At 52.1% G+C, this 136,289-nt stretch overlaps 6 protein-coding genes across 17 annotated transcripts; 4 read left to right on the forward strand and 2 right to left on the reverse strand.

Moving 5' to 3' along the window:
* Positions 1 to 8,117: 8,117 nt before the first annotated feature.
* DCAKD (dephospho-CoA kinase domain containing) lies at positions 8,118 to 26,722 on the reverse strand. 4 transcript variants are annotated; one of them, XR_009499600.1, is made up of 6 exons: positions 26,614 to 26,721; positions 17,175 to 17,290; positions 16,603 to 16,806; positions 13,306 to 13,393; positions 9,951 to 10,298; positions 8,118 to 8,332 (listed from the first exon to the last, which is right to left on the reverse strand). XR_009499600.1 is itself a non-coding variant. In XM_059907719.1 (5 exons), exons 2-5 carry the CDS (start codon positions 17,284 to 17,286, stop codon positions 10,007 to 10,009), a joined length of 696 nt encoding a protein of 231 aa, XP_059763702.1. In that variant the 5' UTR covers positions 26,614 to 26,722; the 3' UTR covers positions 8,118 to 10,006. The 4 variants fall into 4 exon arrangements, 2 of the variants coding, with proteins under 2 accessions (XP_059763702.1, XP_059763701.1); XR_009499599.1 differs by having other exon boundaries at positions 8,911 to 10,298; XM_059907719.1 differs by having other exon boundaries at positions 8,118 to 10,298; positions 17,175 to 17,286; positions 26,614 to 26,722.
* Positions 26,723 to 34,501: 7,779 nt separating this feature from the next.
* Positions 34,502 to 67,805, forward strand: NMT1 (N-myristoyltransferase 1). The gene is made up of 12 exons (XM_059906973.1): positions 34,502 to 34,647; positions 46,017 to 46,125; positions 48,585 to 48,729; positions 54,697 to 54,815; positions 55,379 to 55,470; positions 56,704 to 56,820; positions 57,621 to 57,791; positions 58,848 to 58,956; positions 61,605 to 61,775; positions 62,373 to 62,540; positions 63,551 to 63,688; positions 64,432 to 67,805. Exons 1-12 carry the CDS (start codon positions 34,517 to 34,519, stop codon positions 64,450 to 64,452), a joined length of 1,491 nt encoding a protein of 496 aa, XP_059762956.1. The 5' UTR covers positions 34,502 to 34,516; the 3' UTR covers positions 64,453 to 67,805.
* A 2,048-nt stretch (positions 67,806 to 69,853) lies between these two features.
* On the reverse strand, positions 69,854 to 88,680 carry PLCD3 (phospholipase C delta 3). 3 transcript variants are annotated; one of them, XM_059908073.1, is made up of 15 exons: positions 88,142 to 88,678; positions 78,492 to 78,653; positions 78,165 to 78,393; positions 77,684 to 77,813; positions 76,593 to 76,821; positions 75,934 to 76,135; positions 75,618 to 75,762; positions 74,634 to 74,786; positions 73,350 to 73,493; positions 73,063 to 73,207; positions 72,110 to 72,226; positions 71,298 to 71,464; positions 70,992 to 71,127; positions 70,752 to 70,901; positions 69,854 to 70,536 (listed from the first exon to the last, which is right to left on the reverse strand). In XM_059908073.1, the coding sequence occupies exons 1-15, from the start codon at positions 88,290 to 88,292 to the stop codon at positions 70,448 to 70,450; spliced, it is 2,349 nt and encodes a 782-aa protein (XP_059764056.1). In that variant the 5' UTR covers positions 88,293 to 88,678; the 3' UTR covers positions 69,854 to 70,447. The 3 variants fall into 3 exon arrangements, 2 of the variants coding, with proteins under 2 accessions (XP_059764056.1, XP_059764057.1); XR_009499669.1 differs by having other exon boundaries at positions 70,449 to 70,536; positions 70,752 to 70,878; positions 88,142 to 88,680; XM_059908074.1 differs by lacking the exon at positions 70,752 to 70,901 and having other exon boundaries at positions 88,142 to 88,680.
* A 272-nt stretch (positions 88,681 to 88,952) lies between these two features.
* On the forward strand, positions 88,953 to 96,367 carry ACBD4 (acyl-CoA binding domain containing 4). Of its 6 annotated transcripts, XM_059908080.1 has the most exons (12): positions 88,962 to 89,194; positions 90,001 to 90,078; positions 90,183 to 90,291; positions 90,474 to 90,603; positions 90,861 to 90,981; positions 91,053 to 91,137; positions 91,417 to 91,537; positions 91,760 to 91,846; positions 92,168 to 92,238; positions 92,332 to 92,404; positions 93,122 to 93,261; positions 95,671 to 96,367. In XM_059908080.1, exons 4-12 carry the CDS (start codon positions 90,516 to 90,518, stop codon positions 95,791 to 95,793), a joined length of 909 nt encoding a protein of 302 aa, XP_059764063.1. In that variant the 5' UTR covers positions 88,962 to 89,194; positions 90,001 to 90,078; positions 90,183 to 90,291; positions 90,474 to 90,515; the 3' UTR covers positions 95,794 to 96,367. The 6 variants fall into 6 exon arrangements, with proteins under 6 accessions (XP_059764059.1, XP_059764058.1, XP_059764060.1 ...); XM_059908075.1 differs by having other exon boundaries at positions 88,954 to 89,194; positions 91,038 to 91,537; positions 92,329 to 92,404; XM_059908077.1 differs by having other exon boundaries at positions 88,954 to 89,194; positions 91,038 to 91,537.
* A 4,118-nt stretch (positions 96,368 to 100,485) lies between these two features.
* Positions 100,486 to 104,040, forward strand: HEXIM1 (HEXIM P-TEFb complex subunit 1). Its single transcript, XM_059908083.1, has one exon. It carries the CDS (start codon positions 101,118 to 101,120, stop codon positions 102,159 to 102,161), a length of 1,044 nt encoding a protein of 347 aa, XP_059764066.1. The 5' UTR covers positions 100,486 to 101,117; the 3' UTR covers positions 102,162 to 104,040.
* Positions 104,041 to 108,540: 4,500 nt separating this feature from the next.
* Positions 108,541 to 113,901, forward strand: HEXIM2 (HEXIM P-TEFb complex subunit 2). 2 transcript variants are annotated; one of them, XM_059908081.1, is made up of 3 exons: positions 108,541 to 108,872; positions 110,375 to 110,488; positions 112,903 to 113,901. In XM_059908081.1, exons 1-3 carry the CDS (start codon positions 108,576 to 108,578, stop codon positions 113,689 to 113,691), a joined length of 1,200 nt encoding a protein of 399 aa, XP_059764064.1. In that variant the 5' UTR covers positions 108,541 to 108,575; the 3' UTR covers positions 113,692 to 113,901. The 2 variants fall into 2 exon arrangements, with proteins under 2 accessions (XP_059764064.1, XP_059764065.1); XM_059908082.1 differs by having other exon boundaries at positions 110,378 to 110,488.
* The last annotated feature ends 22,388 nt before the right edge of the window (positions 113,902 to 136,289 follow it).

The following is a 136,289-nucleotide window of genomic DNA, read 5'->3' on the forward strand; positions in this document are numbered from 1 at the left end:
AGTAGCCCTGTTCACTCCTTTTCATAAATCCTAGTGCTGAGAGCAGCTGAGAAGCGGGACCCAGGTGTCCTGGCCCCAAAGAAGGGAGCTCCAGCAAAGCTGTTTCTGGGTTTGCTGTGTGACTCCTGGGGAATCACACCCTTCCTGGGCCTCTGCTCCTGCCCTCTTCCTGCAGCGGAAGACAGCCTCCCCCAGGAGTAGGGTGGCCCCTGCAGACCCCGAGAACACACCCAACAAAAGCCACCCAGGATGGGACGGCCTTGGAAGGGGCTCCCCTGCCCTCCCTCCTCACTTTCTCTTTCCCTTGCCCATGCTCATGGCTTCGGAAGCATCCATTCTTTGTGTAAGAAGCCTTTCTACCCCTGTTGAAATGGTGTTGATCATGACCATCCCCTTTTGATCGACAGTGGAGCTCAGAGAGGGGCTGTGCCTCAGATCCCACAGCCAGGAAGCAGAAGCACCAGGAATGAAAAGAGTGTCCAAGTCCAGCTGGCAGGCTCTTCCCTCCACACCAGGCTGCTCCAAGGCCTGGGGGATGCCAGACGGGGAGCTCAGTGTTCACCCCAGCCCCAGGTCCTGCCCACATCTGGGGACCTCCGGTGAGCCTCCTGAGGGAGGACCACTGTCGTCACTCTGCCTCCCCCAGGGAGCCTCCTGCGGGGGCGCTGTGGCCCTTTTGTAGCCATAAAATCGCCCCCCCCGAAAAGGGGTGCTCTGCTTTTCATTTCAAAGGGGCCCCTCCCCACTGTCACGGAGGCAGAAGCCCCTCCCCTGTGGGCTTTTTATTCTAGATCTGTGCTGGTCCAATACAGTAGCCACTCATCACATGTGGCCACTGAGCACTTGGAATGTGACTAGTGCCACATGTTGAAATGATAATATTTTAGATATACTGGGTTACATTTTAAAAATATGATTTAAATTAATTCCACCCGTTTCTTTGTACTATTTTTTTTTCCAGATGATTCTTTTATTTATTTATTTATTTATTTTTAGCTGTGTTGGGTCTTCGTTTCTGTGCGAGGGCTTTCTCCAGCTGTGGCGCGCGGGGGCCACTCTTCATCGCAGTGCGCGGGCCTCTCACTGTCGCGGCCTCTCTTGTTGCGGAGCACAGGCTCCAGACGCGCAGGCTCAGTAGTTGTGGCTCATGGGCTTAGTTGCTCCGCGGCATGTGGGATCTTCCCAGACAGGGCTCGAACCCATGTCCCCTGCATTAGCAGGCAGGTTCTTAACAACTGTGCCACCAGGGAAGCCCTCTTTGTACTTTTTAAACGTGCCTACTAGAACCTTTCTAAGCATGTTTATGCCTTGCATTATATCTCTATTGGATAGAGCTGCTCTAGATAGCAATAGCCCCTTACCACTTCAGTGGTTTGTATAATCTCATTAAAAACTCTGCGAGATGAGAGGAGTGGGGTCTACTTGCCTTCATTTTACTGATAGGAAACGTGCGACTCTGTGAGGTCCAATGACTTGGTCAAGGTCATATAGCCGGGAAGAGGGGGAGGCCAGGTACAAAGGAGTGGAAGCCAGGTTTTCCTGACTGTAGAACGGAGACCGGCTTTTTCCAAGACAATCCAGAGAGATGGCTCTCTCTCTCCACATTGGTGCTGACCAACCCCCCCCCCCCGCCCCGCCTCCCTGGGCCACTCACTCCTCCCAGCCCCCACCGAAGCCACTCTCCCCTCCCCATGCTCTGGAAAGCTCCTGCTAGAAACATCCCCCTGACAACTGCATTAAGACTAATACCCCTTGGGACTTCCCTGGTGGCACAGTGGTTAAGAATCCTCCTGCCAATGCAGGGGACACGGGTTTGATCCCTGGTCTGGGAAGATCCCACATGCCGCAGAGCAACTAAGCCCCATGCGCCACAACTACTGAGCCTTCAAGCCACAACTACTGAAGCCCGTGCGCCTGGAGCCCGTGCTCTGCAATGAGAAGCCCGCGCAGCGCAACAAAGAGTAGCCCCCGCTCGCTGCAACTAGAGAAAGCCCGCGCGCAGCAACGAAGACCCAATGCAGCCAAAAAATAAAAATAAAAAGACTAATGCCTCTTGGCCCTCCATTGAAGCCAGAGTCTGACATTAGACTCTGTGGCCTATGATTCCCCCATCAAACCTGGTGCGTTTGCCCTGTCATTAACAGTGGGCTCCTTTGTACCTGCTGCCACTCACATAAGTGCTCCAGCGCATGAGAAGCAATGGGCACGCTCCCTGGGACGCACCCACTGTCCCTCCCACTCGCGATCTTCCTCTTGCCCCCCCAACCTGGGTTCCACCCCTTTTGCCACCTCCTTGGAGATGAGCATATTCAATGAGGCTCTGTTGGGGGAACTGTTTCTTTAATTTACGCCCCCCCCACGTCTGTCCCTGGAACGTGATAAAAATACCCAGCATTGATTTTTTTTCTTCCCCTTCTGCCAGGGATAATGTTTACCCAGGTGTCAATCAAGAGAAGAATTTGGCTTCCTAATTTCTCTTCTCCTCCCTGGGGGCCGTGCGTCTCCCAGCCTCACATGGACATTGAGCTGGAATCAAGGTTACTAATAATCCCCCAGCACACACAGACACCGAGAGCACATATATTAAAGTCACATATTGATTTATGTTTTCAGGTCCCTCTGCCTTGCTGCCCAGCCTCAGCCTTTCTCTCTGCCAAGGAGAAAAAAGAATTACACGGTTATATTTATCGCCAGGATGTTCAGTATAAAGAGCACTGTGTCCAAAGGTAATTCCCACCCCACACCCTCTTTGGGGGTATTTTTTAAAAATAGTGTGGCATTGCCTATCCATAAGCATTTATCTTTTGTTGTTCATTCTCTAACTTTTCCCTGAAGGAAGCAGTGAGACATTTAAGGTAGACTGTCAGATGGACTTCCTGACTTGACAAATGGCGGCTGCCATCCCCAAGGAGGTGGTGGGGTTGTCTTGCCAGTGGAGATAATCTTGTGGCAGGTGTGCAAAAAGGATGGGTAGGATGTGTGTGGACAGTAGGGCAAAGGATTCAGTAACTTCTAGAAGTCACCCACCAGTCCAAAAGGCACCTTGTGATTAGTGGCTCACAATTTATGGTCCCATTTCACAGCTGGGAAATTCAATAAGGTGAGGAATGAGTTTACTTCCCAAGGCTTCAGCCTTGCCTTCCATCTGGACCCTGAGTTTGATGGGAGAAAACTTTCCTCCAGGCATGGGTGACTCCTGCCCTGAGGAGTCAAGGTGCAGGCATAGGTCTCTGGCTGGCGGGAGGTGGAGGCAGGAAGGACAGACAGTCTGGCGATTCTGATTCTTTAAGGTGAGCTGCGGTAAGGAAGGGCTCTCAGAGCCCTAAGCCTGGCAACAACAGCCTCCTGCCACACCTCCCCTCCCACCCAGAGTGCGAGTTGCTCCGTTTGGTGGGACAGCCATTTAAAAATGCAAAACCATTTGACTCCAGTTCCCCCAGCGAAGCTCTTGGAATGGACGCAGTGCTGAGCGTGGGAACTCACACGGACTCAGCACCATTCTCTCCATGTCTGTCAGCGAGGTTCCTTCCCTCTCATATAAATAACATCATCTCCTTTATTCTTCACAAATACTCTGGGAGGGAGAGGGTGTCAGCCCCATTTTACACATTGGAAAACGGAGGTTAAAGAACTTGCGCAGGGTCATACAGCAGGGAAAAGGCAAACCTCAACTACAGCCCAATTCCTGATTCCTCCGCAGAGCTCACTTCCGGGCCCCTGCCATGGGCGCAGCCTCCTGATACTCAGCCATTGGTGACCTTCAGATCCCTCCAGCCTCCTTCCCCGGTCCAGCCTTGAGGTCATGGCTCACCTCCAGGCCCAGCTAACTCTCCATCCTTGGTACTGGAGAAGCAGTTCTTCTTCTGATTGTGCCCAGATGTACCTAGGCTGGAGGTCAAAACATTCCGTGATGGAGCCTGACCCAGGTGCCCCCGCCTGCCCGGCTTCTGCCAGGGACTCTGGGGGGCTGGCTGCCCCCTGCTTTCCCTTTGCTGTTCTGCAGGAGCTTGGCTGAAGTGCTTACAAACCCAGTGTCCCTCACTTCATTCTGGAAGCTATTTTACCCCCCTTGCAGGGCTGAGAAGTAAAGCCACGATGTGCCAGCCCAGGGCAGGGCAGGGTCCCTCTGCCGTGTTGACCCCATAACCCTGCAACGTGAAGGTTGAGCTCCAAATTACAGATGGGGAAACCGAGGCTCAGGGAGCATAAGCAACTTCTCCTAGGTCACCCAGAGGATAAGTGGAGATACTAGGGTTGGATCAAGTCCATGTGACCCAAAGTCCTTGCTCTGGAGCTCCCTCTTTATCTCACTGCTCCTCCCGGGCTGTCCCCATCTGACAGGCTGGGTGACGGCCGGGGCGGGCAGGTGGGGGGCAGACAGCACAGGGCGCGGCGGGAGTCAGCAACGAGGACCCTCCCAGGGAACTTTTCCCATTGAAAATCTGTTCCCCTCGCGGCCACGGGTGATGTATGGCTGGCGCTGATGAAAAGCGTGCGGTGGAATGGAGGCGGGCGGCGCGGGCGGCGCGGGCGGCCGGGGCTGGGGCAACGCGGCATTGAGATTCCGCGGGGCGCGGGGGGCGGCGCAGGCCCTGACACGGGTCGGGTAATTGATCTGGAGGTGCCAATTTGCAGCAACTAAATATTTGGTTTCTGCCTCTGCCCGCTTCGCACTCTGCTCAAACTTCAATTAAAAGCGAAAAGCGAGGGGGTGGGGGCGCTGCGCGCCCTGGTCCCCGCGGCCCGATCAATGGCGTAGAGCCTGCGGGCTGCGGAGAGCGGCGCGCTGGCCGCGGGGCACCGTGGACGAGGGCGGGCCGGGCGCCCTCTTCCGGATCGCCGAGCACCGGGCGGCGGGCCCGCGAGAGGCAGCGCCCGAGGGAGGGCCCACGAAGGCGGCTCCACCAGCCTGGAGCCGCGGCTAGGTCTCAGCCTCGTAGAGCCGAGGCCGCCCGCTTTGCGCCAAACGGGGGACACAAACAGGGCCAGCCCTGACAGCCCCCTTGCGGACGTCCAAGCCTGTGTGCTCAGGCAGGGATCCCGGGGAAGGAGGGGCCCCAGGGCGCTGACCCCCTCTCCCCATGCACCCACCACTTTGAGGCCGGCCTTGCCAGTCAAGAGCATTCACTCAGCCTCTTTCCTGAGAGCCGCTGGGTGCCTGGGGGCACTGGGCGCAGAGGTCTGTCTCCTCTCTGGTGTCTGCCCACCTGTGTACCCTTGGGTTGGCCAAAGCGCCAGGGGTAAATCCAACCCAAGCCCCACCAAGGGTGGGGGTCTGAAGGAGACAGGGCAAGATGCTGAGAAATTGGGGAGGGGTCCTGGGGAGGTGCTACAGCCTGGAGCAGGGAAAGGGCTCACTGGGTCACAGCTGCTTCATATCGGGGTTCCAGATAAACATAGTACCCTGTTAAAATTGCTGTATTGTTAATTAATTAAACAGGTGTAATCAGCAAAGAAATATATATATATATATATATATATATATATATATATATATATATATATACATATATATATATATATATATCCCCTGCATTAGCAGGCAGATTCTTAACCACTGCGTCACCAGGGAAGTCACTGGGTGCAGTTAGTCCCTGTGGAAATTCCTGTCTTTCGAGGATCTTTCGCTACTTTGGGGGAGAGACTCCAGCACTGGTAAAGGGAGCTAATCATTGGTGCTGGGAAGCAGGGGGACCTCAGGGTCTGCTGGGTAGGGCAGCCTGGGAGTAGTTAAGGCAGTTCTGGGAAAGATATGATGAGGGATGTGGATAGCGGTGGGGGTGACAAACAGGCATCCAGGTCAGAATGGAAGGTAGGGGTAGATTCAGATGGATGGAAAGTGAGGGGGTGGGGATTGGGATCTTTTCATCTGAGTGAGTTTCTTAAGGGCCAGAGCTGGGTAGTAAGGCAGAGGGGCTGGGAAGGTAAGTGAGGAAGCCCTTGTCCCCTCCCACATATCTATGCCCCACCTTCTGGGGTGGAAGGATGCTACCAGACTTACCCCTTCACCAAGTGAGGCTGCTGCTGGACCACGCAGCTGCAGGCTGCAGCCCCTTTCCTCCCCTCCTCCTCTTTAAGCCCCTTCTCCCTGTCCCCCCCCCCCCCCAGGATCCCCTTGGTCCACGGCTGGGTGTGGAAGAAAGGTCCTGCCCATGTGGGCCCCAGCTTCCAGGTACTCAGATGGCCCTGCAAGGATCCTCTGGGCCAGGGAGGCTTGGGTACCAACCCCATTCCCAAACACAGGGCTCTGGGGGAGATTGGTCTCACCATCCCCCCTTTCTAACCCCTTCTACTCCAAGCAAATGCCTCACCTCCTGGGCCCTCCTCATCAGCCCTCAGTCCCGTTCTCTCTCTTTGTGGCTTGGGCCATGTTTGAGGATGAGGAAGAACCCCTGCTGGGCCACCACCAGAAGCCTCCCCATCTACCCCTGCTCTCCCACTCCAGGCCCTCCCTGGAGCTGCATCAGGCCCCACACAGAGCCAGAGCCCCTTCCCAGCCTGCAAGCTGGGTGTCTGCTCCCTCACATTCCCTCCCTCCCTCCCTCCCTCTCCCTGGGCTCTGAGCTGTGGAGAAGAATGATTTCCTGTAATTGGCCAGCAATCCGGCTGCCCAACTTGTTCTATCGACATGCTGGTTAGCTGGAAATTGTATTGGAATCTGAGCGATGGGGAGGGGAGGGTGGGGAGCAAAGGGAGGAGGCTCTTTGGGCCCCAGCTGGGTGCAGCCTCAGCTCTGCGGGTGGGACAGAGGAGCCACCAGCCACATCTCCCCTTCCCGGGGAAGGAGCAGGAGAGCAGCCCACAGAGTCTCGGCATCTCCTGCACTTTGCTCCTTTTCATCTGCCATCTCTGGGGTCTCCCCTGCCCACCCCATGTGGCCTCGAGGCCTCGGGTCATCACTGCCACCCTACTCCCTCTCCTGCTCCTGCGACTGGTTCCTCCCGACCTGGAGTGCCTTTTGTGACAGCAGCCCTGGCTGTCCCTCTCCCATCCAATTTCTAGCCATGGTGGCCTGTTATGTAGTGTCCCAAACCTTCCCCTGCCCCTCCCTTCACCCTCCCAAGGACAGAGAGAGACAGAACATCTGAAGAAGAGTTGACAATAACTCCTAGCTAAAGACCCGAGGCGTCATTAATGGGGACAGTGCAGGTAGTGGGAGGGGCATTGTACTGGGAGTCCAGAGCGTGGGATTATGCCTATTGGTTACTTGGGCCCCCGTGGCTCAACCTCTGAGCCTCCTGCACTCCTTCTCAGAGTTGGGGGACTTCAAGGAGAAAGCTGCGGGATGTGCTTTGGAATCTGTAAGGCTCTGCTAAATACCCTATGGCCAGCCTGGGCCTAGGGATGGGGATAGTTTTAGGGGCCCGCCTGTCCCCTTCATCCCCCCGCCGCCGGGAGGCCGGAGCGCCTGCAGCCCTCGCTGGCGTCTTTATTGCTCCGCGCCGGGGCGGTGAGGCCCAAAGTGGGTGAACGGAGGGCAGGGCCCGAGCGCGCGGCTGGAGGGTGGGAGGCCTGGGGAGCGTGCCGGTCGCCCTCGCACGGGGTGGAATGGGGACACATCCGTCCACCCCGCGGCGCCAGGGGCGCGGGGTGCCCGCAGCTCCAGCAAAGAGGACACAGCGAGCCGCACGGCTTGTTAACTAGCGCCCGGGCCGGGGCCGAGCGCCCGCGCCTCCGCCGCTGGCGGGGGGATCTGACGCCGCCGCGGCACCGTAGAAGAGGCGGGAACGCCACCGAGAGAAAGTTAGTAACCGCTCGGCGAGCGCCTGCCGCCGAGGCCCGACCCCAACCCGGGCGGATGCTGCCACCTGCCGGCCGGAGGGAAGATCGCCCGCCCGGGCGCGGGGCCGGGGCTCCCGGGGACCTGACTCCTGCTGTATCCAAGGGGCTCCCGAGCAACCTAGACATGAAGCGACGCCCCAGGGGAAGTAGGATTCTTGTAAGACCATCTTGGGCCACCAAGCCTGGGAAAGGGAGGCCGTGGGGAGGGAGGCAAGAGGAGGTGAGTGGGAGCTGTAGCAGGACCAGGGCCAAGGGGAGGACGGGATGGCATTTTCTCCACACCTTAACAGGCTGGCCATCCTTTGACATTCTGGCATCAAACTCAGTAGACTAGGTCAGGGAGGAAAATAACTCTGGAACTTTATAGTTTGCAAAGGGTTTTCGCTGTTCTCTGACATAAGCATCATGAAGTCAAGAGGTCATGTAAGTAGGAGACAAAGCCCAGTGGACCAGAGCGATGCCAAGTCTGTCCCTTCCAGGCAGGCCCAGGGACACAGCGGGCAGAGTTCTGAAGCCTGGCTCTGACCCGAATCAGATCATCCCTCTGGGCCTGGAATCAGAATAATCAATGCCATGTTACCTCCGGGTGTCACACATCCAGCAGCGTCCGGCATGTCACGCCTTCACGAGGAGCCATCTTCTCAATGACTAGGGTGATGGGGCACTGCAAGGAGTCCATACCTTTCCTCCCTTACCCGCTCTTGCCAGGTCTCAAACCGGGGAAGCGGCTGCCCTCTGCCATTCTCATCCTGCCCTGGCCCTCACCCCACAGCCTGCCACCACCTTACCAGCCTTTGCCCCTTGCGGGTTTGCAGTGAGTTAATGAGCTGGTCTCTGAAGTATGAGCAGCTCTGGGAAAGGGGGCACTAAGTATGGCCACCACAGCAGTCGCATTTGTCACACTCATTTCTGGTCTTAATAGGCTGCTGGCCGCAGGATCAACACATCGGCAGGTCTGCCAGCTCTGGCAAGGGGAAGCTGATGTCTACATTGGTCTAATTGGGTTGGGGAAGGAAGATGGAGTACGTGGGTGAAGCTGCCCCAGCACCTCCACCCACCTCTCACACAGGTATGTCTGGACCTGGCTGGAATCCTCCTGGGGCCCCAGAAGTCAGAAGGCAACTGTACCTTCTGGGGCCAGGGAAGTGAGGAGCACAGGTCTTAGTGTGGGAGGAGGCCAAGTTTAACCCCAATGGTATCAGCCAAGTCTGGGAACCTCGGTCAGTCGGTGATGCTGGGGGAACAATGGCAGCACAGGGCATTTCAGATCCACACACTATTCAGCACCAATGGCGAGTCAGGCTCTGCACCAGGAACAGAGATGAATAAGACACAGTTCCTGCCCTCAAAGGGCTTACAGTCTAGTAGGAGAGACTAACCAGTTTTTGGCTGATTATTATACTGTGGATTCAGGTAAAATGCGGGGCGGGGGGTATCCCAGAGCCTGGTATCCCAGGCTGGGTAACCCAGCCTGGGGCTTCAGATGGTGCCTGAGCTGGAAGGTAGCCAGTTGTAGGGAAAAAAAAAAACGTTTTCCAGATTGGGGAGGTGAAGGCAAAGAGGCCAGAAACAGCCTGGTGCACCGCGTGCAGACTAGCAAGAGCTCAGGGAGGTAGAGTGGTAGGAGGAGGCGGGGAGCAGGGTGCGGGGAGTGCTAGGGAAATGCCATGGTGGGACAGTGGGTCATCCCAGAAGGGGCCTGGCCTCTGCCCCGCTACAGCATCACCCACGAGGGAATTGTTACTGCCTCCTGGCCAAGGGCTTCAATCTACAGGGGAATCCTGCTTGAAGGCAGTCCTTGGTCCAAACTGATTTCCCATGGTCCATGCAGGGGGTTTTGGCCGTGACGGGGCACGTGCTAGGAGAGGGTTCAAGCCCAGGGACCCTCCCAGCTTTAAACACTGGTGACGGCCACTGACAGTGCTCCTCACCCCGGCCCACAAGAAAGTTACAAGAGTCTACCATTGTTGCTTCCACACCCCGTGATGGACACTGTTCCAGAGGGAGGGGTGCTGGGGGAGGTGGGAAGGAGCATCTGCTGACAGAGGGCTGTTTCTCTGCCTTGGACAGGATGTGCTCCAAGGAAGGGTCAGCCCAGTCCAGGGCTCCAGCCCAGATCCAGAGTGTGTGTGTTGAGGGGTTGGGAGGAAACCGGATGCATTCATTACCTGGTTTCAGCCTCTGAGGACATGGAGACCCAGGAATTCCTGCCTTGCAGGGTCCGCTAGGGGGAAGACAGGAGGTAGTGGGTGAGCAGGTAGAGGAGACTGGCGATGCCGGCCAGCCCCGTGAGGACCCCGAGCCGCAGTGGCAGGTACTCCAGGGAGCGCTCCAGCTCGGCGTGCAGGAGGACCACCTGGCGTTTGGTGACACTCCACTCGCCTGAGTTGTCTAGAACGTGGCGGGCCATGCGGGCCTTGTCCTTCAGGGGCAGCTGGGCCTTGATCCGGGCCTCTGCGTCGTCGCGGTTCAGGTTGTTCCGCTGCATCAGCCGGGCCAGCTGCGTGTCTCGGTCACTAGGAACCGGGCAGAAGGGCTGCTCAGACATCGCAGGTCCCAGCCTCCCTCCCAGTGGCGCGTTACAGGGGTGGACAGCCCTGGAAGCTCATGGGCTCCCCCCACCACACCCCACTCTTTGTGAGCACCCTAGTAGCACTATGGGCTACCTGAGCCCCTTAGTATAAATGGGGAGGGGAAAGGGGGCAGCTGCTGTTTTCTGCCACCTGGGGTCTCTCTGCTTTGCCACCAGGCCTGAGACTCCCCAGTTTTAAGATGGGAGGATTTGATCACCTGGAATCAGCTACATCCTGCACCCCTGGATGGATGAGCTTTACTGAAAGGCCTGTGTCTGCAAGCTAAACACTTCCTGCAGTTCCCCTGGGGGCCTGGGCCTGCGGCATCAAAAACAGCTTCCCGGTCCACCACAAAGAGCCCTCTCCTTGTCTCCCCACACCTAGTCCTGCACATTCAGAGCAAAAGGACTGTGCTGAGACGGTGGCCACTGGGCTTGATGCCACTGATGAAGCGAGATGCGCAGAGCCCAAGGTGCTTCTAAGAGGAGCGAGGACTTGAGAACTGGATCCCCTCGGTCCTTGGGACAGGACTGACCACTGCACAGTAAGCCAAGCAACACCCAGCCTCCCAACTCCACAGGAAATACAAAGAATGCCTCTCTCGCGCACTCTGATATTACCACCTGGGGCCTTCCTGGGCAAACTCCCTGTCCTGCTTTTGGCTACACAGGAACTGCCCAGCTGCCCTCTGGAACGGGGTCATCTCTATGACTGCCTAAGCCCCTCAGTAGGAACAAGGTGGGAAAGGGCTGCAGCAGCTGTTTTCTGCCATCTGGGGTCCCTCTGCTTTGCCACTAGGCCTGAATTTTCCCAGTTATAAGATGGGAGGATTTGATGACTACAGTTTAGTCCCCTCCTACTTGTGGCCTAGACCCAAGGGCCTCCTGGGATGTGAAGACAGACTTTCCAAGGACAGACATAACTGAACACTAGCCAATCCCAACGCCATTCAGAACTGAACGTGGCAGGAAGTCATTTCTGGCTGACTGATCAGGGAAGACCTTGTAGAAGGACGGCATTTGCACTAGCCTTGGAAAGTAGGTAGGACTTCTGATTTCCTTTGTTAGGGGGACAGCATACTGTCAAGGTCATGGGGCCAATCCCTGCCTGGCTGAGAACAAGGACTATATCCAACCCTAGTCAGGGACACTGCAGGTCTGTGGCTGGGAAAGTCTGGGTGACAGAATGGAGATGGCTTGGGGCCACCAGTGAGCGCACACCCTTCAGACGGTGAGGCCGAGACTGGGGGCCTCCTGGGATGTGAAGGCAGAACTCTCTGACAGCCCTTCCTGGAGCTCAGGGATAGTCCCAGATGGTTTAAAGACCGACGTTGTTTGTGGTAAGGGAACTTTTGCCCAAACATTTATCCCACAATTGGCAAGCTCCTCGAAAAAGTGAATAATCACATTTTGGTATAATCACACTTTGGTAAACCCCCATATTATTTCAAATGCACCAGGGGTAGTTTGCCAGTTAAAGGAGTCCACGAGGGGGTCCTTATTTTTGTAAAGCGTGGATCCCTTTTATGAAAAGCAAATAATCACTCATTCATCTCTTGGGCATCTCTCAAGAGCCATACAACCACATGTGGTGAAAGTGGGGCATGTATGGCACCCGAGACCCTGGGAAAGGCTGCTCTGGCTGGTGAGTGGGGCTGGAGGATCTCCTGGGGAGCAGGCAGGATCTACAAAGCCGCAATTATCTGCCAGGAGCCACAGCTATCTCTGCTCTTAGCAAAAGGAAAGCATAGGAAGAGGAAGGTGGCAGGGAAAGCGTGGAGTCACCTGGTGACTGCAGACGCAACCAGCCCGTCTTGTTTACTCACCTACTAGTAAGACTTTGTTTTTGAATCCCTTGGTACAAAGTTTCAATTGTATTAAAATTCCAAGGCAAAGAGAATTCTGTCCTCCTGGAGTTGGCTTGGCCTCAGTTGATAGTCTTTCACAAACAGAGAACAAAGAACCCAGAGAGGCTGCAGGATTACAGGGGGAGACACGGGCCAGTGGGGGAGCAAAGAGGATGCCTGAGTCCCTGCACCAGGCTCAGCAGACTCAGGCTGCCTTTAAATGCCAACCCACAGCGGGGCGCTGGGGCAGAGGGCAGGGTGCTGCCTAGGGCACCGAGCACTCCAGGCCCCGCCTCCCGTGTGCTAGGAGACTCCCTCGCCATTAGTCTCTTGAGAGCCACCCTGTGCCCTAAGTACCTGCAGGGCCAAGTGCCCACCTCTGTGTCTGTTGTACTTATGCATGGCATCCAGGAAGTTTCTGGAAGGCAGAGACACCCTGAAGCCTCATCTGCACTCTCACTCCGCTGGGACCATGACTCATTTTCTCTGACAGTTTGATCCTCCTCTGTTTGCCAAACCTGGATTCTGGTTTGCTTCATGTCCTGGGGGACATGAACAAAGCTCCTTCCTTAGCTGGGTTCTGACAGCTCCCTCTCCGCAACTTTCTGTTCATAGATTTTGCCGATGGGTGACCCTGGACAAATTCTGTAACTCCCCGCCTTGAGTTTTTCTATAACTCAGAAATATCAACTCCTGTCCTGACTACCTTATGTTGAGAGGTAAACTGAGGGAAGTAATACATGTTTGGAAAGTTGAGAAGTGCTGCAGGAGGGAAAAGGGAACCAATGAATAAGAACATGGTCGCCCAGGGCAGGGCCCGGCATCTGGGCTGAAGTGCCTCCAATAGCCAGCAGGGGGAGCCCTTCCCAAGCACTAGAGAGACCTGGGGGCCATCACTCCCCCACACCTACTCCCAGGAACATTTGGGTCAGGCACAGAGGTCAGTTTCTATAGGCTCTGGGCCCTGCTCCCCAAAACCTCTGGGCCTCCTGGCCACCCTGTGGGGAAAGGGCAAAATGCAGGGGGCCATTTTGCAGGTACACGCCTTACCCCAGGGGTCCTCCTTTCCAGCCTCGGTCAGGCCAGGCCGTGCCACACACTCACCAGTATACCACCACTGTGTGCTTCATGTACTTGAGCAGTTTCTTGGTCTCAAACAGCAGGGGGATATCCAGAATCACGTAGCGGTATCCTGGGGGGAGGCCAGGAAACCCACAAATTCAATTCTGCAAGCACACACAGGACTATGTGCTCAGTGTGGGAACAGAGTCAAAGCCACTGTCCCCTACCATCAGGAGCTCCCGGGCAGAGGGGGAGACCTTCCAAGGAGAGGCATAACCTGAATGCTAGCCAGTTCCAATGCCATTCAGAACACAATGCTGCAGAAAGTCATTTTGGGGTGGATGATCCAAGAAGACCTTACAGAAGGGATGGCATCTGTACTGGCCTTGAAAAGCGGGTAGGACTTCTGATACTTGAAAATGAGCAGGTGGAAGTGAGGGTTCCAGGAATGGGAACAGCTCTGGCGGAAGTGGAGGCCTCGAGCAGAGTGAGGCGAAGCTGACAAGGTGGTCGGGGCAGTCACAAAGGGTTGAGTTCACTTGATCTTGAACCCAAAGAGTTGTTATTTCCGAACAGGGAGGTGACACAGCCAGAGCTGTAGGAGACTGGAGAGAGTTTCCGGGAACAAGTGGGCCTGTTCTGCCCTACTTCACCCATCTTTCCTCAAAAAAAGCGAAAAAAAATGATAGGTTCTCCACCAGGAGCCAGCTCCTGCTGGCGCTCTCTGCCAACTCTCCACGAGAAACTCCTATGGGGCAGCGGCCGCAGCAGCCCCAGAAGGAAAGAGGCTGCTTCTCGGCGTCAGAGGCCGCCTCCAGCCAGGGGTTACAGGTACGATGCTGGAGGCGTGGGGTGGTTATGACTCATACTACAGAACTAACTCCATGGGGTAAAAGGCACCGACTAGCCCTCCCACTGCAAGCCAAGGCCGGCCAAGGGGGTGCACCCTCACCCCCTGTGCGCGGGCATGTCCCTGGGCCACTCGCCCAGGAGCACCTGGGGCTCCTACTTCTCTTTAGGCCAGTGACCGCTGTGTAAGTGTGGAAAAGCTGGCAGGGGTCCCGGAGCAGTGAGAAGCGGGGGGTCATGAGACGGGCTCAAATGACACGCCTTGGTTTGTTGCCACCACTGTCTCCCTTTGGGCCCCTTACCAAACCTCACCTGTGTAATGAGTGAACAGATGGCCCGCTTCACAGGAAGATGGTAAGGATTACATGAGCAAATGCCTGTAAACCTCTCAGCAGCCCCTCACCCAGACCCTCACTCACCGCTCCACACATGATGGCTGTTATTACTACAGCTCCCTGGAGGAAGGAGGCTGGCAGTGCTGGCTCCCCCACTCCTGTCCAGCCCAGAACAGGGGCCGAGACCAGATCCTCCCTGGGCCTCTTACCTCCCTTTTCTGCTCCACTCCCGTCCCTTCCTCTCCCTGCACTGTCCTTTCTCCTCGGCTCCTCTTGGGAGCTCGCAGACAGTTCTATGGTTCGCTGGCAAAGGGCTATTCAGCTGTCACATCCCTCCTGCTTGATAAGCTCTGCAAACCATCCTGACTCTATTAAGACATCCGTCTGCCTACGCGGAGACCTCCCAACAGCTGGTGATCTTATCTGACGTTTGATTATACCAACTCTGACAGTTGTATTTGTTATACTCATCAGGGGAAAACTGGGACTGTGGAAGCCACAGCTGTCATCCCCATTTTTCACCTTATCGAGCTGAAAAGAGCTTTCTGGCTTTTATTTAAGTGGTGGTGGCTGGGGAGAGGGGAAGTTGGGTGGACGACACAGCGGGAGAACTTTGGAGCGGGTGACATTATCCGATGCTTAATTTCAGAAGGGGAGAGCCACTGCTGCCTCAAAGCCCTGCAGATAGATGTACTCGCGCCTGGCCTGGGAGCGAACGCGAAAGGGCAGGAATGAAAGGCAGGAGGCCTCGCTCCTGGCGGGGGGTGGGCAGTGACGGGAGGGGTCTTGGCACAGATACAAAAGGCAGGACAAAGGCAGCAAGAGTCCAGAGACTGCCCTTGAGGGAGGAGGGAGGGAGGCCTGTGGCAAGGTACTGAGACGGGGAGCAAAAGCCGGTCCAGCAGGGAGGATGCTGGGAGCCAGCTCCTGCCTGGACAGAGCTGGGGGGCTGGGAAGGGAGGGTCAACATCAAGGATGTCTGTCAAGTCATCCCTTTCCTTCTGGAGGGAGGTACTGGCCAGAGGGGGACAGGAGTGGGGAGAGGGTCCCCACTCTGTACATGAGAACTTGATGCATGTGAGAATTTGGCCATGATCACAGTGCAAAAGCCCGAAGAAAAGCAAGAAGCCTCCCCCATACCCTCCAGGAAGCAAAGTTTCAGCCTCATGACTGACAGGAGACAATCAGCCAGGCCTTCAACCCGGAGCCTGGGCTGGAGGCTCTGTTGCCCAGCGGCTGACAGGCCGCTCTGTAGGGGCCCTGGGCCAGCCTCTCGCCTGATCCCAAACCACTGCTCTCAGCTCTCCCCCTTCTCCCGGGGACTGACCCCATCCTGGACAGTAAAGATCAGGTCACCGCTGCCCAACGCCATCCTGAAGAACCGTGCTTGGGCTGTGGCGTACGGCTTGGGAAAGGCTGCCACAGACCCCTGCTTTTCAAACGCTCTCCCCTTCCTTCAGTCCTGCCACATCACTTGGCCGTCCCTGCGCAGGCCAGGCTAGCTCTCTCCACTGAGGCCCAGCCCGGAAGGATTATCCTCCACTTAGAACCCACCCCCACTGGCCCTGGCCATCCCGGAGCCTCCCCACCTTACACTCTGCAAACTTACTTTCCCAGGCGCTCAACCAGCACCAAATCTGACTCTGACTGTGGTTTACATTTTCGTGGTGTTTGACAGTCACGGCGTAGACTCTTAGTCTCCCTAAGAGCTTGCCCAGGTTGGCATTATTAGCCTCACTATGCAGAGGAGGAAACAGGCGGAGGGGTGGGCGCACTCAACAGTCACACTGCTGGAAACCGTGAGGGCCAGGTACTTAAACTCAGGTCTTATGACTCCATTATTCGCCAGCTGTTATTACTCCCACCCCTACTAGAAAAATCAGCTTCCTAAGGTTCACGGCTCAAAAGCCTCAAGTGTCTCTTCTCATTAAACTGTCAGCCCCCTTAAGAGTTGAGGGACATCACTTCTCTCTGGGGCTGGTACGGGGCTGCACGGAGGATGCCAATGAGCAGAGTGAACTCAACAGCCTGGATGATAATCAGCTCCTCCCCCCACCGCCCCCCACCCCCCTGCCAACCTTTCTGCAGAGGAGAAGGGCCTGGGCCCCGAGGGGAGCCTGCTCTGCCCCACCCCGTCCCAGGCCCCGGCTCTTACCCCGGAGGAAGAACTTGAAGGTCTCCTTCACCATTTCCTTGCAGATCTCGGGGTGGGTGATGGAGTTGAGCAGGTGCCGCCGGTCGGGCTGGTTAAAGATCAGGTCCCCCAGGACCTTTCGATCGATGTCGCCATTCTCCAGCAAGACCTCAGTGCCGAAGGCCTCCACGATACGCCGGTGGGCGGGGTATCCTGGCTGGACGACTGTGGCATGAAGAGGAGCCTGGGTCACTCTCTAGAGCCTCCAGCCCAGCCAGGGGACTCTGAGTGATCAGAGGCAAAATGATGGGGGAACCCAGGGGTGCTTCTTTCAGTTGCAGCAAAAACAAGATGAGGGGAGGGAAAGCAGGGAGGAGAGCAGAGTGCACAGAATCCCTGGTGTTGGTCATGGGGTGAGGGGAGCTGGAGGGAAGAGTGGGGGTGGGGCAGTAGGGGGCAGGAGCAGGAGACCAGGGCTGACGGGAAGGCCCTCCCCTCCTCTGAGGGCTTGAAGGGACCTATAAAAAGGTGAGGCCTCTTGGAAGGAAGGGAGCCCAGGGGATCTGCTGTGTACAACCCGCCCCCCAACTCACCATGCCGGGCAATGACGTCCACATCAATCACCGCACAACCCAGCTGCTGGAACACCTGGATCACCGAGCTCTTGCCTGAGGCAATGCCCCCTGTCAGGCCTACCAGGAACATCTTCCTAGGAAAGAGGGAGGTCAGTGAGAATAGGAACCAGGAGCCAGAGGTCACCGGAGGCCAAGCTGCCCGGTTGCAATGGTCCCGCACAGGAACGCCGGAAGGACCTGCCTGTGGGACAGAGCAGGCCTGGTCAGTGTGGAGCCAAATGGCTGGGGGAGAGCAAGGCAAAGGCAGGGGAGGGAGACACAGCCTGGCCAGGCAGAGCCAAGGCCTGAGCTTAGGAGGCTCAGGGTCCACCTGAGACAGAAAACTCTTTCAGGAAAGGCCTCCGGTATTCTTTCAAAGACACTCATGAAGAAGGCAAACTAACACTGTATAAATTTAGCAATCAAAACGCTGAGCAGGCAGAGCAAGGTCGGGTGCTATTAAGCAAAGAGAGCTTTCTGGAGGCTGCCGTATCCCACTGCAGGCAAGCTCCCCATAGGAAAGGGACACCTGTCCCTCTGGGGTGAACCCAAGGCACTCTCCAGATGCCCCCAGCCGCCGCTTTCTAGTCTGGGACACTGAGGCTCACAGGGAGGAAATGGCCTGCCTGCCACACCCTAGCACCGGCACGGAGCTGGCCTGGGTGACTGGTGTAGACTGAGAGGAATAATCCCTCCTTCTCATCTAAGAAGCGGCCCAGGTGGGGAGCTCAGTGAGAGGCAGTGGCTGAGTGGCCACTAAGCCTGAGGTTTAGAGAAGTGTGGATTGTGCCAAGAAGGAACAAGGGAAGGAAGACAGGCTTGGTGGGGAGGTAGCCTTCAGCCTGGCGTGGTGATCTGCGGTTCTCAGACTGAGCTGTTGAAATACAGCACAGAGGCTAGGAGCACGGACCCCTTCAAATCCAGTTGCTCCACTTACATGCTGTGCAACCCGGAGTAAGTCACTTGCCTCTCTCAATCTCAGTTTTTTCATCCATAAAATGGTGGTAAAATGCAGATGACAGAACCTGCCTCCTAAGGCTGTTGTGCAGACTGACTGAGAAAACACATCTACAGCCCTTGGTGCACTGCCACTGACGTGGTAAATATCCAGGAAAGGAGGTGAGGGTGCTGGTGCAGGACGGATGCTGTGAGTCAGTCATACTGCAAGGCACGGAAAGAAAAAAAGACTTTCATGAAGTCAGGTCCCCATTCCTGCAGCCTCAGGCGATCTCACAGTAGATTTTAAGCCGTGTTGCATTTTCAGTAAACATGGTTACCATGTCCTGGACTCTGTTCTCAAACTGGGAGAAATTAAATCAAAGGCCAGGACTCTCCCATCCTTCCTTCAGCATCAAAGGAAAGATCTCCAGGACCCTGAAATCTGTTCTAGGACTTTTTTTTTTTGGTTAAACAGCAGATTTACTGTCCTAATTACATTTTGCTTGAGCTTATACTGAAATGAATCTGCTTCCCCTGAGGACACACCAAACGACAGGGGGAGGCAGCCGCTCGGGTGTGGGCTGAGTGGGTGGGTGGCTTGGGGCAGCGGGGGACCAACCTAGACGTTTAAATCTGCCCAGGCTCATTCTCATCCAGGGAAGCCGGGGCGGAGAGAGGAAAATATCCACCAGAGTCATCATCCAGATGGAGAGACCTAACTAAATTATTAAACCGTTTACATGGCATTTCTCTTCAATCTCTCTGAGACTAGAGGTGCCCCCAGGTAGGTCTCCCTCCAGCTTACAAAAGAGGAGTTAAGGATAGGGTTCACTTACGGAAAACAAACAAACAAAAATTTCATCCACACAGCTGAAGCTTTTGAACATTTTTTTAATTAAAAAATTAAAAAAAATTTTTTTTGGCTGTGCCGCACGACTTGTGGGATCTTAGTTCCCTGACCAGGGGTTGAACCTAGGCCTTTAGCAGTGAGATCGTGGAGTCTTATCCACTGGACCACCAGGGAATTACTTTTTTATTTTTTATTTATTTATTTATTTTTGGTGAAGCTTTGAAATGGGATATCCAGCACCAGCGTTTTAAATCCAAACTCTGTCCTATTGTCCCTAAAGCACTGGGTCCTCTTCTGCAGAAGACCCATCTTGAGAACAGGCCGCAGCTGAGGGAAGGGGCAAGGGCTGGTTCTCCACAAGGCCCTGACCCCTCATCGATGAAAGCAAGCCACTGTCACCTGGTCACCCAGGTTTGCCGAGTTGGGTAAGGGGGCCTGTAAGACCATGTGGCCGAGCAGACCTCACCTCCTTCCTGTACACAGGACCAGGACCCGCCTCGAGACCTACTGAATCAGATCTTGGTGGGGGCAGTGGAGGCACCCAGGCAGTTCTGCTGTGCCACAGGACTTGGGATGGACTCTTTGTTTACGATGGTAAAGACTGAGGACCAGAGAAGAAGGGACTTGCCGAGGACCACAACTAAAAGCAGAGCGTGGATGGAATTCAGGGCTCCTAACTCCAAGTCTAGACCCCTGCCTTAATGTACCCTGGGAATGGAAAATTAATTTACATTTAGATTAAGACAAAATAAGGATGGCGCATCCGTCTGTAGGCAAATCAATTTGGGGCCAAAGAAAAATTATTTCTTGATGATCACACTGGTGTTTTCCCTCTGCAGAACAGGGGGCCGGGTCTTACGGACAACAACCAGGGCACAGAGATAAATTCCAGGCTCAATTCTGCCCCAGCCTCCTTGGGTAACCCAATGAAGAGCTTCCCTTCTTGGGGCCTTGGATGACCATCTGTAGAAACAGACTAACAGCTGCTTGGCCTCTGCCAGGAAGGTGAAGGGGATGGAGGAGCACATGCCCGGGGAAGCTGTGGGCCCCTGGCTTAAAGGGGCTGGACAAATAACAGCTGTTCCCATTTGACAAGCCACTCCATAGCTCACTCCTTCATGAACCGCTGAATGAGCTCCTCTGGGCTTTGCAGCAACCAAAGGAAAACACAGGTCTTGCCCCGCAGGAAAACTTGGAGAGACAGACAGTAACAAATGGAACCAGCCAAGAACAGAGCACTGACAGGTGAATGAGAGCAGTCACGTGGTACTCACCCTGGGCCTGGGGAGGGTGGGGGATGGGTCTGCCCAAGAGCCACACTGACCGAGAGCCCACTGTCCCCTTAAGGCTCGGCAAGGAGGTAACAAAGGTTTAAGTTCCCAGCTGCCTCGAAGTCAGGCACCCAGACCCACGCAGACCTGTCCCGTAGCTCCTCTGCAGGCACCTACCAGAAAAGTGACCACCTTTGATAGCCTCTTCTTGATCTGGCTCAAAAATCATCAAAAAGCTCACGATATGTGTGGTGGTGCTGAGTGGGGGAGGGTATCGAGAGTGATGGGGGTCATTGTTTTAAACGAGGGACCAAAGCAGTCACTCTGAGCGAGGACCTGAAAGCAGCGAGGAAGCAAGCCGCCTCTCTGGGTGCAGCCTCGTCCACCCCCCAAACCCAAATCAGGCCTCTGACATCTCTCACCACTTCATTTCCTCTCCTTCCCTTGTGCCCATTGTGCTTCGTACTTTTGTTTGTGTGACTACGTGTTAGATAAAATAAGCTCCACAAGGTCACGAGCTGTGTCCAGTTTGGACCCTTTTGTCTCTAGCATCTAGCCCAGTGTCCAGTGTCTGTCAGTCACTCACCAGGTGAGTGATATTGGTCACGTTATTTAAGCTTTCTTTGACTTAGTTTCTTCATCTGTAAAATGGAGCTAAGGACACCTACTCTGGGTTGCCATGAAGAGTAAATGTGTTAATACATGCAAAGCGCTTAGAACAGTACTTAGCACACAAGGAACCCTCAACCGATGTTCCCTTCTTGTTCTGAGAGTGTTTGATAACTATGCGTAGAATGAATGACTGAATGACTCCAGAAGCAGGAAAGGGAATGGGAAGTACTTGGGGGTCACATTCTCCCGTCAGTGGCAAAGGGGAGGCTCCCAGCCTGCTCCTCTTTCCATGAGAACATGCTGCTCACTGCCAGTAAATCCCTCCAGGAGAAGAGTGCAAACAAACAAAACACCCAATGGGTTCAAGCAGAATAAGGAACTGAGGGACTTCCCTGGTGCTCCAGTGATTAAGAATCCGCCTTCCAGTGCAGGGGATGTGGGTTCGATCCCTGGTCGGGGAACTAAGATCCCACATGGCACGCCACAACTAGAGAGAAGCCTGCGTGCTGCAACTAAGACCCGACGCAGCCAAAAGTAAATAAATAAATAAATAAATATTTAAAAACAAATAAATAAAAAATGTGTTTTAAAAAAAAAAAGAGTAAGGAACTGATATGTGAATGGACACTCTTTCTTCCCTCCCTTGGGAGACCTCGGGACTTGGGTTGGAAGCGAGTTCTCTTGTTTTGCATCTCCCAATCAACAGCCCCACACCGGCCTGCCCAGCCAGGGCCCGCTCCCTCATTAACTTCCAGCCTCTTTCCTCCTCCTTCTGCAGCCTCTCAGGATTGCACCCTGGGCATGTCTGACCAGCCACACGCTTCTCCTCTGAATTGCTTTCCAAAGGGGATGCATCCACATTGCTCCAATGATCAATATAATCATTCACGAAAACGAGTTGTTCCCTGCCTTGGGACCCAATTATTTTCTTTTTTTTTTTTTTTTTTTTTTTTTAGAAATTTCATGTAATGTCTGAAACATTTATATTAACATATTTCCATACATATTTCCATACAAATACAAATATGATTTTTAGAAATTTCATGTAATGTCTGAAAGGGACCCAATTATTTTCTTGTGGAAGCAGTGGTTGCAAAAATATATTGTTTTCCAGTTAACTAATAAGTGCTATTTTTATCTACAGTTTCCTGGCTCCTGATATTTCATTATTGGTGAGAGGCTGCTGTTCAAACCTGGGTCCAAGTTCTCGTCTCTTCGTCTGCTGGGCCTATTAAGTCACCACCTCCTCCTCCAGGCTGCCAATGACCTGGAGGGAGCCCCCAGAGCAGGTGCTGGCGGTCAGCCTCCCTCTCCCTCGGCCCTCACCAACACCAAGGGAAGGGAGGGAGGGCGGGAGCAGGTCTTTCTTCTAGAGCCCTCTCCAGGCACACACCATCACTCCAGGGAGGTTTCATGGGTGGAAAGGGAGGTCATTTGGACTGGACTACAACACTGGTGTTGATGCAGAAAAAAGGATCACGGGGAATGCCAAATCTCAGGGGCTGTGAAGTCACAGGGGCCTGGGCTGGGATCGCAGCCACGTGGCCTCGGGCAATTTACTTCAGGGCTGTGGGCTTCTATTTCCTTGCATATAAAATGGGATCAATAATGACTACTCACAGGGGTTTCATCAGGACCGAATGAGGTACCATATGCCCCCATCACCTCATCTTCCCCAACTCAACGTGTGACACGTCGGTGACTGCGGTCTACTCCCTTTCCCTGAAGGGCACCTCCGTCCTTTCAGTTGCTCAGGCCAAAACCCTCGGCATCCTCCTGGCTCCTCACTCACAATCTTCATCCAACTCACCCGCGCCCCCTGCCAGCTCTGCCTTCAAGCTTCACCACCTAGCCAGACACGCCCGGGTCCCCCCCCCCCCCCCCCCCGCCCACCGTCTCGCTCCTGGATTACTGCAGCAGCCTCTGAGTGATCTGCTGCCGCCTTTGCTCCCCGACAGTCCGTGCGTCAACAGCAGCTAGTGTTGTCGGATAGTGTCACCTCTCTGCCAAAACCCTCCAAGGTCCCCGTCTCACTTCGAGTTCAAGTCCAGTCCTTAGAGTCCCGCAGGGGCCTCCTGACAGACACAGCTCCATTCTCTCCAGGCACCCACCGCTCTCCCCCTCGACTGAGACCCTCCAGCCACCCTGGCTGCCTTGCTGCTCCTTGACCGTGCTGAGCACTCCCACCTCGGGCCGGTGGACACGCTATTCCCTCCACACACAAGGCCCTTTCCCCCGAGGGTGAGGGTCGCATGGCTCACCCCCTTCTCCGCCCAATTGTCACCCTATCAGAGACTGCCCTGAATATGTAAAATAGCACCCCTGTTTCCCTTGTGTTTCACTTTTCTTCACTGCACTTATCACCCCTCAAATATGATGTCTATGTGATTATTTACTGTAATCTCCCTCTCTCCCTAGAATCTGAGCACTATTGAATTCAAGGTGCTTAAAACAGGGCCCGATGAGTAGAAGGGCCTCAAACAATATCTGTTGAATACTGTACATAAAGCACACAGCAAAATGTCCAGCTCATGGGTAAGCAGGAACTCAACATTAACTATTTTAAAATAAGAACATATCTGTTCCAGAAAACGTACTGTGACAATCACAAAACCTCTTCCACATCACTTCCCACCCCCACATTCCTGGGCTGAGATATCTTGGGCTCACAAATGAGGAAACCGAGGCAAGGAGTGCCTAGGAAGCTGAGTTTCCCAGCAGGCAGGAACTGGAGTGTAAGAGCTGCCATCCACCATCTGAGCTGCTCCCTATGTGCCTGGACGTCGTGGACCCCATCTGATCAGCACAATGACCCAAAGAAGTCAGTTCTTATTTATTCCCGTTCTAAAGGTGAGGAAATGGAAGGTAAAAGAAGTTAGGTATTTGCCCACCGTAGTTCCAAGTGATCTTCATACTGGGGGAGGCACGAAGATTTTCCAAGAGACACAAAAACATGGTTTAAGAGGAATAAATTTCAACTCAGTTTGCCAAGTGTCTCCCTATGAGAACAGATCAGCCTTGGAACATGCTGCAGGCTGTCTTTTCCCAGGTTCCCAGAAAGGTGTAACTACCCACCCACGCCAAATTTTACTAAGGTGCATTGTTCCACGGTGCAAAATACCCCTGGCACCCCAAAGGGGCAATTCAAAATATAAGTATTCATGCCGAGAATGTGATTGCTTATAGTGACCATGTAACAAATCCTCCTGCTGAGTCCGGTGCTTTCTAAACCTTTGCCTTCAGTAAAGTTAAAGGAGGACCTAAAAGAACTGTCAGCTGACAGGTCATTAGTAATTGAGATCACGGTGATTTTTTGGCCCATAACTCAAAAGATGTTCAAAGAGTTGAGTATTATTGCCACAACGAAATGTCTTCAAGTCCTCTGTATTTATTTACAAGAACCAACTTTTTCAATGCTTACTGGCATGAGAAAAAAAAAAGCTCTGCTCTTTCTAGCAAATATACATGGATACATATATGAATTTTTTTTTTTTAAGTTCCATTTGGCTTATTAAGAGAAGCATTTTAAATAAAACTTATGTTTAACAATGATCAAAACTAGTTATTGTGGTCAATTGGGTATTTTACAATTTTTGAACTCAATCCAAAAGAAAATGTTTAATATTATGACAACACAATTTTCAAAACTGTTTTAATTTTTGTATGTATTTTTGTTGCAGAGAAGTAGGACAACAAACCAAAGACTTCGAGCATAAAATCGATTTTACTAGAAAAAAATTCTGTGGAGGAAATAAAGTGGAAATACGAGCTCAAGGACGAAAAAGGAACAATGTAAAATTTCAACTGTTAAATAAAAACTGGTGGACTTCCCTGGTGGCGCAGTGGTTAAGAATCTGCCCGACAATGCAAAGGACACAGGTTCAAGCCCTGGCCTGGGAAGACACCACATGCCGCGGAGCAACTAAGCCCCGTGTGCCACAACTACTGAAGCCTGCGAGCCACAACTACTGAAGCCTGCGAGCCACAACTACTGAGCCCAAGTGCCACAACTACTGAAGGCTGCGCGCCTAGAGCCCATGCTCCGCAACAAGAGAAGCCACGACAATGAGAAGCCCACGCACCGCAACAAAGAGTAGCCCCAGCTCACCACAACTAGAGAAAGCCCGCGCACAGCAACAAAGACCTAACACAGCCAAAAATAAAAAAAAAATAAAAAAATAAAGAATCCGCCTGCCCATGCAGGGGACACGGGTTCAAGCCCTGGTCCCTGGTCCAGGAAGATCCCACATGCCGCGGAGCAACTAAGCCCGTGCGCCACAACTACTGAGCCCGAGCGCCACAACTACTGAGGCTGAGCTCTAGAGCCCGCGAGCCACAACTACTGAAGGGCGCGCACCACAATGAGAAGCCGGCGCACTGCAATGAAGAGTAGCCCCCGCTCGCCACAACTAGAGAAAGCCCCCCGCGCAGCAACGAAGACCCAACGCAGCCAAAAGTAAATAAATAAATAAATAAATTTATGTTAAAAAAAACCCTATATATAAAAAAACCTGGTTCATGTATTCTTTTCAAAGAATGAGGGAAATCAAATCACTATGGTATTTAGATTCCACTGCAGATTTAAGTGCCTGATGTAACAGTTTTATTTTTTAAATGTCAATATTTACAATTAACCAGAAATCATATCCTTTGAAACTTTCAGAGAAAAATTTTTGCAATCTAAAAATGGGAGAGTGGGTAGTTTTCAAAACAAAGCTAAGCTCACTGCTACTGCTGGCCTGCCTTCAGCCCTAAAGGCACAGGTACTGAGGTTCTGAACCCTTTAACCAGATTACCCAGGAGGGCACATTCAGACCTTGCTCGAAAGACAGAAGAGGATCTGGTGGGAATTTAGGGCTCTAAGGAAGAACCACCCCAACTGGCCTGTCCACTTTCTATCATCAGCCAGATCTCTAGCATTTCATCGTGTCCCCAGGCCTGTCTGCACCCTGCCAAATCCATCTGATTTATTTAGGCAAAATCTGCATAGCTGGCCCCCAAAGAAACCATATGCAAAGGCTTCCATTTCCTCAACTTTAAAACTAGGTCTTAACGTCAAAGTTCATTCGGGTGACAATTTCCCCATAACTGGGGGAGAAACATCTTTGAAAACTTCGTCAACAAACTCAGCTCCAGAGGCGCCAACGCCTCCGTTTGGGAAGCTGGGAGGAGGAGAAAAGCAGGGGGTCGGGCTGCCCTCTTCATCAGTGCATGAGTGGGAACTCCATGCCTCCAATTTTTCATATGAGCAAACAGAGTCGGAAAGGTACCCAAGATCACACAACTAGAAGTGGCAGAGGCTGGATTCAAAAATCAAACTTATATCTGACCACAAAGGTCTGAAGTGCAGTAGCTCTGGACTGAACCAGAGTTTGAATTCAATTTCCACCGCCTTCTAGTTGTAAACCTTTCTCGGTTTCCACAGCTGTAAAACAGGGAAAACATCACCTTACTTAGTACGGTTACTGTCAAGGCAATGAGCCATGGAGGTAAAATAGTATGTGCTCCATAAACTGTAACCAAGGCTTGAAAGAAAGGCGCGTACTGTACGCTACACCACGCAGCACGACTGGTGCGCCCAGAGCCCGGCGCCGGGACACAATACCTCCGGGGTGGAACCAGCTCTCCAGGCGGGGTGGCCTGGGCGCCCAAGAGAGCAATGCAACCCCGGGAGCCGCCGCCCGGCCCGGCCCGCCCCTCCCCCGGGCCCGGCAGCTCCCATTTGCCCGTGCGGCGCGCTACGTACCCGGGGCCTCTGACCCGGCCCAGGCCTCCGCGGCTCGCCCCGTCTCAGAGGCGCTCACTGGGTGACTCCCGGAGGGCAGGCGAGGCCTCAGGAGCGCGCGCACGCGGACCGGACGTCCGGCCAGCGGAAGGGGGCGGGACCGGGGAGAGGGGGCGGGACCGGGGAGGGGGGGTGCGAGGGAGAGGAGAACCGGGAAAGTGCACAGCCCTAGGGCTCTGGGCCGCTGGGGACCGCAGGGTTACTCCTCCCTCGGAGCCAAAGCCTTTACAAGCTGGGGGAGAAAATCCGGCGAGTCCTAGCTTCGAATTCAGGACTGACCATCGCTAGCTGTGCAGCCTCTAAGCACATTCTACCTGCCAGGTCTTAAGAGCACTCTGTAGGCATTAATTATCTCATTGAATCCTCACAGTCCTTGAGGTATATACCGTCATCCCCGTTTTACACAAAAGGAAACTGACATTTAAAGGTTAATCCGTTTGCCCTCTCTTAAAATGTACGTCGGCCGCAGAGCTCATTCTGTCCATACAAGGCTAGTAAGTCACTTTAGCCTCTCACTCTCTCTCCTCTATCAAAGTGCAAATAATCGCTACTGTGCTGCTTGTTGAAAGAACTGGAAATACATAAAAGCATCTAATGGTGCCTCACATATAGTAGGTGGTCCTTAATTAACTCCTACCCTGCCTCCTTTCCCTCTCCCTTAACTGTACTTCTGCTTTCCGCTTCCTTTAAGGTAGGAATCTTGTCTATCTTCCCCACTGGTATCCTCAGTGCCTAGAACAGTGCCCAGCATAGTACGGATCCAATACACTGAAGGATAAAGTAATCCAATATCTTTCTCTGATCACTCCAGTCCCTGAAACCTTTCTCCTTGATATCAACAGCACTGGCTGACATCACCCAATAAATAGGATTGCGTCTCCTGATCAAAGGGACCATTTGGTCCAAACACCTGTCTAGATCATCTCTGCTACCTCTAGTTGCACACGTCCAGTGTCAGCAAACTCACTGTCTTTCGAGACACATTCATGCTATCTTTGAAGTCCAGTCCTGGCAGTTAGAAAGTTTTTCCTTAGGTAATAACTCTCCTAATTCTAATCCATAGAGTCATACTAAAACAATTCTAATTCCTATTCCATAGCACCAGATCTAATGGCCCAGTTCCCTTCCTGGACCAAACAACTTTCAGATAACCTCGATTTGTGGTTCTCCACCTTTTCCCTACTCCTGACACATCAGAGGGGTACTCAGACTCCCATCAGTAACCATGGCTGGCCATGGCAGTGATAGGAATAGGAAGATGCCTGCCCCTCCCCCAAGGTATAAAGCTCTTCCTGGGGCATATTGTTAGGAAACCCCTGCAAGATGATCCTGCTTTTCCCGGATTCTGCCTTACAGTATTGTGAGCTACTGATGTACAAGTGGGGGCTCTGTTTTCTAAGTAGGCATCCTTGTGGTCCAATCTGCCAACAGCAGATGCATCTCTGCTCTGGGATGATCCGGGAAGAAAGGCTGAAGGGCTGCTGCAGGTGCTTCAACCCAGGAACCTCCTCTGAACTGAAGCTCCACCTTTGCAGTTTTGAGGTGTTGCCATCAAGGGCTTTTTTGGCTCAAACACATAACCTCTGTTATTCGGGATGGCAATAATAAACTTTGAGCTGGCTCCGGCTGCATACACAATCTCACTTCATCCTGACAATTACCTGCATCTCAGTCACCCCTGTGTCCTTAGCATCTAGCATGATGGCTGGACTACAGAGTTGCATCAAGTTGTGTTTGGTGAACAACCTTCTGAGTCCAATAGAGATGACTCCTTTGACTCCTGGGTCTTTGACTCGCTTCTTAAAATTAAACTTACTTTCCATATGTTTATTTTAAATAAATATTAATATGCAATTAAATTTATACCATCCCTCACAAATATCATTAATATTTATCCTTTATTAAATAGCTTAAGAAAACTTTCCCAGCTGGGAGATAAAGTCCAAACTCTGAAGATAAGCCTGAAACTCAAGGCCTTCTGTAACCTGGCCCCTGATCACCTCTCCAGACATGTCTCACCATATGTTCCCCCCTGGGAAAGGCAAAGGAGGAAGGCAATTTAGTTACTACACCAGACTTTGTGTTAAAACACCAGGTTCAAGTCCAAACTCATCCTAAGTAGCAGTGAAACTTTGGACAAATCATGGCACTTCTTGTTTTCTGACTGTAAAACAGGAATAAAACCAGCCCTGCTGGGGCTTCCCTGGTGGCGCAGTGGTTAAGAATCCACCTGCCAATGCAGGGGACACGGGTTTGAGCCCTGGTCCGGGAAGATCCCACATTGACGCGGAGCACCTAAGCCCGTGCGCCACAACTACTGAGTCTGCGCTCTACAGCCCGCAAGCCACAACTACTGAAGCCCGCAAGCCACAACTACTGAAGCCTGCGCGCCTAGAGTCTGTGCTCCGCAGCAAGAGGAGCCACTGCAATGAGAAGCCCGCGCACCGCAACCAAGAGTAGCTTCTCCTCCCCACAACTAGAGAAAGCCCGTGCGCAGCAATGAAGACCCAACACAGCCAAAAATAAAATAAAATAAATTTATTTAAAAAAAAAAACCAGCCCTGCTCACTGCACATGGTCAAACAAGACAATTGATGGTAGGGATCAAACGAGATAGTGTGTGAGTGCATTTTGTGGCAATTTTATGCACAAGTGGTCACTATACCGTGTGTTCCTGCCTCTGCCCCTCGTTTGTAACGTTTCTGCACCCTGAAGGCCTTATCACTTTGTTCTCACTATTCGTTCATTTACTCACTCATAAATGTAATCCAACAAATATTAATTGAGGGCCTACTGTGTGCTGGCCCAAGGGATACAGAGGTGAGGAAAATCCAGCCTGTTCTCTGTCTTCATAGAACACAGGGTCTTGTGGGGGAAAATGGTTGCAAATTGAATAACCACACAAACAAAAGTAAAACTGCAGCTATGACTCCAGCTCAGGAGTGGGTCCACAGGGCCCCCAGAAACGATAATGATAATGCTTTCCTGCTTTCTCCAGGAAGCTCTTTCTAACAATGCTGCCCCAGAGAGCTGCACCCCCTGCCCCACCCCTAACTTCAGTTAACTTATCTATCCAGCTCATTTAATCATACCCAGTCAGGCCTTGTTATTTTGTTTTCAAGTGCATCTGGTTTTCCCGATTTCTTTCTTTCTTTCCCTTTTTGGCTGCGAGCTTTCTCTAGTTGTGGCGAGCGGGAGCTACTCTTCGTTGTGGTGCGCGGGCTTCTCATTGCGGCGGCTTCTCTTGCTGTGGAGCACGGGCTCCAGGCGTGCGGGCTTCAGTAGTTGCGGTGCGCGGGCTCAGTAGTTGTGGCTCGCAGGCTCAGTAGTTGTGGCGCACGGGCTTAGTTGCTCCACAGGCATGTGGGATCTTCCCGGACCAGGGATCGAACCCGTGTCCCCTGCATTGGCGGGCGGATTCTTAACCACTGGACCACCAGGGAAGCCCCTTCCCGATTTCACTGTAAGTGCCTTCTGGGCAGGGAATGCCTGGCACACTCCTTCTTAAATCCCACAGCACCAGGCAGAAGGCTGCACCCACTGTTCTCCAGGCTGGTGTGTCAGGGACTGTCACAGGGAGGAAGGATACCCTTCCTGAAAGTGAGCTCCAAGGGAGACAGGAAGCTGCCAGAGACCATCTCTCCATTCCTTACTTCCCAACTGAGCCCACCAGTCCTGTTCTGCAGAGGAGAAAAACTCTCTTCCTTACAACAGCCAGGCCTCTGCCCAGCATGAACTTTATCCAACAAAAATTTCATCATCTCTCTCCCCAGCTAAAAATCCTTCAGTGGCTCCCGAGTCTTCAGAATAAAGCCCTAACTCCTCAGCATGGCATCTGCATCCCTTCATGGTCTGACTCCTGGCTGCCTCTCTAGTCTCAACTTCCAAAATTCTCCTCATGCTCTAAGCCGGTCACATCATTCTCGTTGTGGTAACTCCAAAGCACCCAACTCCCAGAAAGCTGGACTTTCATACCTTCTGCCTAGAATGTCCACCCAGTTTGTCTGCTTCTGCTACCAAAACTCAGCTCAGCCATCTTTTCCTCCAGGACCCCTTTCCCCAGGTTAAGGGTTCCTCCTCTAGTCTGCTGCTGCATCCTGTAGCCCCTGCTGTCTTCTGCACTGTGTTCTGTCAGTCCGTACACCTCACAACTCACTTGTGGAGTGAACCAAGGGTGGGGACGGTGTTGTTCCATCCCTAATTGTCTAGCTCCTGCCATAGAGCCTAACATGTCATGAGTGCTCCAGGGCAATGGCTGAATAAATCATGAAGGCAACCTGGCTCACGCTCTGATATGCTGGGAGCACAGCAAGGGCCTGATCTGTGAGGGATATCATGAGAAAGTTTTTCTTTGATCACCAGTAGTATTGCTGGCTTTCTGGGAGGGGAAATAACTTACTGGGTATTGACTGTCCCAGACACTTTACTAAATGTTCTGTGTACGTTGCCTCATTTCACAGATGAGGACACTGAGGCTCAGAGAGGTTAAGGGACTTGTCTAAGGTGACCTGTGAAGTCAGAGACAGAGCCAGGACTTAGAACCCAGGAAGTCAGACTCTGGAACTTACCGTCTTAACCAGTATATTCTACTGTCTCCAGTAACAACCAGGAAGGGATCATGGAGGTAGGTACACTAGCAGTAAATTCCAGAATCTGCAGACGTTTACAGACACGTCTCTCACCCACTCTCTGGGGCCTGCTGTACCTCACTACCCTTGTATAATGCTCCTACCAGAATGGGTGGGTAGGAAGAGCCGGCAGAGCTAGACAGGAAAATCCTGCCATTTTAGTGTGTTGAGGTGCTCAGAAAGCCGGCAATGTTTATCTTGGAAAAAAGGAGAATTTTAGGGAACTGGATTTAATTGAAAAATATGTAACAACAATCTAGAAGGACCCAGGATTATATGTTTCTACATAACTCCATAAGGCAGAACTTGGCCGATGTTCCACCATTGAGAGCTGTCTGAAAGTGGAAGGCTGTTATGGGGGAGTGGGGATGAACAGATATGAGAACTCTTGGAACCCTAAGAAAACATCCACAGACCCAGTTTAGGAATGCCTACGTTGTACTGCTTTGGGTGATCGTCCTGTACTCATGTGACTATAAACTCAAAAGTAAACTTAAGCACCAAAGTCACATGTGGCAATATTCAGTCATTAAGTGGTCATTAAAAAAAAAAGAAAACAACATGCCACGGAGCAACCAAGTCCGTGCGCAACAACTACTGAGCCTGCGCTCTGGAGCCCGCGAACCACAACTACTGAGCCTGCGAGCCACAACTACTGAAGCCCGTGCACCTAGAGCCCATGCTCCACAACAAGAGAAGACACCGCGATGAGAAGCCTGCACACCGCAATGAAGAGCAGCCCCCGCTCGCCGCAACTAGAGAAAGCCCGTGCACAGCAACAAAGACCCAATGCAACCAAAAATAATTAATTAATTAATTAATTTTAAAAAATTGCGTATACGAGACATTTAAAAAAAAATAAATTTACTTGATTATTTATATTTTATTTTTGGCTGCGTTGGGTCTTTGCCGCGGTGCGCGGGCTTCTCATTGCAGTGGCTTCTCTTGCTGCAGAGCACGGGCTCTAGGTGTGCGGGCTTCTGTAGTTGTGGCTCACAGGCTCAGTAGTTGTGGTTCGCGGGCTCCAGAGCGCAGGCTCAGTAGTTGTGGCGCACGGGCTTAGCTGTCCGCGGCATGTGGGATCTTCCCGGACCAGGGCTCGAACCCGTGTCCCCTGCACTGGCAGGCAGATTCTTAACCACTGCACCACCAGGGAAGCCCCCTCAATTTCTTTTTAAAAACATAAAAATTAAAATTTTTATTATAGAACTATCACGAATCCTACAAAATCTAAGTGAAGATTCCAACTTGGATTCCAGAACTTTGGACTTGTACTTGCATTCTGAACTTGGTCACAACAGTCACATTGCCTGCCTACCTCCCAGAAAGGCTCTCCACTGAGCAAAAACTGCTCAGTTTGCAGTGAAATACAATGCAGACTGTCTTACTTAAGCTTCGAATTGCAAGAATGGCAGGGGCCACAGACACCAGCACCATCATCCTCTACAATCACTCTTCATCAGTCACGTTTCATTAGCCTTCGTTTAACCTCTACAAATCTGTGGGAAAAGAAAATATAGGGCTGGGAATTAGAATAACAGAAGTGGGTTCTGACCCAAGGTCTGCAACTAGGTATCACTGTGATTTTTTCTTTTGCAAGCACGATTTTCTTCAAGTCTCCTTCACAAAGTCACTTAGAAAAGTTAAATCCATCTAACACATGTAAGCCTTTATTATTATCTCTGACCTCCTCCCTTTGCCTTCATTGCATATAAGGCATCGCAGCAGTCTTGGCCCTGGAGAGATGAGTGTGGGTAACAGCTCTCAGCCTGAGAGGGTGTCTTTGCCTCCCAAAGTTAAATATAAATGATTGGGGGCTATCTGCTGCTTTGGATCATATTTACTTCTGCTCTTGCCACTGATATAAAAACCAAAAGTTGACTATATTTAGCTGTTTTATTTGTTTTGTTTCCCTGAGTCAGATGGGAACTATTTCTTCCTACTCTATTCCTCTTCCCACGTTGAGAGTTACCCAAAGGCAAAGATCATTTCCCTTTTTGGCCATTGGAGCTCTCTGATGATAAGAACTTGTCCTTCCCTCACCACCCACCATAACCCAACCTGAATGGGAAATCTCTAGGAATGGGACCCTTGTCTTTGGGCTTTGCTTCAAGAATCAGGTGCGATTGCTCAGTCACAGGAGTGAGACCCAAGGGAGTGGACCACTCAGTCAAGGGTAAAAATAGCTTAAGATGTCAAAATTACCTTCTAATAACTGATTTCCTTGGGTAGATGTATCAGACAATGGGACTTTTGTGGTGGTGAAAAATTCAGAGGGCATATGACAGATCCACATTTGTACACGATTTTGCCACTTATTAGCTATGTGATTGTGCAATTTACCGACCAATCTGGGCCACATTTCTTGTCTGTGAAAAACGGCAACAGTGCCCACATTCTAGGCTTGTTGACAGCATTAAATGAGATGTACTAAAAGCCTTACCACAGAGCCTGGCATGTAAGTGCTCATTAAGAGTAATTGTGAAGGGCTGCTGCGGAGAATGAAAGGGACTGTGTGTGTGGAAGAGCTTCAGTATCTTCCGGCCAATTAAGCAGCAAGGCCTGACAGAGCAGTCAGATGTCCTTGCTAAGGATCAGTGTTCCGCATATCACAATCCACCGCCTCTCAAGAGGCCTCGAGCTACCAACGACCGGGGGCTGCCCGGAGTCCCGAGTGAGGAAAGGCGGCCAGGAGCCAACCTGGCTTCTTGCAGTAAGGGCTCTTCAAGAAGGCCCTATGCATTTGGGCTCCCACTGGGGCACAGCCGCGGCTTCAAGGCCTCTTACTTACCCGGGAATGGTAACAGTCCTTAACGGCAGCCAATAACGGCTCACCTGTGGCCCAGACGCTAGCAAGGGCGGGATGATGTCAAACCTTGGATTTTGGAACCCACGCCCCAAACCCTTGACCTGCATTGAACTACAATTCCCAGCATGCCACGCGGCCGCCCGGGTGGTGGAAAGTGGGCCTCGCCAACCTTGGGCCGTTCTTTCTTCCCGCGCGGCCGAACTCCCAGAACTTCCGGGTAGTGCTGGCTTCCCACCCACGACAGCCTCCCCTCTTGATTTCTGGGTATTGTAGTCCATCTTGTTCCGGTTTCCAGGGAATGACCTTCTCCTAGTTACGGATACCTTCGCCACAAAAACTACAAAACCCAGAATGTCGCGCAAGTTCCCCTCGTCCAATAGGAACCCCCCATGTAGCGAGGCGCGGAGGCCGGCTCTCGCAACTCAAGATGGCGGACGAGAGTGATACAGCAGTGAAGCCGCCGGTACCTCCGCTGCCGCAGATGATGGAAGGGAACGGAAACGGCCATGAGCATTGCAGCGATTGCGAGAACGAGGAGGACAACAGCTACAACCGGGGGTAACAAGATCCTCGGAGTCCAATTCCCATCCAGTCCCCCACAACCTGGGTCTCTGGGGTGCGGGGAAGTCATCGGGAGCTTAGTGTATTCCCACCCCCACCTTCTTATTGGCTGAGACATTGGAATCCTGCCTGGCGATTGGTTGCTGTCTTTGTCATGTATCAGGGGTGGGTGGTTAGTATATTAAGGCCCAGAGACATTCAATACTTTTATTATATACAAGTTCTTCTGTGTAATGTTCCACTCGTGTGGCTCAGGCGCGTCCGAGGAAAAGAGCATGTTGGACGATGGTCTTCAATGGCACAACACAGGTCAATCTAACAGTGCAGTTCAAAAGGAACGTTACTTATAAGGTGTTGTGTGAACAACGTGATTAGCAGTAAACGAATAATAAAACGTTTCACTGCAGTTCACCTTCAATGAGGAAATTCATCAGGCTATACCAACCATAATTATGTTGTAAAATATCACTACTAGAGAATCCCAAGATATAAACTCACCTTATAAACCCTGCGTAATTACTGTATGATAATGTTTGGATGTATACCGTGTCTGTTGCTCCAAATAATCCATATGTTTCCTGAACAGCACATAATTAGGTCTTCCAGTATCTTTGCTCTGTTAACTTTGCGAAGTAGCCTGGAGCTTCAAGAAATTGAGTGATGGTGCTTCCTTGGACAGTGTTTGGAAGTGGGTTTAATACTGCATCTCCTGTACTTGAGGGTCTTGCCTACTGGTAACTGTTTCTCGGGTAGAATAAATGCATCAGGCGTTTGAGTGTTGAGCTTCCAAATCAGTGTTCAGTCTTGCAAGCCACACCCTATCATTTCTCTTTCGACATATTGTTGCAGTGGCTGGCGCTGACGCTCACTCTCCCTATCTATATTTACATATGTGTTTTCTAACGGAAAGTCATGAGAGACTGTTTTGGATGTATAACTTTGGCTGAGTCTTTGGTAGTCTGATTTTCATAGCCATCCTGTCATTTGCTGTATCGGTTGGTGGTAGTTCTGGAGGTAAAAGTAGAAGGTTGAGATCTTTGGATAAACTTTAAAGAGAAATTCTGCTACCTTAAGGCAGTGGGAGAACAAAGGATTATTTAAGTGGTTTATAAGTGGCTTGTGATGAATGCTTAGGTTAAAAGATCTAGCTTCATGTTCTTCAATCAGCTTTAAAAACCACAAGAAGAACGAAGGGGAAAAGGAAGCTTGTCAAATTTGGTTTTTATAGGACTGTGTTCTTTTGCACACAGATCTCATGTAATGAAAGCCTTGTTTTGAAGTGTGAGATTCCTGAGAAAGGAAGAGCTGAGAAAGAGGAAGTAGGAACAGGAAGGAGGGAAAGTGCAGCCCTTCTGAGTAGAGATTCCAGTCATATGTGAGAGTTCTTGAATTCGAAATTCGTTTCAGAAGTGAAAGTACGGCTTCATCTTTGCTGTGCGTGTAGTTGCTTTTAGTTTTCAATGCTAAACTGTTTCCTTGACCAGTGTCTGTAGCTCGTTAATTGGTTTATAATCTATGAATCACTTTGCAAGACTGTTTGGCAGAAACTTCTGTGTTTTATTTAAAGTACAACAAAGTGGTAACCTAAAAAAAAACCTTTGGAGGTGTGTTGTTGTTGTACATGGTTACGGTCTGGGTGAACAAATTCAGTTTTTTAGCAACCCGAATCTAGAGATCTGTATAAATAAGTTTGGAGGTGGCAGGTGAAAAACAGAGGACCCAGCCTGGAGGACAGAGTCTAATTCTGACACTTAGAATCTGGGATGGAGTCAACATTTTTCCATTAATTGTCAGAGGAGACAGTTTTGGGAAGAAGCTGTGTGGTATGATGGGAAAAGCATAGACTTTGGAATCATTCAAACCTGTGTTCAAAGCCTGGTTCTGAAACTTAATAGTCCTGTGACCTTGGGAAAGTTAACCTCCAGTTGTAAAGATTAAATGAGATAACATCTGAAGCAGCCTTCCCCCTTCCTTTTATTCTTCAAATCTTCCCTGTCCTCCTTCCCCCAGCTTGCCCCCCCATCACATACTGTATTTTTTTTGTAGCTTTTATCATGACAGTAGTTAAATAACATTCATGTCCTGTCCATGTCTTACCTACTGTGAGGTGTCTCAGAACAGGGATCCTGTCTTTGAGATGCCTGGCAGTTAGTGGGCGTTAATGAGTGTTTGCTGGATGAATGAATGACCAATGTTGAAGTTCGTAGCCTAGTGTTAGTGGAGCTTCATTTCTCCTTACTGAGGGGAAGGATGTCAGATTTTCTTACATGTACACTTTCTTTTCCCAAGTAAGTCTCATAAGCCTTACTACAGTTTTTGTGAAATAATCCACAGATATCAAGGATCCTTCAATTTTTCATGGAAGTTTTCCACTGTTTTTTGGCTTCTTGAAATTTTTCTTGCCTTTACTTAATATTAGTTTAAATGTTTTCAAAAGTGATAAAAGAATTGAAGGGGAATATCTCCTTTTTATGCTAACAGTTCTAAAAGACAATATGCTATAAAAGTTAATGATAGTTCCAACTAACCCTAGTTCTCTTGGGCCTTTCAGGATGGGCTCAGTGCTTTACACTAATGAAGTGACATACGTTCATGCACTGGAATAATAGGAAATACAATTCTGCTAGTTCTTACATCCCTTCTTTGTGTAGAAGTTTAGCTCTTGATTTTTTTAGTCGTGTGTTTCTTCCATAATTAAATATTTGGTGAGTATAAATTTCATGTATACATATAAGCACACATGTGCACATGCGTGCACATACAGTATATAGGTGTGTGTGTGTGTGTGTGTGTGTGTGTATGTATCTGCCTGCAGTTTTTCTATCTGCTATTTTTTTTTTTAAATCCACTCAACAGAGGAAAGAAAGGAGGATAGCATTCCACCCCCACCCTCTCCCCAGTAACTTGCCTGGCATAAGTTACCGTGAGCAATTGAGTGGAGAGTCAGATTAAGATCATCTTTATGCTTTATCCCCCTGCAGGTCATGATTCATCTATGGGTTTAATTTGCTTGTTTGGTTTTTCCCCTTTTTAAAATTTTAAAATTTTTGTGTTTTTTTTTTTTATTGGAGTATAGTTGCTTTACAATGTTGTGTTAGTTTCTGCTTCTTGTTTGTTTTTAGTGAGAGACATAGCTAAAGAATAAACCTTATCAGCTGGCAGTAGATTTTAATTGTGGGGTAACAAACAAAGTTTATCTGGGTGTTTTGGAAAGGGAAAACTTTTAGACTATTTTGTTTGTAGAATTAGTTCCTAGAATTTATTCTGCAGTGTCATCCATACCACTGAGGTGCTGGGAAGCCATGGATCAAGAATGCTTTGTTAAGGGATGTCTGTTTCCCATTCTGTTCTCTTACTCCATGGGGACAGGTTAATATGGGTTCTTAAAAGTTTTCCTCACTTCCTAATCATGAGATATTATCCTTTATGAAGAAACTTAAGAGAAAAGAAAGGTCTCTTTGAATGGAATTCCATAAAGCTATCCTTACTTGCTTCTGTTTTATTCTTCAGATTCTCCAGGAGTGGTTCTTTCCACATTTATTTGATGGCTTATAGCTGTATCTGGCTCTTAGAAGAAGAAATCTTTTCAGTTCCTTTTTCTTAATTTCTCTCTTCAGCTTTTGGTTTTTCAAAACTAGATCAAAGCAGAAATGAAAAGAGAAACCTCATCACTGATATCAAATAAGTGTTCTAATTTTATTTCCCAATTAAGTGGCAATTAAAAAGAAACTAATCAAGAGCTGCTTCAGAGAGAAGGGACTGGAGAGCAGAAGAAATGAAAAGTAAATGAGAGCCTATTTCAGGGAGACTGCTGTTCATGGCAAACCAGTTTTGCTGATTTTTCACATTGTTTAATGTGCTCACTCTAAAATTTCCCAGCTTTACTAAGTCTGCCATTAACCCTTTCCCTGCAGAGTCCATAAGTTTTGGGACCATAAATTTAGTAACTTTAGGAGGATGCTGCTTTAGCTCTTCCTCTTTAACCTTTTATCTGAAATCTCTGCCCTGCAAGCCTCTCTTCCAGTTCCCCAAGGATGGTGCTCTTGTGATTCTTGCATTTAAGGCACACAAAACACTATGTTCTCTCTTGAGAGCACCAAAACAAAAACGAAACTAATATTCTTCAACAGGGTTGGTACTTGCTTCAGAATTTTTTCTACTGCTGCTTTCTTCAAGAGGGAGCTAAGGAGGGTTCACTGTTGTTAAGTGTTCAATGAATGTTCTCAGTTGCTAGCATTACTGTGTGCTGGGCACTGTGCTAAGCCCTTTACATGGATTATCTCATGTAGACTTCACTTATAAAGACTGATTTAGCTTTTGTAATGAGGCTTGGGATTTGCAAATCCACCTCTCCCTTTGACACCCAGGAGGATCCATTCTGAACTTGCTGAATTTCTTTTCCCTACTACATTGACTCCTTCCTCCTGACTCTGCAGCAGTGTGAGTCCTGTCTTTGGAGGCATTCAATAACCCATGGACTTTCCCAAACTAGGGAGCCAGTTGGTGATGGAGGTGACTGGCCCCTTTAAACCGTCCTTCATAGACTGATATCTTTTTCAGAGTTCATTCCAGTATGTGAAATTGCTGCCAGCACTGAGTCACTGCTCTGAAAATTACTGAAAATGGTCTCTGAACAGCATTTGATTTGACCTAGGAGTTGCCAGGTTACAGTCTAGCTCACCAAACCAACCCAGAGTATGTAGAATTTACATTTCTGTCTCATTCCCATTGTAAACTACTTAGTGTAGCAGAGCTTTTGTGACCCCTAAAAAACAATTTTCCTTCATGACAGGAATTGGCTTGTTCACACTCAAAACTCTGGCTAACTATCCCAGGGAGGGCAGAGGGTGGCAGTAAAAGCAGTCTTTTGTAATCCCTTCTCACAACCTGCTGTTCTTTTGACAGGCCTCCTGGGTACCTTGATGGCAGTAGTAGAGTGTTTTTATTTTTACAGTCATTTAGGACTCACAAGCAGTTTTTTATAAGAATAACTGATTGGTGGGAGTTTGCAAAGTTTGGGGGATTGCATTAAGTGATCCTGCAGCCGCAGCACGAGGATCAGCAGCTGATACTGATTGATGCCATGTGGTTTCCACCTGGGCCCCCTTGTAAATGCCATTGCATTCACCTGGCTTTGGGCCTTCTGAATACTGTATCAATAGGATTGCTAGTGAATCATACCTCATGAATAAATTGATTTGCAGAAGGGGAGTTCCCTGGTGGTCCAGTGGTTAGGACTTGGTGCGTTCACTGCTGTGACCCCGGGTTCAATCCCTGGTCCAGGAACTAAGATCCTGCAAGCCACTGGCATGGCCAAAAAAAAAAAAAAAAAAAAAAAAAATTTGATTTGCAGAAGGATTTCCTGATGTCTACAAGTGGAATCAAAAGGATGTTAGAGGCTAGGATTTATTAAGTTTCTCTGGAAATTTTGAATTTTAGCCTAAAAAAATTAACTTCCAGTTTGTAGGGGTAGAAAACAGGTAACCGAAAGTCGTAAATTTTATTTTCTGAACTCTTTTTTTCTTTTGATCTCATAATCAGAACTGAACCATGGTCTGTGTTTAAGACATCGGAACCATTCGAAGTGGTTAAAGTGGAGCTTTTTTGTTTTAACTCTTATAGAAATAGAACAGGTCCTAAGGAGGGAGAAGACAATGAATAAGAAAGTTGATCATTTAATAAGAAATTTGATAATTTAAAATCTCAAACAGTGGCTCAAAAGAGCACAGCATCACCACTGCTTTCATAGAACGTTAACACAGCTGTCCTATGGAAACACTGCTAAAGATGTTTTGCTGACCCTCTTTTGGGTTCTAGCTTTTCAGGGTTTTATTTTAGTCTGTTATGCCTGGAAAGCATCAGTCAAGCACGTATTTGTTGAACTCTCAACTGTGTGCTCAGCATAACTAGGGCTGCTGTGGGAAACAGCTGTGAAAGATACGGTCCCTATACCAGGAAAATTTTTATCTCATTGGGAAGCCAGGCAGCAACACATTATATATATAAAGTATTAAATTGTGTGGGAGATCATAATCTTAAAACAGATGGACATCAATGAGAATGAGAGCTGGAGTAGTCAGGGAGGCTTTCTGGATAAAACATGGCTCACTCTCCTCATTGCCTTTAATGTCTGCTCCTCTGATACGCAAAAATTTGTTTTAGGGCTTTCGAAGGTTCTCAGATAAATTCTCACAGGGAATGAGACTTCAGCGTTTGGGGAGGAATGGGCCAAGTGGTTAGATTGGTGACTTGTCCCTGGGTACTAGTTGGTTAGTTGATGCCTCACGTCCCTGGGCCTTGGTTTCCTCTTCTGTAAACAACAGGTTAAGCCAGACGGCCCTGAGATTCCTTCCAGCTCTGGTGATTTAGCTCCCAGGATAACAACTTTCTGTCCCTCAGCCACGCACCTTTGAGTGGATTTTGTTATCAGTAGGATTAAGAGGAGGCCTGTGTCATGGACCTGCACTGCTGCTGTCATCTGGAGGTTGGCTGCTCGAGCTGCTCCTCTGTCAGCCTGCCCTTCCCTCCCACCAGCACACACTCTGGTGCTGCATTCTATTTCTAGAAATAAGTACTGAAGTTCATTTTCCATCTCCTTCCTCAGCCCTGACTTTATTTTATTAATAATTATTTATATTTTATTTTTGGCAGCATTGCGTCTTCATTGCTGCACACAGGCTTTCTCTAGTTGTGGCTAGCGGGGGCTACTCTTCATTGTGGTGCGCAGGCTTCTCATCGCGGTGGCTTCTCTTGTTGCGGAGCACGGGCTCTAGGCGCGCGGGCTTCAGTAGTTGTGGCACGCGGGCTCAGTAGTTGTGGCTCGCGGGCTCTAGAGCACAGGCTTAGTAGTTGTGGTACACGGGCTTAGTTACTCCGCGACATGTGGGATCTTCCGGGACTAGGGCTCGAACCCGTGTCCCTGCATTGGCAGGCAGATGCTTAACCACTCCACCACCAGGGAAGTCCCCAGCCCTAACTTTATACCAGAGCATCCATAGGATTTCTTATATGTTTGAACTTAGAATATTTTGACCTTCATTTAAAAATGACATTTCTTGATTACTTTTCTTCTCTGTTCCTGGTTTGTCATTCTGCTCATTCATCCCATATTCGCTAGGTTGGTCGTTAATGACTTGAGTTGATCAACTTTACTTTAGAATGTACATTTCAAAATTTTTATGTGAATTCCCATCTCCCTTTCCACTGCAGGCAGCCCCTCCCCCCCCCAAAAAAAGGGGGCAAGTTTCACTAATTCTCTGCTCATTATTTTGGAACCAAATGAACCAAAGTTAGACTTTGATTTGCTGTATTCCAAGGTTCTGGCCAATCCCTTTGAAGTATGTTAAGGTGACTGGCAGGTTTAGAGAGATCTCTGAGAGATTTCTGTTTTAATTTGTGGAGTCCCAGCATGCCCAGGGATACTCACCCAGTGGGTATGGACTCCAGGTCCCTTTAAAAATGAAGCCAAATTCTTTTGAGAAGGACCAGCCTAGCTTTCGCGGGGTCCTTTGGTTTGGTTCTTCCCAAATCCAGATTGAGGCCATCCTGTGAAATGGTATTGACTTCCTAAGATGCTTCCTAAAGACCTACTCTCAAGGCCTCTGAGCTTGGTTTCTTATGGATAATTAAAGGTATTATAATCACCTGGAGAGCTAACCCTACTGTGCTCCTTGGAAGTCTCTTCTCCGAGTCAGTTGTCTTCCTGTTTGGGTTGTTGACTGTCAAACCATGTTGAGCTCATAGTGTTCTCATGGATACGGCTCAATACCTGGTAGCTCAGTGACAGTGACTTTTTTTAAACTTTCCTTTGTTCTTCAGGTGTCTCCGTATTCTTGATGTACAAATTGAGACAGGATAGTTGCTCAGTAGCTGCATGTGCAAATTCAAGCCAATCCAAGGAAAATGAAAGTAGCTCTCTGGTTTTAGTTTGGGTCTTGGAGTTTGCTGGGCACTTGTATTAATAATGCATAAAACAGAACAAGAGTTCTACCCAAGGTCTGTCCACAAAAATGGGGTCCATAAAGAGATGGCTACACGGAAGTGGCTCCACTGAATAGCAAGAGCAAAGGCAGGAAGGGAGTTTTTAGTGATTTTGCCTATTTGTGAAGATGTCTACAGTCGGAGGAAGTAATTTCTTCTATTTTCCTGATGAGAAATTGTGTTTAGTAAGTATTCAGTTAGTAAATATGCAGCAGTTCTTTACTTTAACTTTTTTGATTCTTTTTTCCATAAAAACAGTTCTTACGGTAATTCATATACAGGGACCAGATAATTCATTCCATAAGCTGAAATGAATAAGGACTTATAAATTGTATCAGCAGTGGAATGCTGCTTTGTCTCCTACCATCAACCAGCTTTTTGTTTTTTTTAATTTATTTATTTTTGGCTGCGTTGGGTCTTCATTGCTGCACGCAGGTTTTCTCTAGTTGCCGTGAGCGGGGGCTACTCTTCGTTGTGGTGCGCGGGCTTCTCATTGCGGTGGCTTCTCTTGTTGCGGACCACGGGCTCTAGGCACGCGGGCTTCAGTAGTTGCAGCACGCAGGCTCAGTAGTTGTGGCACACGGGCTTAGTTGCTCTGTGGCACGTGAGATCTTCCTAGACCAGGGATCGAACCCATGTCCCCTGTATTGGCAGGTGGATTCTTAACCACTGCGCCACCAGGGAAGTCCCCATCAACCAGCTTTTAAACCTTATAATGCTGCATACAATCCGGAGACTGAAGTGAGAATGTCTCCGGAATCAGAAAACCACACAGGGTTGTCATAGGCTGCGAACAGGCCTGTGCACAATAACAAAATTGAGACAATAAGAGGCAAGCTTTATCTTCAGTCTGTAAATGGCTTTATGGTTCCTATTCTTTGCCATGGCCTTGGGGGTTTTGCTGAGCATCTGGTTTTAAGGCGTTTACCTTATTCCCCCTCTGAATGTTATTGGTCTTCCTTCCGTGTTATGCCTTCTGTGTCCCATTAATATGGTATCCAGGAGGTGCACTTTCATCTGGATGTCAGAACCTTACACTTCGACCAAAGTCAGGACCTTACTTGCTCTCCCTGACTTTAGTCTTTCTGCAACAGGGGCCTGGTGAGAGGCCTGGCCTCACGGGTGCAGGCACAGTTATTCCCGAGCAGGGAAGTAAGGGTGGATGAGCTAGATGGGAACTGAATGTGATGGGCCGAGGGGAAAGCGGGGCTTGATGCCTTCCAGAATAAGAAGCTGCTGTCACTGTAGGCTTTCAAGCGTGGGAGGGACTCATGGAAAGCCATTTTCACAGAGGTGCGTCCCACTGCTATGTAGAGTTTAGGAGGAGGCAGAGAAGTTGTGATGTCAGGGAGATCCAGGAAAGGCTGGAGATAACTTTAGTCCAAGTGCAAGGTTGTGAAGTCTGGATGCAAGCACTCCTAACCAGGACTAGGACAAGAGAAATCTGAGGACATTCTGCAACGGGAAATAGCAGCACGTTGCCTTCTCCCTATACAGTACCACGTGCTATGAGATGATAATTAATATTCATAATAACTCCAAGGCACTTTAAGACCATGAAGCCTTTCTGAATTATAAAATAAAGCTTAAATGATACTTACCATATGGTATGTAAAATGTATTTTATACTGTTTGAATTCTTTGAAAAATTGATTATCTAGACTGTACAGCTAAAATAAAACCCTGCACTTAGCTGATTCTATAGATTAGGGTTCACTGTACCCTTGCGTTCAACTCCTAATTTAGACTTTTTAATGGAAGATTTCCAGGGAGGATGGCAGAGTGATAGTCCGGCATTACTCCCAGTCTGACAATGCCCAAATCAATTTAGACATGGCAAAAACCAACTACAACAGTAAATTAAGGGGCTTCCCTGGTGGCGCAGTGGTTAAGAATCCGCCTGCCAATGCAGGGGACATGGGTTCAAGCCCTGGTCCGGGAAGATCCCACATGCCGCGGAACAACTAAGCCCGTGCGCCACAACTACTGAGCCTGTGCTCTAGAGCCCATGAGCCGCAACTACTGAAGACCGCGCGCCTAGAGCCGGTGCTCTGCAACAAGAGAAGCCACCACAATGAGAAGCACGCGCACCGCAATGAAGAGTAGCCCCCGCTCACTACAACTAGAGAAAGCCCACACACAGCAACGGAGACCCAGCACAGCCATAAATACATACATACATACATAAATCTATTAAAAAACCAGTAATTAGGAAAGCAACCTGCAAGCTGAACCTTAAAATTCATCAATAAAATGAAGGAAACCCAGAATCAAAACTATTATCCTAAAATCAACAGGAATTGGGAGAAAACATTTGGGAGCGAATGAATGGAAAATGTTAGCAAAACCCAGTATAATATGTGATTTGTGTCTCAAAAATATTGAGAGACAATACAGAAAACGATAATGAGAGCCCGTAGGAAACTGTTAAATGTGGCTAAGAAACTGTTTTTGCTGCCTTCATCGGGTGAGTCATGCAGAGGGAAAGCAGCATGAGAAACCCCCATTCCTGTGGTTCACAGGCACACACGTTTCATGTAAATCTCTTCTTAGCAGGGGTGGCTGGGTGTTCATTGTTGTTGTTTTCCCAGGATTCCTAGTGCCGGGTTTTGCCGGTGGTGATCACCCAGTCTGAGCCGGCTGGTAGTTGTTCTCAGTCCTACAGGCCTGATTTAGGCATTTCTCGTGAGCGTTTGGCTATTTTGGACACAGATCACAGCAACATTAAACTGCCTTTTTCCTTGTTCCTTCCTCCCTTTCCAATACTGCCTTGTGCTTTAGGTCCAGATGGGGCAACTCAGAAAACCTAATGCATCGGGAGGGTGGGAGTGGAAGTGAGGGAGAGTTTCCAAAAGACTACTTTGGGCTGTCATCCCTTTAAATTCCAGGCTCTAAGGAAGTGTTGGTGGTATGAATGCCCTGTTAACAATTATCATTTGCCTTTGCTGCCAGCAACCTGGCAATCTAAAGAAAATAACCATTGGAATTCCCTGACTGTCCAGTGGTTAGGACTCCACGCTTTCACTGTTGTGGGCCCGGGTTTGATCCCTGCGGGGAACTAGGATCCCGCAAGCCATGCGGCGCGGCCAAAAAAGAAAGAAAATAAACCGCATAAAATAAAAACAAGAACAGAAAAGGTCCTTTCAAACAAATAGGCCATCCCTTGCACATCGCTCCCTCCCTGGGCTCTGGTGGGAGTGGAGAGGAGAACTGTGTCTGCTGGTGTCCTCCAAATGCCCCTTCTGGGGCCTGAATTCTCTGGTCTGCTTCTGAAGCCAACAGGCTTGATTAAGGAGGGTCTGGCTCTACAGAAAGCTCTTTGTCAGTGTAGCTCAAAACAGATGATTTTTTAAAAACCCTGCATCAGTATTTACTTTGTCTTACAGTGGTTTGAGTCCAGCCAATGACACTGGAGCCAAAAAGAAGAAAAAGAAACAAAAAAAGAAGAAAGAGAAAGGCAGTGAGACAGATTCAGCCCAGGATCAGCCTGTGAAGGTAACAAGGAGGCTCTGTTTTCTGGTGACAGAGTCGCTTTTTCAGATGAGAGGGTGTTGGGGTAAATGTATAGGAACAGTGTAGATCGACAGTCTCCGCTGGTATTACTTCGAGAGGGAGGAGTTGGATCCCTCTGCTGCCCTCTGCTGCCCTAGACCTAGGTGATGAAACTGCTATCCTACCTTAAAAGGCACAGCACGTTAGACATGGACTCCCAAGCGTGGTGCCCCCTCAGAATTTATAGGTGCGTACCTGCATGGGGTGTTGTGCTACGTGCCATAGAGTGATTCCCTTGTGACAGCCCCTGTGGCCTAGAGCAGTGGTTCTCGGCCTCTTCTGTCTTCAGTGCCCACCACTATGAGAATGAAAGGCCTGTTCCTATTAAGGCAGACCTTTATGTATTGAAAGCATTCTGTTGATGCTATAGTTATTGTAATGAGAACTGAGACTCCCACAGAGCCCATTTCTGAGTTCCATAGTTGAGAACCACTGGCCTAGAGCTTACATCTGAGACTGACACACCGACACAAAACCCAGAAGTATGGGTAAGGATTGTTTTGTTTCTTAAATAAAGCCACATTAAAAAAAGAAAACCTTTTATTTCAGGTAAGTGCTGTCCTCTTCAAAGTAGGCCCTGGAGGAAGCTCAAAACATACCCATAATTCTTTTAGAATTGCCTCAGTTTACAAGCCTCACAAGAAATCCAGTCTCATTCCAGTATACCCACCCCTTGCTTTGTGCCTCGAAAGTCATACTCCAACTTGAATCTCCTACCTTACTGAGATATGGCTTCAAGTAATTTTTTTGATATTTTCAATACTAAACCCACTGTGAAAAAAAAAATACTACCATTATTGACCACCATGCTGGCCAGCTAGGTTCTTGCCAGGCACATCGTTTAAATTAACCCCAACCTTCAACTTCTCTACAAGGTAGGTGGGGGGGGTCTTCCCATTTTAAAGACGAGAGGAGGTGGTTTACCCAGGTCTTTCAGTCAGGAATCCTAGCCCAAGCCCATGCTTTGGCTTTAGGGATTCTTGTTTGTTTCTTTGTTTGTCTGGGGGTGGGTTTTTGGATGACTCCAGGGGGGTTTGAACTCAAACCTTTATCAAAATGGTTCACTTTGAAATTAGAAAATCTCAACAAAACACCATTTATATAGCCGTTCTGTTTTTCTCTTTATGAGAGTGTTGGAATACATCGTAAAGAATTTAGAAAAAAACATAGCAAGAAGAAGAAAATGAAAATCATTTCTAGTTCTACCTCCCAGGAATAAGCAATATAAATATGTTGGTTTATATTCTCCCTTTCCTTCACAATTTAAATGAAAAAAAGATGTAGGAAAGTGAAAGTATTAGAAGTTATGGGTATTTGTATAATCTTAAGCTGGACATAAGATCCAGAAGCCATAAAAGAAAAAGTGACAAATTTCAAACTTCTCTGTAAAAGTCAAAAGGTAAACAACAAACTGGGCAAATACTTGCAATACATGAATCAGTAAATTTAAGATAATGAAATAAGTAGGCCATTCACAAAGAAAAAAATAAAGGTTTTTATATGAAAAGATGGTTAAATTTGCAATGAAAATTAAAGCAACATTTTTTTTTTTCCCTAGATTGGCAGAGATTAAGATTTGGTAAATCTGATGATGAGGGTCTTGAGAAACACGCTCCCATACACTGTTCACTGGGTTAATTGATATTCTCTTTTTAGAGAGTAAGTTGACAGTATATATAATCTCAAACGTGCATCTCCTTTTACCCAGCAAGCCTCCTTTCTTAAACTTTATCCGGCAGAAATACGTATTCAGTGAGCAAAAATAAATGTAGAAGAAAGTTCATTGCAGCATTGTCTGTAAAACTGAAGACCAAAATGCCATTGGTAGGGGGTTGGCCAGATATATTGTAGTCTGTGCACGCAGGGGATTCAGTTGTTGGAATGGGCAGGTCCATGTGACTGCGTGGAACGGTCTCTAAGACATAGTGTTTAAAGAAGAACAGTCAGTAAAATAATACTGTACGATCCAATTTGAGTTTTTGAAAATTGTGTGTGTGTTTGGAACTTGCATGCAAAAAAGTCTGAAATTATATTTGCCTCTTCTCACCCTACCTCCCAAATTTAAGACTGTTGATGACAAGGATTATATTTGAGGGATGGGACTGTTGGGTTTTTTATCTTCTGTGTGTTTTTACATTTCCGCATTGTTTGAAATTTTACACTGAGCCATGTTTTGCCATCAACCATCGTAAGACTAAGAAGAGGAGAAGCCCTGTAGGAAGCACCTCCCTCTCATACTGCTCATCGTCAACCGCTCTTTCTCCACTTGTCCTACAACAGCTGACCTCTGAGGAGCCACACCCCTTCTTTGAGTTGTACCCCCTTAACTCTTGGACTTGAATGAATCAAAAGTGTTTATTAATATAATGGGCCTTTTCTCTCCCCAACTTTGTCTTATTCAGATGAACTCTTTGCCAGCAGAGAGGATCCAGGAAATACAGAAGGCCATTGAACTTTTTTCAGTAGGTCAGGGACCTGCAAAAACCATGGAGGAGGCTAGCAAGCGAAGCTACCAGTTCTGGGACACGCAGCCCGTCCCCAAACTGGGTATGTATTTGCTTTCTTCCCCAGGCGAAGGCAAAGGCAAAGGCAAGGGCAAGGGCGAGGGCGAGGGATGTGCCTTAGCCATGCTGAGGGTTCTATGCTGGATTTGTGAGGGAGGACGAGAGAGTTCTGTTGTTCCTTGGTGGTAGTTTTTAGAGGATGGTCTTTACAGTGCAGTTCAGAAAAGATTGTTGTTCAGGGACCTTATCATTTCACAGTAACACATATTGAGAACAAATAATGGTCCTTTTAGTCCATCATCATCCAGTATAAATCTACAGAGAAAAACAGGGCATTGGCACATGATGAGTGGGGATGTGTGCTCATGGACCTGTCTTCCAACATAGATTTTATGGAGAGACTTGTTTATCTGGGCAAGTGTTTAATCTGGAGTGGGCCAGTCCCCAGCCTCTTCCCCTTGTCTCAGACAGTACGTGCTTAATAGATGCAAAATAATTTGACATTTTGCCTAACAGTGATAGTTTAATTCCACCTGGAATACCATATGCAGGTTTGGTCGGCACCTCTTTAAAAAGCTATGATGAACTCTCAAAGGGGTGGGGCAGGCAGAAAATAAAAGGATTCCAGAAGAGACTGGTTGTAGCAGAGTTAGAGATGCCTGCTGAGACTGAGTCACAGCTCACCTTGACGGCTGACTTCAGAGGGTGTTATTGACAAAGTTTTTGCAGTGGGTTGCATCATGCTCCTGGACCCATTGATAGCCCAGTTCCTATTTTCTATGTGACTGGGAAAGTAGGTATGTTGAAAAAAACGTGTGTTAACAACAAACACGAGTGACCTTCAGGCTGTCCATGTCCATGCTCCCCTCCAGTGACACAGTGAGATTTGACTATGTTTAGTGGGGAGGAGGGGGGCGAGGGCAGAATGAAAGCCTGGTGAGGGGAGAGGGGCAACTGTGCCCAAGGAGAGTTGTCTACTCCAGAGTTTGCTCCTCCGGCCAGCAGGATGGACATTGCTTAAGAGCTTGTAGAAATGCAGAATCTCAAGCCCCAGACCTGCAGAATCAGAACGTGCAGGGGATTTGTGTCCACTTTGAAAGTTTGAAAAGCTCTGCTCTGGAGCAGATGCAGTTTGTAGACAGCTTAGTCACAATCCAGAAGCAAGCTGAGACGTGCCCCCCAGAGGGTGCAAAGCAAAGCAGTGCCTGGATGGTTGTGAGTCATGAATCAGCAGCAGGCACTGTTCTAGAACCCTGCCCTCACCCATCCACCAGGTCTGTTGAGCTGCCCAGGTCAGCCAGGTCCCAGGCCGCTGGCTAAGCCCTCCAGCAAGGCTTTGGGTCACAGTAATACTATTCTTAGGGTATTACAAGTACGGGCCCCAGTGACCACTCCCCCACGAAGCAGCAGGAAGAATCAAGAGCCACACGTTCCACCTCTGAGTGAATTGCACGAAGAGGCAGTCCGGGGTGGGGGGCTGCTGTGCATCTTGGCTGTTTTCAGATGGGGTTTTGGTTTGATTTTATTTTTCATTAAGAATTTGCAAATGGGTGACTTTGCTCCGTTCTTCATAGACATGGAACCTGGTGAAGAGGCCAGTTGGGATTAATGGGCTTCTCTTCTCCTTCTCTTCTGCTTCTTTCTCAAAGCTCATTTACTCTTTGTTGTTTGCCTCAGTTTCTCCACCTGTATGTAGACAGTGCTCCTGTTTTGCTCTCAGCTCGTGAAAAAGCCACACTATTGCTCACAGGGACCTAGATGGCCTCGGGAAGGTGGAATGAGGCTGTTTTGTTTCTTCTCGATATGCCTTCTGGGCAGTGTGGTGTGGGGCTCTGTGGAAGAGTGATCACTCCGAGCTTCTGGCCAGTCTGCCTTTCAGGTCCACGGTCAGTCAGGTCCAAATAAAGGATTCCTTTGTGTCTGTGAGTCAGCCCATAGAAAGTACCACATTATAGGCATCAGCTGGTCCACGTGGCTGAGGTGTCACCCCAGTTCTGCTTCTGACTGTTCTTAGGGTAGAGTGATTTATAGCTTCTTGCTTTAATTTTTTCCACTTAAATGGGGGCTAATAATTGTGAGACTCAAGCATATCAAGTATACTGTGTTTGCAGCACTCCCCAACTTGAGGCAAGAGTTAGATTGTATTCCACTCAAAAGACTTAGAATTCTTTAGAAGTTTAAAATCATCTGGGACTTCCCTGGTGGCACAGTGGTTAAGAGTCCTCCTGCCAATGCAGGGGACACGGGTTCAAGCCCTGGTCCGGGAAGATCCCACATGCCGCGGAGCAGCTAAGCCCGTGCGCCACAACTACTGAGCCTGTGCTCCAGAGCCCACGAGCCACAACTACTGAGCCCGCGTGCCACAACTACTGAAGCCTGTGTGCCTAGAGCCCATGCTCCACAGCAAGAGAAGCCACTGTAATGAGAAGCCCGCGCACCGCAACGAAGAGTAACCCCTGCTGTCTGCAACTGGAGAATGCCTGCACGTAGCAACGAAGACCCATCGCAGCCACAAATAAATAAATAAATGTATTAAAAAAAAATCATCCTAAGTTCACCATTGAAAGGCCTGTAAACAGCCAGTGTCTTCAGCTGTGTAACAGTTCTTTGTGCTCCCAGATCAACTTTTGATCTCCCTTTTCAGACCATGTCCTTCTCCTTTTTCAGTCACCCCTTTTCCTACGCTAGTGGGGTGAGGAATCCTTTTACTTTGCCTGACCTTAGTGGGGTGGAATCTGGTCGCTGTTAGATTAGTTTAAAAAGTAACTCTCCCGAAGAAAGGGAGAAGGCGGACTCGTACTTGGTTGCCCCAGGCCCTGAGAGAGGAGCTTCCCCACTTTGTCCCTTGTCCTACTCGTTTGGCTTAAGGTCTCCCAGATCTCACGTTCTTTTCTCCCAAGTCCTTCACAGGTGCACTGTGGCGCTTAGTTTTGGATCTCGGGTGTCCGCAGGCAGAGAATTTGGGGGTAGAGTGTACAGAAAGAAACCCGTTGAAAGTCCAGGGTTTTCTTTCAGAGTTCCCAGCGTCCTCCTCAGCTGCTCGCTGGCTCACGGTGGCCTAGAGACAGTTGGCTGCATTCCTGCCACGCTCTGCAGAGCAGCGCACGCCAACTCAGCCAGAGGCGCTCAGGAGCCATGAGAAGGTGGCAGGCAGGCCGGTCTCCACCGAGCAGCGCAGGCAGGAGCCCTGGGCCGCTCTCAGCTTCGCTGGCGCCCCAGACCGCGAGTCTGTTCAAAGTGCTTCTGCTTTCTCAGTGTTCCCTCTAACTCTGCTTTGTCAGCTGTGTCTTGCAGATGGCACACAGCCTTGAGATAACCTGTGAGAGCTGGTCTGTCAACACATAGATTAAGACTTACCAACTGAATATTGTATAAAAGTTCACTCAGTAATGTCACTTGACAAACACTTATTGAGTGCTCTTTGTAAAATTCAAATCTCAGGATGTCACTCCTCCCTCCCTTCCCCCTTAAAGACCCGTTCAGGATGTCCCACAGCCTTGAGGATGAAGTCCAGCCGCTGTAGTAGCTCGCAGGGTCCTCCACGATTGGTCCCCGCTCTCCTCTTCAGCCTCCTCTCCTAGTTTCCTTCCTTCCCCCCCCCCTTCATCTCCAGGCCTTGACTGTGCTGTTCCCTCAGTGTACCCACCCTCCCTGCCCCACCCTGTCCACTCCTGCCTAACTCCTAATTATCTTTGAGATCACATCTTTAGATATTCTTCTGAGAGGTCTTTCCTGACCCCTCCACCTCCTCCCCCTCCTACCATACTTCATTGTCGTGGACTCTCATTATACTGAGTGACAGGTGCCTGCTTGCTTGTTCCTTTGGTGCCCATGATGATGAGGACCTGCGTCCGTTTCATTCGCCAGCTCCTGCCCCAGAGCTGGAGCATTCTAGGATTCTGTGAACACATGGTGAAGGCGCAAATGGAAATGCTTGGTGCATGCAGGACCTGGTAACCAGCCTAAATGAAATGATTTGGCCTTGAGACTATTGTCATATAGTGGCAAAGACCACCAGTATCTTGTCCATGAAATAATTTAGGGGAAAAAAATTGATTAAAAGGTTCTGAAGTTTAAAAATGTCTTTTGGAGGGCTTCCCTGGTGGCGCAGTGGTTAAGAATCCGCCTGCCCATGCAGGGGACATGGGTTCGAACCCTGGCCCGGGAAGATCCCACATGCCGCGAAGCAACCTAAGCCTGTGCGCCACAGCTGCTGAGCTTGTGCTCTAGAGCCCGCGAGCCACAACTGCTGAGCCCGCGTGCCACAACTACTGAAGCCCGCACGCCTAGAGCCTGTGCCCTGCAACAAGAGAAGCCACTGCAATGAGAAGCCCGCGCACTGCAACGAAGAGTAGCCCCTGCTCGCCACAACTTGAGAAAGCTCGCGTACAGCCATGAAGACCCAACACAGCCATAGATAGATAGATAGATAAATAAAAATGTCTTTTGCAAAGGGTATAAATTCAAAACAAGATGGGAAAATTGATCAGCACCTAGACAAGACTAGAGTAGAAATCCTTGGTACTTTCCAAGGGTCCGGCCCTTGGCTTGGTAGGCTCAAAAAGTTATACCTGGCAGGGAATTGAAAGTGGATTGACTTATGTTAAACCAGTTCACAAGGGCTGCTTTATGAATTAATCAAAAGGCCAATTTCTAAACCAGGGAAAAAAATATATAACCTCTCTCCCAAGGAAACCTATTTGGGAGCAGCTTATAAATAAGAGTTAGCTGGATTCTTCCCTGCTGTGTCCCCATTGTTGCCTGTACTTTGCAATTTGTGACCCTTAGCACGTTGGTAATGACTCATTTCTTGAATATTTCCCCAGAAGATGGTGCATCTTGTGAGGCCAGGGACCTTGTCTTTTCCCAGCTCTGTCCTGTTACACGATGTCTGACTGGTGTTCAGTAAATGTGCCGGGCGAGAGTTAGATGGTCAGTCCTGATGGTGTTGTCCTCAGCTCATGGCTGGATGTAGCCATTTCCACTACACCTGCCCCACGGATCCATCACTGGGAGGGTCCACAGCTTCCTGTTACACGTTAGAATGGTGTGTTTGGGCCAGGAGTCCGAATGTCAATAAAAGCATGAACTGAGTGTCTAGAATGTACAAAACTTTTGCTGGGAGCCGTGTACTGAGTGGTCCCCTGTAAAGACTCTTTTCAAAATGTACTAAACATTTCATTCTTCTAAGTTGTGAACATGAATGAGCTCTGAACTGTAGAATCTGCCAGGGCCAAATAATTCCAGGGGCCAAAATTAAGTGGCTGATTTGTCTGAGTTTATCAGATAGGTCTGATTTGGCTGGGGTTGGGAATCAGGGCTCTGTCTTCTCAGCACCCCCCGCACTTCCTACGCACTCCACAGGGGAAGGGTGTCTGTCCCGGGTGGAGATGTCCCGTCAGACGGTAACTTCCCAGCAGCGTGGTGTAGACTCAGTGATTCAGCCTGAAGGTGCTCACAGGGCTCTGTAAACACCGAGGGCCTGAGCTGGCAGCGGCAGTTAACTGGCCCACGTTGTTCAAAGCCAAGGCTGGCAGGGCCCAGAGTGAGCCTGGCGCCTGGACGCCATTGTCTAGCTCAGGAATAGGCCCAGTACGTTGGCGTTGCTGTTGACACAAAAGCAGCCTTGTTGCAACTCCTTATAAATCCATCCAGGTCGATGGGCCTGGGCCGGGGCCATGACAGCACTCTACACCAACCAGGAGGCAGGAAGCCAAACTAGTCAAGATAAATGTTTGTCATTCAGTAACCCAAGGGAGATTTAAAAGAATGTCCAAGAAACCAACCACCTTGGATCCCACTGATTGTTCTTAAGTTTGGCCATGAATTGGCCCTCAGCTAGGGGCCAGGGGTAGCTGGAGAGATGGTCTGCAGTTGCCAAGAACAGAGTGTTCTTCAGATGGAGGGCTCCTAGGGCCAGGAGAAATTTGCTGCGGTCAGTCTTTGCGCTGAGCCCCTTCCCTCCCCTAGGAGGCCAAGGGTGAGGCTCATGGCTGTGCTCTTCTTCCAGGGGAAGTCGTGAACACGCATGGTCCCGTGGAGCCTGACAAAGACAACATCCGCCAGGAGCCCTACACCCTGCCCCAGGACTTCACCTGGGATGCCTTGGACCTGGGGGACCGTGGTGTGGTGAGTAGGCCTGGGTGGGCCAGGAGTGTGGACCAGTTGCCACTTTCACGAAGAGGCCTGCAGTCACATGGAGACAGCTTCTACTCAGGCCTTCCGCAAGGGCTCTCTTAAGAGCTGAGCCAAGCAGGTCTGAGCAGACCCCCCATCTGTTGCCTCTGGGGCCTGCCCACGACTCCACATAAATAGCTCTTGGCTTCTCTGGCAGGTTGAGAGTTAACCCCTGCAGCTCCCCAAGGCAGATACCTTTTCTTCATGCTTTCATTTTTCTTGTTCATCCATTTATTCAGTCCCTTGTCTTAACGATAGAGTGGTTGGTTAGTTGGATGACATTCTTGGTCTGCCCATTCATGTACTTAAGTCTGCCACTCTACCCTTGGTGGCTCAGTTTCCTCTTAAGCACTAGGGCGCTTGTTCCAGGAGTCCCTGCCATGAAAAGGATTTGTGAGATTAAACATAGCTTTTGGTAGTTTGCCTTGTCCTGAAAGGCTTGGAGCCCCAGGGTACTGGAGTTCGTCCCCACCCCTGGCAGAATACCTCTAAGGCAGCTCCTCATCTCTCTACAGCTGAAAGAACTCTACACCCTCCTGAATGAGAATTATGTGGAAGATGATGACAACATGTTCCGATTTGATTATTCCCCCGAATTTCTTCTGTGGTGAGTTGTAAGGGCTTCCTTATTAAGGTTCCAGAGCCCGGCATAGAGCAGAACGACAGGGCACCAGATTTTTCATCCCTGCTAAGAGCCATCCTTTTATTTTTTTATTTATTTATTTTTTTAAAATTTTACACTTTATTTATTTATTTATTTTTGGCTGTGCTGGGTCTTCGTTTCTGTGCGTGGGCTTTCTCTAGTTGCGGCGAGTGGGGGCCACTCTTCATCGCGGTGCGTGGGCCTCTCACTGTCGCGGCTTCTCTTGTTGCGGAGCACAGGCTTCAGATGCGCAGGCTCAGTAGTTGTGGCTCATGGGCCCAGTTGCTCCACGGCATGTGGGATCTTCCCAGACCAGGGCTCGAACCCGTGTCCCCTGCATTGGCAGGCAGATTCTCAACCACTGCGCCACCAGGGAAGCCCGAGCCATCCTTTTAATGACAGATTAGTATGCGATTTTTGAGTTTCTGCATCTGAAGGAGACTTGCTTCTCATGGAGCTTAGAATCGAAACCTTATTTAAGACAGAATGACTGGGTGAGGGATTCCTTTATGGAATTGGTACCCAGAAGAAAAGATCATCTGTTGTATGGTGACTTTATGTAAGAAGGGAGGGAGGGATGAGACCTGCTAAGATTTAAAAGAAAAGAGGTCGTTTTCTGTCCATTTCCTGAGCACGCTCAGTTGTATGAAAATGACCTTGCCTGGCTGGGCCACCCACCCTCCCGGGCCTCGTTTAATATCCGGGAAGGTAGAGGCATGAGGCCAGCACGGAGGGGGCCTGCCTGAAAGGGGAGGGAAAGGAAGACTGGCCAAGCGGAGAGAGAGGAGGTGATGGTGCTTGCGGGGAGGTGGAGCGCAGAGCTCCAGAGGCTCCACAGCCAGCTCCCGACCATGGGACCCACTGGACTCGAAGCCAAGGAGGCCGGTGCTCCGGCTCAGGCTGTCAGAGTAAGTGAGCACAAAGAAACTGGATCAGTATGAAATCTTCACTATGACAGCCCTGGGTTGGGTGAGCAAGTAGGCCAAGTGGACTGAGCAGAGAGAAAGGGCTGTAGCTCGATCCCATTGGTGTCCAGGAGGGTTTGGCCCTGAAGAGAATTAGGAGAATTGAGCTGTTCACCCCTGCTCAGGGCGGTGGTAGCATGAGCTTAGAACCAGACTCGGCGGTGGAGCCCAGACAGTCCCCCAAGCCCGCTGGCGAGCAGCACCACGGCTACAGCCCCCGTCTCTCCTCTAGGGCTCTCCGGCCGCCTGGCTGGCTCCCCCAGTGGCACTGTGGGGTTCGAGTGGTCTCAAGTCGGAAACTGGTTGGGTTCATCAGCGCCATCCCGGCAAACATCCATATCTATGACACGTAAGCACCAGCGCCGCTCCCACCCCCCGCATCCCCACCATCCTGCTTGGTCTGGGAAGGTGGGGGGGAAACATGCACATACTTTCCGTAGAAGGAAGAGGGAAGTTCCCACGAAGGGAGGGAACTTGGGTCTTGGGAATAGAAATTCATCATAGGAACCACCTGTCTGGCTCTGAATTGTTGCTGGTGCTCTTGTCTGTGACCTGGGCTGGAAGGAATCCACCCTGAGGGCCGGTGCACTCCCTGACCAGCAGTTCAGCGTTTGCATTTGTGCCACTCACGCATCGACACACTCAAGCCGCTTCAGAAGTGGGCGGGTGTGACTCACAACCACATTGTCACGGGGCCTTCAAGCTCTGCTCTTCATTTTCCCTGGAAACGTCAGAACCATCTACCACAGCCTTCTGGGCTTAGAGGCTGTGGATTCTTGGGGGAGTCAGAACCCCTGAAATCCTAGAATAACCCTTGACTTACTCTGTGGGGTTCCTGACGGCTAAAGGTGGGACCCCACCAGCCTACTATTGGGGCTTCACCAGGGAGATGCTGTGGTGCCTTAAATAAAGGAGTTTGCTTGAGTCCCACTTACCTTTGGAGGTAGAGTCTGTAGAGAGTGGGCCCCTTGCCTGGTGCAGCAGAGCAGGGCGGTAGGAGGGCGTCCTAGTCCCGACTGCTGAGTGCAGGCAGAGGCAGAACACGAGCCTGTGCTGAGGGCCCCGGTCCCTGCGGGGCGCTCCACGTGCTGGACGGGATTACCTTGCCTGTTAAAAGCCTTGTCCCTGAGTTTTTTCCTCCCTCTTCAGAGAGAAGAAGATGGTGGAGATCAACTTCCTGTGTGTCCACAAGAAGCTACGTTCCAAGAGGGTGGCTCCAGTCCTGATCCGTGAGATAACCCGGCGGGTGCACCTGGAGGGCATCTTCCAAGCTGTTTACACTGCCGGGGTGGTATTACCAAAGCCTGTTGGCACCTGCAGGTAAAAAATCTCTTCTTTGCAAGGTCCTAGCGACATGCCTGCTCTAGTTGAGGAGCTTGTGTCACCGTGAGTCACAGTTCTGCCCCTCAGCATGTGCCCAAGAGCATCTCGCTGCTCTGGTGTCTGATAAGGTGGGTGGTGGTGCCCACTGGAGCCGGGTGGGGCACACAGGGGAGTGACGGGGAGGCTGTAGGAACAGCAGCCTGCACAGTGCGTGCCCTGCCCAAAGGGGTTAGGCTTTCTTAGCTCCCCCTGATTCCTTCCATTTGGAAATGGTGGGGGTCAGTCTGCTGGGGTTTTGTTCTCGTTTTTAAGGATGAGGCCAAGTCTGGATTTTTATGGTAAATGTCCTAAAGTTTTAAATGGTTGGCCCAATTTTGTTTTGAATATTATGTGGGCCGAAGAGAGCATGTCTGATCCCTGTGTGCACCAAGCACAACCTCTGCCTTCGAAAGTTCTTTGAAACAATTGAATACTTTGCCTTAAGAACTTCAAAAGTGAAAACACCAGACAAATGCTGGAAAGGAGGAGGCAGAGGCTAAACATTCAGAGAACTAGAAGTCTTTTCCATTGACTTGATTCCAGGAGTGGGGATCGCTGTTCCCAGACAAATACTGTTACAGAGGAGTGGCTTGTGAACTTGACAAAGAAAATATGGGAAGCGCTGTGGCCGCTCTGCACTCGCTGTGGGGAGGTTGGAGATCTGGGGTGACGCCACTGGCTCAAGTGGGGCCCGATGGGTCTCTTACGCCACCTGCCGGCCATCTTGAGATCCCCGTGGCATTGTCTTTTTTTTTTTTTTTTTTTTTTTTTTAGTATTTATTTATTTGGTTGTGCTGGTTCTTAGTTGCGGCACGTGGGCTCCTTAGTTGCGGCATGCAAACTATTAGTTGTGGCGTGCATGTGGGATCTAGTTCCCTGAACAGGGATCAAACCCGGCCGCCTGCATTGGGAGTGCAGAGTCTTAACCACTGCACCACCGGAGAAGTCCCGCCGTTGTTCTTTTAATGAGATTTGCCATAGTCCTCTGAGGACAGGACATTTGTGTCCCCACAGGTACTGGCATCGGTCCCTAAACCCACGGAAGCTGATTGAAGTGAAGTTCTCCCACTTGAGCAGAAATATGACCATGCAACGCACCATGAAGCTCTACCGACTGCCAGAGGCCAGTGGTGCTTCGGGGCCCTGGGCAGGGGCAGGAGGGAGGCCAAGGAAAGCCTCGCCCTCAGCAGGAAAGGAGCGGGGCCTGGCGGGGGGAGGGGGCTCTCTTACCAGAAAGGCAACTCAACCCGTAGTTTCCAGATTCCTAGCCTTTCCATCCTGTCGTTCTGTTGCCTGTAGCAAGGTTTTTATTTTAGTTGGACTTTCTCTGTTCTCCTGAGCCTGCATCTGGGCTAGTTTCTGTGCCATCTGTTGGCAGACTCAGAGAACACCTATTCCGTGTAATTTTAGCCTAAGTGAAGCATAATGGAGAGATGAATCCACTCACTGGTACGCAGCACGTCCCAGGACCCAGCGGAAATGAGCCACAGAGCATCTGCTGCTCCCTCTGCCAAGTCAGGTGGAGGAGAGGTGGCTTGAGTTTGTGAGGGGAGCCCAGATTTCCAGTCCCAATCCTCCCGCCCAGATTTTGCCACCGAAGGACTAGGCAGCCTGCAGTGAGCTGGTTTTCTCCTCTGGGCCTCGGTTTGCCTAGTTTGCCAGTGAGACAGACGCTCCTTGTTCTCCTGTTGTGCCTGTCTTCAGGAGCCTAATGGATCTTAAAATCCCTTCTCTTCCCTCAGAGCTCTTCCGGGCAGTGTCAGCACAGTTATTGGATGCCTGCTGATCAGAGGGCTGCCCGCCTGGACTCATCAGCCACCAAACTGGATTAATCGCCCTGGGATTGGGCTGATCCACCCCTGGATTGGGGTCATTAGTGTCCCGCTTTGAGAGCCCGCTGCAGCATAGTTAGGCACTGCCCGGGAAACCAGATTAGGGCGCCACGATGAGTGTCCCCTTGGGCCACTGGAGAGCGTTCTTAAAGTGTAGCAGCTGGAAGAACGTCTTTGGATCTCCCCGCCTGTGGGTGAGAACCCCAGCATGGCTGCTTTTTCAGTCCAGGATTTGAGGTGTCACTTTGGGAGCTACCATGTAGATACGAGGTCACTAAGTGTTCCCTAGAGACATCAGGATTAGCAAGGAATTATGGCAGCTAGAGGTCCTGGAACTGCAGTTTTAAATTTATTTATTTACTTATTTATTTTTGGCTGCTTTGGGTCTTCGTTGCTGTGCGCAGGCTTTCTTTAGTTGTGGCCAGCTGGGGCTACTGTTCGTTGCAGTGCGCGGGCTTCTCATTGCAGTGGCTTCTCTTGTTGCGGAGCATGGGCTCTAGGTGCACGGGCTTCAGTAGTTGCGGTGCCAGGGCTCAGTAGTTGTGGCGCACGGGCTTAGTTGCTCCATGGCATGTGGGATCTTCCTGGACCAGGGCTTGAACCCATGTCCCCTGCATTGGCAGGTGGATTCTTAACAACTGCGCCACCAGGGAAGTCCCCTGGAACTGCAGTTTTAAAAGCAATTCCTGTACACCTGAAACTAACACAACGTTGTTAATCAACTATGATATAAAATCTTTAAAAAAAAAGAAGCAATTCCTGCATTAGGAAGCAGTTGTATCAGGCAGTGACTGAGGTATATAAACTAACTCTACCCTGATTTCAGATTCGGCTGACCCCACCTTTGTGTGTTAAGCCTTTGGGAATGTTCCCTCAGCCCCAGTATTTACTCCGGAGTATCACATGGCTTCATTCCACTGAAGCACTTTCTAAGGAGAAGCAGCTGTGGGGTGGGATTCTGGCATGAGATTAAATCCTGGGAGTTCGGTGCTTTTCTTCTGAATTTTACTTGTAGCAGTGTCCTGCCAGGGGCAGTACTGGTGTAGTGGTGTCCAAGTGGATAGGCAAGGCGGGCATCCAGTGTAGGCTCTGCTGGGCCCGGGGTTCCATGGTGCCTGTGGCTGGGAGGCTGGCTGTGAAGTGCTCTAAGTCTGTAGGAGAGAGAGCGTGGTGTAGGAAGAGATGAGCTGCAGTTCAGTGGGAAAAGGTTGTGAGGCTCGGAGGAGAGGGGCCAAGAAAGGCTTTACTGAGGCCCAGGAGTAGCACCGGGCTGGGCCTGCCCCAGCACATCCATGGGGTGGTCAGGGTTTCTCCATCATGGCACCATTGACATTTTGGGTTGGGTAATTCTTCATCGTGGAGACCGTCCTGTGCGTTGTAGGATGTTTAGCAGCACCCCTGGCTTCTACCCACTGGATGCCATAGCACCCCTCCCCCTAGTTGTGACAACCAAAAATGTCTCTGAATATTGTCAAATGTCCCCTGGGGGACAAATTGCTCCTGTTGAGAGCCACTGGGCTAGAGAGACAGAAGATCACAGCCGGAACAGCCACTGGTCCCGAGGGTGGAAGGTCTTGTGTTCTGTGTTAGGGAGTTTGGAACAGGGAGGGGTGTGACGGGCTGTGTTTTCTTAGGAAGCCGGCCTGGGCCATGTGGGTAAGAGATTGACGCAGCCTTAGTCAAGGATGGCAGCCTTAACCACGAGGGAAAGGGCCAAAGACACTGCAGGGGCAGGACTTGTGCCAGCGTGGATGTGGACAGTGGGTGAGAGGGAGCTGCCTAGGATAACTGAGGAGTCTCTCTTGAGGGCCTGGGTGGATAGACTCAGGGTCGGGGTAGGAAGGGAAGCAGTGTGTGGTTTTTGGTTCATGTAGGACTTGAGAGGGAGCCAAGGTGCTCATGGTCAGCACGTCTGATGCTCTCTGGTTCTTTCTTCCAGACTCCCAAGACAGCTGGGCTGCGACCAATGGAAAAGAAGGACATTGCAGTAGTGCACCAGCTCCTCACCCAGTACCTGAAGCAGTTTCACCTCACGCCAGTCATGAGCCAAGAGGAGGTGGAACACTGGTTCTACCCCCAGGAGAATATCATCGACACTTTTGTGGTGGAGGTGAGTGGGGAGGGGTGTTCTGGGCCTCTGCCCCGTGGGCGGGGAGGCGTCCTCCCTAAGTGGCTGGCGTCCCCAGCCTCGGTGACGGAAGAGCGATTGATGGGCGTGTTGGCACCCTAGACTTCCTTGACCATCCGTGCTTGGTCCCCACTAAAGACAGGAAGTTGTAGCTTGCGTTGGCTAAGGTGAGCCCTTCCTCTCCCCCTCCCCCACCCCCACTGGTGACTCACAGTAAAGAGAGCTGAGCCTCTCTCGGTCAGGTGAGCCTTCGACTCCCTGGCTGTCCCCGCTTGGTCTGGCGCCGGCCGGGTGCGCTGGGTCCTGGGAGCCGTGAGAAGGCCCTGTCACCACAGGCGGGGAAGGATCATGGCAGGTTCAGCCCATAGCCCGGCCTGGATTTTCCTCCCCGCTCTGTCCTCAAGTTCCCTCGGCCATGTGTTTTCTCCTCCCTGCATATCCTGTTTCAGTTTCCACCCGTTCATCTAGAGCAGCAGAGCTGCCTGAGGGTGGTGGAGTGCAGTAGAAAACATTTTATTCCCAGGTTGCAGGAACCCTGTGCCTGTGTGACACTGCCTTCTTCTGTTGTCTTCCCTTCAGAATGCAAACGGTGAGGTGACCGATTTCCTGAGCTTTTATACACTTCCGTCCACCATCATGAATCACCCGACCCACAAGAGTCTAAAGGCTGCTTATTCTTTCTACAACGTTCACACCCAGACCCCTCTTCTAGACCTCATGAGCGACGCCCTCGTTCTCGCCAAAATGGTGAGGAGCAGATCAGAGGGAAGGGGCAGTGGGGTGGTGGTGCGCACAGCTCGCAGGTAGCTGCCCACAGGCTGGGGGCTTTGAGGCCTCCTCCCCCTCCTGCTCCACCAGCCTAGCACTTTTCAGCCAGCAGCTCAAAACTAGGAGGGAGCAAGGAGCGTCCACGCTAAGTGAAGGCATTGAACTCCTTCTGATTTATATCAGTGAGTTTTGTTCTCACGGTAGGCACTGCCAAGGAGCCTGAATAGCCAGGCCTGCTCGGGGAGTAGAGGCGTTCTCCTTACGACCTCCTCGGTGTGGGAATGGGGAGATTGGTGTCTGTTGCGGTGAGTCATTGGAGCGGCTGACAGTAGAGCATGGGGGGAGGGGCCCGGGCTTCTCTTACACTGGAGAGGTCTCCAGGCAGTCCTGCCCCGTGGGTTCTGCCTGCGCCTGGCCCAGCCCACTGTGCGCCAGCTGAACAATGACAGGCCAGTCGCTGCCCTGGGAGAGCTTCTGATCAAGTTGGTGAGATTTAGGAAGTGTCTGTTGCAGCCTTAAAGCAGCATATCAAATGTCGTAAAATCCCTCGGTGCACAAAGGCCTCGGGGTTGGAATGTCAGGGAGTGAGGGAGCAGTGCAAATGCCCAGTGGCTCGTGGGAGTCAGCTTTTCAGAGGAAAAGGTTCAGGGCTTGGTCTCCAGAGAGGGCTGTGGAAATTACGAGAGTGTTTCAGGGAAGTGTAACAAGGAACAGTGGGAGCGGTGGCCTGGACACTGAGTACACAAGTGTGTACTCAAGCGCACACCGAGGAGAGGCCGGGTAGGGTGCTCAGAGCGTCATAAGAACCACCACCAGAGAGCGGGGTGCTGGCCGGAGTCTGGATGTAACACGGAAGCAGCAGGAGCTTCTGAAGGAAGATTGCTCCCCTGGCCGCCTGTGGATGGTTTTGATATGATAGAAAAGGGCAGGAAGGTGAGGTAGCTTTCACCTGTCTTCACCTGTTCTTGTCTCTCCCTGCCGCCATGCAGAAAGGGTTTGACGTATTCAATGCACTGGATCTCATGGAGAACAAAACCTTCCTGGAGAAGCTCAAGTTTGGCATAGGGGACGGCAACCTACAGTATTACCTTTACAATTGGAAGTGCCCCAGCATGGGGGCAGAGAAGGTACGTACGTGCTAGGTGCCACCTCCCACCGAGCTCCCTCGCAGTCAGGCCCACGGCTGGGCCTGTGCGGGTCAGGGAGTTGGCGTCTCCAACGGAACCAGGACCTCGGGTCTGGGATCCAGCATCAGTCTGGGCCCTTGAAAAGTCCCTCCCTCTGGTGACCAGACTAGGAGGGTCAGTATTCTCCTTTCAGCAGCTGATGTGAGGGTGGCAGAGGGCATGGGCCCTAGAGCCACGCAGAAGCAGGAAAGTTGTCTCCAGCCTCTCCTCCCACCAGGTGAGCTGCCTCATCCAACTGGGGGCAGGGCTTCAGGACCATCCCAGGACACTGTGCGAGTCGCGGGCCCCTGGTCAGGCAGGAAGGGAGAGTCTGAGGACCTGAGGGGGTTTTCCTCTGCTGGGCTGCTGCCCTTATCCCAGTGTGGCCCTTCCTCCTCCGCCAGCTCCAAAAGGCAGCTCAGGGCCATGGGGGTAGCTGGCGTTTACGGGATGACTGACAGGTGAGGGCAGCCTTGTGCCCAGTATTCCTCTGGCTGCCGCAGCTGCTTTCATTAAAAGATCTGATGTGTAAAGCATCAGAGGAGGTTGGGTGAGAGCCCCGGGCTCGCTGTGGGCCTGCTCGCTCAGCACGGTGGCGCTCTGCGGGCTCCACCAGTCATTGGTCTGCAGGACTGGGCGGGGGAGTGGGAGAGGCTTTGGACAGCTGTCACCTCAACTCTGCCTCTCCCCCTTGGCTTTCCTAGGTTGGGCTGGTGTTACAGTAACCGGTTGCCAGTGAGATTCTGGATAAAGCCACTGAGAATTCAAACCAGGAAATGGAGCCCCACCACTTGTTGGTCCAATTTTCACAAACGTGAGAATCCCTGGCAAAGGGACCAGAACTGAACTGGCTTTACAAACCGCCACTGAACTTGATTGTATTGCAATGGCGTAGGCTGCGTGATGTCACCTCTGGCCATGTCTCTGGTCTCCCTGTTTTCCAATTAATCACATCATTATGCAGCCGTGATCAAGGGAATGTAACTGCTGAAAACTAGCTCGTGATTGGCATATTATGGAATTAACGGGTGAATAATAAAAGTATATATATATTATATATATATATATAAATATTTTAAATATCTTTCATGTTCCAAATGTACAAGGATGTTTGGTCTCTAATGAAAAACTGAATCCAAATCATTCCTCAAAATTAGAATCTCAGGCCAGTGCCAGACAAACATATTGATTGGTACAGTGAATTGTTTCCTTCTGAAAGCAGGCGTTGACTTTTCTTGGGGGAGCAGGAGAAAGAGGATGTGGGGAACATTATCCAGTTCCCCTCTGAATCAGCTGGAATATTGGCTTCGGGAAGGCGGGGTGGGGTGGAAGGGCCATGCAAGCTTTGGGGAGAGCTCGGCTCTCTTAGAATGGCAGGTGGAGTCCTGGCTGGGGCTGACGCAACTCGGAGGTTTTCCTGCAGGGGCCACACCTTTTCTGCATCCTGAACCTGGGCAGCGGGGATGACCTGTGGAAGCGGGTTTCATGAATCAAGTCCCTCTTCCAATCCTCTTGGCCTGCTCCCTGTAGGAAGTCATCCTGCCAGCTGATTTTTAAATCAGGGCTCATTAGCCAGCTGTTGCCAACCTTATGTTACGGGGATAAGTCCCCTGTGAGATTATGTTTTTCCACTGCCTGGGGTGACTGGCAGTTTGAAGGGGACCTTTGACCTCCTTGTAGCATCTGGATCGTTGTGGAGACCACATCAGTGCAAATCCTGCTTAGCTCATCTTAGAGCAAAGAGCCAGGAGGACCCTGATGCCCCCAGGGTGGTTGGGCAAGGATGGCGTGGGGCCGATGATACCCAGACCTCCAGCCACCAGCCCTTGGCCTGTGCCTTCCAACCCATTAGCCATCTCTCATGCTCCTTTCCAAGACACACAGCCTGCGAGTAGCGGCAAGGAGTGGTGGTTAGACGCCGATCTGGACTTGGCGACAGAAATGATTTCCTGTTGTCGTTGTCTGAGTCTGGTTTTCACTGATGATGTTTTGTGGATTTTTGTGGTGGTGGTGGTGGTGGTTGCTGATGCTGCCGGTGGCCCCCAAAATAACGGAGCCTCTGGTCACATGGCTGTCGTGTAGGCATTCCTCAGTTGTGCTCAGCCAAGTGGCTTGGGGAGGATTGGGCTGTGAATTGTCCGCAGCAACCCATGTCCAGGCTTGTGTGTAACTTTTGCTCTAGGAGGAGGTAAATGGTGTGGGGTGGGGGGTTTCCTGGCTGCTTTCACCTCTCAGCTACTTGTAGAGGGAAGGAAGCCTTAGCCCGCAGGCCCGTAGGGCTGTGTTGCAGGCTGTGGGTTTTGGTGAGATATGCCAGAGGCTGATTCTGCAGGGTCCCCAGAGCTGCCCCTGCACACGCAGGGGTGCTGCCAGCTTCCCGCAGACGGCTGCTGGAGCCAGCAACTCCGCTGATTGGCTTTTCATCAGAGGCCTCTAGGGGCCTCCCTTCTCCTTGTCGTCCCTGTGCTGCAAACTGCAGGCACTGATCATGGCTGACCTTTGACTCCTTGACTCCGAGATGCCCAGACCAAAGAAGCTGCTGTTCTTAGCAAGGTGTGCACTGCATTCCACAGACGGCGGGAGTCAGAGAGGCAGGGCTCGCCCCACAGCCATCGGACACACAGCACCCCAAGGCCCAGAGCAGCCCGCCCTGTGCAGGCTTCTAAGGATGTCAGAGAACAGAGTGCCCAACTCTCCTACCTTGGGCAGGACCTGGAACTTGGAAAAGCTCCCTGTCACAGGCTTGGTCAGCTCGGGGCCAGGTCCCAGCCTGAGCTGCCTCTGAAATTTGAGGTGCACGACAGTGCCGGGAGTGAGCTTTGCCTTGGTGACTGAAGTCATGGAATGGAAACTGTGAGGCCCGTGCCTGCTCTGGAAGAAACAGATTTCCTGGAGAGGTCCCAATGTCTCCCTCCAAAACCCTGCGACTGCTCCTTGGACTCTGCCGTTGTCTTCTGGTAGGGACCCTGCCGCCTTCAGTGCCGCCGCCCAGGTCTGCAGGAGTCGGCTCGGTGGCTGCTGTTAGTCTCCTTTTTGCCCAAACAGTCCCTGGGTTCTTCACTCAACTCCTTCCAGGATTTCAGGTCAGAGAGCTCAGAGAGAACCAGTGCTTGGGGTTTGGGGCCTTGCAGGATGGTGGGCCCGTGGCTGGCTTGAACCCAACGAGGGAAAGGCCCCGGGGCCTCCATACTCATCCGTGGGGACCTGCCTTGGGCAGCTGCTCTTGGTGGGCTTCCCGGGTGTGGCCCTTGCCCTCTGCCTTCAGCGCTGGGCTCTCGGACTCCATGTTCCAGATGTTTACTCCTGCCTTTGGATTGACTCTGCATTTGACCCCTGACCCTGTGGCACATTCCCACGGCCTCCTGTCTCTGTAAGGAGAGAGCTGGGGAGAAAGGAGGCCTCAGCTCGACTGAGGTCTACTCCATAGGGCTCGTTTCCCCAACGCGTGCCCACTTCCGAAGACGCGGACGTCTGGTTTGAAGGCCAGCCCACACCAAGCCACTTCAACACCTAGGTTTATGGAAAATTTATGGAAAATTTCAGGCCTTGCCTGCAGCTCCCTTCTAACTGCCGTCACATACTTGCTGAAGCCCAGGGTGGGTGTCTTGAATTCTTTGCCCAAAGATGACCCAGAGGCCTGGATAGCTTCACAGAGCTACAGCCCGGGAGAGGGTGGCGCCAGGCCGGGGGAGGCGGGGGTGGGCAGGAGCATATTTCTGGCCGGTGCCTCCTCACCCAGGGGCAGCCTTCTTGAGGCCTGGCCCGCCTGCCCCAGAACCAGAGGAGAGCCAGGGCTGTGGTTTACTACTGCAAGGTGACGGCAGGCCTGCAAACAGACCGTCCCTAGGGAGGCCGTGGGGAAAATTTCACTCAATTCAGTGCAAGAATATTGACTGCCTGCCGGCAGGGCGCCGCATCCAGAAACAGGGAAGTGGGAAGCTTCACCTTTCTGTCTTGGCTTTTCTCCAGGCTGTGGGAGGGGCATCCATTTCCGGGGTGGGGGGAGAAATGCCAAATGCATTGTTGTTCTGCTTGGTACAGCTCACTTGTTTCTAATAAAGGAAGCAGCTGAACAAAACCCTCCCGCCCTCCTGTATTCCTCTGGTCAGCAGGTGGCAGTGGAACCGACGCAGCCCCCGGCCTGGGCTGGAGCCCTCTCGCTCTGCAGGGAAGGCCCTCGTGACCATAGCACCGGGCAACTTCTGAACACCTTCCTTTGGCAAGGCTGCCCTTTCAGGGCCAGCTTGGCGCTTTGCCCCTAACTTCTCCCACCCGCCCGCAAGGAGCCGGTGCTGACTCAGGCTCCTCTGTGTAAGAGCAGCAGCCAGCCTCTGCGCCAGCACCCTCGGTCCAGGGCAGCGTGGCTCCTCTGACGGGGGGCGCAGGCACCGCCCCTCCCACTTGTCCAGGTGTCACACCTCCCCTTGCGGGCCAGGGGCCAGGTGGTTCTGTTGAGACACCGGAGGTGCTTTTAATGCTGCAGGCTGGCAGGTCCCACTGAACCAGAAAGGTTTCCCAGGAAGGGCCTGAGAAACCGCATCTAGACTTCCTGTGTGTCATGTGTGTCCCCCCCGCCCACCCCCTCTTCTCTTCCTCTGGACATTTTCATCCATTCCCCCCCCATGGCTGGTGCCTCCGAGCCCCTTCCCAGGGAACCTGGGCCCTGAGTGGCACCCTGAGAGGACACAGGATCTGCCCCTGGGATCATCCATGAGGCCTTTTCCCGGTCCTCCTAGACCCCCACCTAATGTCTCTCCCCAGCCCCGGACCAGCTGACTCCAGCTCCTGAAAGCGGGCCTTCAGGCCTTCGTTCCCATCTTAGGTTTGGGCTGGGAGAACACAGCCCTGTGGGTGGTCTCCACCCAGGGGTCTCCAGAATTATGAGCTGTGTTTCTTCTTTGCCCCCAGCTCCCATAATCAGTTCCTGTCAGCTTTTTTGCCTTAAAGACTCTCGCCCTTTGAAGGCCATCTTCCCAGCCTTCGGGCTCTTCTCCTAGCAGTAAACCCTTCCTCTGCTTCACCAAACCGGAGACGAGAAGCAGGATGGGGGGCTCAGCCGGGGCGCCCGTGTTCACCTGACAGGAGCCCCAGCCCAGGGGGACCGGACAACTCTCAGTTGCCCTTCATACCCCAACACTGGACCTGGCCTCACCATGCCCCGCACCATGCGGCTGCAGTTTGGCCGCCTGCCTCTCCTCAGAGCCGTGAGTGCTGTGTACCAAGGCCGCCCAGCCCCTTCCTTCATGGTTCCTGGACAGGGGGGCATCTGGGCCCCTTCAGAGTCTGATTGTCTTCTTTCAGACACACTAATTCATCAGAACCAAATGCCCCTCTCAGTGTAAACCGAGAGCAGGGTGAGGCTGTCACTTCCTGCATCAGGTCATGGCAGGAAGGTGGAGACAGCCCAGCCCTGGGTTCTATGGGAGCAGCTTCCAGCCCCAGCCCAGCCCAGCCCCTGCCCCAGGCCACCCTCAGGAACTGCCATCAAGCTCAACCCTTGTTCAGTGTTGGTGCTGTTGCTTGAGGGAACCCCAGATGCCAGGGCTCCACATTTAATCCCAGAAAGTCACCTTTCTGATAGGTTTCCTCTGCATTCTGTCTTCTGATGTCTGGGCACGCTCTCCCAGCATCTCTAGGGGGGCCTGGGGCGGCCCGCTGCTTTCCAGGCCTTTGTCTAGAAGGCTGGTTGGCTGGTAGAAGGAGAGCTCCAGGTCTCTGGGATTCGTCTACTGAGCAGACAGGGGCCTCGAACCCAGCTGAGCCTGGAAAGAGGGACTCTGCCTGGAGTCCCTCAGAGGCCTGTCCCCGCCCCCTTGAGGGCCATAACAATCCTGCTCTGGCAGAAGCCCACCCACCTGCCCCCTCCCCATCCAAGGCCCCTGGTGTACGTGCTGTGGGGGTGGCTTTGTGAACCGCTGTCCTCACAGTCTTGTGATGCTGGCAGCAGCTTTGAGCCAAGAGGAAGGGTCAGGGCTATTTTGAGCTGCGGCAGCTCCTCCAACACCCCTGGCTGTCTTAGACAGGGAGCCCAGATGCAGCAAGAAGCCCAAGGGACGCTCCCTCTGCCCCGTCCTTCCTCATAGGCCTGTGGGTGTGGCCTCAGAGGTGCTCAGGGGGTAGCAATGGTAAAATAAACTTGCTTCTTTATTTTGTTCTGCTGTCCTCTCCAGGGCTCTTCTAAGACAAGTTAAAAATCTCCTCCTACGTTTCCCCAGGGCTGAGCCTCCCCGCCCCTGCTTGCTTTAACAAGGGAGCAGCGCTCAGGTTCCAGAGCTGGAGGGAGGAGCCCAGAAAGCCTGGAGGGGGAAGGAGGGCCTTAGGGGGTGGCTAACGCCTGGGGAGGGGGCAAGGGGGTGGCTGGACTCCTTGTGGGAAGGAGGCTGGGATGGGGCAGAGAGTGGCCAAGGGCTCACGTGTCCTGCTCCCCAAGTCTCCTGGCAGCAACAGGCCTGGCTCTTCAGAAGCCACGACGACCAGGTGGGCTGAGCACCCGAGGAGCTGGGGGCATCTCATGGCCCAGGGAAAAGATCAACTGCCTGTTCTTCAGGAGGGGCTGAGGCGGCCCTCAGCACCCAGTTGAGAACAGAGCCTGGCGGGCAGGCTAAGTGGGAGGCTGGAGGGGCTGGCCCTCCGTCACCCCTCCACTCCGGAGGAGGAGAGGGCCTCCGCTGAGGGATGCAGACTGGCACCTGCAGAACCCAGGGTGGCTCAGCTGTGCCGTCAGGAGCGCTGGATGCAGATGTGGACAAAGAGGGTGGCTGGTGACAGTGAGGCCCCGTCCTTGGAAAGCAGGTGGATGTGGCGGTATCCTGCCGGGAGGGGAGCCCAGTGTCAGCTTCTCTGCCCACTGCACCGCAGGGCCAGGCGTGTGGGGCAGAGACCGCATCCCAGCCCTGGGGGCTGGAGGCTGGGCCCAGCTCGGGCTGGCTTAGGGCAGGCTCTTGGAGGGAGTGGGCAGCCTGGGTGAACAGGGTCTTGGAGGCCCAGCCCCCCTTCTCTTTCCACCCCCATCAACCCCACCAACCTTGCTTCAGGCTGCTGAGAGGCAGTGTAAACTGGCCCACAAAGTCATTGGGGGACGTGGCGTCATAATCTTCTACCACGAACCGGACCAGCACCAGCTCCGGAGCCCGCAGCTGGAACTGCAGGGTCTGCCCCCAGCGGGGGTTGAAGCCTAGGGCGCAGGCCTGTCCGTCAAGAGCCCGCCCTGCACCTGCCCCGCTCCCCGCTGTCTGCCCCCAGCTCGCCCCAGCAGGGCCCCCACCATTGTTGAGCACGTAGTTGGTCTCCTTGCAAGCGCAGTCTGCGGGCACCCCGTGGATCTCAATGCGCACCAGCGGGTCCACGATGGAGTTTGGCTTCTCGGCGTTCAGCTTGGGCAGCTGCTGCGCAGTCAGCACCTGCGGGGGAGGAAGGGGAGCTAGCCTGGCCCGCGGGGCTCACACCGGCCCTCCCGCTCAGGACCCGGAGGCGGACCGCCCTCGCTCAAGCTGTCCCCAGGCCTCTGCTATCCTCAGGCTGGCACCCCGCAGACAGGGACCCCAGGCAGGGTGTGGTCCAGGCTGCTGACCTGGATGGTGAAGGTCGTTCTGGGGGTTCCAGGACACTCAGGGTCAAAGGTTGTGTCAGGCTGCCGCAGACAGGCAGGTTTCAGGACATAGCCGCACCGCCCATTGATAAGGAAGCGCCCGGCATTGAGGTCCATCTCATAACCTGGCGTCTGGAAGTTCAGGGCCACTGTGGACACAGCGGGGGCAGGGCAGGGGCTCTTAGTGGCCCTCTCTTCACTGCTCGGTTTCAGGAGTCTCACTGCCCTCCCCGCCAGACACACCTCATGGGGCAAGGACTCAGCTCTCTCTAGAGAGGGCTCAGGGTCCCACTGCCTGGGTAGTGCTATCCCACCCCTACCATGGCTGGGGGGTTTCACGGCAGCCAGGGAACCCAGCCTCCGCGGCTGGAACCGGAGGGTGGGGCTGGGCCTGGGGCCGGGCCAGAGCCAGGATCCAAGGAAGCCAGATGCTGCCCTACCTGCCCCCAAGGGGACCAGGCTCCTCTCCTTTGGCGCTGCTCAGCGTCCCTCCAGAGCACACGCTCGTCAGCGTTGACTTAGTGGGGACTGCCGGGGTGTGTGTGTGTATGTGAGGGGCACATGGGAGTGGAGGTTTTTAATTTCCACCTTCATGAAAAGTTTTGAGATTGTACACTGGCTCGTTTACACAAACGAGCCTGCTTTGTGTTTCCCCACCTTCCTTGTTGATCAGTCTTTTAATAATTGTCATCAACAAGACTCATTTTTCCACCTTCTGGAAAGCTGTGTGGCCTCATCACCGCCGGGGCCTCCGTGGCCCCCTGCCCACCCCCTCTCCTGCTGCTCCCACTCACCCAGCTGACAGCCCGAGTTCCACATCTCCTGGGGGTTGTAGTTGGCGGAGTTCATCCGCAGCCCCAGTGGGTAGACACGGGTCAGTTGGCAGGCATTGTGCCTGATGAAGCTGTTCCCTGAGGGAGAGTTGGGGCAGGACTGTGACAGCCCCTGGGCTGTGGCTCACCGGGTGCCAGGGCCTGTCACCTCCCCTCCCCCACCTCCAGAGACAAGCTGGGAACAGAGGCTGAACTCCCATCCCCAGCTCCCCTGCCCCCGCTCCTTGTTCTCTCTGATGAGGGGACGGGGGTCCTCACAAGGAGGCTGCTGAAGTCCAGAGAGGGGCAGGGACCCCCCCCCCCCCCGCTCCCGCCGCCTGGCACTGCCTCCCCCCCCAAGTCGACTCCGTGGGTGGAGCACCTGGCCCTAGGCTGGCATCCCCTGTCTTTCATGGCTCATCCCACAAGCACTCCTCCAGCCATGCCTCCGGTTCCAGGAACCCTTCCTATACCTCAAGCCTCCAGGCCTTGGGGCAACCTGCTCCTCCTGTCTGGAAGTCCCCTCCCCCTCCTCACCTGGCTGCTTCCTCCTCATCCTTCAGTCAGGTGTCTTCTCAGCCATCACCTGCTCGGGAACCCTTCTCTGATCTCACCCCCTCCTGCTGGGCTTCCCCAGCCTCCGTCATGCCTGTCATGCCCGACTGATCACCCTGCACAGTAATTCTCCATCTATGTCTGGCCCCAGCACCAGGCTGTGAGCTGGTGAAGGCAGACAGCAGCCTCCCTCTTCCCTGTGCCCTTTTCCCTCTATGTACGCCTGGCCCGGTGCTGGGCATGTGCTGGGCACTCATTCCCTGAGCCCCTCTTTTCACTGCCCCCGAAGCCCTTCCGCACTCCTTTCCAGATCAACTTCAACATCTACCACCCACCAGGAGCCTGCAGGTCCCCCAGAGGCCCGACGTCCTGGCTCCTACCTGCCTCTCGGATGAGCTTCTTGGCCTTGCGCTCGCTGAGGGAGCTGACCTGGCAGGGCTGGGGCAGGGCAGAGCGCAGGGTCCGCAGGCGGGTGGCACAGCAGTACACGGCCAGGGCCGACAGCTCCGGGGAGATCTGCTTAGCCTGGGAGACGAGCCTCAGCGGGGGTCTGCCCACTCCAGACCCCTGGTCCTCCCACCTTCCTTCCCTCTGCCACCTGCCCCCAAGCTCCACAGTGGTATCAAGCCCCTGCCCAGCCCGGGCCGGCCCAGCCAGGCCCACTCACCCGCCGCCTCTGCTCTGCGGCTCCCGCCTCCTCTTCTTCGTCCTCGTCTTCGTTGTCCTCCTCCCGGTCTGATAGAACTCGACCGTCCTCATTCCGAGCAGCTGGCAGCTTCTTCCCCTTCACCAGGACCCGGCCTTTCAGCTGCTGTAGAGACCAACACGGAACAATTAAGCCCTTTGGCCCCTATGTCAGCCGGTCAGTCTATCATTCAGCCACCACTGTGTGAGGGGCTGGCCCCGGGTGGCGAGCAGCGAAGGAGACAGAGATGAGTGATGTTTCTAATAGGAAGAAACCTATGAGGGAAACAGCTCTATCCACAGGGGACTGGCTAATGGGGCCCCTCTAAGCATCAGCATACTACACAGCAGCCAATAAAATGAATGAGACAGCTCAGGGTTGAAAGAGTAGGTGCTCTCTTCAAAAAAGATCTCATGTGAAAGAAGCGCGTGTAGAATATGTGTTCACATGATCTTCTTTGTGTACCATTTGAAGGAGAAGATAGCTATGTACATAGCTATATATATGCATGGGAAAGTTCTGGAAGGATTCACAAGACACTGTTGAAGATGATTACTTCTTCAGAAATAGGACAGGGGGGAGCCTGAGTGGAGGAAAATCCATTTTTCATTGTGTATGCTTTTCTGCGGCTCCATTTTTTCTTTTACCATATGTATGTTATTTTCATACTGATAAAAAAATCAAATCACACACAAAGGTGAATCTACATTCCTTGCATAATTTGGGATTGGGAGTAGGAGGAGAGTTTTCTCAAAGAGCCTAAAAAGGATAAATGTCCTGAAGGGGCAGATAAAATGCTCTGGGGGTTGGGAGGAAAGGAGGATGGACCACTTCTGGCCAGAGAGCTGAGGAAGTTGTTACGGCCGCAGGAAGAGGCCCTCTGTGCTGAGCTAGAGCTCTAAGCAGGTGGAGCCTGGCGAGCACAGATGGCTAGGAAGGGAGCTGCAGGTGGAGCAGACAGTGTCAACCAAGGCCTTCGAGATGGGAATGGCCGAGCCTGCAGGGACTCCGTGGGCAGGAGGCAGAGCGGGGAGGTCAGGGCCAGGTCGTAGAGGGCCTTCGATGCCAGGTGAGAGGGTGGGGTATGTCTAGTCAAAATGGAAGGCAGACAAGTGACAAGACCACAGGGTGGCAGATGTCAGATGAACGGAGAAGCGGAGGAAGGTTAAGACAGAGAGAGGGGAGGGGGCCTGAACAAGGGAGGTGGATGGTGGACCTCGGAGCCAGACCCTCCCCCCACCCAGGCTGGGGGTCCGGGAGCATCACCTCTGGGGACGGCAGCTCTTCAGGGTTCTGGGAGTCCAGCAGCTGCGTCACCAGCATGTCCCCTAGGATGGTGTGGAGGTGACGGGCCATGGCAGCCTGCTGCTCCAGCCCACAGTGGTTCTCGAGGGACAGGATGACAGGGTACGGGGACAGCTGTGGGAGGGAGGGGCGGCAGCTCAGAGTCACTCACCCCTCCCCCAGCAGGACCCCTGCTATGCCCGGCCCCCCACCCCTTTCAGGACAGGCAGGCAAAGGCAGGGCTCTGGAGAACCCACTCTGGGGGAGACTGAGTGAGTGGATGTGGGACACACTGGGGTCAGTGTGTACGTGGAGGGGCAGAGGTCAGATCTGGGGCCTTGGGGAAGGGGTGGACTGTCTGGGGAGCTGAGGGTGGCTGCAGGAATGTTTTTCTTTTATAAATGCTCTTTATCTGTTAATGACACTGACCATGTCGTTTAGGTTGCACACTTTTGGTCCCAGCCCATCATTTGTTGATGGTAAGGTTTGTATAGCTCGACAGAAGTTGCAATTTTATGTAGGTGCAACACTGAGCCTCTCTTTCACGATTTTCTCTTTGCGAGTCATGATTAAAATGTCCTTCCCTACCCACAAGGTTTTCTTCTGGAAATTTTACTATTTTAATACATTTACTAAATATAAGGGTGGGAGAAGGGAGCCTCTCACCCAGCTTTATTCTACCCCCATTGGGCAGCTGTCCCAGCAGCACTTGGTGAAAGTGAGTCTCTGGGCAGGGGTTTCTTTTGTTTTGGGGGGTTTTTGTTTTGGGGTTTTTTTGGCCACGCCACAGCATGCAGGATCTTAGTTCCCTGACCAGGGATCGAACCCATGCCCCCTGCAGTGGAAGCACAGAGTCCTAACCACTGGACCACTAGGGAAGTCCCAGGGGTTTCTTTTGGAAGGACCGAGACCAGCTGATGTCATGGGGAAGGCTCTGGGGCTGGGCGTGGGGGTCCCAGGGCTCACAGTGAAGGCGTGGTCACGCACTGCCTGGATCACATCTCGGAAGAGGATCTTGGAGGTGAGGGTGTGGCCATGGTAGATGACCGGCTCCCCTCCTGGCCCCTCCCAGCAGTCAAGCTCCACACAGCGGCATCCCTGGGCAAAGGCTCTGCGGACAGATGGATGGATGGGCAAGGTGTCATGTGGGTGGCACAGAGCAGGGCAATGGACAGGCCCCCAGGTAGGCCCCAGGAAGCCCAGGGCGGGAGTTGAGCCCCATGTCCATCCCCAAACTGGCTCCCAGACATGTTCACTCCCACCATCCCCCCCACTATGGTACCTAACATAGGCCTCGGTGCTGCTGGGCCCACCGATCTGAGAGTCGGTCAGGTAGGTATTGTGGGAGCAGGAGATGAAGTAGTGGGCCAGGGGCTGGTTCATGTCCTGGAACACACACGTGTGGGCCAGGTTCAGGGCAGCCCCCTCAGGCGACAACAGGTACATCATGAAGCCATCCAGAGTCATCAGTTCATGCTGCTTGGCTGAAGGAATGGGCAGAAGAGCGCATCACGGGGGACCCCTTTGGCCCTAAAATGCCTCAAAGCTCACTCAACTTAGTAATAGTGAGCACCTGCCTACTGACTGGACTCTACGTAAGTTACGCCTTTTTTTTTTTGGCCACGCCTCACAGCTTGCGGGATCTGTTTCCCGACCAGGGATTGAACCCGGGCCACGGCAGTGAAAAGCTGGAATCCTAACCAGTAGGCCACCAGGGGACTCCCAAGTTATGCCATTTAATTTCAACCCAACCCTGTGAGGACGGTACATTACTATGCCATTTTACAGATGTGGCAGCTGAGTCTCAGAGAGGCAAGGTAACCTGCCCAAGATGGTGCCCACAGCCTGTAATAGCAGAGCCCACTTAGCTGGGAACCCGGACCTGTCAGATGCCGAGCCCTGGGCCGTGTTGGCCCCAGCCCCATCTGTCAGACCCCTCACCTGTCTCGTTGAGCTCATAGGTGTGGATGAGCTGCCGGGCGTGGGCCAGCGTGGCGCCATCCTCACCCTGGTCCTCCAGGAACTCCAGCAGCTCGGAGGTGCTCAACACCCGGTCCTCGCCCGAGTACCGATGGAAGATCTCCTCCAGCTCGGGGCGTTTCAGCAGCCGTCGCAGAAACTCCTCGATCTCAGGCCCCTCCAGCCACTCATTGTTGGAGCGGTCACACTCCTGGAGAGCAGGAGGGAGAGATTCAGAGGAGGAGGACACCCTGGGAGAGCTGGCCTGCGCCGACACACCCGTCATCCACCATGTCTGGGAAGGAGGCGTTGTCCGCAGTTTCACAGGTGGAGAAACTGAAAGCTAGCCAGGCTCCGGGTCTCACTCAGACTCACACAGCTGCTAAATCGCAGGGCTGGGATTCTAAGAAAGGACTCCTGGGTTCATTACCTGTTCCTCTGCCCCATGACCTACTCCAAGAATCAAGATGTAGGAGGAAAAACTGTGAGCCCTGGGCAGGGCTGAGGCCCGGTGCCAGAATCCCCCCTTCCCGTGTGTATACGCTACCGTTCTCACCCTCACACGTTCACACCCAGGGTCAATGAGCAACACATAACAGAATTCACGTGGTGCTATCGGCCCAGGTGCACAGGTGCCATGGCCCTCCTGTCTTTTGGAGTCACAGTCAACATCCACACAGGTGTCTCCACGTGATCCAACTGGGCCACGGATGCAGAGCCCACCTCTGTGGGCCCCTGTCTGTGCTCCCACATGTGGGGTGTACACGGTCACGTGTGGAGGTGCCACACATGCCACAGTGGAGGGGGGTGTGCTCCTGTGTGTACCCATGAGCCCGAGGTCCTCCCTACCTGGGCTCTGCCTGAGGGTGAGGAAAGGAGCTCTGGGCCAGCACTCCCATCCTGGCCCAGTGGCTTCACTGGGATGAAAGTGTACCTAGGCCCAGATGTGGCCTTTCTGCAGAGAGAGGCCACTCACCACAAAAGCTGGGGGGTGGGAAGGGGGGAGGGAACCGATGACTCAGATGGCTGGGGGAAGGCAGAGAGCAGAGGTCAGAATGGTGGCAGATGCCCACCTTGAAGAGGCGGTAGGCGTACATGTCGTTCATGTCCACGTTGACCATGCGGAGCAGGTTCTTGATCTCCTTGAAGCTCATCTTACTGTCCTGGTTGGAGTCTGCTCGATGCAGATAGAAGTGGATCCAGGTGTGGGTGCTCAGGAAATACTAGAAACAGGCTGGGCCCCGCCCCCTGCTGACAGGTAACTGGCAGGTATGGCATACCCTCACCCCCGCCCTGGGGGCTCCCGGATTTGGGGGCTGTGCTTTCCCCTCAGCCTGTGGACCCCCTGAGTGCCCCAGCCGCACGTCCTCCACGGGACCGGGCTCCCCAGAGACAGGATGCCCCGTCACCACCCTCAGTTCTGAAGACAAGGGGCTCTATCTCAAACCGCGGGTCCCTAAGGGCGGAGCCACGCCTCCCCTGGGCCTGATCCCGGCACAGGGCCGGCCCCTCTCCCCGCGCGGTCCACTGCCCTCCCCGCCGGGGGGAGGATATTGGTCGAGGCGCTCGCGCTGGCTCATGGCATCGAGGCGCGCGCGCAGCTTGGCCAGACCGCGCACCCAGCGCTGCGCCTCCTCGGCCGTGGGCGCCACCAGGTCCAAGTTCTTGCGACGCCCCTTGAAGGCGATGGTTAGGCAGCGCGCCGGCTCGAAGGCGCCCCCGAAGCGCCGCAGGCCCTCGGACTGGTGGCCCTCCCGGACAGCCTCGATATGCTGCACGAAGACTGCGGAGAGGGACGGGACGCGCGCGGCCGGGTCAGGGCGGCGGGGCCGGGCCTCCACTGTCCCCCGCCTGCCCACGCCCGCCCGGGTCCCAGCTCACAGATGTGCTGCGAAGGCGCGCGTGGGATGCGCCGCTGGAACCACACGCTCAGGCCGTCCTCCTGCAGCCGGTACAGCCGCTCCTTCTTCCATGTCCGCGAGCGGATCTTGCAGAGCCGGGAGCCCCGCAGCATGGCGCGCACGTCCTCGTCCTCCGTCAGGCCTGCGGGGGCGGGAGGCCATGGGCATCCTGGCCGGCCCTGCCTGCAGGTTCCCGCCACCCTCCTCCCAGCAGGGAGGTGCGGCCTCCCTGCCCAAGCCTCTGCAAACTCTCCCAGGCAGCTCTTCCTCTCCCTGTAACAGGCCCCAACACTGGCTTTGGCTATAGGCTTTTTGGCCCCACGGCCTGTGCTTGGTGTGTCCCACCCAGGCCCCCCGGGAGGGGTGCCAGTAACAGGTCTGCCCTCCTCCCTGTCAAGCAGCCTCCTCTGGAGGCCCTCAGAGCAGAGCTCAAGGCAGCGCCTGGGACTCAGGCCTCGCTAAAGGTCACTCTTTCTGCCACTCCCCTCCATCACGGCCTCCAGCCTTCAAGCCTAGAATCTGCCATCAATAGCCTTTTCCCTTGACACGAAAACCTGACCATCAAGAGGGTAGTCTCACTATCTAACCTAAATCTTTCTTGCTGCAACCCAAGCTCCTCATCTCTGCTTTCCCGAAGACAAGGGAGGACAGCAGAGGTCACTCTGGCTCCAGGGTCTCAGGCCAAGCATGCCAGGCCCAGTCCTGCCTTGGCCAGCCTGGGACTGATCTCCAGATGCCCTGGTGGGGCCCAGCTGAAAGCATGATCTCCTGTGACACTTGGTATCCCCCTTGCCCAGCCACTGTCACAACCCCGTGTAACCCCTGAGCCCACATGTGCTCTCCAGTCACAGTGTCCATCTTTCTTAATAAGACAAAATGCTTACAAAGTACCTACTACATGCCAGACCCCACTCATGTATTAACACACGAGAAAACAAGTGCAGAGATGCTTCAGCAACTTGCCAGAATTCCATGGCTGGGGAGTGGCAGAAGCAGGCTTCAAACCCTGGAGGTCAGGCTCCAGCACCTTCGCCCTTGGCCACTACACTGACCCCTCTGCTCCTTCTACCCTCCTCCCTCCCCAGCTCCCTGCAACCACCCTGGGCTTGAGGACCTAGGAAAGAGCAGGGTCCGAGGAGTCAAATACCAGCTCTGTCACTTCCCAGTTACACGGCCTTGGTGGCACTACCCTGTGACTGCTCTAAGCTTCATGTTCACCATTCATAAAATGGAGACCACAATAGTAGCTGCTACAAAATCCAAAATTCAGTCAAAATGCTGCCCATCCTGGTAGGGCCACACCCTGCTCAGATCTGCCTCAGCAGGGGTCAAAACCAAAGGTTTATGAGCCATGGGACAATAGAACGTGTGGGAACCAGACAAAATGTAGGGAAGGACGGAGGCAGCCAGGAGTGGATGAAGGCCCAGAGTTCCCAGAGAACCGAATCTGGGTTTATATGTGACGCCTCCAGATTTTTCAATGTTGGCAATTAAATCAAATTGAAACAAAAAACCCCAAAACACCACTGTGTGGGCCAAAGGAAACAAGACAGTGGGCCTCTCTTCCTCCCTTTATTTTAACAAGCTCCCAATACTGGGTTTGGCTTTAGGCTTTGTGGTCCCAAGGACCCTGCTTGCCCAGCTGCAAACCCTGACCCGAGGAATCAAGTCTAAATTCCTGGGCCTTCCTCTCACTCTCTCCAGGAGCCTTTGTAGGATCCTTCTCCCGTCTCTTCCTCACACTGGAGTCCTTCAAGGACCACCTCCTCCAGGAAGTCTTTCCTGATTTGTCTTCAAATAGGAGTTCTCCTTCCCTGACCACCAGCAACACTTGTTACTTTAATTAATCACCCCACCTAAACTGTAATTTCAGTGGACCTTAATAAGCCCAAGCACTGGGATATCCTCACCTCAGTGCTTGTCCCAGAGCCAGGCTTGCAGCCAGTGTTTTCTGAAAGGGGAGGCAGATGGACAGACAGCTGGGGACTAAGTGCATTCTAGCCCCAGCCCTGAGCCATCTGTCCAGATGTCAGGGCAGCAGCCTTGTGGGTCAGGGTTTCTCAACTCCAGCTGTGCATCAGAATCACCTGGTGGAGGTTGCAAAACCCATGACCCAGAGATTCTCGTCCAGCAGGTACAGGTTGGGGGTTGGGCATCTGTATGTTTAAAAACCTACCTTATGACTTTGAGAGTGACTATTATGGAGAATCATGGACTCAGGGGCAGGAGGAGAAACCTGCCATCCTTAAGAGGCTATGGTCCCCCTTGGGGCCAATTTGTGACCTTAATGGCTCCAAGGGGTCTCTCAGGGTTTAGACTGTGGCCTTCTGGAAGGGTCAATGCCCACTCAGTGCCACCTAGCTAGGAAGGGGAGGTGGAACCCTCCTTCTTCCAGGTAAAGAGCTGGAACTTGGCATGTGCCAGGCCAAGAGACTCACCAGACCCTCAGGCCCCTATCCCCACATCCAGGCAACCTCTGCATTCTCTCATCCTGAGGAACAACAGAGGGGGGGGCAGGGCATTCAGGGGAACCTGCAGTGCCACCAGGGGTGAGCCCACCCCTCCACCACCTCCTCAGCTATGGGAAAGGGGACTCCTCATTCCCATGACAACCAGGCTCTGCAGCTGGAGCCACCTCCCCTGACTGGGCCAGCCCTGTGATGCCAAGGCCAGAGGTGGGGAGGATGGGGAGGAGGCGGCTTGGTGAATGACTAAGGCTGGAAATGGAGGTGAGTCACTGAGGGCCTCTTTTGTCCAGAGTCTGCTGCAAACAGGACATGGAGAAAGGCAGCCTGAGCTCCCGACCAGCCCCCCACTGGGACAGGTTCCCACGTTGAGGAGAGGCCCCTACTCCTGGCCCTCACCCCCAGCTCCCCGGGAGCCTGCTGGGGGAAGGGGTGACATTCCATTCTGCCCACCCAACCAGCACAGGCCCCCGGATCACACTGCCCCTTGGACCACACTGTCCTCCAACCACACTGCCAGAGGAAAAGCCACACAGAATGAGGGTGAAGTGCCAGGCTGGGCCAGGTGCTGAGTCCCTGGGTGGGTGCCTCTATTTCTCCATTGCTTGAGCTTCTGAACCCTGGGGTAGTGAGGGGGCTCATCTGTCAGATGGGAAGGGCAGGACCAAGGGAGGTAAGGGCGTGAGGTCAGGAGGCAGGCCCAGGCCCTGGGCAGTGATGCTGAGAGGGGCCTGGTCCTCTGCCTAGCCACCCAGTAAATATTTATCGGTCTTGCCAGATCCAAACCCACAGATGTTTCCTCGACCTCATTCCTACCTGCTTGGAGCAGGCGTGCAAGCCTCCTGTGGTTTCCGTGGATTCTCTATCTATCCATCTCTGCCTTGAACCTGGAGCTGGGCTGGGCCAGCACCATGGCCACCTCAACCGAGCAGGTGGGGGAACAATCACGAAATAACAGTAGTAAAAATGAGGACAGACAGTACCAAAACGTGGAAACAACCCAAGCGTACATCAACAAATGAATGAATAAGCAAAATGTGGTCTATGCATACAGTGGGATAATTATTCAGCCATAAAGAGGAGTGAAATCTGATCTCTGCTACAACATCGATGAACCTTGAAAACATTATGCTAAGGGAAATAAGCCAGACCCAAAATGACAAATGATGTACGATTCCATTTAAATGAGGTACCTAGAACAGTCAAATTCATAGAAACTGATTTTATATCACTTATACCTCAATTTTAAAAATTCAGAGACAGAAAGTAAATTAGAGGTTACCAGGGGCTGGGGAAAGGGAAGAATGGTGAATTATGTCCTAATGGTTACAGAGTTTCTGTTTAGGGTGATGGAAAAGTTTTAGAAATAGCACAACATTGTGAATGTAATTAATGCCACTGAATTACCCACTTCAGAATGGTGTACATGGCCAATTTTATGTTATATATATTTTACCACAATTTTTAAAAATTAAGGGACTTCGCTGGCGGTCCACTGGTTAAGACTCCGCGCTTTCAATGCAGGGGGCACAGGTTCGATCCCTGGTGGAGGAACTAAGATCCTGCATGCCACACAGCACAGCCAAAAAATAATAATAATAATAATGTAATGCCAGAAACCACTGTACACTTTAAATGGCTCAATGGTATGGGATGTGAATTAATTCTCAATAAAGCTGTTAAAGAGGCACAGAGCAGCTAACGAACTTGTCCAGGGTCACAGGGCAGCTGGAGCGCGTTGAGAGTTGGGGGGCCTCACCCAAAGGGCTCTGTGTGACTGAAGGAGCACACAGGGCTCTCTGTCTGAGGCCCGCCCACAGGGGGCTCACAGTAAATGATAACAAAGAAGGAAACCGAGGCAGTGCCCGGGAGGGAAGAGGGACCCGGGTATTCTGCTCCATCCCTGCTCCTCATTCCCACGGCTTCCAGCTGGGCCCCTCTCCCGCCCAGCCCAGCTCCGTGTCATCAGCTGGGGCCCAGACACCTTCCCTGAGCCGCTTATCTCAGCCCCCAGAAAGGGGCCGGGAGGTGGTGAGGAACGGGCAGCACCACAGTTTCCCAGTAACCACCTGCAGCCTGGGCGGTTTGGGCTGTGTGTGGTTTGGGGCCAAGGCTGGGGGCAGGAATCTGCCCCACTGGCAGAGCTGGAAGGGGCTGTGGGGAGGCCAAGTTTATCCCTGGCCCTTCAATCCCACCTTTCTCACAGATGGGCCACTGATGATCAGAGAGGACTAGCTGTGTATGCTGAAAACAGTGTGGGTGGCCCAAGGCAGGGGTGGATGCAGGGGCCGTGTAGGGCGTGGGCAGAGGCCCGAGTGGGCTGGTGGCAGGGGTGGGAGTGCTGTGTGGTCACGGGGTGTGTATGCAGAGAGCAGGGTGTGTAAGGAGTGAAGGTGTGTGTAGGGTGGTGTGTGCATATCGGGGGGTGTGTGTGTGCGTGTGGTTGGTGGGTGGGAGGTGGTCAGCTTGGCGTGGAAACTAAGGTGTGTGTGTGTGTGTGTGTGTGTGCCAGTGCACACTCAGGAAGGGCTCACGGGACTCCAGCAGGAATGTGAGACATGCAGGGAACAGCGACAGCCGACAGCTTCATGCCAACGGGGGAGGGGAGGAAGAGCAGCTTTTCCCCGGTGACTGAGGCCATGAGGCTCTGGGAGGGGACAGGCAACAGCGAGGGCTCTCAAACACCTTCCCACTGGAATCCTCAAGCCAGCAGGTAGCCCCAGCACCTCGGGTACCAAACGTGTCCCCCTCGCCCTGGCTGGCTGCCACACCCAAGGCTAGAGCCTAGCGGAGCTCAGTGCCAGAATCCATAACATTCCTTGAAGCATCAACAAAGTCAAGAAAGGCAGGCGGTGCTTCCCCCGCTCCGGGTGGACATAGTACGATACAGGGGGCAGCACTCTTCTCTGCAGGCCCAGACCAGGCGTGAAGCCTGTTTGGGGGCTGAGATCGTGGAGCGGGGCCCCTCAGAGCTGAGGAAGGAGGAGAGGTGAGGGGGGCCAGGAGGCAGGACAGAGCCAGCCCCCAGCCCTGCCTGGCACACACCGGCGTGACCAGGAGGGCTGCCCACCCCCCCCACCACCCAGGCCAGGCACCTACCCAGACCGGGGGCTGCTCTGAAGACTGCCCCACCTGCCAACCTCGCCCCTGGCAGCCCCACTCACCCTGCAGGAGATGCCCTGGGCAGGCCATCGGGAGAGCCCACTTTCCCTGCGGCACTTGGTGGTGTGTGCCGACCGGGGAGGGAAGGGAACAGATTCTGCCCACTTAGTGCTCTGCTCACAGGGAGGATTAGGGGCCGGGTGGAGCATCAGGGGCACAGGGGCAGTTCCAGGCTCTGGGGAGACAGGGCTGCCGACAAAGTTCAGGATGCCCAGTTAAATGTGAATTTCAGATGAACAACAAATAATATTTTAGTATCAAATATTTACATAATTTGGGACATACTGATATTTTTTTTGGCAGCCCTATGAGGACACCCCTGGCAGCTGGCAGAGCCACTATGGGGGAGGGGTGTAGCAGGCCCCTCCCCACCAGGCTTAAATCACTCATTCATTCATTGTGTTAGGAGCTTGGACTCTGGGCCAGACTTCCTGGGTTCGAATCCTCTCTTAGCTACTTCCCAGCTTGGAATCCGGGGCAAGTTACTGAACCTCGCTGAACCTCAGTTTCCTCACTCGTAAAATGAGGCTAATGGTCCCACCTACCTCATAAGGTTGTGACATTAAATGAGCTAATACGACAAAAGCGCTCGCACAGTGTTATAAAGGTGTTAATTAGTATTCATTAATTCCAGAAATAAAGAGCCCTCATTGAAAACGATGGCTTTGGTGGCAGACAGACGCTGCCTCTTAGCCGCGCGGCCTTGGGCCGGTGACTTCACCCCCTCCACCTCGAGTTTCTCATCTGTGAGGACAGTGACAGCACCTTCCCCTGGGGTGACCGAGGATTACGTGGGATCTGGGCTACTGCAAGCTCAGCCCTGCCGCGGTGCTCCCTGGGCTCCTCTTCTGCCTCTTCAACTGTTCCCTGGCTTCCCTGGTGCAGACCAGGCCAGCAGCCCAGCCTGGGGGCAGGGGATGGGAGCGGAGTGGACCCTAGGCTCCACAAATGACTCCCACTCAACGCGGGGGCTGCGGTCCATCCCCCCTCATCTCGGTTTCCCCCAGTATGGCCCCCCTTTCTTTTCCTTGGGCCCCTCTTCACCTTTGACTCTGAGCCACTCCCTGCCCTAGTCTCTTGACCTGATCAGAAAGAAAATCTGTCCTCTGTTAGACTAAGGGGTTTGGCGAAGGCGGTGACAAGACACAGCCCTGAGGGTCATTTCAGGAGAGGCAGCAGCTGCAGGGGTCATCGTGGAAGCTACCTCGGTGGTAGACCTAGGACTTGGCCTTTATGGCCAGGGCAGTTGGGCCCCAGGACACCTGGGTTTCGCCTCCAACCTGTTTCTGGACTCAGTCAGGCCTGGGGAAGGGTCATTCCCCACAGACTTGACATTCCTCTCTCGGAAGGCAGTCACTCAACAGGACGGTGCCGCAGTCATGGGGGAGGGAGGGTGGCCCAGATGGCATTCTGACACCCACATAGTTCCCAAGAGCGTCACTGTCACAGGGTGCCCGGAGCTCCCGTTCAGCGTTACTCAGCCAAAGGGTAATGAGTCTTGGGCTCAGCTGTAATTATTTGTCTACAAGTGGCTCCTGGCGCTAGACTGTTCATTCCCCCAGGGCAAGGTGCTGTGTTCTCCATCTCCGTAGCCCCAGCCCTGACACTGCGCCCTGGCATGCGGACGGGGCTTAGCAACAGTGTATGGAATGAGGAGGCAGGCAGGTGTGCAGGAGCATCACCTCAGCCCTCCCATGGTACCCATAACCCCCACAGGCAGCTGACTCCTGGGACTGCTTCTCTGGCCCAACATCAGCCCTTGACTATCTCAGCAGCACCTCAACTCCCCATGGCCATCGACCTCTCCCCAAACCACCACTGCCCCTTAGACCACAGGATGATGACGCCGCCACCCATTAGAGACACCTTCCAGATCCCACCAACTGCAAAGTCCAGCCCAGTCCATCTCCCTGTAGTTCTGGAATCCATCTCGGCTGTACCGACCCACTTCTGAGCTCCCCGTCCCCCCCCCCCCGCACACACACAGCTTGCCCAGCTGACTCCTCAACCTCCCTCCTGTGGGTCTCCTTGTTTCACCCCTGCCTTCGTCCAACCCACCCCTACTCTACACAATTCCTGCCTCTCTTCTCCGGCCTGAGACCTTTCCCAGGCTCCTGTTGCCCTCCAGAGAAAGTCCATAACCTTATAAGTAGGGGCCTTGAGGAGCCAGCCTCCACCTGCCTCTCTCCTTTTGCCTCACTCTAGTCTCCCTCCAGCTCCAGGGTGCAGCCAGGGCTCGCTAGCACCTTGGTCCTTCCTTCATAGCCTTGTTTCTTTGCTTCATTGTCTGACATCCTTGCTGGTACTTCAGCTCTCTGAGGGCCAGGACCGTGCCTGCCTTGTTCGTTGCTGAATCCCCAGGGCAGAGCATACTATAGGCACTCAATAAATGTTTGTGGAATGCATGTGTGATTGATGAAGGGTAGGGCAGAGACCGCGTCCTCTGTCTCCATAAGGAGAGTGCCAGGCACGGTGCTCAGAACACAGCACTCAATAAATTCAGGTCAAATGAATGAGAGGAGGTAGAAGTAAGAACGGGGGGTGGGGCTTCCCTGGTGGCGTGGTGGTTGAGAATCCGCCTGCTGATGCCGGGGACACGGGTTCGAGCCCTGGTCCGGGAAAATCCCACATGCTGCGGACCCGTGCACTACAACTACTGAGCCTGCGCTCTAGAGCCCACGAGCCACGACTACTGAGCCCACATGCCACAACTACTGAAGCCCCCGCGCCTAGAGCCCATGCTCCGCAACAAGAGGAGCCACTACAATGAGAAGCCCGTGCACCTCAACAAAGAGAAGCCCCCCTCGCCACAACTAGAGAAAGCCTGTGCACAGCAACAAAGACCCAATGCAGCCAAAAATAAATAAATAAAATAAATAAAGGGCTTCCCTGGTGGCGCAGTGGTTGGGAATCTGCCTGCCAATGCAGGGGACACGGGTTCGAGCCCTGGCCTGGGAGGATCCCACATGCCGCGGAGCAACTAAGCCCGTGCGCCACAGCTACTGAGCCTGCACGTCTGGAGCCTGTGCTCCGCAACAAGAGAGGCCACGATAGTGAGAGGCCTGCGCACGGCGATGAAGAGTGGCCCCCGGTCGCCGCAAATGGAGAAAGCCCTCGCACAGAAACGAAGACCCAACACAGCCAAAAATAAATAAATAAATTTATAAAAAAAAAATAAATAAAAAATTTTAAAAATCTTAAAAAAGTAAAAAAGAACAAGGGGTGGAGGACAGTGGTAAAGAGAAGGTAAGACCACCTATCGGGACCTCTGAATTTTGCTCCAAGGTTCACACAGGTCTTCGGGCAGCCCTGCCCTCTGTTGCCTCAGCCCCACCTCATTAACTATGCTACCGACCACAGTTCTACTACACCACTTCAGTTTTACAGTATTTTACATTGTATAAAATACTCTCACACGTAAACCCCCTCGTTCAAGCCCTCAGCCCCCCAGTCAGTCCCACTTTGCCCTGGTTCTGAGAGGGGGCCAGGGGCAGTGTGGGGTACATACCAACTTTTGCCCTCTATTAGCTGTGTGGTCATAGACAAATTCCTTTCTCTGAGTCAGCTTCTTCATCTGTGAAATGGGGATTATACCACCTGCCTCTCAGGAATGTGAAGAAGATTGAAGGGCACCACATCCGTAACCACCCAGTGCTGGCCAGTGTCTGGGAGATGCTTGATAAACCACAGTTTTTCCTTTCCCCCACTGACTTCCCTCAAATCTGAGAAGGCAACTCTGGCTTTCTGACCCGAAGGTAGGGCGCCCCCTGGTGGAAAACAAAAGCCATCCTGGGAGCCTCGCTCGGACCCCAGGACCTCGGGTGACCCCAGGTGCGACCTCCCCTCCCCCGCTGGAACGGTGCTGGCCTTCCATCCCTAGCCGGACTCCCCACAGCCCCATTGGGAAGCCCACCAACGGCTCGCCGGAACACCCCGACCCTCCCAGGCTGCGCCGCCGGGGCCCGTCCGCGCCCACCCCGAGCCGCCCCAGCCGCTCACTGACCCATCTTCTTCAGCGCCCGCAGCCCGGGCCTCTTGTTGCCGCCGTCCTGGGGTGCGGGCGGGGACGGGAGCGCGACGGGCGCTGCGACCTGGGCCGGCACCGGGGGCTCCTCGTGCCGCCGGTGGCGGCTCCTCCAGCGGCCGCACAGCATGGTCGCAGGGCCGGGGCCGGGGCCGGGCCCGGGGTCTGTGCGCGGTGTCGAGCGAAGAAACTTAGCGGCGCCGGGAGGGAGTCGGGAGGAGGAGGAGTCGCGAGCAGGGAGAGAGGGAGGGACGAAGGTCAGGGAAGGAGGGACCCGGAGGGAGAGGGCGGGACCAAGGATGGCTTGGGGAGGTGCGAGGGGGCGGTGAAGGGGGCGGTGACCCCAGGCGGGGAACTGTGCCCTAGAGAAAGTGTGGGGAGGGGGCCTGACCCGCGCCCCCGAGTCTCCGCTTTAGGCCCCTGCTCCTGGGTCCGCCTCCCCATTCTCCGAGCAGTCCTGGGATCCCGGCCCTATCGGAGTCCTGAGCCCCCATGGTGCTGCGGGGAGGCATCGGAGGGGGCGAGGGCTGCCCTCTGGCACAGACACCCTCTCCTTTCCCCGGACCCTGACTCAGTGTGGACTCAGGACCCCTCTCCACCCTCCTCCTCCCCGTCCCACCCGAGGCCTCAGAAGGAAGCCAGACGGGGATAGGGTCCGCGGGTCGGATCGTCCTGGGCCTAGGGTCCGCGGGCCCGGAAAGCCCCGGGAGCTTAGCCGGGCGGCAGGGCAGCCCGAACCGGAGGGGTGGGGGGTGGGGGGAGAAGTGGGAACTGACTGGAGGTGGGGAGGGAGGAAGGCTCTGGCCATGACGCCATAGGATTAACCCTCTCCCCGCCCGGCCAGTTGCAGTCCCCAAAGGGGTAGAAGACTGCAAGCTGACTGGTCTGGAGAGGATGGGGTGGCGCTAAGCCTGGAGACCCCGGCAGAATCTGTGGTTGGAGGCTTGGACAGGTTGGCACCCCCGCCGGGCCTTTGATCGTCCTGGGACGGCCACCGCACGCTGCGTAGATGTCCTTGGCATCAACTTGCGGGTGAGCGTCGAGTGCGGGTTCCGGTGACCGTGTCATGCGTACACTTACTACATAAGACACCACCAGCGTATTTGTGCGCGAGGGGTGGGATATGTGCGTCTTCTGCAGCAAGTGCCCTGGGTCGGGGGCGGAGAGCTGGGTGCACACCGCCACTCGGCGGCGGCCGGGAGTGTGTCATCCCAAAGATAAAGCTTAGTTTCTCAGGACCTAGATTTGCCACCTACTGCTCTACTCCATTCTCAGATATCCCGGACCCAGAGATTCCGTCTGTGCTGGCTGGCGTCTCCACGCCTCTCTGGATATTCTTTCTAAATATTTAGCCTTCTCCTCTGTACTTTTAATCCTGCAATTCCTTCCTCCAGAAATGACCTTCCTCATTCTTCTCCTGGCTTACTCTTAAGGCTCCCAAAACTCAGCTCCAGTGTCCCTCCTTTAGAACCCCTGACCTCAGAACATGATTCCCCTTTTTATCCCCAGAGCCTGTTAAGTGTCTGGAGAGCTGAGTTGCGTGGCTCGAATCTGCGGGACCTGGGTTCAGCTGACTAAGCGGGTTTCCACCAGAGGGGGCGCAAGAGACAGCGTCATTTCACGGTGTCCACCAGGGGGCGCTTCCGCCTGCCTCTGGCGGTCCAGGGTTGAGGAACCAACCCGCGGATTTGCCCCGCCTGATTGGGAGAGGCACCGCTAAACTATTTGCATAATCTCGAAAGGGCCGCGTTGAGTGGTCGAGGTGTAGACGAAATCTGAAACGGGCTCTCTCATTGGCTTAAACTTTCCCCCTTGCTCCGCGTCCCCATCCGGGCCAGACCCGTCCAGGAGGTCAATCGGAAGCCTCCGGCTAGTGGCGAGAGGGAACCCAGGTGTCCGGGCAGTGGGCGCTGAGGGTGAGTGCCGGGCGGCCGGGCAGCTGAGCCGGGGTATGGGGGGCCGGGGTGGGAGGATGTTTGCCCCGCCCTGACTCCTCTCGGCTTGGGGTTCTCCTGTCTAGGAGTTGGAGATGTGCATCTAGAGAGGCACCGCGACCCTTGCCACCTGTCTCTCCACCCACACACCGAGATCCTCTCCACCCATCCTGGCCCCACCCACGCTGCCTTGGGGTAGGAAAAGGAGTCTCCTCAGTCGCAGCTTCTGACCTCCCGGGGTGTCTCACTCAGGCCTCTAAAGAGCTTAGTTTGCTCCTCTGGAAAATGGACCAGTGGCTTACAGAGGCGTGTGCCAGGGAGGAGTTGGGGGCGGGGGGCGGCCTGGAGCCTGCTCACACACAGGCTTGTTCTTGCAGAGTCGCTCAAAAGTAGGGCCCCAAGGCTCAGAGCAGCTGGGTATGGGTACCGAAAATGAAAGTCCAGAGCCGGACTGCCAGAAACAGTTCCAGGCCGCAGTCAGCGTCATTCAGAACCTGCCTAAGAACGGTGAGGGCATGGCGACCCGCATTTGGGGGTCAAGACGACTGGGGTCCGCCTCCCAGGAGGCTTTGATCCTGGCAGTTTTTACAGACAATCCCTGCCTGAGTTGTCCTGGGGGTCCCCTCTGCCACCTGCCCCTGTCCAGCTGCCCTGGGAGGGACCCCTCACCATCTCTGCCCTCCCCAAGGGTGGTTCTCCCCCCACCTCCATCCTCTTTGAGCTGGGAGTGATGCTCTCTCCTCCACTTCCCAACCCCTGCCCAGGCTCTTACCGCCCCTCCTATAAAGAGATGCTGCGATTCTACAGCTACTACAAGCAGGCTACCATGGGGCCCTGCCTGGTCCCCCAGCCTGGGTTCTGGGACCCTATTGGACGTTATAAATGGTGAGCTCCCCATCGGCTGGGCAAACAAGCCTCAGCTGTCAACCAGCATTTCACAGCTCTCTGTCCCCCAGGGATGCCTGGAACAGCCTGGGAAAGATGAGCAGGGAGCAGGCCATGTCCGCCTACATCACTGAAATGAAGCTGGTGGCCCAGAGGGTAGGGAGAGGCTGCGGACTCCTCTCTGTGACCAAGCTCTCAGCCAGGTGGCCTGCCCCCCACCCTTCCAGTCTGACCCCCATTATGTTTCCTGCACGTTGCTACCCCTATGGGAATTACCACCTTCATGCTGTTCCCCCAGCCCTGCCTGTCTCTGGTTCCCGACTGGGCACAAGGTGGGGAGGTATGACAGGGCAGAAGCAGGGTGGAGGCAGCCCAGCTCAAGGGGGCAGTGGTGGGAGGGGCCAGCCCTTCCCCATTAGACCCCCTCCTGCACAGGTGATCGACACGGTGCCCCTGGGCGAGGTGGCAGAGGACATGTTTGGTTACTTCGAGCCCCTGTACCAGGTGATCCCTGACATGCCGAGGCCCCCCGAGACCTTCCTGAAAAGGGTCACAGGTCAGGCCCCCAGGCTGGGAGCTCCACGAGTGCTGACTGAACTGTCACGGGGGGCTGCTCAGTTGGAGGGGAGCCTGGGGGCAGAGGGCTCTAGGTGATGTCCCTGTAAGGATCGCAACCAGTGCCCCTGATGGGGTGGGTCTCAGGCAGAGTCCATGGCTAACTGGGGAGCAGGGGCCTGATGTCTTCCCAGCCCCACCTCTGGGTGTTGTGTCTCCGCAGGTTGGAAAGAGCAGGTACTGAATGGAGATGCTGAGCCTGCCCCAGAGCCTCCCTGCCTTCCCAAGGAACCAGCAACCCCAAGCCCAGGTCAGTGCCTGGGCAGGAGGGGCAGAGGCCCAAACCCAGGCCAGAGGTGGGGGGGACCTCCAGGCAGGGTGGAGGGGAGCAGGCTAGATGCCACGCTGTGCCTGTCACGCCTCATGCCCAGACACTGAGACCTCCTGTGCTCCCAAAGTCCAGGGGCAGATTCTGGGATTCCTGTTCCAGGGCCCCACCCAGGGAGCCATCTGGGCCTCTTGCGGCAGTATCTCTAGTGTGTCCTGAACAGATGCCTCTGCCTAGATGCACCCGCCTCCCCTCCCTCCGTGGCCTCCCTCTTGTCACTAACCCTACTCATCCCCTTCTCAGAGTCCCAGCCACCCAGGGACCAGGACTCTGAGGTTTTCTGTGATTCCATGGAGCAGCTGGAGCCTGAGCTGGTGAGACCCACTCCCATTGCCTCCCCTTCCCTACCCCACTGGGCCCTAGCTGCTCCCACCACCCCCCTTGGACTTTGTGACTCTTCTCAGCAGGTTTGGGCAGAGACGGGCGCCCTGGGAGGAGAGCTCAACACCAGAAACAGCACCGAGTCTCCTGCAGAGAAAGGTGAGCCCCTGCCTGACCCTTCACCCACTTCTGCCGTTCCCATGGTTCTGGTGCCCTGGGCCTTCCCCTGGCTGCCCTCATGGGGAGAGGTGAAATCCAACGCTAGGCACTGGAGAGAGCAGCCTCTGCCCAGGAAGGGTTAAAGCCAGACACTGGCCTGGATGGGCAAAGTCCCTGCCCAGCCTCCTCTCTGAGGGCCACCAGGAGTCTGTACCCTTGGCTGGCGCTGAGGAAGGGCAGCTGGGGTAGAATTCCTAGACCAGCTCTCTCACCTACACCTATGTGGCCTTGGGAGTCATCCTCTCTCTCTGGGTCTCCCATTTGGGACTCTATTAGGAGAATGAGTTCTGCCCTATCCCTTTCTAGAACTTCCAGTGTGCCACGTCCCATAAGGGGCACTTTCCTAAATATTATCTCCTTTATTCCTCAGAGCGAGCAGCCCTGTGAGGGAGATGACATAATTTTCAGTTGACCAACGAGGCTTAGAGAAGTTACTGACATGCCCAAAGTCACAGAGCTAAGTGGTAGTGCTGCTGGGATTCAAACCCCTGGCGGCCCATTACTCAGCCACATGGATGGGCTTTACAAGACTCACACTTGGTACAAGGGATCGCACTCTACTCTTACTCTTCCCTGGACCTGCCCCAGCCTGCCACCACCCTGCCCCTAGCTGAGTTGCCTCCTGAGTCCCCTTCCGTGTGTGTCTGTGCACTGCAGGGGGATTGGAAAGCACCCTGCTGGGGCCCCAGGAATTGGACACATGGCTGGTGGGGACAGTTCGGGCGCTGCAGGAGAGCATGCGGGACGTCCAGGGGAGACTGCAGAGCCTGGAGAGCATGGCTGTCCCCTGCAAGCAGGTGAGCCCCAGTCCGAAGGCCCAGGGCAAGATTGGGGCAGAACTTTGAGGGTCTCCTTTCTGGGCTCTTCATCCAGCCACTTCTGTCTTTGTCCCCACGTCTCTGCCTGCTCACACCTCTGCCTTCTCCAGAGAATGGTGTGGCTCATGGTGCAGGCAAGGAAGTCGGGGATCTGTAGTAGTGCATCCAGCCTGGAAGTGGGAGGGGCCCTCCTTTCCTGCTCTTATCTCCCTCTGCCTGAAGAGTAACTGAGGACAGATGGAATTCCAACAGTTGGAGGGGCCAGAATGTGTCTGCTCTTTGCATTGGGGCTGGGGGGGGGGGTTGTCCCTATTGCCCCTCAGTCAGGACTTCTGTTCCCAGATTTATTGTCTCGCCCTCCCCAAATTCAGCCCTTGCATCCCTCACTCCCTCCTCTCAATTTCCAGATCTGCTTGCCCCTTACACCTCTGCTTATGCAAAATAAATAACAGCAGCCATTTCTGGAACCCCAGCTGTGTGTCAAACACATTACCTGCATTATCTCATTTTATCCTCAAAACAAACCAGTGAAATAGGTTTTCTTTTCATTTCCCTTTTACTGATGAGGAAACTACAGCTCTGAAATGTTGAGTAACTTACCTGAGGGTACACAGCCTGGAAGAACCTCACAGAGCTGCTGTGAGGATTAGATGAGATAATGCATGTAGGTGCTTCCGCAGTGCCCGGGAAGGACTTCTCAAATGGGGTTCATTGTTAGATTAACATTAAGTAATGGAGCTGGGAGTGGCCGTAGGTCTGTCTCCCACCAAAGCTGGCATCCACCGCTCACTATGAGTGAGTCTGTTCTTGCGAAGCCTGGAGTGGTGGGGGCAGGGGACGGCTGAGTTCCTGGATGCGGGGGAATCACTCACGTGACCCTTCACCCCCTTGGCACAGTGGGTGTCAGCCAGGTTGGCAGGAATTCCCTCAGATCCACAGCAGCTAACCTTTCAACACTCACCCCCCCAGGGTTTTATTTATGGTTTACCTTTTACTAATTTTATATGCTGAAGATTTTAAAGGTTTCCACCCTGAGATACTTGGGTTTGCATCTCTAAAAATAAGGACATTCTACTACCTAGCAAAAACAACATTTTATCACACATGGTAATTCCTTCATATCATCAAATACACAATCCAAATTCAGATCGCCTTTTCCAGCTTCCCTGTCTGTCCAGGCCAGGAGCCTCTGTTCTTAAGACTCTGTTAGTCTAGACTAGTCCCTCTTCCTTGCTACTGACTTGAGGATGAGACTGGATAGTGGTCCTGTAGAATGTTCCACTCTTGTGGTCTGATGACAGCCTCCTGGCTAGTTTACATAACCAGATTACATCAGAGGTGAGATGTTCTTTCTTTACATCAAGGGACACATATTTGGATGTCCTACCATGAATGATTCTAGCGTGGACCACTAGCAGGGATGAAGGGGTGACAGTCTGTTCCCACCACTTGTAGCCAGGGAATGTCCAGTTCCCCATCAAGCCCATTTGACACCCAGCTTTTGACAATTGATAGATACTCCTTGCCTGGATCAATAATTTATTTACTGGTTACAAAAAAACCATGTTGACTTTTAAATTCTATGATTCCTTTAACATTTATTAGCTGTCATTTTTCTGTAGAGTTTCCCTGATCATCTAGGATTTCCCTGAAATACAGTGCCTTATGGAAGGCAGAATAAGTGCTTAATTCTTTCTCTTTAATTATCTATTTTTAGAGTAAGGAGTTGATTTAACAGCCACCTCAATGGTGATAAATTTCCACTTTCTCTTTGAGTATCATCATGAACTCACGGATTTTAAAGACTCAGTATTTCAGTCAACTGCAATCATCATTCTTTTTGATGCCCAGGCTGTCACAACTTTGGTGGGACCCTCCCTTTCAAGCTGGGTCCTATGTTCTTGTAATCTGACCTCATTAATCTTTAAAAGCTTCCTTGCTTCCTGGTACAAGACATCTCACTTTCAATTCTACCTTCCCTGCTCCAGACCTAAAATCTGCCACTTCTCCATTCAGCAGAGAATGGTATTTAGAAACTAAAATCTGAGCACCCAGGGTCCTCATTTGAAATATGTGGCACATCCTTTACAATATGGGGTGTTCGGGCCACACCAACAGGGTCACTGCTTTGTGGCCCAGAGGAGACAGCCTTGAAGCCAGTCTCTCCACTCAGCAGCCTCTCCAGCCTTCAGCCTTCTCAGCACCTTGGAGGAGGATATGGGAAAGAGTTAGGGCTCAACGTGTCAGGGACTAACTGGGAGCCCCAGTCCTCAGACTGGGGAGAGGGAGGCAGAAGCTCCCACCTGAGCTCTGCAAGCAGGTTGCGAAGGAGGGCCCAGCCTGTGCTGAGACCCGGGCTGGCTCCTGACTCTCTCCTCTTGGCGGCAGAGGCCTCCGCCCCGTGCCAGGCCTTGGCCCCTCAGGCTCTCTGCTCCCACGCTGCTCTTCTTCCTCCTGTGGCCCTTCATCGTCCAGTGGCTCTTCCGACAGTTTCGGACCCAGAAGAGGTGACTCTCAATGGACGAGTCTGCAGCCAACGGAGGAGACTCTGAGCCTTCCTAGAGTTTAGGAGAACGGCGTTAAACCCGGCTCCCACCCCCTTCCTGCCGCAATTAGTGTTTGCCTTGGCACCCCTCCCCTAATGGGGAGCCGGATAAGACCCCACTCTTCCTGCAGCTCCACAGGAACTCCCCTCCTCGCACCCCCAACCACCTCAGCCTCCCTGGGGAGGCTGCACGTGTGGTGCACGTCCACAGTTCAGGGTTGGCAGCTGATTCAGGGGCAGAGCTGCCGGGTCTCAGCCTCTGCCTTCCCCACCCTCTGGGTCACCTGACTCCTTTCCCACCCCAGCCTCTCCCCGAGGAGGCTCAGCTTGTGGGCAAGTTGGGACTTGGGCCGGGGCCTGGAAGAATGATTGGCTGGGAGGCCCGACCGAGCTGGGGAAAGGCGGAGAGAGCTAACCCCGGGGGAGGGGAGTCTGCTCCGTTTTCCTGGCCGCCCTACCCCCACATATACTCAGGACGTCTTCACTAAACATTAACTTACAAAAGAGTGTTTCACTAAATAAAATAAAACCTTCATCTTCTGCCGTCTGGGCTGCCACGGATTGAGGCGGGAAGCGGGGTCCGGGGCGCGTGAGCCCCAAGTCCCTTCCCTGCCCCTCCCCCGCTGCCCGTGGACGGCCCCGAGAGGCCAGCGGTTGGCGTCCCAGAAGAAGCATTTCCCCGCTCCCCGGGCCAGTGGAGGCAACAGCCCAGGGTCTGGAACGGAGGCGGAGGAGATGCAGGCGGAGGGGGCGGCGGGATGCGCCGCGGTTGGGGCGGGGCCAAGGCCGAGGCCCCGCCCCCCGGCCCGTTGTGGCCAGGGGGATGGGGAACCGGCGAGCTAGGGGTGGCGGGAGGAGAGGAGCGCGGCGGGGCCCGGGCAGAGGCTCCGTCCACGCCCGAAGGGAAGGGCGGCTACTCCCTGCTCTGCGCGCCAGGCGTAGGGTCGGGGCCGAGACCCCGGCCCCAGAAGTGCTCACTGCCTCTTCCCCCTCCTCAGCTGCTCGCTCCCCGTGCCCCCTCCCGGTGACCTCCGCGCTCAGGCTTTCCCAGGGAACTTTCTGGAAGGCCAAGGCCGGCGGGAGCTTCGTTCCCGCCCCTCCCTGAGGAGTGGGGGCGGGGCCCTGCACGGGAGCCCCGGTCGGGGTAGGCCCAGTGCCGGAGTGAGCAGAGACCTCCGGGGGTCGCTGGCTGCTGCAGACTGCTGGGGCTCCGAAATTTTGAGTTAACGCGTGTGTTAAGGATGGACAACTGGAGGGCAGTGGAAGAGGGACCAAATTGATGCTGGGGATGCAGGAGTGGGGCGGAAGCCAGCTCCACCAGTTGCACATGCTAGCTGTGTGACCTGGGCAAGATTCTTAACTGCTCTGAGCCTGGGTTGCTTTGTGAAATAACGATGAAGACCTCTTCATCATAAGGCACTCCAGGGGTTTAAGTGACCAGGACAGGGGCTTCCCTGGTTGCGCAGTGGTTAAGAATCCGCCTGCCAATGCAGGGGACACAGGTTCGAGCCCTGGCGCGCCACAACTACTGAGCCTGCGCTCTAGAGCTTGCGTGCCACAACTACTGAAGCCCGCGCGCCTAGAGCCCGTGCTCTGCAATAACAGAAGACACTGCAATAAGCCCGTGCAGCGCAACGAAGAGTAGCCCCCTCTCGCCACAACCAGAGAAAGCCCGCGCACAGCCAACAAAGATCCAACGCAGCCAAAAATAAAAATAAAAATTTTTAAATAAATAAATAAATAAATGACCAGGACATGTAAAATGCCTAGCATAGAGTTAAACCTCAGCTAATATCAAGGTGCATGGCCTCCTTTCATAGAATTCTAGAATTACAAACTATCAGTCTGGCCACCCCTCCCCTAATAGGACAAATGAGTCCATATAGCTGAGCCCTGTCCAGTAGACTGAGGTTGGGCTCAGTTTACCTTCCAAACCCCCTGAGTGAGGGTACCCAGGAATCCTCAGGCGTCTGAAAATGTAACAGTTTGGAAGTCTGTGACTCCCAGTCGAGTTCTCTGCAAAGACTCTTTTCCTCGGGGAGCTCCCAGCGTGAGGGGCAGCTCTTGCTCCCGGGAAGCCTCCTGTGTGACTGATGAAGCAGCACAGAGGAGGGGCAGGCTTTTCAAATAGACCTGAGTTCTTGGAAGCCCAGGGAAAACAGGCTAGGATGTGCAACCTCAAAACACCTGGATGTGCCTCAGGGTCACTCTTGCTTGCCTCTCCCTCTGGGCATACCCATCACCACTTCCCCACAGAACCACTCCTGAGTCCCCAGACAAGTCCTGTCTTGGGATGAGATGCTTGCTCTTCATAGAATGCCCTACTTCATGCTACTCTGCCTGAAAATGCTTCATCTTTCAGAGACAGCCAAGAAGTCACCTCCTGCATGAAACCTGTCCACAATTCTCAACTCCTAAGCAACTTGGCTCACAAGATCCTACCAGGAGTTTCTTCACTTGCTTACTGTGGTTTGATGGCCTCTCTACACATTACCTGAGTAGCAAGGATGACATTTTATTCACCATTGTGCCCTTCTATCCGATGTTTGCTAAGTGAAGAAGGGCCTGGGGTACTTCCCTGGTGGTCCAGTGGTTAAGACTCCCCACTTCCACTGCAGAGGGCCAGGTTCGTTCCCTGGTTGGGGAACTGATATCCCTTATGCTGTGTAGTGCAGCCAAAAAAAAAAAAAAAAAAAAAAAGGAGGGGGGCGGAGAGGGTAAAAAAGGAGAGAGAAAAAAAAGAAAGAAATGAGGACCTGAATTAGGCTGAAGCTGCTGGGGATGAAAAGGAACCAAATCTAGCGTTCTTACGAAAAAAAAGGAATTCTGTGTTTGTGACAGAAAGAAAAATGGCACGGGGTCACACACAAAGACCTTCGCTTTAGCTGAAATTGCCACTCAGTTGTCATGTGACCTTGGACAAGTCAATTTCTGAGATTTCTTATCTCTAAAATGGAGACAATAATCCCTACCTTGCCTAACTCACTGGCCTGTGGTGGGGCAAATGGTTGTGTGTGTAAAAGAACGTTGTGCGGTGGGAAGTGGTTGGAATGTAATACACGGCAGCTGAGGAAGAAATAGTAAGAACAGTAAGAATAGAACGGGTCACTGTGCGTGTGGCAAGTGGGAGACACTGAGATTTCGGGGAGATTCTAGGCCTAAGTGATTTGGGCGGAGGGTTTGGGCTACTCCCGGCCCCTGTCCTTTGGGCGGGAGCTTGGAATCTGGAGAATTTTCACAAGGAGCCTATGTCGCCGCCCCCCTCCACCCCGCCATGAATCTGTCCCACAGTTCTGGGCCAGAATCCCCCTGCCTCCATTTCTGGGCAAGGCTTCCTCCTCACGGAAGCCTCTGGCTCTGCTTCCCTCCCGGCGTTGCCCAGCGCCCACTGACGAGGAAGAGCGTCTGTGGATGATTCCCCCTTCTCTCTCGACTAGCCAGGGTTGATTATTTCAACTCAGTATTAACTTCGAACCCCTCCCCCAACAAAGAGGCTCAGCAGCAGCCCTGGACTCTCCTGTCCGGGCTCAGGAAAATTTCCTGGTCGGTTCCCAACTGAAGAGACCAAGACGGCCCCAGAAGACCATTTTCTTCGATAGAAGCTGAGGCCCGGGGAGGGGGAAGAGGGGGCGAGGCCTTACAGGCCGGGGTCTCGGGGGAGCCCAGGGCGCACACCCGGTGCTTCCCGGCCCAGGCGAGAGCCTCGGTCACGGCCCACCATTTTGCACTGGCCCCTGGGGCGGCGGCGGCCCAGGACTACGCTGGGGCTGGGACTCGGCCACTTTCGGCCAAGGGTCCCGAGGCCAGTCCGAAGGCGGACGTCAACCGGGACTCGAACCTGCTTTCTCATTTTCCGAGGCCTAGTCCGAGGTTGCTGCCCTAACGCAGTCACACTGTCCCTTTAAGGCGGCACTTTTTATTCTTCATTTGTTTACTTCTTCATGCGCTTTTTTAAACAAAAATGCGTTCACAATATCCTTCCGCAAACGTCAAGCCCAGTCACTAACCACACACCTTAAAGACATTCCTATAATTTTAAGAATCGAGAATTATTAGCCATGGGCCAACATCTCTCTTTACAGAATTAAATCCTCGTTTACACTTTAGGGACTACTTTTTAGGAGTAAACCATTCTTGCTTTAGCTAACAAGTGTTTATGACGTTCAGAACCTTTCCGCTGAGGACAGAATACAATAGTAGCCTTTAAGACGCACCTTTTCATAAAAATATTCTGTGCGGGCCCTCATAGGCCATCGAATCTTCTCTTATTCCTGAAGCACAATGGTATGGTCCAGAACCCGCCCCATCTTCTCTGCGATCGGCCTTCCTTCCTCGGCGAGACATGTGCCTCTTGACCAATGGGCGCTCACGTTTCTCTAGCGAGGGATAAGCGATGGAAGGAGGTGGCCTGGAAGACGCCCCCGACGCGCCCTGGGATTGGCTACGTCGCACGGCGCGCGAGGACGGCGGGCCTGAAAGATGGGAACTACGACTCCCAGCTTCCTGCGATGGGGACTCCGTTACGCATGCGCGTAGGCGGGGCGCACCGTCTTCTATATAAAAGGGGCGCAGAGGGCTGGGAGGCAGCAGTTGGAAGTTGGCAGGTGGAGAGGCAGGTTGGGAGGGGAAGTTGGGGGAGGAGGCGGAAGAGGAGCTGTCGGAGGGGGGAGGAGGGAGGGAGGAAAAAGAGGAGGAGGCGGAGGAGAACTGAGCAGAGCATCGAGCCAAAGGGGAGATGAGTTTGTCTGTCCTCGGCTGAGGCTCCGGCCGGGCCTAGGGAAGTGGGAGCACGGGTTGGAGCGACACCCGTGGAAGTGGGAGGAGGTGGCTCTGGGACTTTAACCCCTTGTGGGCTCTGCGGCAGGGGATTTAACCCTTTGTGGATCCGGCCCCTCGGAGTCAGCGTCATCGGGTAGTTTTAACCCCTTCGGGGCTGGGTTTAACCCGTTGGATTTAACCTAATCTCCTTGCCCACCAACTCCTTGATCGCGGGGGCGCTCTGCGGGGAGGCTTGAGGCCCACCCCTCTGCACAATACCTACTGTTCCTGCTGCTGCACCCCCCTTGGACCCGCTAGCCGGCCGCGCTGTGGGCCCTTAACCCTTTACTGACTTGAGCGCCCCCAAATTGCAGTTGGAGTTTGCTGACAGAAGGATTGGCTGAAGGCATCACTGCAGGAATTACAGACCGAAGAGGACTGTGTTGGACATTTTTGAAAGAAAAGAAAACCTTTTTCCTTAAGGACTTACAGCCAAAATTCTTCAGACTCCGAGAAGAGGATTCTATTAGCAATGGCCGAGCCACTCTTGTCAGAGTATCAGCACCAGCCTCAAACTAGCAACTGTACAGGTGCTGCTGCTGTCCATGAAGAGCCGAACTCTGATCGCCCCCCAGGCGCGGAGGAGCGGGTGCCCGAGGAGGACAGTAGGTGGCAATCGAGAGCGTCCCCCCAGTCGGGTGGCTCTCCGGGGCAGGGCGGGGAAGGGAGCCTGGAGCTCCAGCCGCCTCCCGTGCAGACCCAGGTCTGCCCAGAATCCAGCTGTCCGGAAGCGGGTGAGAACGGCCAGAATGGGGACGACTTGTCTGCTGGCGGTGCCCCCCAGCCGGCGGCGGGAGGGGAACAGAGGCCGAAGGCCAACAAGTTGGGGGCTTCTGCCGCAGGGGGCGAGGAGGCGTGGGGACAGCAGCAGAGACAGCTGGGCAAGAAAAAACATAGGAGACGCCCCTCCAAGAAGAAGAGGCATTGGAAACCGTACTACACGCTGACCTGGGAGGAGAAGAAAAAGTTCGATGAGAAACAGAGCCTGCGAGCTTCGAGGATTCGAGCCGAGATGTTCGCCAAGGGCCAACCAGTGGCTCCCTATAACACTACGCAGTTCCTCATGGATGATCACGACCAGGAGGAGCCGGATCTTAAAACCGGCCTCTATCCCAAACGGGCCGCTGCCAAATCTGACGACACCAGCGATGAGGACTTTATGGAAGAAGCGGGCGAGGAGGATGGGGGCAGCGACGGGATGGGAGGAGACGGCAGCGAGTTTCTGCAGCGGGACTTCTCGGAGACCTACGAGCGGTACCACGCGGAGAGCCTGCAGAACATGAGCAAGCAGGAGCTCATCAAAGAGTACCTGGAGCTGGAGAAGTGCCTCTCGCGCATGGAGGACGAGAATAACCGGCTGCGGCTGGAAAGCAAGCGGCTGGGCGGCGACGACGCGCGTGTCCGGGAGCTGGAGCTGGAGCTAGACCGGCTGCGCGCCGAGAACCTCCAGCTGCTGACGGAGAACGAACTGCACCGGCAGCAGGAGCGAGCACCGCTGTCCAAGTTTGGAGACTAGACTGAAACTTTTGGGGGGGGAGGGGGGCAAAGGGGACTTTTTACAGTGACGGAATGTAACATTATATACATGTGTATATAAAACAGTGGACCTTTTTATGACACATAATCAGAAAAGAAATCCCCCCTGGCTTTGGTTGGTTTGGTAAATTTAGCTATGATGTAGCTTGTGTGCTTTCTCCTGTTCTTTAATTATGTGAAACTGAAGGGTTGCTTTTCTTGTTTTCCTTTTTAGGAGTTTTTTTCTTTTTCAATGTGTAATTTGACCAATTTATAAAGCATTTTTCTGTTAAAAATCCCCTCCTTAAATGGAGCTATAAGGTGGCCAAATCTGAGAACCATTAAATTCATTCTAGTTATAATAAATTTAATATTTGTAAATGTAATGTAGTTTCAGTGTGATTTCTAGAGCTAATTCAGAATAGTACTGATATATGTGATTGCGTTTTTGGGGGGGGGTAAAGGAATCATCTAATTTGTCCATTTTCAAAAAAACAATCTTTAATGGGAGAATTTTCAATTTGCCCAGTTTTCCCTTGAATGGGTTTTAGTGTGCTACAATACACAGTTCCGGCAAAATATAAAGATTTAATTATCTTCAATACTTAAGTATGCTTGTTTTCTAGTGCCTTGGTTTTCTTTCTTGATGCTGGAGAAATAAACCAGTGTTGGGTGTTTGGGGAGTAGAAAGTAACTACAATCAGCAGCTTAAAATTTTAATTCTGCTTCTCAATAGCCGTTCAAAAGTCTATTAACAAAAACGTAAGCCTAATTTGGCAGTTTGTCAGGTTAGACAACTGACAGCCTCATTTCATTCCTACAAGTGTGTTTTTAGTAATTCCCCTCTCCTCCCAATAAGGCTGGAAGGAGTTCTTGGATGCCTGGAAAAGGCTCTTCGTAAACCTCTTGCTTTCTTAGTGCAAGCAATGGTTGGATAAACTTGTGAGGCAGCTCTATATGTTAAAATATTCAGAGGTAGAGAATATTATATTTATAGAGGAAATGGCCATTTGGGGCATTCCAAGGACTTAACCTTAATTGTCCAATACTTAGGTGCTCCCTATACCAAAAAAAAAAAAAAAAAGGAATAGAAGCTGTCCACCTTTCCATGAGAGTCAAACTAAAATTAGAAATGCCCCCTCACTGCAAACCAAATGTAAAGCTTCTGGTTAAGGAGCTAAATTAAGTCCTTAGGGGCCAAGTGGGAACCGTGCACCTTCCCTATACAGCCGCTATTCTCCATCTCCTAAACTACTGATAGCTGCTTAGTCCTTGAGTAGTTATGCTCTTGAAAATGCAGGGAGGCCCTGGGAATTAATTTCTGCCCCCAAGTCAAAATAGTAAGAAATTGTAAGATTGTTCCCTCCTGTCACCATGATTAACCCAGCCCATCTTTACCTGCCCTGTGTCAGTGTTTCCCTAGAGCAACTGCATTGTTCAAATCACTAGCACAGGGGTTCCTTCACATGGGGCCTTAGAAACCATAGGGGGCCTTGGGCTCCATGAACCCCATGCAATTATATGTAGACTTGTATTACGTGTACATTTTTCTGGAGAGAGGGTTCGAGAGAATCATGAAATTATCAAACTCCTTGAAGGTTAAGAACCCCTGGGAATAAAACCTCCCATTGGGAAGCTTGCTTTTGCAGCTAAATGAAATAGTGGAGGTGGTGGGAATGTCAACAGTGAAATGCACCTTATGATGCATGAGGAGCATACACAAATCCATGAATCAAGGGAAATTATGGCAGTTAAGACTGACTCAGGGCCTTCAAAGCTGGACTGAGCTGGCCCTATTTTGGCAGATGGTCCACTGGAGGCGATGTATGATCAGCTTTTCCTTTGGCCTAAAAATTATATTAAAAGTCTATTTTGAAATAGTTTTTGTGTTTTTAATTTTCCTTCTGCCATGACGTCATGCAGCAGTCCCAGAAGCAGCAACACTGCCCTCTGCCTTTACAGTGCACAGCAGAAGCCTCATTTTGACTGAACTATATAGGTTGCAGCAGTGATGACCTCTGATTTCAGAACCTCTTCTTACTTAACAAGATGGATTTAAATATAACCATCTTGTTTCCCCGACTATTAGAAAGACTCTTAGTGCATTTATCATCAGGAAAAAAGTGTAAATTTTAGGAGACATTCAATCCAGTCTTGAAAAATATATATTTAGTTTTAAGTAACTGTCATAAATTACTCTGATTTACCTTGAGATATGCAACTTTCTGTCTGAATTTTGCTTTCAAAGGCACCGACATTTTACTGCGTTTATTGCATTTATGTTCTTAGAATGATGAGATTTGTGCAAAATTTCAGTTTTCTATCAACAGTTTCTAGATTGAAACACTTGACTAACATATTGCTCTAAGGGCAGAGAGAAAAGACTCTGAATTACCTATACTAACAGGATCATGACAAATGATCCTCAAGTCCACTCTAGCCTTTCACTAAAGGCTTTTCTGCTAAACATTTTAAATGAGCTGCTCCAAAGATCATGCTTACACATTAGCAATTTCAGTTCTCTTTCTTATACTGGGGCCTGGATATCCAGCCAGGGTAAAGCACTTCCCAAATTTTGGAGACAGCTGGCTGGACTGCTTAATCCTCCTTTGAGTAAGGAAAACTTTTCTTGGGCTAGCCTATAACCTAAAGTGGCCCTCAAGAGACAGAGCCCTTTAGATTTCAGTTTGCAGGGGAACAAGCCAAGGAGCTCCAGATTGGTTTAGTTCTGAAAAATGGACTAGGTATCTCTAAAGAGAGGAAACATTATAAAATTAGACCAGACTAGGAGTCAAAAACCAGGCTCCTAGTTATACCTTTGACAAATACTAGCAGTACAACCCTGGACACATCTCTTAAACTCTCTGAGCCTCATTCTTCATCAGCAAAATGGGGCCGTGCCTGCTTCACGTAACTGCTGTTAAGTATTAAAGGAGACAGAATGAAAATAGGCTATCCAAAAGTAAGGTACCATTGGTATTATTACTGGTTCTTTATAAGACCAGAGCAGATGCCCATTTGATCAGTATTTTAATTTTCACTTTGTCCAGAGTAAAATAAAAATCCTTTGCTTGGGGAAATATAAATAAATATACTTTACCCCAGTGACTTCAAAAGTGAGAGAAATCAAAGAAGGAATCTACAGAAATAAACAAAATCCACAACTAAATAGTCTACCTTCAGAAAACCACTGTTTAGTCAAATATTAGATAATGTACTACAGGTGTCCCCCTGTCCACTTACACCACCAGCAGGAAACAAGTATTCACAACAGTGTGACAGAAAAGCTGGCTAGAGTTAAATAGCACTGTACTTGTACCTAAGTACACCTGAGTTTGTGAGTTTTTTTAAATGATTTTTCACATTTCTCAAGCAAGATTATTGGAATAAAATTCCACTATCCTTTCTCATGTAAAGTGTAAATGGTTGTTGCTAGAAAAAAAAACTAATTTTTAAAAGTAAGTGTCAAATTCAGGCCCTGAAGAGTGGGATCTGCTGACCAAAGGGTAATAGTCATACTCTGTAAGTAAGACAAAATATATGGTCTAGGAGGCGAAGATTCACTATTTGGCCAATTTCTGCCAGTTGTCTTTGAATGCTGGAAAGCATACAACCTCATTTCATTTCTTGTTGAAAAAACAAAGGCTGGTTTTAGACAGATCAATACAGCACCAAGAGCAGTTACATTTGGCTTAAAATTTTCCAAAAAGAGCAAAAATTCAGAAGAGTGTTGTAAACCCTCATCTGAAGGCACATTCTATTTGATACATCCACTGACTGTGTGTGAAGTGTTAAAAAGCCCTGGATCTACGGTGAGCAAAAAGGATATTCCTGAAGGAAAATGTGGGAGTTGTAGAGTGTTCCATGCAGAAGAATTTGAGAAAATGACAGCATCACTGCTCTCGTAAACCACTGAGTAGAATTTGTCCTAGACTCCAGAGCGTCAGAGGAGATTAATTTGAAGTTCTGAAGTCGGCTTTAAGCACGCAATTCTGCATACCTGGATAACTCCAGGACAACTTTCAGCAAAGGCAGAAGACCAACCAGAGGATGGAAGGGAATGTCTAGGAGGTTAGTTCTACCCTCCTCTCTGGGTCTTACTAAAAGTGCATTTAAAACGGCAAACATTTGAATTTAAAAAGAGAAAAGACAGAGAAGAGGATGGTGAGGGCTAAACAAAGTAAAAAACTAACTGGAAATCACATAGTTCAGAAGCAAGTATCTTCATCCTGAAGAGGAGGACTGCTGCAAAGAATTACTCCTACCTCTGTCAATGAATGCTGCTCACACATGGCCACTACTCCCAGGAGGTGGCCATCAGGCAAACGTAAAACATCCAGGACTTGCGGTAACAACTGCTTGGTACCCTGAGACTGACCCTCGTTCAACCTATTTGGATGGCCCATGGCAACCAAGGCCACACTTTGGTAAGGCAGGCCTCCCAACTGCCCCAAATAACCTTTGAAGCAGAAGTCCTAAAGTTCCCAAGTAAAGTTAGAGCAAGTAAATGTTTACATAGCCACTGAAGAGTAGTTACTCAAGGTATTTATGAGGGAGGCTGCATTGATACCATTTTCAAATTAGGAAACTGAGGCATATAGGGTTTGTAGAATTTGTCATAAACCACAAAGCAACTCATCTGAAAGAGGAGAACTGAGGAGGAAGTTGAAGGTCTAGTTGAAAGTTAGACGCACAATAGACTCAGCAACAAAATGGCCAGTTTGGCCTCATCTTCAGGATTTGGCCTCTAGCCAAGCCAACCAAACCTGTGGTAGCACACACAGAAATAGAACTTGGAGTTCCTAACTTCCAGTGCTGTGTTTTGCTCAGTAGATAACCAAGGGACCATTGATTAACTGATTTTACTCCCAACTTTTCTTATCAAGGAATGGAAAAGCTTACGGGTCAACCTTAAATATGATAAGCTTTCATCTTTAAAAATGAGTACCAAATTTCTGCACCTGGTACAGTGTTCTCCACTTAGTAGCTTCCAAAGGTTTAACTAGATTACTCCACAATGGAGGATGAATCACAGTCTGAGATCCTCCGCCATTAAATTCTTGACAGAGGAACCACAAAGATAATCTTTAAAGCCCCTTTCAGCTATAACTATTTAACTCCTACCAAGTTAGTGTCAGCTTTTCCTAACTGGCATATTCTCTTGATCTGAACAACAGTGTGAAGTGAACATGACATAAGCCAAGTCAACCCACAGCATGAATCAAGTGTCCTGAAGCTTTATTTAGGATAAGTGGTTCAAATTTTAGATTAACCTGAGTCAAAGGTGATCGTATTTTTGCAATCCAGTTCTAAGACTTTCTCTGAGAACATTTTGGGGGCAAAGGGAGAAAACAGTTAAAGCTATGGAACTGTCACTCTTACAACTTAAAAAAAAAAAAAAAATCACTTTATTAATAGGAGGAACAGGGCTTCAGTTCCGAAGAAACTTTGCTATTAAGGCCAAATGCTTAGGAACGATTTGACCATCTGTAATCAGCAATGAGACGCATCACAAGGTACCCTCTAAGATAAAGCTCACCGCCCACTCTCCTAATTCCGAGTCTACCTAGGCATAATTGCAAGTGACCTTTTAGCAACATTAAGCTACTCCTGACCTATGAATCTCTCTGAATTTAGATTTCAAGCAGTAAGAAACAAAATGGTTTCATCTGCAATTCAAGAAAAGAATTTCACATCAAACTTCAGTCCTTAAGAAGCTGCTACAGCTATAAGGTTGAGTGTTTATTTTTCTCGAAGTAGGTTTCCCCTGCTCCCCCAAACGCCACATATATGAAGTAGCTCAAAACTGCAATTTCTATTTTGGTGGCCATCTGGGATCCACAGAAGTGACTTTCAATTACTTGGAATTTCAAAATAGAGGTTCCCTAGTAACAATGCACCAGTGGCAAAATACTCCCCCATTTTGTTTCGTCTGTGGGAGAAAAGTTCTTTAAACTGGAAAGAATTTGTAGCCTTATAAAGACTACATTGGAATTAGTTCGTTTTTTCCTTTAGGAGGCCGGCCATCTCCAAAAGTTTTGGTAAAAGTTATGGCTCAGATTTCAAAATGCAAACAGATGTTCCTGAAGCATCCGAAATGGGCCACTCCATGTTTATTCCCAGAACCGTGGCGACTCCAAGTTGTTTTGTGTCCCAACTCTGCAAAGGGCAAAAGCCCAAACCCCTTTGGTGTCAAACTTTAAGAGAAGTGGAACAGCACACTTTTGGAGTTTCCCAAAGCGGCTGGCGACGTGCGAGATCAGGTCGTTCTGAGAACCGGGGCTGGACAGGAGAGATCTCGAGGGCAAGAGCGCTCAGAGATTTCCACGTGCCCCGATCTAGCTGGTCCCTGGGGAGAATTAGTGGTTGCTACAGTAGGAAGAAGGCTGTTCCTGTTCACAGCCCTGGCCGCGGGATGGCCTTGGTGTACGGGGGGAGATGGTGGGTGCACCTGGCTCTCTGCCCTCGGAACCTCCAGCTGACTGCCACGCCAGAGGGGCGCGCGGCCGGAGCTGCGACCTCCACCCGCCCCCGCGGCGCCCATAGAAGTGGGGGTTCCCGCTACGCCGGGCCTCGCCGCTATACCCAGGCCGCATGGGGGTGGGGAAAGAACTCAGCGGAGCTCGGCCTCAGGATCTGCGCCCCCGTGGAAAGAGCAGAGGGGAGTCATTTCACCCGGTCTCTCCTCAGCTGGGGTCTCGGGAAATACGCGGTAATTACCCAAGAACCCCGCCCTCTGTGAGAGGCGAGGCTGCGGGGCTGCCGGGATGGTTTGAGGACCGGGCCCAGCCAGAGAGACTCCAACCTTCACCCCCCCGCGGTCCCCGGTCCCACCCCCCGCCGTCTCCCGGCGCCGCCACTTCAGGCAGCCCACTCGGCCCGGCCTCTCCCCGCGCCCGGACCACCCCCCATGGGGTGCTCTCACTGCGCAGCGAGTCCCTCCGCTGCCTCCTCCCAGCCCAAAATGGCGGCGGCGGCCACCGATCCTTCTCGTCGCCTTCCTCTAGGGCCGAGGATCCCTCCGCGTCCAAGCCCCTCCCCTCTCAGCCGGATCTGTTTTCTGCCCAGTAAAGATTAACGCCATCAATGAACTCTTTAATTGAGCTCGGATAGGCGGATCGACTTGTGCTTCCGCACAGCTAATCGTTGACGAAAAAGGGAATATTGGCAGGCGAGTGGGCCAATCAAAGGAGGCATCGGTGAGCGCGGGACGCCGCTCGCGCAAGGGTAGATGGGTTTTAGAGTTTTCTGTGTGCTTGTTGACGTTACGGGCTCTTGATCCGCCTTCCCCAGCTAGAAGAACTACAATCCCCAGCAGGCACCGCGCTGCCAGGCCGGGGTTGGGGGGCCTCCCCCCAAACCTCAGTGCCTGAGCGGCTTGACCAGAGCTGCAGCAACTGCAGCAAGAGGTAGGGCTGAGGCGTTGGGAATTGCACAGACAGGCGGTCGCACAGAAAGACACACAGATGTAGTCCTGTGCATAGCCCCTGACAGCAAATAGGTCAGTTCCGCCTTTGCAAAATCTCCTTCCCGGATCATTTCCCCTCTTCCAAGGAATCCTTCCTTATCCCTGTTGGGTTTCCCTCCCAGCTGCCTGTAGTGCGAAGACTTCTCCTTACCCTTTCCTCCGTTTCCCATCCTGAGAAGAAGGAGGGAGGCAGGCCAGGCCCTGTAGATGAAAAGGCCTCAGCCCCAGGCTGGGCCCAGTCGTGTTTTTTGAGATGTTGACTTCTGGAGCCCAGCCTGGGGAGGAGGTGGGGGCCTGCAGTCAAGGTTGGGGCCTCTGGAGGCAGTGGGGAAAGGACTCCTCCTCGGGCTTGTCGGAGCCACCGACCCACTCCACTCCCAGCCTGACCAGGTCATTGCTGTGTCTTCGCCTCCCCAGGCAGTCTTTTCCCCTCTTTGGGGAACAAAGCTTAGGCCTAGCTTCCTAACTGCCAGCCTGCCTCAGTGAGTTTCAGGAGAAGAGTATAGGATCTAAGCCCTGGCCTGGGGCCTGAGGAACAGGACTGGGAAGATGGCCCCTTAATCCCCATTTGACCCCTTGCTGGCTGGAGGTGTGAAAACCAGGCTGGAGGCGGCCCTTCATTTGAAAATGAGGGTGTGCAGGTCTGGTGCTACAAAATGGCTGCTGCTGCCTTGGTAAAAATTTGCTGGGTAGCCAGAGTCTTCCTGAAAATTCTCCCTCGGGACTTAGGTTTCTATTATTTAAAGCAGGTGTCACTAGTTAAAAGGCATCTGCTGAAAGATTTGGAACAGAAGAAGGTGGCTACTCCAAACCAGACCAACTGTAACACAGAGTCACCAGCAGCCCTGGAGGAGGCTAAGGTAAGCCCCACTCTCCCAACCACCTGAGTGCCCTGAACACGGGTCCTGCCAACTGGGATCCTGGCTTCTTGTCTCAGATGTGTTAGTGGATTTGGAAAACCAGTATTTTTAAATGAGTCCCCACTATGCGCTGAGCAATATGGCAGATGTTAATTCTGCGCTATCTCATGAAATCCTAGTAGCCATTCAGGGTAGAAATTACTATTTCCATTTCAAAGAAGCTGATGTTCTGAGAGCTGACATGCCTTTTCTAGAATCATGCAGCCAGCAAGCAGAAGACCCAGGGTTTAAACTTAGCGTCTTGAACAACAGAACCCTGCCTTGCATTTTTGTCTAGGCTGAGAACCAAGTCTGAAGCAGGGAGAAGAGTTTGAGCCATCGGTTCATAATTTAGGATGGAGGTTAGGGGGTAGGAAATCACCCAGGAGAGAGGGGAGAGACAGATTGTATCAGGCCCTCAGAGAACATCACCTTCTGATCTGGCAACAGGAGCCCAAACCCTCCCACCCTGTGCTCTCTCTCACTGGCCCCCACCTTGCCCATTCTTCTCCCTTAGTCCACAACTCCCTATAGGTAAGGGGGGAACTCTAGTCCTCTGATCCACCCTACCTAGCTACTTCCAGTAAATTTTCCAGATTTATTTAACTTGGAGTTCATGGCATGTCAGGGCCTGAAGGTTCAGAGAGGGCAAATGACTCACCCGGGATCACACAGCTTATCTGCAATAGTGGTAATGGTGGAAAGGGGACAAGCCTTCAGGAGGGAGGCAGCATGTGGGGCTGAGGGGCAGGGCTGGCTTGGGTGGGGGGAAAGATCATGGGGGACATTCGCTGAGGGCTGGGAACGGGTGAATGATGTGCGCACCGAAGCGAGACCCCCTGCCTCGGACTTCCCAGCGGCCTTGCCTCTTCCTGGGTGGGGCAGAAGGTCTCCTCAGTTGGCGCAAGACACTGGTGGAGACAAGGCCTGTCACTCTTGATTGTATTGTTACTTTATGACATTCTCCCTGCAGGTAAAGTAACAATACAACACAACAAACAACACACATGTACACACACTCCAACGTACCCCATCCCAAATTATGAAGAGAACTTTGGGGTCTCCAAAACGCACATTAACACACCTCCAACTCTTACAGGGCTGCATACACCCCTCAGTACACTCCCTACACTCGTGTAGACCCATGCTCAGATGTCTCTGAACCGTGTTGAACATTATAAAACACTGTGCCAGTGGTGGTGGTTATTATTAGAATTCCCCAAACCACAAACTTCCAGCAATTCATTCTCCTCCCCCAGACTCAGTACTCCCACCCTCACCACGGCAGAGATAAACAGATGCCCTGAACACACGCACTCTTGACAGAATCCTTTCCGCCTCTTAGATAAGGTGTAGAATTCTCTGGGCTACAGACTGGAGATTGGCTCTTCCTCTCCCTAGTGCTTTCCTGCCCCTCATGTAGAAGAGTGATACCAACTTGTGCCTGGAATAATTACACTCCATTCACCCTAGAATGACAGAAGCGAGAGTCTCATGTTCCAGTATCTTTTGGATCCCCCCCACTTCTGGGCTTATGTCATTTAACATATATTTATTGAACACTCACCTTGGGCCATGCTTAGCGACACAGTGGTGAGCTGAACAGACAGGACACATTCTTCTAGGAGAAAGACAAGTGGTAAATGGTAATGCGCTAAATGCTAAGTGGGACATTAACTGTCACATGACAAGGAGTCACTGGGAAGGGGAATGGGGGCTACTTAGATAGGGTGGTCAGGGAGGGCCTCCCTGAAGAGCTGACATTGGAACTTAACCCTAAAGGATGAAAAAGAATCAGCTACGCAAGTAGCTGGAAGCAGGATTGGCAACATGATTTGTGGGGTCAGTGCAAAGGGCTCTTAATTCAAAAATTACTAAGACGTTCAAGACAGTGACAGCAGAGCATTAAGCAAAGCATGGGGCTTTTCTGAATGGGGGCCTCTGTGGGACTGTACAGGTCACTTGCAAGGAAACCAGCTCTGTCTGAAAGATAAGCTTTCTAGGAAGAGGGAAGAGCAAGTGCCATTTGAGCTTCTGATCAACCAATAATACATCAGGAGCCACTTCCCATCCCATTTGAAAGAGTATTTATTGAATGTCTACTCTGTGCCAGGTGCTGTTCCAGGCATTGAAATTACAGAGTGAAATACACAGGCAAGATTCTGGCTCTCACCATGAGTTTGCTTGGGGAGGGTTGGGGGACAGACAGTAGACAGGTAAGCCCAGAAACAGACAAATGGTTGTAGAAGGTGTGAGGCTAGAGAGGGACCAGGTGAGCTGGGTGCGGGCAGGTCGGCTTCAGGCTGGGTGAACAGAGGATTCTACCATGGGATGGGCCATCTGTGATCTGTCCTCCTTTTTTCCTCTCTCTTTAGATCTCTCGTGTTCCTGGGAGCCCCAAAACATCCCCTGAGCCTCATGACCCTGGAGGTTCCCTGCCCCTGACACCCCGGATGGAGAGCCACTCAGAGGAGGAAGATCCTCCTGGCAGTGGCCTAGGCTGGAACGGTAGGGGTCCCCGGGCCCAGAGCCCAGGGAGCTGCTCAGTGGAGGCCGTACTGGCACGGAAGAAGCACCGCCGGCGGCCTTCAAAGCGCAAGCGGCACTGGCGGCCCTACCTGGAGCTGAGCTGGGCCGAGAAGCAACAGCGGGATGAGAGGCAGAGCCAGCGGGCCTCCCGGGTCCGAGAGGAGATGTTCGCCAAAGGCCAGCCCGTGGCACCCTACAATACCACCCAGTTCCTGATGAACGACAGAGACCCCGAGGAGCCCAACCTGGATGTGCCCCAAGGGGCCTCCCACCCAGGCTCCAGTGGGGAGAGTGAGGCCGGGGACAGCGACTTGAGGGGCCGAGCTCATGGGGAGTTCCAGCAGAGGGATTTCTCCGAGGCCTATGAGCGCTATCACACTGAGAGCCTGCAGGGCCGCAGCAAGCAGGAGCTGGTGCGCGACTACCTGGATCTGGAGAGGCGGCTGTCACAGGCCGAGGAGGAGACGAGGAGGCTGCAGCAGCTGCAGGGGTGCACCAGCCAGCGGCCCTGTCGCCAGGTGGAGGAGCTGGCCGCCGAGGTAGAGAGGCTCCGGACGGAGAACCAGCGGCTTCGGCAGGAGAACGAGATGTGGAACCGAGAAGGCGGCCGCCGTGGTGGGGAGCCTGGCACCTAGGGGTGCCCCCCCATCCAGGCTGACCCAAGGAGAAGGTCCTGTTTTGTACACACTCAGGCCAGCCGAGTCTCAAGGAGGCAGGGCTCAGCACCCCTGCGCCCCCTGAGAACAGCTAATTTAGGTTCCGGCTTCCATCTTGTCATTTCCACAGTTTGTTCTTTGATGTCATCTTATTTTTCACAAAGGAATTAAATGATTTTGGTGAGATCACATGGGAGTGGCTAGCATTGATTTCACTAGGGCTGCTCTGAGAATCAAAGCACTTCCATCGCAGAGAGGCCTGGGGCTGCCCCCAGCCTGGGAGGACAGCAGACCCCTGCATTGGGGGCTTCTCAGCGTCTCCAGAATGTCTGAAATCTGCTCTGTGTATCTGGGGGCCATCAGACTGCTCTGAAGGTTTTAGAGAGGGGAAGGCAGAGGCGGGAGGGGTCTCAGTCAGGAGTCACCAGGTTCAGCCAGAGCCTGACTTAAGATGCAAGATTGCTGTGAGGAGCTGGGAACTTCCCCTGGAGGAGAGAGGGCTAGGCTCAAGTCCAGGGGTTTCTTCAGGGTTTGTTCCCAGGCTCCCTGTATTTTCTCCTATCCTCCCCGCAGTGTAGAGGGCTGGGCTAGACAAGGTGCCTTGTGTCTCTTTGTGCTTGACAGCCTCCCCACCCGCCCCCCATCTCCCAGCTGGGGGTTGGGCAGGAGGTTAGTTGTCAGGTTTGCCCCCTGACCTCCTAGAAGAGCACTTACAAGTAAGCGCTCAAGGGGAGTTTTCTCCTGATGGAAAATAAGCCCAAGGCTGGCTGGACAGGGGACCGCTCCTTAGCAGAGCTGGAGGCTTGGCTTTCGAGGTGCCTGCCGTGCGTGTGCATCCTGCTCCTTTTAGCCTAATCACCTGTGTGGTTAATTCCCTCTGAGGTGAGCCCCTCACCTGTCTGTCTGATAGAGAGCTGAGTCAGCCCGGATATTGCCACCAACACACCAGCAGTCTTGGGCTCTGAAGCGAGCTCACACACCCCTCACACTCAGACCCACCTCTCCCCAGACACCTTGTCTCTTGTTCTTGTGGCTGCAGAGTGACAGGCTGCGGTGGTGGAGGGGAAGTTAGTCAACTCACCAATGAGCCTGTATTGGCTCTGCCACCGTGCACAGGGAGGGGCAGAGGCCTGGCGGGCCCAGCCTAACCTCCGTTCCAGGAAAGCTCATCTTGACAGGCCACACTGGGCGAGAGAAGGGCTCAGGCCTGGGAGCTGCTGGGATGGAAATGTTGAAAAATCCTGTGTGTTGCTAGGACAACTTTCATTTCTGCCCTGTCACACCCAGACCTCTCCAGCGTCTTCTACAACGAAGTAAGGCCAGAACAGATTCTAGGAAGGGATGGGTTTTAAGAAAGCAAAATCTCCCATCTTTGGGGTCTCCCCCAACCCAACCCTGGCTGGGAGTCCTAGCCCCCTCCCCTTTGATCCCAGACACCTCTGTCAGGAAGGGCTAGAGGAATGATTGTCCCCACTTTGCAGATGGAAAACCCAAGGCTCAGAGAGGAAGCGGCTTTTGGATTCCAGGAAAGCTGGCCTTAGGCCAGCCTTCCCCTGTGGGGTGCTAGCCAGGGAACTGAAGGCCCCTGGGCAGGGCGCAGGCAGCCTCCCAGCTGCTGCATTCCTCAGCATGGAGCTGGAGGGAGAGGGGAGGGCCAGGGCCAGGACAAGCTTGTTTACCAGGAGGCCTCTGTGTGTGTGTGTGTGTGTAAGTGTGTAAAAGTAACTAGGAGGGGAGAGAAGATTCCAGAGGGCTGCTGGAGTGTGGGGGAGGGGTATGGGTGCAGTGTCGAGGGAGAGGGTGCTGGAGGTGTGTCCAGGAGGTGGCTTGGGCAGCATGTCCCTGAGCAGGCAGGAGCTGCACACGGGGGAGGGGACAGGTGAGGAGCTTGGCCTTTCTTGGCCAAGGAGCTGAGGAGCCTGGAGACAGGAAAGCTGCTGCAACCCCAACAGACACACACACACACACACACACACACACACACACACACACAATGGCTGAAGGGCTCTGGGTCAGGGTCACACTGAGATGGGTTAATTTTCCCAAGGCTGGTGGGCCCAGGATGGGTCAAGAAAACAGAGGAGAAAAACAAAACCAAAAACAAAACCAGAGGAGAAGGGTGTGGGATGGGAGAGTGTCAGGAGGGGCTGAGAGGGATCAGTGAAGAGTCAGTGTCACCTCCTTCCCCCCACCTGGGTCCCTGACCTCAGTGCCCAGAACCCAGGGTAGAGCTGGCGTGACTCGGGGCTCAGCACTGGGTAGAGCCAGCTCAGCCCCGGTGGCCAGATGCGGGTTCTTTTTGCTTTTCCCTCTCATGCTGCCTGGTCGTGGGACCCCACCTCAGTGAGGAAGCTCCGGTTTACAGCCTTCACCACCCTATCTGCTGGGGAAGCCGGGCTTAGACACACTCCCCTTTCCTCCCCAGGCCTTTCCAGAGCAGATGCTCAGTGCCTCATTCCCTCATGGTCATTTGCTTTCCAGGACCTTCTCGGTCAGCTGGGCCGGGGAAGGGAGGCCCAGAGAGGCAGGTAGTTCCCAGGGGGGATTTCGTACCCTGGTCTGGGATCCTCCTTTCTTCCCCACCCCAGGTGGACACCCCTGTGTCCAGTGGACAGTCCCTGCCTGCAGTGGGGTCAGGAAATGAGAGGTGATGGGGTGGACAGAGCAGCTGAGGGAGCGGAAGGAGCCTGCCAGGACGTGGGGAAGGGGGTCTGAGGTGAAGTAGTTCAGTATGAGTGAAGAGGGTGGCCGACTCCCATTGCCCCCGTTCGGCGCGGACAAGGATGGCACTGGCCCTTTAAGTGGGGATGCCCGTCAAGGCCCTCCCCCAGCCAACCCAATTCGAGGGCACACTGAGCATGTGCGGGAGCTGTGGGAGCCGGAGGGGAGGGAGGTAGCTGGAGAGATTCCGGAGGGAGCGCCTCACCCCCCCCCCCTTACTTCCTGTAGCTGCCCCCTCTCTCCTTCCTGGGTCTGACAAAGGAGCCCACGGCGCTCAGCCAATCCCTTCCCCCATCCCAGACCCCCGGTGGGTGCTGTCCTCTGGGGGCTCTGGGGCCTGCAAGGGGGTGACAGGTGGCCTCTCAGCCCTGGGAGGTCTCGGCAGCCCCCCTGCTGCCCGGAGATGGCACCCACACGCAGCTCAGTGCCATCCTCACTTCCCCGCTGTGGGCGGGTGGTGGGTGATCTTCCTGCTGCTTAACGTGTTCGATTTCATTCCATTGGTGCCAGGGTTTCTAAAGGAACTGCCTACCTTGATGACGCTCTGCTCTGAAAATTAAAAGCAGCTAAGAAGATGAGGTCCCTGCCCCCACCCCCGGGAGCTTCCAGTCTAAAGTCTGAGAGGAAGCAAACTGCTCAGAGGCTGAAAGCGCCTGCCCCGCTCCCTCTCCTGGTTCTCCCTCCTTCCTGTAAAGGGCAGGGGCTCCCAAGTTCACAGGATCAAACTCTGCTTCCCCAACCAGCTGCATCCTCCAGGCCACCCTCCCCTGCAGCCTAGGAAACCACCCCCCTCAAGCCTTCCCCCCACCTCCAACTTCCCTGTTTCTGCAAGGACGTCCTCCTTCCTCCCTCACCTCAGGCTCTCCTTCACCTTCCCTTCCCCCTTGGGCACTTGCCCACTCTTCTTCCTGTAATCTCTTATCTTCAGGTAGCCTTTTTTCTTTTTTTCTAATTTCTTTATTTTTTGGTCGTGCCCCAGCGGCTTGCTGGGATATTAGTTCCCCGATCAGGGATCGAACCCACGCCCCAGGCCGTGAAAGCGCAGAGTCCTGACCACTGGATGGCCAGGGAATTCCCCAGGTACCCTTATTTTTAATTGAGGTGAAATTCACATAACATAAAATCAACCTTTTAAAGTGAACAATTCAGGGGCTTCCCTGGTGGCAGTGGTTAAGAACCCGCCTGCCAACGCAGGAGACACGGGTTCGAGCCCTGGTCTGGGAGGATCCCACATACCGCGGAGCACCTATGCCCGTGCGCCACAACTACTGAGCCTGTGCTCTAGAGTCTGCAAGCCACAACTACTGAGCCCACGTGCCACAACTACTGAAGCCCGCGCGCCTAGAGCCCGTGCTCTGCAACAAGAGAAGCCACTGCTATGAGAAGCCCGCGCACCACAACGAAGAGTAGCCCCCCGCTCAGCACAACTAGAGAAAGCCTGCGTGCAGCAACAGAGACCCAACGCAGCCAAAAATAAAAATAAATAAATTTATTAAAAAAAAAAAAACCTTAAAAAAAATAAATAAAAATAAAGTGAATAATTCCGTGGCATTTAGTACCTTCACAATGTGTACAACTGCCACCTCCATCTAGTTCCAAACATTATCAACCCAAAAGGAAGCGCCATACCCATTCCTGCCCAGGCAACCATCAATCTGCCTTCTGTCTCTATGGTTTTACTTATTCTGGGTATTCTGGTGGTAGAGACAAGAGGGAAAGACTAGTCTTCTGGGGCCTGTATGTGAAAAGCACAGATTCCCTGAAGGGAGCGCTGGACCAGGAGTCCCGAGATCTGTGATCCATCCCAGTTCTGCTTCTAACTCAGGAGCCTCCTCTCCCCTGTTCAAGGGGCTGGGGGGGGGGGGCTTCAGGCCAGGATCCTGGGCCCTCCAAGGGCTTACCCCTGGCTGGGAGCTTCTGTCCGGGATTGTGGTGCCGGGCCTGAAAAATGTTCCTCTTTATTACTCTTGGCTCCTCGCTACCGGGTCCAGGCAGTGAAGGTGGCCCCAGGAGACCGTGTGATTAATACCGTGGGGTTTGGGGTCAGAGGCATGAGATGAGGAAACTTCGGCTCAGAGAGGTTGAGAAACTTGCCCAAGGTCCCACAACTCCTGCTTCACTGGAGTAGCAGCCGGTTCTGTCTGATTGTATTCGAGCTCTTGACCACTGTGTTCCCCTGTCTTCAAAGAGATGAAGTAAGTTAAGGGCTTAGCAGAGTGCCAGCTGTGTGGGAAGTGCTCTCAAATGGAAGCCGCCATAAATTTTACTATTTGCGGAGCCTTGCATAGTCCTGAAGTGAATAAATCCATTCCAAGGTGGTTCTTGGGAGTTCCCCTCGCCCCCCCTTACCTTATCTTTGTCCTCCACTGGCCTCCCTAGGAGGACAGCTTCTGTGGGGACTGAGGGGCTGCCTGGACCCTGAGCCTTTAAGGCAGGTGGGAGTGAGAAGCGCGGCTCCCCTCTCCCCTAGAGAAGGAGGTGTTACTGCTGCCTTCAGCAGAGTTCAGTTCACCCATTTCTCCATGGCTGAACGTCCACCCCTGCCCCGGAAACAAAAAGGACTTTGTGGACCCAGGGGAGGGAGGGGACTGCACAGGCCTGGCCTGGCAGCGGACAGACTGGACAGCTGACTCCCCAGTTGGCCACTGTGTCCAGGCTGCCTGTGGGCATGGACATTCCAGAGACCACCTGCCCCAGAGATCCCCCCGGGACCCCATCCAAGATGGAAAGGCCCAGATCAGCCCCCTGGGCACCTGCTGTCTCCTGCCTCAGGACAACCAGGATGGGACCCCTCCCCTGCCCCATCCCTACCCCGGTCCCGTGGCTCTGAGAGGAAGTTCCCAAGGAGACTAAGTTGTGAGGAGACATGAAGAGCGTGTCCAGAGCCTACCTCGGCCACAGCCCAAGGTTCCACGGAGAAGGAAGGGAAAGCGGTCTTTTGGGGCCTACAGTCTGTCCTGGCTCTTGATCCTTCCAGCACCCTCCTTGGGGTTCTCCTTAGGCCCACACACACCCAGTCAGCCATTCAGACTCCTTTACCATAGTGAGAGGACTTGGACACAGGGAAGCTGCAGGCTTTCTCACAGCCGTGCCCGGAACCAAGCCCTGTGGCTACCCGACTGGCTGGCATCCTCTCTTACTGTTGGGCCCTCGGGCCCCACGGTCCTCACTGGCTAGACCTCCCTTCCTTGGCTTCTCCGTCCCAGCCTCAGCCATTTCCCTCTTGGGCCTTTGATAAACAGGATCTTTTCCTCTGGGCCCCTCGTCCAACTGTCCTCACTTGTAATCCACATCAGCTGTGTTTGTAGCCACAGGCAACACCCCTCCCTGGATTCACCCCACTTCCAGGATCCTTCTCAGCTCCCCCTCCTCAGCTGCTTCTCCCCCCTCCTCCCCTGGGCTTCAAATGCTAGATGCCTTTTTTTAACCTTCCACGTGAATTCCCCAAATCTTAACACTATTGAAAAATTCTTTTCATCACGATTTGAAATTCCATGCTTGTCAAAAACTACCTTCACAAATGCATTTGTGAGTTTTCTATTCCACTAATTTTAAATCTATCTCATTTATTGATAAACTAATCACATTAAAAAATTCTTATTGCTACTTAATACGCTTTAATAACTGATAGCTCTATTGTCTCTCCTTACCCTTCTTTTACTAAAGATTCCTGGATATTCTTAGATTTTAAATTTTTCTAGAGTACATTTAAAAGCAGTATGTCCAGATCCCCTCCCCAAAGCATATCTTTATGTATCTATATATAAAGATATAGATAGATATGCAGATATAGACACAGATATAGGTATCGTGGAAGGAAGCATGTGAGAGAGTTCTAGATGTTATCTAGTTCGATATCCTCTCTTTAGGCTGAATTAATTATCTTTCTAAATCTGTGACTCTCTCTTATATTATTATTATTATTTTTTAATAAATTCATGTATTTATTTATTTTTGTCTGCTTTGGGTCTTTGTTGCTGCGCACGGGGCTACTCTTCATTGTGGTGCACAGGCTTCTCATTGCAATGGCTTCTCTTGTTGCGGAGCCCAGACTCTAGGTGCATGGGCTTCAGTAGTTGTGGCTCATGGGCTCAGTAGTTGTGGGTCGTGGACTCTAGAGCACGGGCTCATTAGCTGTGGCGCACGGGCTTAGTTGCTCCGCGGCATGTGGAATCTTCCCAGATCAGGGCTCGAATCTGTGTCCCCTGCATTGGCAGGTGGATTCTTAACCACTGTGCCACCAGGGAAGTCCCTCTCTTATGTTCTTTAACCACTTTTTTTTTTTTTGGCCACACCACGTGGTTTGCAGGATCTTAGATCCCGGGATCCCATCAAACCTGCGCCCCCTGCAGTGGAAGTGTGTTTGTTGCCTTAACCACTGGACCCCCCGGGGAACTCCCAGTCATTGGAATTTTTAAGGCTCGGTGCTGGGGTGGCGGGTGGGCATGATGTGCAGGTTCAGCCAGGGCTGAGAACTAGAGTTCTAAGAGTTCCAAATGTTCTCTCTACCCAGCTTGCCTTGGCCAGGTGTGTGGGTGCCTGGCATCTGTCCACATCCCTAGGAGACTCCGAGATGGCATGACCTCCAGTGAGCAGATGCCAGCAGTGAGTCAGGGTGTCAGGGTGTTTGGGGAGCCTTGAAGGGCAGACCAGGGGATGGGCAGAGCTCAGGTTAAAGAGCAAGGAGGAATTTCCACCAGTCAGTGGAGGGTCCAAACTGCCCCTGGAGACTTGCAGCCTCCATCACTGGATGTGCCAGGGCTCATGAGGAAAGGCAAGAAGTGAGACCAGAAAACATGCTGAAGGCCCCTCCAGCAATCAGATTCTGTAATTCTGCAAAGAATCATTGCCTCATGGCCACAGCAGCACAACCACTTGTGGTTTGTGTGCGATGACGATTCTGCCCCATCTGGGCGGGGGTTGGGTGGGAGCTCTGGACTGGGGATTACCCGGCCTCCTGCTACTGGCATCCATCTGTGAGCAAGTGTTGTGTATGAGTCTGCCTGAAGTTTCAGGATCATATGCTATTCTTGCTTCCCTTTTTAGTGCCTTCTTGATTATCTCCTGTCCCATTTTTCCTTGCTTACCCAGAGCAGAGGTAGGGAGGGAGGAGGTCACTAGGAGGCTGGGCAAGGAGGGTTCTCTAGGGCCAGATGGGCTTCTCCAGTGCAGAGGTGAAGAGCACAGACTCTGGCATTGGACTACTCGGGTTCTATTCTGCCTTATTCTGTCCACTGCTGCTCCCCACCCACTGCAGAATAGGAGAGGCACCTTCCCCATCACCTCTGTGGACACATACGTCCTCCTCTGCTGGTGAAGAGATGCCATGTCTCACTAGAAGCACCATTTTTTCGTCCAACAGATATTTACTGGCTGCGTTAGTCTTCTAGGGCTGCCATAACAAAGTACCATGAACTGAGTGGCTTGAGACTGTATCGTCTCACAGTTCTGGAGGTTAGCCGTCTGAAACCAAGGTGTGGGCAGGTTGTGCTCCCTCTGAGACCTGTAGGGTAGCAGTCCCCAACCTTTTTGGCACCAGGGACTGGTTTCGTGGAAGACAATTTTTGCATGGTCGGGGGGCATGGTTCAGGTGGTGATGCGAGCAATGAGGAACGGCAGATGAAACTTCGCTCACTTGCCCGCCCCTCACTTCCTGCTGTGCAGCCTGGTTCCTAATAGGCCTCAGACCCGTATGGGGCGGTGGGCGGGGGTGTAGCTGGGGACCCCTGCTGCAGGGGAAGAAGCCTTCCTTGCCTCTTCTTAGGTTCTGGAGATTTGCTGGCAATCTCTGGCATTCCTTGGCTTGTAGATGCATCCCTCCAATTCTTTGTCTTCCCTCTCTGTGTGTCTGTCTCTGTGTCCAAATTTCCCCCTTTTATAAGGACACTAGTCTTGTTGGATTAGAGCTCACACTGATAACCTCATTTTAACTTGATTTACCTATGTAAAGACCCTATTTCCAAATAAGGTTACATTTTGAGGTATTGGGGTTCGGACTTCAGCATATATTTTTTGTAGGCGGGGGACACAAGTCAGTCCATAACAGTAGGTGTCTGTGCTGTGCCAGGCACTATGCCAGGCACTGGGGGGTAGCACAGTGATGGACACAGCCCCTGCCCTCATGGAGCTTACCTGCTCCTGTGGTCTTTTTTCCCCTATAGCTTCTTATTTATTACTAACTCTTGTTGATGAATCACACTGGAGTGTTCAAAGCGCTTTCATTCACATGAGTTTCTTTGGGCGATATGACGAGGTCCCCACTTCACAGATGGTGAGACTGAGTTTTGGAGTGACTTGTTCAGGGTCACGTGACTAAGCAGTAGTAACGCAAGTAATGACAATATTCAGCAATTGCTAGATTCCAACCAGTGCAAGTGTCACACACTACATCACACACTTGATCCCCTCAAGCATTTTTCAAGATGAGGAAATTGAAGTCAGTTACCCAATGTCATGGGCTGATAAGAGGTTGCACTGGGACTTAAACCCAGATGGTCCAGTTCCAGCGTCCATGCTCTTAGCCACCACCACATGGCTCACTACAGCGAGATGCAGCCTTGTGCCTTTTTCGCTGCCCTCTGCTCCACACCAGCAGGTCAAACCTGATTACTCAATGTTCCTTCCATGCCTAGCAGAGAGCAAGTCACCTCTGCTCTTTCTTATTGAACTTCTCTAAAGCTCTTTCTCCCTTCCTGCTTCCTTCTTGTCCATCTCACTCTGGACACAGTTTTTTTTTTTTTAAACATTTAACGTTGCTATCCATTTATTTTATTTTATTTTATTTTTTTAGAGATAACATACATATTTTATTTTATTTATTTATTTATTTATTTTTGGCTGTGTTGGGTCTTCGTTTCTGCGCGAGGGCTTTCTCTAGTTGTGGCAAGCGGGGGCCACTCTTCATCGCGGTGCGCGGGCCTCTCACTATCAGGGCCTCTCTTGTTGCGGAGCACAGGCTCCAGACGCGCAGGCTCAGTAGCTGTGGCTCACGGGCCTAGTTGCTCCGCGGCATGTGGGATCTTCCCAGACCAGGGCTTGAACCCGTGTCCCCTGCATTGGCAGGCAGATTCTCAACCAATGCGCCACCAGGGAAGCCCCACAGTTGCTTTTTTTTTTTCTTTTAAAGCTTATTTGTTTATTTATTTATTCATTTATTGATTGATTGCTGTGTTGGGTCTTCGTTTCTGTGCGAGGGCTTTTTCCAGTTGCGGCAAGCGGGGGCCACTCTTCATCGCGGTGCGCGGGCCTCTCACTATCGCAGCCTCTCGTTGCGGAGCACAGGCTCCAGACGCGCAGGCTCAGTAATTGTGGCTCACGGGCCCACCTGGTCCGCAGCATGTTCGATCCTCCCAGACCAGGGCTCGAACCCGTGCCCCCTGCATTAGCAGGCAGATTCTCAACCACTGCGCCACCAGGGAAGCCCCAGTTGCTTTTTTAAATGTTTAATTTATTACATAATATTTTGGACATAAAACAAACATCTCACCACCCAGTTAAGGAAATAGCAGTATTGCTATTATTGTTGAAGCCCCACCAGCAATCACTCCTCAACTGCATTCCATACCCTAAAGGGAACCAAGGATCCTAGATTTATGACAGTCATTTCCATACATCTTTAGAAACACAACGTTGCTTTTGACTGACAGTAAGGGATTTTTTGAGTTTGATTCTTGACAAGGAAACATAGCAGGAGGTGGGGATCAAGGTGGACGTGTAGCTTGAACTGACTCTTTCTTTTTTTTAAAATAAATTTATTTATTTATTTATTTATTTTTGACTGTGTTGGGTCTTCGTTGCTGTGCGCGGGCTTTCTCTAGTTGTGGCAAGTGGGGGCTACTCTTCGTCGCAGTGCGCGGGCTTCTCATTGCGGTGGCTTCTCTTGTTGCGGAGCTCGGGCTCTAGGCGCACGGGTTTCAGTAGTTGTGGCTCGCGGGCTCCAGAGCTCAGGCTCAGTAGTTGTCGCGCACAGGCTTAGTTGCTCTGCGGTATGTGGGATCTTCCCGGACCAGGGCTCGAACCCGTGTCCCCTGCACTGGCAGGCGGATTCTTTTATTTATTTATTTTTTAACATCTTTTTTGGAGTATAATTGTTTTACAGTGGTGTGTTAGTTTCTTCTGTATAACAAAGTGAATCAGCTATAAATAAACATATATCCCCATATCCCCTCCCTCTTGCGTCTCCCTCCCACCCTCCCTATCCCACCCCTCTAGGTGGTCACAAAGCACTGAGCTGATCTCCCTGTGCTATGCGGCTGCTTCCCACCAGCTATCTATTTTACATTTGGTAGTATTTATAAGTCCATGCCACTCTCTCACTTCGTCCCAGCTTCCCCTTCCCCCTCCCCGTGTCCTCAAGTCCACTCTCTACCTCTGCGTCTTTATTCCTGTTCTGCGTCTTTATTCCTGTTAGGTGGATTCTTAACCACTGTGCCACGAGGGAAGTCCCTGAACTGACTCTCTTTTGAAAATGCATGCCGGGGCTTCCCTCGTGGCGCAGTGGTTGAGAATCCGCCTGCCAATGCAGGGGACACGGGTTGGAACCTGGTCCGGGAAGATCCCACATGCCGCGGAGCAACTAAGCCCGTGCGCCACAACTACTGAGCTCGCGTGCTGCAACTACTGAAGCCCATGCGCCTAGAGCCCATGCTCCGCAGCAAGAGAAGCCACCGCAATGAGAAGCCTGCGCACCACAACAAAGAGTAGCCCCCACTTGCCACAACTAGAGAAAGCCGGCGCGCAGCAACGAAGACCCAACACAGCCAAAAATAAATAAATAAAATAAATGTATTAAAAAAAAAGAAAATACATTCCGATGAAATATTTTAGACACAGAAAGGCATATAGGATGATAGACTGAACCTCCTCCTTAGGAAATAAAACATTAAAAAGAATCCCCAGGGTTTTCCTCCCTGACTGCATCCTCCCAGATGAACCACCCACCTGAATTTAGGGCTTATTTTGAGCTGAATCCTGGGGGAGGAGCAGGGGCTTGCAGTCAGGTGGGGGTGGGAAAGGGCATCACTATCAGAGAGAATGGCAAGGCAAAGGCTCGGATGAAGGAGTTTGGGAAGCAGTTGTTGGGCACGATGGCAAGCTGGGTACGGGTGGGGGAGGAGGGAGTTTGGGAGGTAGCAGGCAGCCCCGCCCTCCTCGGGGACCTCACTTCCGTAATTCCCTCTGTCATTGCCCTAATTACATGGACTCACAGTGAGCTGTTAGCTTCACTCTGAGATCCTAAGGGTAGTGACCCTTTTAGTCATCTTTGTCACCCCTGCATCTAACACGATGGCTGGCACAAATGGGGATTTTATTAAATTTATTAATATATTTATTTGGTGGCGCCGCACATCTCGCGAGATCTCATTTCCCCGACCAGGGATTGAACCCAGGCCACAGAAGTGAAAGCCCAAAATTCTAACCACCAAGCCACCAGGGAATTCCTTATTAATTTCTCTCTCTCTCTCTCTTTTTTTTTTAAGCCCACCGCGTGGCACGTGGGATCTTAATTCCCAAACCAGGGACGGAACCCGTGCCCCCTGCAGTGGAAGCACGGAGTCTGAACCACTGGACCGCCAGGGAAGTCCCCCTATTAAATTTAAATTGGTAACTGAGTGAATGAATAACTGTTTAACTGATCGCAGCCTGCCTTGGTCGGGGGTGCTGGTGGCAAGAAGACAGTCTGAATGGAAAGTTTGAATGAGAGTTTTTGAAGAGAATCGTCATCTTTTTCCCTTTCAAGTACAGCGTGGCACTGCCTTCATCTATGTTACCAAGCAGAGACCTTGCTGGAAGGCACATCAGTGAGGGGGAGACATCTGCTGTGCAGACAGGTGTGTGATGATGTGATGGATGACCAGACGGGCTTCTCCCAGCTCTGGCCACCCCCAGTGTCACTCACAACCCTTCAAAAACTGTTAGCTCTGGAGGTAAGTGAATAATCAGTCTTCCACAGGAGTAGGTAGGACCTATTTCTCTTCCTTAAAAATAACCCCCTCCCCTGTGTTCATCAGGCAGTTAAACTCTGCTGATTGCTGTAGAGGCAGACGCTTGTTTGCATTCCTAGAAGCCCCTCTTAGGGCTGGGCATGCTTCGGTGGGTTTTGAGTGGTGAGAAGTGCTTTTCTCAGAGTCTGCATTCCACAAGGGGACTAACAAACAGATAAAACGCGTCTGCAATTAGTGGCATCTCTTCACACACAAAGAATTAATGTGCTGAAGGCTGTTTGTTTATTCTCTTGCATGCGTCAAATATGCCCCACAATCCTGTTTTGGTCAAACCTTGGCTTAGAAAGCCCCCTTTTTCTGTTCCATGGAGAGATTAAATGCACTAATACAAAAAAAAAAAAAAAAAAAAGAGCAACCGTATAGATAAATCTTAAAAGGTTTCGGATAAACAGCAAGTTAGATAAATCTTAAAAGGTTTCGGATAAACAGCAAGTTATTAAAAGATTTTGGCAGTATGATTCGCAGAAATTTAGGCCACCAGATTCTGAATTTGCAGAGTTCCGATTAATGAAGCTGTTTTGTTCCTTCTCTGTACCCTGTAATTCAGTAATTCTGTAATTCATCTCAGGTACAGAGAGTGCTGAGTGAGGCTGGGGCCTGCATCATGGCTGTTCCCTCCCAGCCTCCCCCGACTTGAGGGGTGGGGAACAGTGTGTGGGGTGTGCCCTGGACTTGGGATTTGGCATGGGGAGACCTGACATTGAACTTTGGCTCCAACGACTTTACTGGCCAAGTGATCTTTCATTCACCAACATTTGTTGAGTGCCAGGCACTAGATTGTCACCAGAAAGACAAAGATAAATAAGACACAATTCCCCCCCAACACTTTTGTTTTTGTTTTTTTTAATGCTGAGGAGTACTTTTAAATATGTCAGGCAATCAGAAAATTATAAAGGATACAGAATAATAAAATGAACACCCATGATAAGAACAACCTAGCTTCTGAAAGAAAGCTAGAAAAACATTTGAAGTCCCTTGTGCATAACTGAGTCCCCTCTCTCCCCCTAAAATGGAGCCTCTGTTCTGCATTTAGGGTTTATCATCCCCCTGCATGTCTGTTATTTGTACAACCTGGGTATGTATGCTTAAACAAAATGTAGTGTTAGGTACTTTAAAAATTTCTATGAATCATACGACCCACATCTTTTCATAATGTGGTCTTTGCACAAAAATGTTTTCAGATTTATTGATGTGATACAAGTAGCTCAATTCATTTGTCTTTTCTATCTTAGTGTATACTTTTTATTGAAGTATAACATTTATACAAACAGGTGCATAAATCATTTGTACAGCTTAATGAATTTTCATAAGGTCAACACACCTGTGTAACCACACCTAATAAAGAAACAGAACACTACCAGCACCCCAGATCTCCCCAAGGCTCGCTTTTAATCACCAAGGGCAACCTCTATCCTGACCTCTAACGTAGACAAGTTGGCTGTTTTGGGACCTTCTGTGAAAATAAACATGCTATATGTACCTCTTCTGTGCTCGGTTTCTTTCCACCAACATTATGTCCGTGAGATTTATCTATGTTGCTATGAGGAGCAGGTGTTCGTTTTTTTCATTGCTGTATAGTATTCCATTGCATTAATATCCTAAAATGCATGAATTCATTCTGCTGCTGCTGTACATTTGGGTTGTTTCCAGTTTTGCATGGATTATGATGAGTGCTGCTATGGAAATTATTTTACATATCTTTTAGTGCCCATGTGCACACATTCCTCTGGGGTATATATCTAGGAGTGAAAGTGCTGGGTCGTACTGTATGCATATAATTAGCTTTGACAGGAACTGCTAAATGGTTTTCCACTTCTACCAACTGAGTATGAGAGTTCCTTTGCTCCACATCCTTGGCCAACACTTGGTGTCTGCTCTTTTCATTTCAGCCATTCTGGTGGGGAAGGGCTTCCTTTTTTAAGTTAAATGTACTGTGCTAAGCACTTTCTATGCATCTTCTTATTTTACTGTCACGTCAACCTCATGCGGAGGGTACTGCCATTAGCCCTGTTTTATAGATGAGAAAACTGAACTTGAAGAAATTAAGGAAATTCCTTAAGGCCACATAGTGAGGACTAGAGCAGGGCTCCCAGGTTTCATTGTCTCCCATCAAGTGGTCTGGAACCCGGTCTGGCACGGGTGGGGGACCCATGAAGACAACTGCAGTAACTGAGACATCATGTGAGGTGCAGGGGTCACCCCAAAGCTGAATGAGATCAACCCCACTGGGAAAGTCAGGAAGAGTCACAGAGGAGCACTGGATTGAAGTGGATCCCTGGACAAGCCAACTTAGAGTAATAGTGCCCGTCTCCAGTGGTCCTAGTGAGGATTTTTTTTTGGTTGTGAGGGCGGATTTAAAGTGCTGGCATTAGCTAAGGCTCCTTGTACCTCGCACAGAGCTGGTGCTCAGTGAAGGGCTCTCGTAGGCCTTAGTGAACACACAGGATTCGGAGAACTTCACACAGTTAAATGGTCCTTCCTGCGGCCAGAGGGATGGACCAAATGACCTCGCTAGGCCCCCTTCACCCCGAGTCTGGGAGTGCTGGGGAAGAGTGGGAGTAAAGGGCCAGCTCCACCTCCCAGGCAGGGAAGACCTCCGCACACCCACCCCAGCCCCCTCTACTGCAGAAGGGCTGTGAGAGCAACTCCCTTCCACACAGGAAAAAATAACCTCACTGGGCATCAGGGCATCTCTCCACCCCCCTCAGCACCCTGTCACCCCCTCTCCATCTCCATCCTGATCCCTGGACCCAGCAGAAGGAGCTGGAGTCTAGGAAAAACAACTCCTGGAGAAAGGCCCAGGGAGGCTGGGGGTGGGCTGAGGGGGTGCGCAAGTTTTGAAAGCCCTGGGGCTGCTCTAATGAGAGGAGGAGGAGGAGGGGAGTGAAAGGAGGGGAGTGAAAGGGGGAGAAGAGGAGGAGGAGAGGGAGATGGGGCAGAGAAAAGGGGAGGATTAATTTGCAGCTCGGATTCTAGGGCCGAGGACTGAAGCCTGTTCCTGCTTATCCCCTCCCCTCCTCCACCGGGCGTCATCCAAGAGAGTTGCCTTGGGACATCCAAGGTGGGGGAGGGGGTGCGGGGAAGCTGAGGCCCCGGGAGTGGGAAGTGCAAGGATGCAGGGGGAGCAAGGGAAAGCACCCCACGGCTGACCCTCTCCAGGTGCCGCCTGAGCCCCTGCCAGGTTCTGCCAGCGCTGGCTCAACAGCGACACCTGCTGGCCGGACCCCTCCCTGCGGGGCGGGGCTTCCCCTCCGCCCAGGGAGCCCAGCGGGTGAGTCACTCCTGGCTGGATTGGCGACCGAGCGCACCAGCTGTCGGGTCAGAAAATGTCGCGGCCGAGGCGTGTCCCCCAGCGGCGGGCCTCGTCCCTTCGGGTCGCCGTCCCCGGTCCTAATGCTGCCCTGTACACCCAGGACACCGACCGAGGGTCCGCCCTGGGCCAGCCCAAGGCCAGCGTTGGAGCAAAAGAGAAGGATAAAGGGCCCTAACTTCAGGAGGCTCCTGGTTTGGGTAGAGTTTTTTTTGTTTTTTAAAACTTTTTATTTGGAAAAATTTTAAGCTCACAGATGAGCTGCGATACAAAGATCCTTCATATACGCCTTACCCAGATTCACCAGTTGTTAAAATTTTGTCCCAATTGCTCCCTCTCTTATTCTCTGTGAAATATATATTTAATATTTATTTATTTGTTTGTTTATTTATTTATTTATTCCCTGAACCGAGAGTAGTAAGTGGCAACCGTCATGCCCATTTACCTGTACATACTTTAGCGGGTATTTCCTAAAAACAAGGACATTCTCTTGCATAAGCACTCTTTTCAACTTTGGGAAATTTCAAGTTGATACAATACTTTCATCTAATTTACTGTTCATATTCCAGTTTTACCAGATGATTCAATAGGGTCCTTTAGAGTATTTTTTTCCCTCTAGTGTACGATCCAAACCAGGATTACAGACTGCATACAATTGTCATGTTTCTTAAGCTTCTTTAATCTGGAACAATTCCTTATCTTTTTCATCTTTCGTGACATTTTTTCAGAGTAGACCTCCCTGCCTTTTCTTCTTTTAATTGAGTGTTTCTCATTTGGGGTTTGCCTGCTGTTTCCTTAGGGGTAGATTCAGTCTACACACCCTGGGAGGGAATACTACGTAAGCAATATTTTATGTTCTTGAGGTGGGATTCTCCACCTTAAGGAGTTCATGGAACTCCTGAACCTCTAAGGATTAACCCATGAGTTATCTGTAAAAACTTGAACCAGATTTTCAACACAGGTTAAGAATGACACCATTAATTATGTGTGTGTGTTTTCTGTCTGCTGGTGGCTGGCTTAGATTTTTGACCCTCTCTTCTCCCCTCATCTCCCTCCTGCTGCCAAACTTGCCCTTGAAATTCAGAGCTCCCATGGAAAACATTATTATTATTATTATTATTATTTTTTTAGAGGAAGGCTTGCCTTTTTTTTTTTTTTTTTTAAGTATTTGTTTATTTATTTATTTATGGCTGTGTTGGGTCTTAGTTTCTGTGCGAGGGCTTTCTCTAGTTGCGGCAAGCGGGAGCCACTCTTCATCGCGGTGCGCGGGCCTCTCACTATCGTGGCCTCTCTTGCTGCGGAGCACAGGCTCCAGACGCGCAGGCTCAGTAATTGTGGCTCACGGGCCCAGCTGCTCCGCGGCACGTGGGATCTTCCCAGACCAGGGCTCGAACCCGTGTCCCCTGCATTGGCAGGCAGACTCCCAACCACTGCGCCACCAGGGAAGCCCAACATTATTTTTTTTGAAGGCTACTAGGGACACCCTGATTGCCCAACTCAATCGTCTTCATAGTCCTTACCCTCTTGACCTCCTCCCAGGGCTGGAATCTAACCCTCCTCCCTGAAACCTCCCAGGCCCTGCTTCCCCAGTCTCTGCCCATCCTCCCTCCTCAACAAATGATGGAGTGCTGGCTGGGCCTGCTGGCTTCTCTGGGAGTCAGCCTTGCAAGTGTGGTTTATCCGGGGAAATCTGCAGGTCCTGGTCTTTGTTGTAGCCTCCCCACACCCCAGTGGAGACATCGTCCCAGTTCTTGTCCTCAGATGGGTCTCTGGACTCATTCGCCTCCCTGCAAGAGCTCAGCCTTCTCACGGCGTCTACATCCCCTCTCTTCTTCACTAACATAGGAGGGCAGGACTGGTCCAGTGTCCACCGCCCTGTCTGGACTGGCCCAGTGGATGCCCCTCAGAGTCTAGGAATCCCAAATGGAACTGTTTATTTCTCTCCCAATATGTGACTCCTCCTTCGTCCTTGTCCCTGTTGTGACCCACCATCTCCCCATCACCTCCTCCCCAAACATGAGCTGTTTTTCACCCTTACATCAAAGCCACATCTTCCCTCTGAAAGATCTCTCCCTCCCCACCCCTCTGCTTCTCTCTCCTGGTCTGTTGTTCTGTTTTGTTTTGAAATCCCTAACTGGTCTTCAGTTCTTCCTTCTCTTTCTGATGTGCCCAGCTGGCCATGTCCCTCTTGCCCCTCCTGCCCTCATCAACCACCAGCTCAAGTCTCATATCCTTAGCATGTCCTCCAGGACCTTGAGGATTGGGCCTGTGGATCCTTCCAGACTCCCACCCCCCTCCCCCCTCTAATCCCATGCCCCTCATTCCAGTGGCCACTAGACCTTTGCATATGCACATGCTGTTCTCTCTGTTTGAATGGCCATTCACATTCCTTTTTCCAACCCCTCCCACTAATTTGGTCAAGTGCTCAAATGACACCCTCTTTGTGAAGACTTCCTGACATCCTCAGGCTGTGCAGCCTTTACATCTGGGCAAGATGGGTGCAGCTCTGACCTCTTCCAGGTGAGGAGCTCACTGGGAGGCCTGCCTCACCGTCTAGACCAGTGCTGTTCAGTAGAACTTTCTGCGGTAATAGAAATATTCTCTATCTGTGCTGTCCAGTGTGGTGGCCACCAGCCACATGTGGTTATTGAGCACTTGATATGTGGTTCAGTGGGACTGAGGAATTTTATCTAATTTTAAATAGTTTAAATCAAAATGTAAGTAGCTACATGTGGCTAGTGGCTACCATATTGGATCGCCCAGAGCTAGCACATGCCTTAGGGACCTGTTATCTGTGGTTCCCTGCTCAGAGGGTCCCAAGCCTGCTTCCAGGGTCTACACAGGCCACCCTCCAGGTTTATTCTCCTAAGGGCAGACTGTACAGCTGGTGTGCACAGCTCTAGTTGTACAGGTGGGTCAGGGTGCTTGGAAGGGTGTGGGTGTGGAAGGGGCTTGGCTATGCAGCCTGAGGGGTGTGTGTGTGTGTGTGTGTGTGTGTGTGTGTGTGTATGTGATTGTGGCTCCTCTTAGTGCAGAACAGAGCCGGGGGTGTTCCAGTGCAGAGCTCTAGTTGGAGAATTTATTTTTATAACTGGCTTTCCAGGTCCTCTTGAAGGTATATTTATGAGGGTAAGAGGATAGAATGTACTTATCTGGGTTGGCTTGCTGTATTTATTTATTTGTTTGTTTTTTAATTTAATATTTATTTATTTGGCTGGTTTGGGTCTTAGTTGCGGCATGCAGGATCTTCGTTGCCGTGTGCAGGATCTTTGTTGTGGCATGTGGGATCTTTAGTTGCGGCATGCGGGATCTTTAGTTGCGGCATGTGAACTCTTAGTTGTGGCATGTGGGATCTAGTTCCCTGACCAGGGATTGAACCTGGGCCCCCTGCATTGGGAGCATGGAGTCTTAGCCACTGGACCACCAGGGAAGTCCCTGGGTTGGCTTGCTTTATAACTGTTAAACATTTAGATGAATGGTAAGTGGGCTCCAGTTGACTTCTTGTCCTGAACCCACAAGCGTCAGGAGTGGGGCTGGGGTTAGTTTCCTCTTCTGTGGCCCCTGGGGCACACAGAACCTCCCTCAGGCCCCCCACTCTCAGCTGTGAGCTCTTCCAAGTCAGGCCCAGTGTTAATTCTTCTCTCTTCCCCGGTGCCTGGCAGGCTGTGGGCTCACCAGACAGGCTGTTGGCTCACCAGAGATTGTTATCGAGTAAAGCGGTTCAGCTGCTTGCCCAAGGCCTTGCCCTGATCTTGGCTTTCATCACAGTGACCTCTGGGTCGGCAGACTGGCTGAGAGGGAGACCTTTGAAAACCAGCTGTCCCTGGATTGGGAGACATGGTAGGGAAAGCAGGGCCCCCAAACCTGGATTCTTGTCTCTGCTCTGCCACTTTCTTGACCTTGGACAAGTCACATAATCTCTCTGAGCCCTAGTCCCCTCATCTGTAAAAAAATGGGGATAATAACACCAACCTCAGCATGTTACCATGAGAATCAAACTAAACTAAATGAGACCTTTTCACAGACACTGTGCCTGTATGCAGCAGGTCTTCCATAAATGTCCCTCAGTCAGCATTCATTAAACAATTACTGTGTGCCAGGCAAAAGGCTTTGTTCCCCATCATAGGTGAGGTGACCTCTAGCCTGGAGGGTGGGTCTGGGTGCTCCCTGTGGCTCCCTCAGGCCGCCTTCGCCTCTCAGGTCAGCAGCTCTGGGCACCTGTGTGCCCCACTTCATTTGGCCGCTGGTCGAATGGGGCCCCATCTGCCCTAGTTTGTGTGGACTTCAGGGCCCTGCATGAAAGACCACGTTTTTCACTTCTGGCTGGGCTAGCAGAGCTGGTTGAGACAGACCAACCGACAGACAGACCTATGACGGCTGTGGTTTGTGGCCTCTCGGCTCAGCCAGACAGCTTGGAGCTTGAGAGGCGAGCAAATGCCTCCTTGGCAGACTATTTCGAAGATTAAGACAGTTGATCTGAGATTGAGATTTATTGTTAACTGACAAGCCTGTCCCTGCCTCCCTCAGCTGTCCATTCAGGGGCACCATGAAAGTGAGAGAGCCAACCTGGGTCTGCATCCCGGCTGTGCCATTTTCTGACTAGGTGACTTGGGCTCCCTCACCATTAGCAGCCTCAGTGGCCTCATTAGGAAAATGGGACCAGAATAATCCCCAACTCACAGGGTTGTTGTTTGTAACTCATCCTTGGGGTCTTCCCTTCCCAGACTCAGTGGTTACCTTCAAACTCAGCCTTTCACACTTTCTCCTCCTCCTCTGACCTCAAGACTGACTAATGGGGACTTCTCTGGTGGCACAGTGGTTAAGAATCTGCCTGCCAATGCAGGGGACACGGGTTCGAGCCCTGGTCCGGGAAGATCCCACATGCCGCGGAGCAACTAAGCCCGTGCTCCACAACTACTGACCCTGCGCTCTAGAGCCCGCGAGCCACAACTACTGAGCCCGTGTGCCACAACTACTGAAGCCCCTGTGCCCTAGCTCTCATGCTCTGCAACAAAGACAAGCCACCACAATGAGAAGCCCGTGCACTGCAATGAAGAGTAGCCCCCACTCGCGCAGCTAGAGAAAGCTTGTGCGCAGCAACGAAGACCCAACGCAGCAAAAAAAAAAAAAAAAAAGACTGACTACTGCCAAGTTTGTTTTACAGAACCCCTCCCCCCCCAAATATTCTGGATAATTTCTAATTTCTTTTATGAGTTCTTCAACGCATAAATTATTTAGAAGTGCGTTTTGATATTTTCAAATTCATGGGGTTGCCATTTGATTATTGATTTCCTTTTTTTTGGCCCCTGTGGCTTGTGGAATCTTAGTTCCCCCACCAGGAATTGAACCTGGGCCCCCTGCAGTGGAAGCAGGGAGTCCTAACCACTGGACCACCAGGGAATTCCCAATTGATTTCTAATTTAATTATATTGCTGTCAGATAATGAGGTCTGAATGATTTTTTTGAATTAGTGGAGACTTGCCTTATGATCTGATATGTGGTCATTTTTGTAAATGTGTGACTGAAAGCAACAGTGTGTTCTCCAGTAGTCAACTGGAGTATTCAAAATATTCAATTAGGGACTTCCCTCGCGGCGCAGTGGTTAAGAATCCTCCTGCCAATGCGGGGGACCCGGGTTCGATCCCTGGTCTGGGATGATCCCACATGCCGCAGAGCAACTAAGCCCGTGCGCCACAGCTACTGAGCCTGCGCTCTAGAGCCGGTGAGCCACAACTAATGAAGCCCGCGTGCTACAACTACTGAAGCCTGCACACCTAGAGCCCGTGCTCCGCAACAAGAGAAGCCACCACAATGAGAAGGCCGCGCACTGCAATGAAGAGTAGCCCCTGCTCGCTGCAACTAGAGAAAGCCCGTGCGCAGCAATGAAGACCCAACGCAGCCAAAATAAAGAAAGAAAGAAAAAAAAAAAGAAATGCATTGAGAAGTCTTGCTCCCACCTCTGCCTTGTTCACCCTATTTCTCCAGAACCTTATAGGTTACCACTTTTATTACCTTCCCTACGTAAATTCAAGCAAATACAAACATTTATTCTTATTTCCACCTCCCTTTCTTATACAAAAGTTAACATACTATATATACTGTTCTGCACCATATTTTTGCTTCAAAATATATCCTGAGGATCTTTCCATGTCAGTCATTCTCTCTTTTTTTTTTTTTTTTTTTACAGCGGCATAGTTTTCCACTAGGGGGATATACCATTTTACCACAGTTTATTAAACCCTTCACCATCCAATATAGTAGCCACATGTGGCTATTTACACTGAAAATTGCAATTAAGTAAAATTTGAAATTCATTTCCTCAGTTGCACTTAGTAGCTACATGTAGCTAGTAGCTACCATATTGGACAGCACAGAGAACATTTCCATCATCACAGAAAGTTCTATTGAGTTGCTGGTTGAACTAATCCCCTATAGCTGAGCATCTGGCTTACTTCCAGTCTTTAAGAGCTGAGGGATGATGAGTCCCATCCCTGGGTTGCAAGAGAGCTAAGTGAGAACTGCCTAGGGAATGCTGGACCTTC

This window comes from Balaenoptera ricei, chromosome 20 (genome assembly GCF_028023285.1).
Source record: "Balaenoptera ricei isolate mBalRic1 chromosome 20, mBalRic1.hap2, whole genome shotgun sequence".
In the NCBI taxonomy this organism is placed as follows: Eukaryota; Metazoa; Chordata; class Mammalia; order Artiodactyla; family Balaenopteridae; genus Balaenoptera; species Balaenoptera ricei.

What these genes read in the sequence shown, in the direction of transcription:
- ACBD4 (XM_059908076.1), top strand. Translation starts at nt 90,516, where the DNA reads ATGGGTACCGAAAATGAAAGTCCAGAGCCGGACTGCCAGAAACAGTTC. An exon ending in TCAGAACCTGCCTAAGAACG is followed by an intron (nt 90,604 to 90,860) that starts GTGAGGGCATGG and finishes ACCCCTGCCCAG; the next exon opens with GCTCTTACCGCCCCTCCTAT. An exon ending in CCTATTGGACGTTATAAATG is followed by an intron (nt 90,982 to 91,037) that starts GTGAGCTCCCCA and finishes AGCATTTCACAG; the next exon opens with CTCTCTGTCCCCCAGGGATG.
- PLCD3 (XM_059908073.1), bottom strand. Translation starts at nt 88,292, where the DNA reads ATGCTGTGCGGCCGCTGGAGGAGCCGCCACCGGCGGCACGAGGAGCCC. An exon ending in ACGCCTACCGCCTCTTCAAG is followed by an intron (nt 76,822 to 77,683) that starts GTGGGCATCTGC and finishes CCTGCTCTCCAG; the next exon opens with GAGTGTGACCGCTCCAACAA. An exon ending in GAACTCGGGCTGTCAGCTGG is followed by an intron (nt 71,465 to 72,109) that starts GTGAGTGGGAGC and finishes CTGTGTCCACAG; the next exon opens with TGGCCCTGAACTTCCAGACG.
- DCAKD (XM_059907719.1), bottom strand. Translation starts at nt 17,286, where the DNA reads ATGTTCCTGGTAGGCCTGACAGGGGGCATTGCCTCAGGCAAGAGCTCG. An exon ending in GGACGTCATTGCCCGGCATG is followed by an intron (nt 16,807 to 17,174) that starts GTGAGTTGGGGG and finishes TTCATGCCACAG; the next exon opens with TCGTCCAGCCAGGATACCCC. An exon ending in CACACAGTGGTGGTATACTG is followed by an intron (nt 10,299 to 13,305) that starts GTGAGTGTGTGG and finishes CCCGGTTCCTAG; the next exon opens with TGACCGAGACACGCAGCTGG.
- HEXIM2 (XM_059908081.1), top strand. Translation starts at nt 108,576, where the DNA reads ATGGCCTTGGTGTACGGGGGGAGATGGTGGGTGCACCTGGCTCTCTGC. An exon ending in GGGGTCTCGGGAAATACGCG is followed by an intron (nt 108,873 to 110,374) that starts GTAATTACCCAA and finishes TATTATTTAAAG; the next exon opens with CAGGTGTCACTAGTTAAAAG. An exon ending in CAGCCCTGGAGGAGGCTAAG is followed by an intron (nt 110,489 to 112,902) that starts GTAAGCCCCACT and finishes CTCTCTCTTTAG; the next exon opens with ATCTCTCGTGTTCCTGGGAG.
- NMT1 (XM_059906973.1), top strand. Translation starts at nt 34,517, where the DNA reads ATGGCGGACGAGAGTGATACAGCAGTGAAGCCGCCGGTACCTCCGCTG. An exon ending in GACAACAGCTACAACCGGGG is followed by an intron (nt 34,648 to 46,016) that starts GTAACAAGATCC and finishes TTTGTCTTACAG; the next exon opens with TGGTTTGAGTCCAGCCAATG. An exon ending in CCCAGGATCAGCCTGTGAAG is followed by an intron (nt 46,126 to 48,584) that starts GTAACAAGGAGG and finishes TGTCTTATTCAG; the next exon opens with ATGAACTCTTTGCCAGCAGA.
- HEXIM1 (XM_059908083.1), top strand. Translation starts at nt 101,118, where the DNA reads ATGGCCGAGCCACTCTTGTCAGAGTATCAGCACCAGCCTCAAACTAGC.